The 144,179-nt window shown below is 33.6% G+C and overlaps 1 pseudogene; it reads right to left on the reverse strand.

Moving 5' to 3' along the window:
- Positions 1-91,845: 91,845 nt before the first annotated feature.
- LOC105067149 (monocarboxylate transporter 10 pseudogene) lies at positions 91,846-92,429 on the reverse strand (annotated as a pseudogene).
- Positions 92,430-144,179: the final 51,750 nt, after the last annotated feature.

Below are 144,179 nucleotides of genomic sequence, written 5' to 3' on the forward strand. Positions count from 1 at the left end.
CAGCTTCTTGTAGTCTCATTCCTCTCCCCCTTCCTACACTCAGTCAATATTACAGTCCTTCTGTTTCATTTTTGATTATCGGTCCAAATTTTGTATATTTAAGAAATATTTCTTTCAACTTTGAGGTAGCACACCACAAAATCTGCAGTTCCCTGGGAACCTTTTCTCAGTAAATTTTCTAGATGCTACCTTCTTGTCCTCTTACTTTTGTCTCAGCAGACAGTGCTTTTGCCCCCAAACATTGGCCATTTCAACCTATTCTTTGCTTCCTGAAGTCGCATCACCTAGAATTCCATTTCACTTTCTCCATTGTCTCTATCCATAGTCCCAGGCAGATTCCAAGGTTGTATCCTAACTGGGGGAATTTATAATCTGAGCCTCACTTAGAGGGAGGTAGGACATTTTTGATATGCTGAGAAAGTAATTTGATATAAGAGAATCATATTAATATGCTAATTATAGTTAAAATGTGTTAATAGAAGACAAATTTGCTCGACCCTCTTTTCCCCCTTCCTTCAATCCTCACAACTTCCACTTTTGCATGGTTACTGCTGTTGTAAAAACAAACAAACAAAACTTGATTATTTGAGGCTCTGGAGGAGGCAGTCTGCACTGTAGAGGACTGTAGGAAAAAATTTGTGACCAAGTGAATCTTTGAGAACATTTAAATTTCATTGAGCTCTTCTCACTATCTAAAAAAACCTCAGAACAGAGGGATAAAGGGTCAATAATTTACTCTTGTGGTAGAGTCTGGACTATTTTTAACGAATATTTTTATTTGATTATCTTTTATCTTGGTGATCACATGCATTCACTAGGAATCACAATTTCTAGCTTATTTGAAAAACTTGCAGATAGTTTACTAAGTAAGCCAGCAGAAATATCATGCAGTGATATGTGCGAAATGTCCTACAAATGAAAATTAAACAGTGGTTGCTGAAAAAGAACAACAGATTAAATGGAACTTAAAGTTGTAGAGCATCTGAGTTCTTTATGTAAAAAAAACAACACTTGAAAAATTATTTCTTACCTGTGAAATTTTCTAGAAACTTTAATCACAGAAAATGTAGTCTCTATACGGAAGTATTTGGCCCACCCCTGAGCTAATCCAAAACAATTTTTTCACCTCATGTTTATTATTTTGGTTAAAATAACTCTTTAAATTTAGTTATTTTATTATTTCAAGAACAAAAACAATTACTAACACCTCCATTAATCAATTTAGAAAACACAATAAAGTTTTTTTTCAAGTGTAATTAATATTTTTTTAAACAAGTAAACGTGTAGACTAGAGAGGTCCAAATGATTTAAATCATTCTAGCTACCCACTAGTTTTCATTTATTAGAATGTCAGGGTTTGGTATTAGGTTCTGAAATTGGAGCATGACATAAGTGCTCTATGTCAGACCACTTAATATATAGCCTGCTCTACTTCACAGAGTGCTTGTTTCTTAGAATACCAAAGAAAGGTCCTGAAGATACCCTGTGGTGTTTTACATGTTAATATTATGGCTAAAACTGGTAGTTACATCTAATTCTCTTCTGCAATTTCTTGGCTAAAACTTGAAAGTAGAAGACTATGTTGTCTCATATAGCATTTTAAGAGGTGTTTTTTTTTTTTTTTCTTTTTCTGGCCAGTTCATTGCATTTGGAAAGGTCTTATTCTTCCAGCATATTTAAGATTCACGGCAATTTCTCTCTTTTTGTTGTCAATACTTTAATGAGTTAATTGTTTATAGTTGGTAATTTTACAAAACTACTGTTGCGTTCTTTATTTACTGGTTTAAAAACACCATGTGGGTGGGCAAGACACTACTGCGGAGCTGCCACCATGCCAGCTGGCCACCTCAGTGTCTCACGGTGGGTGTCCAGCTTCGTTCAACTGCCATATGACATGAAACAGGGCTTTGACCCTTGCAGCACTTCTGCTTGTAAAAGTGAGCCAGGCTATAAAAATCATGATGATTTCATCAACAGTAGGTCCTCCAATGATACATTCCATGCTTTGGTTATTTACTGTACACGGTCAGCAGAGCAATGCCTTGTCAAATTTAGCACTTTGTAAAAGGGTTTAAAAGGACTGGAAATAGATCATTGTTGCTAAAGATTTTCTGTAGACATCAAAGCTAGAAAGTAATTATTAATTACCCTATTTTGTAATACATACTATACTAATTGATATCAGCCTCCTTTAGATTTAATATGTTGGAATTTTATATATAAGCTCACTTTTGAATCTACAATTATTAAAATATACAGTGCCAGGATAAAATTCCACAGTCTGGACTTTGCTTTTACTCTTCCTTGACTATTTGAACCATATTTCTAAGCAAAGTCAATTCAAATTATGCATCTTGAGTGTTGAGCTCCTCTACACACAAGTGCATCAGTGGAATTATGTTAATAATCAGTACTGAAGTGCTAGGGATAGATTTTTCTCTTTGGTTTTTATGGATTTACATGTGCAGACTCATAAAGTACAGACAAAAAGCAGCATAAGAATGTGGTAATACTAGCTTATTCAACAGAGGTTAGTAAACTTTTGGTTTGTCCCACCAAGACAAAGGTGATATCCTAATGACCTTTTGCAGAACTAAAATTAGATGCAAAATATTTCCATATATTATCTCAGAGAAGAATCATTGTCATAAAAATCTGCTTAGACTCTCTAAAACATTACTTATCTCTGTAGAAAAGAACACACAAATGCACAGAGATAATAGCATATAAGGTTACATAGTACTCAACCAAATCTCCACCACAGGGGTGGAATAACAAGATGGCTTTCAATGTTCCTTTGAGTGTTGAGCACATATGATTCTAGGATTTGATGACTATAGATGAAATTTTCCACATTTTTACATCAGGGTCAATAATTTTCTAGTATTTTAGTACTATTATGATTTTTTTTTAAAGGACTGAAGTTCTATTTATTGGCCAGAAAAGAATAAAACTAGAAAAATAGAAGTCTGCTTGTTTCTGCCATGATAGGATACTGGTACATTTCCATTTCTTTTTTTGAGACTCATATTTTCTCATTATGCCCTGAAGACTTTAAGTGAACGAAACCTCCACATTTGGTTCACAAATAGCCAATTTTCAGGAAGCTCCTTTGCTTGAGTACCTCTATTATCCTAATCATTCCAGACTGTACTGCACAAGTTAGAGTTCAAAAATACACTGAGTACATAAATAAAGGAGGACAGGTTTTTGCTCTGTCAGGGAATACTAATAAGTCTACCATATAGTCAACTTGATACACAATTTTTTTTTTAACTGAGGTATAATTGACATGCAATATTATATTAGTTTCAGGTGTAAAACATAATGATTCAATATTTAAACATAATGCAAATTGATTACCACAAAAAGTCTAGTTAATATCTGTCCCCATATGTAGTTCCACATTTTTTCTTATTTTTTTCTTGTCATGAGAACTTTTAAGATCTACTCTCTTAACAACGTTCAAATACAAAATACAGTGTTACTAACTATACTAACCGAGCTGTAGATTACTTCCCTATGACTTATTTATTGTATACATTTGTACCTTTTAACTCCCTGCACCCATTTGGACAATCTGCCCACTGCCCTGCCTCCGGCCACCACCAATCTGTTCCCTGTATCTATGAGATACATAGTTTTTTGTTTTGTTTCTTTTGTTTTAGTTCCTATGGACTAACACAGGCAAACAATGGAGATATTGCAGGTTCAGTTCCAAACTACCACAATTAAGTGAGTCACACAAACTGGAGTCGGTCTTTTCAAACCATGACAATGCTTTATCAACTAAGTTTATATAATATTCTCAAGCGAAATCTATTAATGACTGTATTTAAAATGTCCAATACAATAATCTCTAAGTCCTTACTTATTTAAACCCATTGTGGCTATTCTGTATGTATTCCAGACTTGCCCACTTCAGAACTCCAGCAAGATTGATACACTCACTGGCTATGCTACCCCAAGACCAGATAAACCTGAAATATGCTGACCCAAGCAGTTTGGCAAACACTTTGAACATCCTGTAGCTTACATTTATAAATAGAGGTTGTAGTGCCCTAGAGATAGGCTTAGGGGATGTGATACCATAATATAAAATAGCACACATCTCCTTAAATCATCACTTTTAGTCTCAGATTAGGGCAAGGTTTTTCATTAAATAAATATTTCCATACCTTGGTTTTAAAACATTATTCCATCTATCTTTGTAGATTCTGCCATATTACTGATATAAGAAATATAAAGACTCAAAGCCATAATGAGGTTAAGAGGCATTTACTACTATTGAATCAGGGAAAATGTGATTCTACACAGGTGAATTATGCTGCAGAGAATAAAAATTTCAAGTAAACCACAAAGAATAACTTGGGAAGTTTGTTTAAAGAATTTGCTCCTGTATGGATTCAGATGGGGGAAAGGAGCCCATGTAAAGATAATCTCAGATCAAAGGCAAGAATGGGGCCCATAAAGGCAAAAGCCGTATTGTTTCCCAGGGAAAAGTGATCAGTGAAATTAAACAAGTTTCGGCTATTTTCAGAATTGCTGATAACAGCATTGCTTAGTGTGACACTGCTGAATACATGGGTAAAATCTAACACTTGAATTGTCACTTGGAGAAAAAGAACAGAAGAGGGAAAAACAAACAAACAAACAAAAGCACAACTAAACTAAAACAGAAAAAAAAAATGAAATGAAATTGAAAGAAAGTGTCAAATGCAGTTGACCCTTGAACACCATGGATTTGAACTGCATGGGTCCACTTATATTCAGATTTTTTTCAAAAGTAAATATTTTGGTGGTACATGATCTGATCCAGAATTGGTTGAATCTGAGGATGCAGAACTGGATATAAAGAAACCTCAAGTAAACAAAATTTACAAACTTCTGGCCAGGCTCAACAAGAAGAAAAGAGAGAGAACATAAATAAATAAAATAAGAAAGGAAAATGGAGAAATTCCAACCAACACCAGAGAAATTAAAAAAAAAAAAACCATGAGAGAATACTATGAACAACTACATGGCAACAGATTGGACAAACTAGAAGGGGGGGACAAGTTTCTAGAAATATGAGTCCACCAAACTGAATCAAGAAGAAAAAGATTATTTGAACAGACCAATCACTAGAAGTGAAATAGAATCAGCAATAAAAAACCTCCCTGCAAAAAGAAAAGTCCAGGACCAGGTGGTTTCACTGGGGAATTCTATCAAACATACAAAGAAGAGCTCATACCAATCCTTCTCAAACGCTTCCAAAAGACTGAAGAGGAAGGAATACTCTCCAACTCATTCTATGAAGCCATCATCACCCTGATACCAAAGCTAGACAAAGACACCACCAAAAAAGAAAGCTATAGGCCAATATCGTTGGTGAACATAGATGCAAAAATTCTCAACAAAATATTAGCAAACAGAATTCAACAACACATAAAAAAGATCTTATACTACAATCAAGTTGGATTCATCCCAGGGACACAACGATGGCTCAACATACACAAATTAATCAACATGATACATCACATCAACAAAGGATAGGACAAAAAACTTATGATTATCTCAATAGATGCAGAAAAGCATTTGATAAAATTCAACACCCATTTATGATAAAAACTCTTACCAAAGTGACTATAGAGGGAACATATCTCAACATAATAAAAGCTATTTATGATAAACCCACAACCAGCGTAATACTCAATGGTGAAAAGCTGAAAGTGTTCCTACTAAAATTTGGAAAAGACAAGGATGCCAACTCTCACCACTTCTATTCAACATAGTACTGGAAGTCCTATTGATAGCAATGAGGCAAGAGAAAGAAATAAAAGAGATCCAAATTGTAAGAGAAGAAGTAAAATTGTCACTGTATGCAGATGACATGATATTATATATAGAAAACTCTAAAGGCTCCAAACAAAAATGACTAGAGGTGATAAAAGAATTCAGCAAGGTAGCAGGATACAAGATTAACATACAGAAATCAATTGCATCTCTTCACACTAACAATGAGTTATCAAAAAAAAGGTATGTAAAGAAAGAATCCCTTTTAAAATCACAACACACACACACACACACACACACACACACACACACACACACACAAATACCTAGGAATAAACTGACCAAGTAGGTGAAAGACTTATGCATGGAGCACTACAAAACACTGCTTAAGGAAATTAAAGATGTATTAAAGAAATGGAAAGATATTCCATGCCCTTGGATTGGAAGAATCAATATTGTTAAAATGGCCATACTACCCAAAGCAATCTACAGACTTAATGCAATCCCTATTAAATTACCCAAGTCATTTTTCACCAAACTAGAACAAATGATCCTAAAATTTATATGGATTCACTAAAGACCCAGAATTGCCAAAGCAATATTGAAGAAAAAGAATGAAGCTGAAGGAATAACCCTCCCAGACTTCAGACAATACTACAAGCTACCATAATCAAAACAGCATTGTACTTGCATAAAAATAGACATAGGGATCAATGGAACAGAATAGAGAGCCCAAAAATAGACCCACAAACTGACAGTCAATTAATCTTCAAAAAAGGAGGCAAGAATATACAATGGAGAAAAGACTGTCTCTTCAGCAATTCATGTTGGGAAAATGGGACAGCTGCATGTAAATAAATGAATTTAGAACACTCCCTCACACCATACACAAAAATTAACTCAAAACGGCCTAAAGACATAAACATAAAACAAGACACTATAAACCTCTCAGAAGAAAACACAGGCAAAACATTTTCTGATATAAATCTTAGCTATGTTCTCCTAGGGCAGTCTACCCAGGCAATAGAAATAAAAGCAAAAATGAACAAATGGGACCTAATTAAACATATAAGCTTTTGCAAAGCAAAGGAAACCATAAGCAAAACAAAACAACAACCTACAGAATGGGAGAAAATATTTGCCAATGATGCAACAGACAAGGGCTTAATTTCCAGAATCTATAAACAGTGCAAACAACTTAAAAACAAAAAAACCAAAAAACCTAATCCATAAATGGGCAGGAGACCTAAATAAGCAATTCTCCAGTGAAGACATAGAAATGGCCAGTAGGCACATGAAAAAATGCTCAATATCAGTAATTATCAGAGAAATGCAAATAAGAACTACAATGAAGTATCACCTCACATCAGTCAGAATGGCCACCATTAAAAAGTCCACAAACAATAAATGCTGGAGAGGGTGTAGAGAAAAGGGAACCCTCTTACACTGTTGGTGGGAATCATAGTGCAGGCATTATGGAAAACAGTATGGAGATTTCTCAAAAAGCTAAAAAGAGACTTAACCACATGATCCAGCAATCACACTCCAGACATATATTCAGGAGGGGACTCTAATTCAAAAAGATACATGCATCCCAGGGTTCTATTTACAATAGCCAAGACATGCATACAATTTAAATGTGCATCAACCGATGACTGGATAAAGAAGTTGTGGTATATTTATACAATGGAATACGACCCCACCATGAAAAAGAATAAAACAATGCCATTTTCAGCAACATCAATGGATCTAGAGATAGTCATTCTAAGTGAAGTAAGCCAGAAAGAGAAAGAAAAATACCATACGATATCACTTGTATGTGGAAGCTCAAAAAACAAAAAGACACAAATGAACTTATTTACAAAACAGAAACAGACTCAGAGACATAGAAAACAAACTCATGGTTACCAAGGGGGAAAGAGGATGGGAAGGGATAAATTGGGAGTTCAAGATGTGCAGATACTACTTACTATATATAAAATAGATAAACAACAAGTTTATACCATATACCACAGGCAACTATATTCAATACCTTGTAGTAACCTATAATGAAAAAGAATATGAAAACAAATACATGTATGTATATGTATGACTGAAGCATTACGCTGTACACCAGAAATTGACACAACATTGTGAACTGACTAGATTTCAATTAAAAAAAGAAAGTAACCTCAGATTTGAAGGGTTAGTTATAAATTATACATGGATTTTTGACTGCCTGGATGGTGGGGGACCCTAACCCTGCATTGTTCGAAAGTTAAATGTAGTCACAAAGTATCTCCACCCCCTCCCGTATACTAATTGAGTCCAAAGGCAATATAGTAACTTTATAGTAGAGAATTCTTGCAGTTACCACCGTCACCAAATGATCAATTTAAAATAATTAGTAATGGGTCAAATCAAGATCAAGTCTTCTGGTATGATATACTGAGAAGAATACAAAATCACTTCTGTGATACTCCATCAAAATACAAACTCTGAATACAACCATGAGGAAATATCAGACAAAACTAAACTGAGAGACACTGTATATTCCTCATAAGAGCTAAGGCCATGAAAGACAATCTAAAGACCTGTTCCAAATTAAAGAAGATTAAACAGTATCACAGCTCAATGAAACATGTGATTGTATTAGATTCTTGACCAGGTGAAGGATATTATGGAGAAATTTTCAAAATTTGAATAAGATCTACAGATTAGATAATTCTATTATGTCGGTGGTGACTTTCTGATATTTGTAATTGTACTTTGGTCATGCAAGACTGTCCTTGTTTCTAGGAAATTGTTTAGGGGCAGAAGGAGTCCTGTCCATCATTTACTTTTAAATGGTTCAGAAAATTCCATAGTCTCTATGTATTTTATGTGGTAAACTGTTCATATCTGGGGAATCTCAGTGTAAAGTGTAGGCAGGGATTCGCTGAGCTATTTTGCAATGTATCTATAATCCTATTATTTATAGATGAAACGTTAAGAAAATAAAATCCATGATAATCATAAGCTGCTAGTCAGTTCTGAACGATCCATACTTTTAATCTGCTATAAGCATAGTAGTTTTGCCCAGACTTAGCTGATCTGCTCCCAAGAAATCTTGGCTAATGTTTATGTCAGTCACACCTCACATAGCTTTGTCAGTCATGGTTCACATGTTTTTGTTTCTATAAAATTTCATTCTGGCTATTGATTTTATTAGAAATTCCTTAGGTGCAAAACAGTTTGACCTTATCCAGAGGAATACATTTACCAAACGTTTTCTGAGCCCCTTCATCTGGAAGCATTGAAAGTGTCTACTGGGGAAAAGTAAAGAGAAGAGTACAGACATGTATGTGGATTACACATCCTCTTAGGGAAAATAAAGTTCTAAGGTAAATTTTTCTCAACTAACAAAATTTCATAATCCTTTATATAACTCCCTCTGAAAGGCCAAATTATTTGTAAAAGATATGCTGGGACACCCATGTGTATGTTATTGGACTCATCCTTCTGGACATATCAAATTAGACCAGAGTTTATATTTTACCTAAAGAGAGTCAACAAACTGATTGGCTAAGAAGCAGTCTGATCTTTAAAAGAAAAAAAAAAAATCTACTCAGAAACACATATAGCTGTAGGCTCTGGAGCTGAAGTTCCACTGAGAGTCAAGGCTTGAGACAGTACCACAATAAACCCAAGTAAAGCAAAGGACAGACACAGACTATGAGTCAGTAGAGAAATCAAATCCTCAGGTTGCAGTCTCAGGTAGAAAAGACACTGCATTTCTTCTCTGGAACAGACACAGACAGTTGCTGCCTCACATCCTGATACATTAAATCCTCCAAAAGTCACATGTGTCTTCTTTCCTGCAAACTTTCCGTTTCCTTTTCAGTATTCTGTATTTGGGCAGGTCTTAGTGTCTGTTCCTTGAAACAACAGACATTTAAGTAATTTTTCTACTCCTGTTGCTCAAAGCTAACTCCCAAAAGAGTGACCAAATGATAGATAGCAGATTAAAAAGTAAACAAAACAAAAAATGATCACCAATTCATAAGACTTTAAAATATAATACATTTGCATACTTTTAAGTAGAGAGACTATGAAGCTAAGAGACTACTTGGATTATGGTTCTGGTTCTGTCACTTGTCAACTAAATTGCTTTGAGTAATCATTTCTAAAACATATGAACACTAATTTGTTTTCTATACATTGAGAAAACTGTCCATATCACTGAGCAAGGAGAACAGAACTGTATAATAAAGTCACTTTCTAAGGCTTTGTATAATTGTTAAGCTAGTCAAATTTTATATGGGGCTGAAAGTCAACTCTGGAAAAAATTCTCTGTCACATTTGTAGTAAGATTGAAAAACAGAAGTCTGACTGGAAGGAAGGAGAAACACTCTCACAGACTACAATAAGAGCATAATAATGTAGAATACTTGCAGAGTTGTCTAAGTGCCAACTTCCACTTTATCTGAAATATCACAGCATTTTATTTTTATTATTATTACTTCCTCATCTTTGATTTCTCAACAAATATGTATAGAATTAAAAAAAACACAAGTAAACAATAAATTTTCTACCAAATTCTGGCAACCTAGTAATCATTAATACTATGCTTTAGTAGTTTAGCTTTGGAATCTCAGTTTGAATCATGATTTTGCAATTTAATTGTTGCATGTATGAATTTGGAAAGTCACCCAGGTGAAGTAAGCCACATGTGAGTTTTGCAAGGATTAAATGTAATGGTTTATGTGATAGTGAGTGCTCTCTGCTTTAGATCTGTAATTAAATCAGATTTCTCTGGAGTAATTTTGAGATATCCTAACAGTGTTTACTTTACAGATATTACCACAGTGGCTATTTGATTGAGTTATTTAAAATTACTTTTTACAAGTTACATAAATTCAACTTCAACCAGGCACACAACAAGAGGAAGATCTGTTTATATATATAGCTCGCAGAGGTTACTATACTCTATACATCACTACTTTGCCCATAGAAGGACACTGAGAACCTTTTCTTAAATCTATGGTTAAAAACCTGGGAAGGTCTATGATCAGCCAGGTTTTGGCTGAACTTTAATCCTGGGTTTATCATTTCTGGACTAAGAAAGATGGATTTAGGATTCAGAGAGAAGGGTTGCTAGTCCAAGAAAAAAAAAAAAAAAAAAGGCAGGGGTGGCTGCTGGGAAAACAATGGATGTCTACTTAGGAATGATACCCAAAATATTTAAGAACTGTTACTTCACTGTCTTCAGTCAGTCAGAACAGAGGCAAACGGACCTGCTGGAGCAAATCTGAGACTCACTATTGGACAGACATATTGGCTGCAGGCTGGCTCCCTCCCCTCCTGAAAATTTTATTAAAATTCCAACTTCTCACTGAGTCCTAATTTGGCCACCTTTATGTCCATAGTAACATTCATATAACATATCAAATATATTTTAAATTATTATTACATATCTATCCCAACTAGAGTGTAATTTCCACGGGGGCAAAGATTTGGTTTTATAATGCTGTGTTTCTAGCCTGGAAAAAATACCAATTATAAATACCTATTAAATGAATGAACTATGCTCTTTGTTTAAAATACTGTTGACTGTATACTGCCTTATTACTATTGGAGTCCTATAAAAAGGTGGCATTATATAGATGGCTTCATTCATAAAGCTCATTCTTGGAAAATGCCTACATTCCATGGAAAGCTGAAAAGAAATATATTATATACTATAATAAGTAATTTAGTTCCATGTAGAGAAATTTGTTATATTTGTAAATTAAACAACACATTTTCAAATGCTCTCATTTTTGGAATTTAATTACATAGATATATTTATTTTTCAAATTGCTCTTTTGGTCCGGATGGAGAATTCTTAACTTACTAAATGGGACTCTCCATTGTAATAAAAGCAAAAACACATAAACACATTTAGGCTTGTCTTTTGGATGTGTAATGAAAGTCATCACAGGGATGACTCCTGGAGCAGTGTTAAATATGTTTGCCGAGCAGGTACCTGTAGTTCATGACCATTGGGGAAGCCGCAAGGAATAAGGCACAGAGACTGAGCTATAGTTCTATGTACATATTTTCTCCACCTCTGCTTTCTTGTTTCTCACAGCTTGATCCAGTGATCAAGCCTGTTTCAGTTTCCAAGTCAACACAACATATGACAAGGAAAAGAGCTGAATTGTATTAGTAGTCTTCACTTACTTTTAGCTCCAGTTTCTCTCATTTTGGGGAGTTTAAGACAGTATTCAGATAGGTGGGGGAGTATAAAATAATCTTTTCTTGGTTTTTTTTTAGATTAATGATTTTTTGTATGTATGTTGGGGGCTGGGGTGGATGGATAACAACTATAGTTATGAAATTTTTCAGGTTTCTGTCCCCTGCTGGACCATCCAACCAGATTCATAACCAATGTGTAGTATACAGTTATGTACTGCTGGTTTTGTACATAAATGTCAAGACATAGGACTCCTTTTTATAACTCTTTACAATAATTTATGAAATTAGCCAAACAGATAAGTCTTCTTCTTAAGCACTGCCCCCTTTAACTCACGTCCATTAACACCTAATATGCCCAGATTCTAGAATTAAATCCCTGATCTCAAGCCCAGACGTTATATATGTCCCTAACATGCTGCTAATTCTCTTAGGCATGGGCATATCTGCTGCATTAAAAAGAATAACAACAACAACAGAAAATACTCTCTTAGAGTGAATCCTTTGTATACATTGCTATTGAGTCTTCAATTTGAACCAAACAATTTCTTATTCTTAATATGTCTCGTATGGCTTTTGAAGCATTTAGAACTTTCCCAAATGCCACACCCAAGGATGACGACATAAATTGAAGTTTAGAAGCTACTGAATTTAACACAAGGGGCAACTGCTAAGCCTGCCACTATTTAGAACAGCAGAAAGGCAAAAATTCCCAGGAATAAACTTAACAAGAAAAGTGTAAAATGCTACTGATGGGTATAAGAATTTTGAATAAATTGAAAGGTAAGTGCTGTTCTTTGAATGGAGGACTTTGAACTTTGCAGATGATAACTCTTCGTAAGTTATTTTACAGCTTAATAAGATATCATTAAAAGTATTCATACAAATTTTTTTGGAATAAGAGATATTTCTAACATAAATTTAGAAAATGTATAAAAATAAGCAGAAAAATTCTGGAAAATAGTTAAGAGGGGAAAAATAAAAGGTAAAGGACAGATGATGTCTTATATAAATTATATAAAGCTAAAGCAATTAAAGTTGTTTTCTCCTGGTGCACAAGTAGAAAGAGTGATAAAACAAAGGCCAGAAATAGACCCAAATATATGGGTAGAAATAAAAATAATAAGAATACTTCAAAAGAGTATATAGAAATGGTGTAGGGACAACTTAATAATCATAGGAAATAACACTCGGCTAGCCGACTCACTTCTTAAGCAAAAGAACTTCTAGAAAAATAAAAAATTTAAATGGAAGTAAAGAAAGAATAAAAGGAAATACTGAAGACTTACGTTTCATATAATGACAGCAAAGAAGTCTTTGCTAGGGATGGTACCCAGACATTCATTACAGAAAAGATTGAATAATGTGATTTAATAAAAGTAAAATTCTCCATAGAAGATACCATGTATACATTGAAAAACCAAAAGACCAACTTAACAATATTACTGACAGAAGACTGAGTAAGAATAATATCAGTAAAATATACTTAAAATATAAAGAGCTTGAAAATAAGAAAATATACATTGACAAAGAACATAAAATGAGTGAAAGGCATGAATTAAGACTTTTCCAGCAAGAAATAGATAAACTGGCTTTTAAATTCATGAAACAAAAATAAGCCCCTTTGTGAAATTAAAAAGGATAGGAAATTAAAAATATACTGAGAAAAAGCTTCCATAACAAATTGTAATATTGTATTTTCAGGAGTCGGGAAACAGATATTCTTAGATGTACCTTTTGGCCATATCAAATAGTATGCTATCCTTAGCAGGCGTTTTGATAATATAAAACTATGATGGCATATATTTTTTGAACAAGAAATTTTAATTATAGAATATATCTTGTAGAAATACTTGTATTCAGACACATATAAATAAATGTGAGTAAGGGATATTTATTGTCGCATTGCTTGATTTCGAAAGTGTGTAAGCAACCAAATTGAATATCAACTGGAGACCTTGTATTTTAAAATATGGGATGTAATATGTATTGATTAAGATTTACAGAATACACTACTGAAATACATGTTAAGATATATTGTTAAGCAAATGAAAAGTGAGATTTGGAACCATGATTTACCTCTTATGTAAATAAGTAAAAGTGATATATACATATATGCTTACATACAGTTGAGACTATCACTAGGAATATGAATTAGTAAAAATATGGACCAGACTATAGACAGGATGTACTTATCACTGTAGACAGTTTTATACCTTTTGATTTTGTACTTTTAAAAAAATGAGCATAAAATACGTATTTCGAATAAATAAATGTTTGTAAAGTATATTTTAATAAATAAACCTACCAGTTTAAAAAATCCCTTGTTTTAGGTATTGCGAGTAGAGCATGGATTTGGAGTCAGAAACACTTGGATTCACTTGCTAGCTACAAACTAAGTTATAAACTGTGTGGATTTGGATAATATAATTAATCTTTATAAATTAATTTTTTTAAATCTGAAAACTGGGTAATAAAACATAAGCTAAAGATTCTTCTAAATTAAATGTAGGAATACAGATAATAACCTTCTCCCTGTTTCTCTTGCTCTTTCCCCTCAAAACCTTTTTTCTTTCCATATAATGTGATGTTTCAGGGAGATCTGTTAAATAAGTGGTAAATCTGGAAATAAATTTATTTTTCCTCTAGAAAAATTTTTACAATTTTTCATGTTCTTAATATATTTTACATTTTTCTATCAGTAAATTTATCCATAACATAGTTACAGCATGTTGCTGCTACTTTCAAATTTTCAGAAATTAAGAGGAATCAGTTAGTGTATTTTGGGTTCATAGATTTTAATCTTAATAGATCTTCAAATTTACAGAAAAGTCGTGATAAGAATACAAAAGCCCCCATTTATACCTTACCTAGATTCACCAAATGTTTACATTTTCCCTCATGGATCATTCCTTTTTTCTACCTATGTATCCATCCATTTACAAAGTCTATGTCTCTATCTATCTAGTCTATTTTTTTCTGAATACTTTGAGAGTAAGCTGAAAACATTCTGCCTACTTACCCCTAAAATCTTCTATGTATGTATTTCCTTAGACCCAGAACATTCTCTTATGCATTTTAACTGTACAATTATCAATATCAGAAAATTTAACATTTATACAATATTATTACTTAATCCACAATTCAAATTCCAATGTTATTAATTGTGCAAATAATAGCTATTTTTATATAGCTGCTATAGCTTTCTCCCCCAGGCCCATGGTCCAATTCAAGATCACACATTACATTCAGTTGTCCAGTCTGGAACATTTCTTCAGCTTTTGTTTGTCTCTTTTTTTTTCACCCTGACTTATTTGAGAAGTGCAGGCCTGTTACTTTATTGAATTTCTCTCAGTTTGAGTGTGTCTGAAGCTTTCTCATAAATGTATTCAGGTTATGCATTTTTGGCAAAAATCCTACTGCATTGATAATATTTTCTTTTTCAGTCCATCATTATCAGAAAGCACAGGGTGTCAGTTTGCCACAATATAGCAAATGTGAATTTTTATTATTTTGCTATTATAGCGTCTGGTTGCTATTATTGTTTCATTTTAGTTAAGAAATATTTGATATTTAATTAAATTTGATAATTTCACAAAATTAGGGAGATAAAGTAATATAAATATCCTGAATCCTAGTCAAATTTTCATCAAGTAGATTTACAATCACATCACTCAATCATTCCTTCACTATCTACTGAACACATCTGCAAGAAAAAGCTTTCTATTTTCTGTCATTCATTCCTTGAATGATTTTAGTACAGACTCATAGTGATTTTATTCAATAAAATTTAAATGCATTTTATTTTTACATGTTTTCCTTTTTTTGTTTGTTTGTTTTAATGGTTCCATTTACACCTAATTCAAGATCTCTTCCAAATAACTCTATATTACATTATGGGTAGTTTAAGTCCCTCTCAACAGAGTTTTCTCAGTTCCACTCATCTATCCTTTAAAGTATTGCTGTCACTCATTTCACTTACCCATAAAGTATCATCCATCACCAAATACACTGCTGCTATTATTATTATGAAGAAAGTGTTATATGTTATGTCAATTACGAATATGAAAAAAACTAAAAGATTTTATTTTATCTTCATTTATTTTCTCTAAGGCTCTTCCTTTCTTCCAAATATCCCTATTTGAAATGACTATTTCAATCTTTCACCATTTCTTTATTGGGATGTCCATCTTTCAATTATTAATTTTCTGTGTGTGTCTATGTTTAATCAGCTTCTGGATTTTTTCCATTATTTTCTTCTAGTCCATGGTTTGCTTCATAATTTTTTAACATTGCCTTTTGATAAGGTCTAAATGATTATACATTTTTCTTTAATAAAGTTATTTAAGAAGTTATTGCTTTGTGTGTCCTCTCTAAAATATGTTTTTGCCTATTTGTGGGATAAGACATACAGCTGATTCTTTTTTCCTAGAATCTTCATCATTTTAGCTTTTATGTATAATTTCATTACCCATCCCAAATTATAGGAGTGGTATTCTTTTTTTTTTAATTAGATATGCAATTGTTTCAATGCAATTTCATTGAAAAGCCTTTTCTTATCTCATGAATTACTTTGGAGCCTCTGTCAATTTACGTTCTAAATGTAGGTCTGTTTCTGAATTCCTTATCCTTTCCATTGATTATATTTAATTTATCTTTAGGCCCAAACTAAGCTGACTGTGCAGCATTATAATAAGACCTGAAGTGAAACATTTTAAGGTGTCCAAATTTGTTTTTATTTTCAAGATTGTTTAGCTATATAGGCTCTTTGCATTTCCATATATATTTTACAGTAAATTTTAGAAAAAAGAAACTTGTCGTATCAATAAAAATCTTTTTTGGGAAAATATAAATTTTAACAATATTGAGTTTTGTAATCCAGGAATACATTTATTAGAATATTTAAAAAATTTTCTTGGTAATTTCTTATAGTTATCAATGAATAGGTATTTTACCTTTTTTATGAGATTAATTTCTAGTTAATTTACTTTAAATAGTATTAAGAATTGGATTTTAAAATTTTTATTTTTCAATACTTTTACTACTATTACACTGAAATATAACTGAATTTTATATGATTGTGAATCTTTCAGTCTTGCTAATTTTAATCATTAATTCTGTAGTTGTTTTGTAGTTTTCTTAGGATTTTCTATGTAAATGATTACATTGACTCATCTGTGAATAGAATTATTTTACATCTTCCTTCCTAATCTTTATACTTTTAACTTTTATTTTTTTTATTTCTTTAGTTTTTATTTATTGTTCCTATTATTACCTGATCCATTTTGCTTATATTTTGGGCTGGAATTTCCAGACAATATTAAACAGAAGAAAAAAGGCAGTCATTCATTATTTTCCTTAAATTGAAGGGAAAGCAATCAATATTTCACATTATGTTTGATATTATCTTTAGGTTTTTCATAGCTATCCTTTATTGTTGTCAGGAAGGTACCCTCTATTTACAGTTTACTGAGAGTTATACTGTGTATGGGTGCCAAATTGCATCTATTAAAATGGTCAACAGTCATTGGTATGTTCTTCCCTTTATTTTATTAATAAGATGGAATATATTGATAAATTTTCAAATGTCAAGGCAGTCTTCTAGTACTGAGCTAAATCTCATCTTGGCATGATAGTTTTGCTCCTTTTTCTATATTGCTAGATTTGATTTACTTACTTTTTCAAAGATGTTTCTGCATTCATTAAGGCTGGAGTTCCGTAATTTTCTTTCTTTCTTTAATATCTCTATCATATCTTGATGTTAGATTTTTGCTCACCTCATAGGAAATGCTACAAAGAGTTTCCATCATTTCTATTTTCCAAAAGGTTTATCATAAGTTTAGAACCATTTATTTATACGGTTGATGAAATTCACTGGTATATCATATGTATATACACACAGACATATATATTTACACACATATGGCTATTCATGTTTTCTAGTTCACCTTGATTCTGTTTTAGGTAGTTGTGTTTATTAAGGAATTACTATATTTCATCTAAGATTTCAAATTTATTGACATAAAATTATTTATGAAATCTCGTATCTTTTTAATGTTTGTAATAGCTTTTTTTTCTTTTCTTTCAGTGGTAATTTGTGTTCCCCTCTTGTTGATTATCATTCCTGCCAGTGATTTTTCACTTAAAAATAGTTTTAAATAATCATTTTTTGACTTTAACATTTTTCCTAGTTTGTACATTTATGCTCATGTCTTTATTGTTTTGTTCCTTCTCATTACTTAGGTGGTATCTTTTTTCTAGCTATTTGAAATGAAACCTTAGAACACTGATATTAAACTTTCTTCTTTTCTAAGTTAACTATTAGTATTAGTTTCTTAGGTTGCCATAACAAAGTACTATAATTGTGTGACTTTAAAACAACAGAAATTTATTCTTTCATGATTCTGGAGGCTAGAAATCTGAAATCCTGGTGTTGGCCAGGCCAGACTGCCTCTGAAGACTCTAGATGATCTTTCTTTGCCTCTTGAGCCTCTGGTGGTCCCACGCATCCCTTGGCTTGTGGCAGAATAGTTGCAGTGTCTGCACCTGTCTCCACCTAGCAGAAATCTGTGTAGAACAGATTAGCATCTTGCTCTTAGAGGAGTAAAATTTGGTTAAGTAAAAAAGTTTTGTGAAGACTTTCCTCTCAGGTAGACAAAAGCCATGTAGTATCAGAAATAAATTACTGATTTTAGTTTATAATTTACAGGCAGAATTTAGGACTAAAACTTACTCTATGAACAATACTCTATTACTTTTTTTTTAATCATGGTTTCAGGGACTATGCATCAGACAATGCGTATTTCACAAATAAGCATTCTCAACATAAATGTTATTATTGAACGAGTGAAAAAATTAAACATCAGTAATTAAACATACTTGCTAAATGTTTAATTACATCTAAGGTATCCTTGTCGCGGTTAAACTAAGGATAATGTTATGTATTACTTCACTAATTATAAATTTGATAATTAATTTTGATAATAAATGGAAATAAAACCTACATCATTTTAAATCAACTTGTTTCTTTTAAGAGGAAGAAATTATGGGTACCAAAAGATAATGTGTGGTTATCTCTGAGGGGTGAAATTCTTTCCCTGTATTTCTTATAATGAAAATGCCTTGTCTACTTTTTTGAAGAGAGTATTAATTAAGGAATGACATTGCTATTACTAATTATTAATGAGCATAGAATATTGATGCAATCACACTTTCTTAAAGTTGAGTCCATTGACTATAATGTATTTTGCAGCAGAAATTATATCATGGGCTTTGGTTTTTATTTTGTCTACATTCAAGGCCAGGTAATTGAATTACATTAAAGTAGTTCAAAACATGTAAATTAATATCTTAATAATACTAATTTTCTATGTCTTCAATTTATACTGAAATCATGGTTTAAATTAAATACACAGAGTCATAAGTTAATTACAGACCATTTCTCATCTTTAAGTTATGCGGGTTGGGAATACAAAAATTATTTGTGATGAAAACTCAATGGTATAGTTAGACTATACCAAACATGTTCAGTAAAAATATGCTTTTGTTATATTTTAGTCTCTTATGCAAAACACTATGGAGTCTACTCTGGAAATTCCTGATATTGAATAAACCAACTTGATACTGATGAAAGCCAAAAAACTGTTTGTTCATTTCATAAATTTAGACATATGTCTTTGTTACTGGAACATGGTGTTGGATGAAAGATTAAGTAGGTGTATATTCCCTTGGGATTCTGTCACAGAGCTGGTATTTCTTTCTAGACCCCCCACACTATGTAAAGATATAGATTTAATAAACAAACCATTTCTGATCTCAGCGAGGAACTTAGCAGGGATTTTGAAAGTCAAACACACAGGAGCCATGCTTGACTGTGGTGGTAAAAGTAACATCTGCCTAAGAGCTTTAAACAACAGACTTTTCAAATCACTTTTAAAGCCACAGTAGGAGATGTGACAACCATAAGCAATACCTCATGCAGACCAGGAACATGAAAGCTGGAAGAAGTCAATTGCACTCAAATGCTGAAATAATCCCTATTAAGGGGAAACAAGAGGAATAACTTAAAGTTCCTGTTTATCTCTGTCTACCTAAGCTTTTATGTACCATTTCTAGCCTTCACTAATGACTGTAAACTGACTAAAAGAAAGAAAATAATTACTAATGGAAAAATTAACTTCACACTGCCCAAGTTATGATAGTGACTTATTTCAAAGTCAAATTTGATTCCTAATTCATTAGCTTTACATAGGATAGATAGGATTATATCTAGCAAAATGTACCAATTAGTACCAGCCTGGATGATTAGGGTGTAAAAGGAGTGCCACAATGCACTGCCAACACATTTCTGGAAAAATAAGGTGAAAATATAACCCAAGGTACATATGATCTTTGAAATTCATTTAAATGTGTTGCATCTTTTCTATTGTACCTGCAAAACAGGGAAGGACATCTGAGGACTTTCTGTGTATTTTCACTTTATTTGCTGTGTTGTTCTAAACCTGTTACTGGATAATTTACTTAATTAAAACACAGCAAATAAAGTTAAGGATGTGGAGTAGATCCCAAAGACAAAAGTATTACTATTTAGCTTCTTTTACACATGTCAATATAAGGAAAGAAAATAATTTTCTCATATTGGCATAAATCAGTTCATGTGTTCAGATCTCAAAAAAGTACACTGCATCACATTTCTACTTAGGAAAAGTCATGGGTTCATCCATGAAAGATAAAGAAAACTGAGGAGACTGTAGAGAGAGGAAGTAAGAAAGGGAGCCATGTTCCTCAGTAAATGAAAAATTTAGTTAATATGTACATTCCCTTTATCTTGTTCCCTTACAGGATATTTATTAATAATTCAGGCACTCACAATTGTAGCTCATTAAATCTTTCCAAAAATGGTCCATATGTTGGCATATTTAATAAATGTCAAAAATATTTTTATAAGAAAGAAATCACTACTGAGTCAACTATGAGAATAGCTATTCTCTTTAATATACTGACAGAAGAAAAATGCACAACCTAAAAGTTGTGAGTTATGTTTTACTTGGGGAAATAACTGAGAACTATAGCGTGGGAGACAGCCTCTTGTATAGCTCTGAGGAACTCAGCCAAAGAGGTAATGGAGGAGACAGAATATATAAGAGTTCTTGCTGGAAAAAAAAATGTAGTCAAACATCAAAAGATTACTGCTGACCACAAAAAACAGACAAGTTAACTATTTTAGTACCTTTCTATGTATGGAATGATGCAAGAGTCTGGGTTCATTGAAATTATTCCTTAGATACCTATCTTAACTACATAGGGCCAGTATCCTACTTTTCTCCATTCTGAATTCCCCTGAGGGCACATCTTAGGAGGTGGCTGCAGTGGCAGATGGCTTGATGGTGGGCAATATTCATATATATATATATTTTTTAATTGAAGTGTAATTGATTTACCATATTGTGTAAGTTTCTAGTGTATAGCAAAGTGATTCAGTTTTATATATGCATATATCTGTATTTTTTCATATTGTTTTCCATCATAGATTATTACAAGATATTGAATGTAATTTCCTATGCTATATAGTAGGACCCTGTTGTTTATCTATTTTATATACAGTAGTTTCTAAATTAGGAGTTTGGGATTAGCAGATACAAACTACTATATTTGTTGTTTACTGAAATGGCGAGTAACTTTTTGTCTGCAAATAGATGATAATTTCTCACAAAGTTCTGTCTATAATGATCATCAACCAATCTGAGGAAAGTTAAAAAAAAAACAAAGTTTCACCATAATGGTCAAGAATTCTTACAAGAAATATTTTGAAGTATTTTTTCTTTGTTATTTGTACGATTGTGGCAGACACATAATCCTCCAACCATCTAAATACAGCACTTCTAATTCATTTGTACTTACTAGAGAATTGGTTCCATGTAAAACAGTGTGCTAAACATGATGACAGTTTGTTAAAAATTATTATTTTAGACTGAAGGACCAAATAAAGTCAAAGAACACAGTAAGTGAATATGTGATAGTTAGGACTAGAGTCTATGTATTATGATATCAAATTCAGTAATATTTCTGCTATGTTACACTGATAATTTATCCACTACAATTAAAATATCTCAAAATACTTTAACATAGTACATACCTACATGAAAATTTCCAAAAGAATGATCTGATTGCAATCTGATCAGAAATACATCTTATAATTTATCTTCTTCTTTTCCATGGCATTTATGGGAACATTCATGCAGGTGCGTGCACACACACACACACACACACACATTAGATCTATCGATTTGTTGATACATTGATGAATCACTTCCCTAGGTAAAAATAAAAATTAAAACTTACTCAAAGGGTATTATAAAATTTCTACTCCTGTGAATTTTTAGAGGAATTATTAAAATTTAAAAATTTTTGGCTATATGTAAAATCAGAATCATTTTCTGACAATCTAGTAGCCAATCACCATGTACTTCATATTCAACAGATAACTTTTTCTTACTTAATTCAGATAAAATAAAATTCAGATGTGATGAAACAACATACTCATTTATTTTAATGTACCTTTAAGTTGTTAAGGTTCTCCTTAGGTGAAGATAATCTTTTAGAGAATTTAGCTTTGTTGTCAAACACGTTCCTCTAAAGATTGCAATGTTTTATAAAGCATGACTGATTTAAAAGCTGTCTATAAGGTTAGAAAAGGTGAGGGAAAATTACAACTTGTGAATCACTTCATGACTGTAAATATATCCTGCTGACTTTAAAAATTACTAAAAAATCATAAAGAATATTTATTTGAATGTATTTTACTCTGGAATATAAAACATAAACATGAAACAATAGTTATCCTTGCTTCTAATAGTCTGAAAAATTTCGAAGTTGTTTAAAGCATATCTAACTGTCTGAGAATGCAGGAATCATAACATGATTCTGGGTACCTTATAACCACATCCAGTGATGTAAGATTTGGCAACAAATAACACCTGCATTTTTACAGAGTACAAATATAGTCATACATATTTCTTGCTTTCTCTTTAAAAATTTTTCTATATCTGGAATATGTGTGGATATGAGGGGCTTGATGATTTCTAATAGAAACAGACATATTCTAATCATCATTTCCTTTACATGCTAATGATAATCTCAGAAATGAAATGTGCTATTAGAATTCTAAGAAGAACAACAATAGATTAACTTTGGCAAATTAGATGAAAATAAAAGCACAGAAAAAATGTTATTGGAAAATTTTTTTCTAAATGACCGTCTGTATAATTATCTTTTTAGCAAATAGTCATGAAAACCCAAGAGGAACAAATTGTTGGTTACTAATTCAGGTTTATGAATCATCTTCTCTTTAGGACTGTAAGCATGAAAAATGATGAAACTAAAATTTATTTAAGAAAAAATAATTAATCATTCTTGTCTCCATCATCATGTAAAATTATTGGAATAAATACTTCATTTTAAAATGTTTTAAAACATTATATGGACCCTTATACATGAAAATGAGCTATTTGCCAATTAAAAATTGTGGTTGGGTCAAAATTAGTATTTTTCAAATATTATTATCAGTTTTTCCTTTATTCAAAACATTTTCATAAAAAGTTCAATGTATAAAACAATAAATGTTTGCTCATTTATCTTAGAATGTATAGTCATATCCATTGCATTCACACTGTACCTTTATATAACTGGACAATTAAATTGGAAGCATGCATTTTAAAGATACAGAACCACATTCACTGTAACAGTAGTGAGAAGGAGGATTGGTATACACATAAGTGTGGGTCATTTCTTTTTATCTTAAGGCTTACAGAAGCCCCAAGGAGGAGAGAAATTACTCTGAATTCTGAAATGGACCAAACTTTCCTGGTTAAATAAATGTTACCTGGGGATACGGCACATAACCAATAGCTGATGAATATTTGTTAACAATATTTTTCAAAATAATTTTGAAAGTGATAATAATATCTTATCAATATATTGCTTACGAGAGTTAAGGCAGTATATTCTCAGTTGTCAGGAGACTCCCAATAGTGTTTCAGTTTAGTAACTCATTTTATAGGATACGTGTAGACTACTCGTACATGATAGAGGAATGTGGAATGTAGAGACAGCCCTTAGAAAGGATCACTTTAAGCACAATAAAAGGAATTTGAAATAAAAAAGGGATAGAAAATCCACAATAATGGATAAGACTAAATGCCGTAGATCATTTTTTATTTAAATCACTGTCTACAGATAGGTAGATTGGTTAAAAATGATGAAAGAAAACAAAGAGTTTAGGGTACTACAAGCTATAAGTGCTTTGGGGAAGAGCCAGAATCCGTGTTGCAAGTAAATCCTAACTTTACACAGAGCCCTTTTGGACTTGATGTGTTTATACACAAATCTAGAAACACTGTAGTAAACAGTCCAGGGAAGTTCATTATACAAAACTTTTTTAGATCTTTAATTTCAATGTTTACTCTAAAAATACATGAAAAATCTATATATCTTCTGTTTTGGTGCTATGTTAAGTTTTACTATTTGATTTTGCCTCACATTTTCATTTTAATTCCAAACTTTCTTTGAAAACATTATTTTTTTGCAGCTGCTGCTTGGGTGGTGTAGTTCTTCATATGATCATTTCCATGTGCAAATATTACAAAATGTCAAAGACCCTGAATTTATGAACTTTTATTTTCTGCTAAAGTTTGAAAAATTCTAATTAGAGACTAAGTAGCCAAACTCCTCCCCCTGAAATAACTTTTAATATGGTCCATGTGCAAAAACTTTATTTTATGATCTTACCCACCGCATGAAGTATCAGAGCAGGATATCATACAATCCACAGAGAAAACTGGCCAGGACTCTGCATTTAATGTTTCCAAAGTATTAACTGAGACTTGTTAGACTTTAGTTATATAAATGTACAAATTAACCACATCTTTTAACAAAATAAGATATTTAACTTGTTTTTAGGATTTATTTTGAATGATTTAAATACAAACACCATAATCTTGAATGTGTTATTTTCAAAACACTCTCATACAATGAATACTAGACCTCACTAGAAAGCAGCATTTATTCTCAACTACAATGTATATAGTATTAGTAGACTTACCTAGAAAGATTAAGGAAAAAAAAACTGAAAAATTCTTAAAAGAAGCAACAAAACTGACCAAGGATGACTGAGAAAATATAAATTAAATAAAGTTTATACCAATAACATTTGAAAAGTTTGAAATTCTTGTCTACTAATTCCCATGTCTCTAATAATAGAAATTCATATGAAATAATTTTCAGGCAATTAAAAAAAGGAGAGGAGAACTCAATTCACAGAAAAGTATTTTTAAAATAGATGTGGTTTATTTTTGATAATAAAATAATAAACCTGTATGGAGAAAAATCATAAAATTTAATTGTTAGAATTAAAAAGTATCTTTAATCCCTCAATTTAGAGATAATTATTGGTAACATATCGGTATATTTATGGCATATTAAGACTTTTTTCTTATATTGATTATACTACACCCTAATTTGTTGTATCCATGTTTACTTAGGGACATTTATAATTATCGTGAGTTTCTAATTGGCATGGTCAAAATGAGATAATGATAAAAATGTGTCCAGTTAGATTTATGAGGAGCCAGGTTTCAAGGAAAGCCAGGAATGTGCCAAAAGGTGAAATTGCTAGCTGGGAATCAAAGATTTAGTGAGTTCAGAGCTAGGTTATCAATGTGACCAATTTATTTAATGCACAATTAATGAGACTGGTTTAAAATTTGAGAATACAATAAGATAAATATGAATGACCTCTGCTTTCAAATCATGCCCCATCTAAATGTGAGTTCAACTTTCAAGGATGACAAAGTGTGGCAGGTGAACATGGGATGATAAAAGTGCAAACTGCTGCCCAAATCTCCATCTGCCCAGTGTACTCCCACTCTGCTCTTCAGCATCAGTTGGCTCCATTAAAATGATCTCAATTTTGAGAAGAGAACTAAATAAAACTGGAAAAAAAAAAAAAAGCAACCCACATAGTGTTCCTGAAACATTAAAATGAAAAAAAAAAAAAAAAAAAAAGACAGAGACAAGACAAAGCATAACAAAATACAACGAAGAATTTCAATTAGAAGAATTGCCCTTGGAAACTATCAGAGAAAAATACTTCTTCATAATCTCAAAGTAAGCAGTATATGAATTATTTTAGAGGAGCTCAAAAAAATGAGACATGATTAATGAAAGGAGAGATAATTATCCCCACCAAAAGGGATTAAAAAAGGAGTGAACAGAGCTTGGAGAAAATCTGTAGTAGAATTAAATCATTTCAAAGTAATGCTTGCATTAGAGGGAAAAGATAGGTTCTATTGAAAATTGAGTCAGGGCATGGGTAAGAGAAGCCATATTAAATGAAGCTGAAAAGAATTAAGAAATAAAAGCACAAAGATGATAGGTACAAAAGTTTAAAAAGATCTAGTCTTTATAACTGCATTTCTAGATAAGACAACTGAGTTAAAGAAAAAGCTAAGTTATAGAAAGACTTTCTTAAATAACAAATAGAATTTGTAAGTGAGAATGTACAATTTGTACTGGGGGGCAAGATCATTAATAAAAAATCCTCACACATTTGTATTTTGATAAGTGTTATGAACTTCAACACAATGACGACAACAAATTCTTAATTCAAGATATAAAGGCATCTACAAGAGAGAGAAATAAGGACTTCAGACTTCCAGAGCACTGTTCGCTAACAGGAGTATTTCTGTAAAGTTTTGGGATGAAGAAATTTGATACGTGTTTAGGTTCTCAAACATGTAAGAACTCATAGACCATAACCCAATAAATTAGTCTTGGAAAAACTATTAAAACAGTTAGACAAAGTATTAGGCAAGAATATTCAGCCAATGGAAAAAAAATCAAAATGAAGAAGTAAACTATTTTTTTAAAGGTAGGGAGCACTCACTACCATTAATTAAAGACTAAACAATAGAGGGAATTATTTTTAAAAATTGAAAATGTTGCAAAACTACATAAGTTAAATTTGGAATAAAAATGACAAACAAAGGTAGGTTGAGATATAGGTTTTCAAATTTTCTCCTTTTTCATAGTGAAGAGTTATTTTTTAATTAGCTAAAATTGGTACATTGGGATACACACAAGTTTTAAGAGTATTATTGAGAGTTTTGAAGAGTATGTATACTTCTATGTATGTATACCTTCTAAAGCCAGATATTTACATAACAAATAGTTTCCCGCAAAAGGTAGAAAACAATGATAAAATATCAAATGGAAATTATAAGAAGATGGCAAAATTAGAAACAATACCTGTAATACTATATTTTTACAAGTTAATGTTAAATATCTGTCTCAAAAATGATAGAAAGATGTGATGAAACTAAAATAGTTAAAATGTAATTGTAGAACCCTAGTGATGGGTATATTGCTATAAATTTCTTAAGTATTTTCTATATGTTTGAAAATTTTCATAGTAAGATGCTTAAAAAAAAACTTAATCTGTTAAGCCAAAATAAAACCTAAATGGATAAAGTACATAATAAACATTTGGCAAAAAATAAAAGGCCCAGAAGAAACCATAAAGAATTATTGAAAAGTTAAGAATTTTCCTGTATGGCACAGAACACAGAAGCCATAGGAAAGGTCCGAAGAGTTACCACTTTAAACAAAAATATGCATAGAATGTTAAATGATTCATTCAGTTTTTGAGAAGTGAAATTGGCAAGACATGACAAATCACTAATGTGGTTATGTAATGTTTTACAAATCAGTAAGAAGAAAGGCTACAAATTCAATAGTCCAATTATCAAAAGATATGGACAGTACATAAAAGTACATAAAAATGCAGATAAACAGAGAAAGAAATTCTCAACCTTACTCAAAAGCAAAGAAATACAAATGAAAAGTCCAGTTAGAGAGTATATATTTCCTGTAGGTTTAGTGAAGTTTAAAAAGTGTGATGATGCCTATTTTTGGCCAAGGCTGGGAGCAACAGACACTGTCATATTGCTGACAGAGTGCAAACAGTCATTCCACTTTGGCAGGAAATTTGGCTGGATCTGATCAACGTAAACTTGTATAAGCTCTTAAACTCAGAAATTCCACTTCTAGGAGTTTACACTAGAAAAATATTAACACAATTGTGTAAAGATAGGCAAAGATATTTGTTGTAGCACTGTTTATAGTAACCTAGTCTGAGAACAATTTAATCTTCCACCAACAGAAGATAGGTTAAATATATTATACGTAAATTATATGCAGGTAAAAAATAATAAATCCGATCTAATGTGGTGATATCCATATAAAGGGAAAAACAATGTACTGGGTAGAAAAATCCTAATGAACAAAAAATATGACCCCAATTTTAGGAAAATGAAAGCAAATATATCCTATAATATTTATAAAGTATTCCAGGAAGTATGACTTTAGTAATGAATCTGGGCCACATGAGAGTGATGAAAACTTACTTTTATTTTTACTATGTGCAATTGAGTTTGACCCAATCCTGTTTTCTTTATAAAACTTTCCAGATAGTTTTGTTACACTACTAGTTAAGATCGGAAGCCTAATGTTGTTACACCACTGGTTAATCAATAGCATTAAGTGGTTTATACACAGAGGATATTGAAATCATTCAGTATGATAAGTTAGGGGAACAAGGAAAAACTGCACACTGGGTAATTAACAGTTGTCTGTAATAAACAGAAGTCATGGAAATGAGAATGTAGAAAAGTAGCCAGATTTCAAGGAACAAGAAAGGCAAAGGTGAGTATGTCAGGACATAAAGAGCAAAAAATAGCTGCTCATAGGTAAGGTAGTGACAGAGCATCGTCCTGCTTTCTGCTGGTTACAAGAGGAGCCCGCTTGCTTGTTGCTGGTCAGTACGATACCTCTGCTAGAGTAGGCACTAGGTAATTATACCTAAGGGAATCGTGACAGTGTGTATGTTCTCGTAGTGTTGATTCTAACCATATTTGAGGCCGAAGTAGTATATCTAGTTATGGGCATGTGCTTATAAAGATCAGTACTTTTTAGGCACGGTCCTTCAATCTGAGATGCTGGTTAACATAAAATCATTGATAGCGTATTTTTCAGCTCAGTTCTCAAATGAGTCAGACTTTCACCTAGCAATTGCAGTCAGGATCACCCTGCGCTCCACCAAAGGATTTATTGTCTCAGTGACTTATCCATGCTCACTCCCATAAATCTAACCATCTGGTAAATTTAATCACTGCTAAGAAGAGGCATGAGAAGTGTATTATTAACTATAATATCTCTTTATTCAGCCAAATAGTTAACTTTTTACACACAAAGTAGCTGAGCACTTTAAATTATGATAAAAATATACAGATTTGTTTTGACAAGCATACTTTACTAAAGATAATGTCATCAAAATAGGCACTTGTGTCTAAATTCCATTTACACCAATTTGATGTCATAAAATGTTTTGGCTGAGTCAGATCTCATGTCCTTTTTGAGTAACTCTGTATGGACCCAGCAAGTAAACATCACACCTAAATCTAGTTAACATTTAAAAGTTGTCCAGCTACATTTCATGAGCCATCAAGACGAAGAATTTGAACCCTGTCCATAATTTGGATTTCAAGGGAAAAAAATGGGGGAAAAATCTGCCTGAAGAGAAAGGAATTATATAGAAAAACTATTATAAATGTTAAAAAAAAAAAAAGTTTGGCACTGTGAGGCAGACTTGAGGCTAAAGTCCAGAAGTTTAGAAAAAAGTGATTTCAAATTCAGTATAAGACGGTAACTTTTCCTACCTTAACCCTGTTCCACAAGCACTTGTTTCCTAGCCATGAGATTTCCTGTGCAAACCTAGAAAAGATGGATACATGATACATTGATGAAACTTCGTCTCTAGAGACTCCAATCCCTTTTATGTAGAGTCTCCTTTGGAAAAGCTAGACAGTAGAAAAGGAAGACTTCTCTTCCTTCTCTGGAAAAAGAATATTAGAAGTAAGTGGCTGGGGTTGTAAGTGTCTCTAAACAGCTATAGCTGAGGGTGCACAAATCCCCCTCAAGCTTGGGAGATGAATTTTGCTTAGTGTTGGTTTCCAACATATGGCTTGAGTAAACCTTTTTTTTTTTTAAATTGGAAAAGTCAAAGAAAGAAAGAGAGTGAGTGTGTGCAAGAGAGAAAAGACTATGGAGTGCACTGCAGCCAATCATATCTGTAAGCAGTAGTTCTAATTAAATGAGAGACCCACCCACAGCTGCCCAGTGCAACGCCTAGAGAGACAAAGAAGAAGGAAGTACAGTCCACAGTTGGAAGCTCTTAATTATCAGGCCAAAGGTAATGGACTCGATAGAGATTCAGGCTTATGAAAGAAAAAAAGAAACATGTCAGCATAATCATATAATGTTGTCTACATTTTCATCAAACCAATGATTGAATTTCCTTTGATAAGAGTATATTATTCCTGATACTTGATTTAACTCAATTATATTCTGTGTTACAAGGACAGGACTACTTTGAGGCACTTTTATTATTAGATGACATAGGTGATATCAAGTGCTTTATCTTTGTTTCCATAAGTAGCTGATCATGTTTAAATCATGAAGATGAGAGCTATCCATTTTACATCAGTGTAAAAGCAAATGTACACAAAACTGGATTTACTTCAAATAAATATATTTCTTCAAGTTCAGTAAAATCCTGCTTACATGATCTATTGTTTACAGTCTTTGTCTCCTCTGGAATTCCACAGCTTTCTAGACTACTTTAGTTTTTTATTCAGCTTATATTTGTGTCTAGATTTGGCCCAGATTTTACATACATACATCTGTTGACTTGCAAAATCATTAACAACTTACTGAGTCACCAAAGTGGGACTTACGAAGCTTTTTGGACCCCCAGATCTGGTGATCCGTACTACATGGCAGTTCTCACAATGTAGCAAAGGCCTTTCCTTGAACCTGGTTCCCTCATCCTGGACAACAGGCTGCCTATATGAGAAAGGCCTGTGAAAAGTGTCCACAGGTTTCCTTCCAAGATCTCTGCACAGTTTCTTCCAGTGACTGACCAGGAAAAAAAAATGCTGTTTGCATTATTCCATAATAGCACCTTATTTGGACTGCCTTTTACCAAACCATTAAGCTAAATTACTTTTAGTAAACTCCACAGTTTACTGATTGTGGGAAGCAATGAACTGTGAAGCAAGAATTGCTAGAGGGCCCCTTTTCCTAATAGAACTTTTTTCTGTTGTTTTTGTTTCAACAGCATCTTGAAAACGAGTCCATTTATATAAGCGGTAAATAATGCAAGATGAATGACGTTTCAGCATGTAAAATGCAGGCTATTCACCAGAAGAATGTAGATAATACCATATAGTACTTTAATTTAAACAGGCTGGATCTTGTTGAGGATCAGTGACATAATGCAAAGTATTTCAAGACACAGAGCAGAAGGCTGGTGGGGAGGAAGCACCCTCTTCTCTTTCATGGTAATGTTAAACAAGGAAAGCAGCAAAACAATGCCCTGAGCTATGCTTCTGAACAATGGCAGGAGAGAGTTAAACATTTGCCTGGCACTTTTAGAACAAACTGGGATAGTTAAAGAGACAGCTGGAACAAAGCCATAACATTTTTAGAGATACATCACGGCAAAGAAAGAAGGGCCCAGGGAAATTTTCATAGGATTTGGAGAAAATAGCAGTTTTCTGTTTGATTAATAATTCAAATAAACAAACTAATAGTCAAATATAATTTCAGAGAATATTCAAAGAGAAAATTTACAATGACAATCTGCATATTCTAGGTGAAGAGATATAATAATTGCTTTTGAGGAGAAAAAGCTGTTTAGACATCAGCCGGCAGTTCAGACAGATCTATAGAGGGAGTTACTAGGTACTAAGACCTGGTTGTTGGCTTCACGAACCCAGAATTTCTGTATTATCTATGACCCATGTTATATTAAACTCAGAGAGACTAATAACCAAATGTGCAAGATTTTGCAGGCACACAGTTTAAAATTTATAATAAAAAAGACAGGGTTTGTATAGACTAGACCTACTTTATCCAGTATGGTAGCCTGATACCATACAACTTAAAATGTAGCTAGTCCAAATTGAGATTTGCAATAAGTAAAAAATACACATTGGATTTCAGACACATAGTACAAAAAATGCCAAAAAAAAAAAAACAAACCCAAACCCATTAACTGTTTACATATTGGAATAAATATATAACTATAATTGTTTACATATTGGAATAAATATATAACCATAATTAATTTTACCTCCTTCCTTTTTCTTTTTGTCAATGTCATCTATGAAATTTAAAATTCCACATGTAAAACTCATTATATTTCTATTGGACAGTGCTAAACTAGACAATTTTATCAATTTGACTAATGCCAACCCTCCCTCTAGAAACTAAGCTGGTTAGTGATTTCATACAGGGCAAAGAGTTATATAATTTTAAAAATTTATCAGTTTTAGGCTAAGATGATCTAATGTGCTTATCTTTATATTAGGGATATACTTGCCAAGTATGTGAGTTTTCTGGTTAAATGACTCTTTTTTCTAGAATGTGCTGAATAAACACAGCCAGATTTTGCTCTAATAACCATTCTTTACTTCTTTCTGTTGACTGCACTCTTCTGACTTACTTGTTTCTTTAATATTGGTGTCACAATATCAGATGTCTATTGGTGCTAATATAGTTACCTGTAGGCAGGTACCTAAAATAAATGAAGAGGCCCATTTAGAGACTGGAAACTGCTGTGAACTACAGAATTCATTTTCTACGCAAAAACACGTGGATGCAGTCATATAACCGCTACATTTGTTAAAGGAGTACATGGCGGATGAATGTGAGTGTGCCGCCAAAGTATTGTTTTAATATCTTCCCTCATGACTCCTCCCTATGCCATGACCTATTCTCTTCCCTTCTCCGTGTTCTGGAAGGCTGACCTATATAGTCTTCAACACCAAAGCTGAAATGGAAGGCAGTAGTAAGAGTAGAATTACATGATAGGGAGGCCTGGATATCTGAGGATTCCCTACATTCACAATCCACCTTCCTCCAAGGAACCAGGTGTCCAACTACAAACACAGCTCCCATAGCTACAATTTTGTCTAGTTTCAAGCAGAATAAACATGGATTGCAGTTTGCCTAGGAAAATCTGGCTTATGCTCCTAGTACATCAATTAAGGGCTATTAGTTATTTCTAGCATCACCTTTCACTCTCAAATGCCTTCCTGTTTGATGACAAATTATATGGTTACCTTCAGTATTACTTTATAGTTGGACACTGCATATTCCATGTTTATCTAACTTTTCCCTTGCCCTTAATTTCACAGCTATAGCACACTGGCATTTTTCCAGTTTTTCCTGAAACAGTGAAGGTAGTTCTTACCAAAGTTAAGGAAATCCTTCCCTGTTGGGGCTAAGGATGTTACTTTGGAATTTTAACCCAGCAGGATTCTATCATTCTTGAAAGCCAGAGACTGCTTGGTGTTTCTAATTATTTCCATTTCTGAATGGAAGATTTAATAGGACTATCCTCTCTTGTGGCTGATTTGTATTTATTAGATGTGCATATATACATTGGGGAGAGAGAAATTACATAACTTATTTATTTTGAGACTCACTAGGCCATAGGAAACTTTGTCTGTAATTAATGAGGAGTACAATTCTTCACCCCCAAATCCCAAATCTTAGAGTAGCATCTGGCCGTATTATGGAGCTGTCTCCCCTGGAGAGGGAGTGCCTGTGTCTACCTGTGGGAGGGATGAGCCCAGAGGTTTGAGTGACCAAAGAGGACCACAGCAGACTAGTAGTTGTATATCCCAAATCAATTTCCCCTTTGTTTCATGGTGATAGAGTTACAGCTGGCAGCCACGTACCTTCCCTTGCAGACAGGTATAGCCATATAGCTAATTTCTTATCCATGCAACATGAGCAGACATCTTATCTGCTGTTTTGTTTTGTTTTTTTTGATCTATGTTTAAACATCAGGCACATGTTCAGTCATGCTCTTTTCCCTCCCTGCCTTTTAGAATACAGAGCCTGGCAGGGATATGGCCATACAATGTGACCACTTGTAAAATGATGCCTCCAGCATATCGAAATGTTGGAGCAAAACAGAGGAAACTGATGTCTGTAATGATCTCTGGGAGTAGAGTTACTATACCACTGAATACTGAAAGGACTGAATATTAAAGAGAAATTAGCCTCTATCTTTCAAGTACTGAATTATGGAGGTGTCATTATATAACAAATACATGAATCAAATATTTAGTTGTTTTTTTTACTATGGTCAATATGAATTGTAGTCTAAGGACAAGTGGGCTTTATGGTAAGTGTATGATATGTATGGACAAACTTTTTGAATTTTTGTGGTTGATTCATAACATTTTCTCAAGTAAATATCAATATGAATATCTTTCCTTCATATGTATAAATATTAATAAACATTTTCCATATAAGCATTACATTAGTAACATTGTCTATAATTATTACTCTAAAAATCTCTTAATATTACCAAGTGTATACACAGAATTAAACTGAATTGCTACTGTATGAGAAATCTTAAAGTCAAATATTTGCTTTTTTTGGACAAAATCAAAAAGTTTGGTTATTATCTTTACCCCTACTGAAATGCTGAAATTACCTATTGGAGCAGCAATTCGACTCTCCAAGTGTATAATTTTTGTGGGTAAACGTTTTTAAATAAAAATGGTGAAAATAACACACACATTAATTTATTGTTAGACTCTGCTCATTATGTATTAGACCTAGAAAGATACAAGGCCAGCCAGCTGAGAGGGAGTGGAATCAAGAGGTTCAGTTTGCTGCCTAGTGCTACTTTTGGTCATTGTGCGGTGTCCGTCAAATTAAATGGCCTCTCTGGAACATCTGTAAAATGAGAATCACAATGGACTATTCATGGAGTTGTGATGAGAATTCAAAGACAAATGGGGTGAGAATAAAAAGATAAATTCTATGTAATATAAATAATTATTACACATATATAAGCTAATCAAGTAGAAGAAAACATTTGTAATAATTATCAATTTACATAAGTATGGGTAACATTCACCATAAATCTTTAATCAATTCATAAACTTCAATCTTGGATGAATGTATTCTAGTCACTTCTATTTTACTCACTTTGCATATACCCATCTGGAAAAAATATTCAGACTGGTGTAGATTTAGTCTGTTTTCTTTTTAATCTCTTTTAAAACTCATTCTTCAGTTAGCAGGTAATAGGCGAACACTATGAAGAAATTATTCATTTACTAATCACATTCAGTAGAAATTAGTAGTTTCAATAAGCTTTCCAAGACTGCTCTTTATGGGTTCAGGATATAGAACTGCGGATTGCTTAAGAACACAAGATTTAAAACAAGAAAAAAAAAAAAAAAGTTTTAAAACCAGAGTCCTGAATTTGTAAAGTTACCTTGTCAGTTTTTGATTTTGTAAATTAGGAAAAATTCCTTAATCTCTCTGGGACTCAGTTTTTTAAAATGTTGATTTACATATTAAATTAAGGCAATGATATCTATAAGCCAGGTTTAGCACCAGATTTAGCTGAATGCATGGATCTTTGTAAATTCTCAATAACAGCTACTTCAACCTTCAAAAGTATTAATAATAAAATGAATGCACTATAAAATAGATACATAATAATATGCCCTATTTTTGTTTTTAAAAATACTGTAATTTTTATAAAGATGTAACAGTTTTTATTTCATTTCTTTCCAGCATTATGATTTTATTTTTTCCAATGCAATTGCTCTAGGAAACTCTGGAAATAAATGAGTAACATTTTTGTATAAACAAAGTTGTTTTATTATTAGAAGGAATATATACCAAATTGCAAAAATTAAGTTTTCCCATTCTCCTTTAATTATATTAAATGATTTTAGTTCATGATAATAATTTGGATTATTTTCACCAGCTTTCTTTCAATTTAAACCATGTCATATTATTAAGTATCTGTACATACAGTGCTTTTGTTTTAAAGATGGAAAATATCAGTACAGTTTCACTCCATAGTTCTTTTACCTCTTTCTTAATGAGAAATGCACATAACTATTCTTCAAAAAACATCAAAAAACTTTTTTATTTAGTTATTACTCTCTAACTTTACTAAATTTTCTTGAACAGAGCAGAATGAATTAATTGGTGAAATGTTAATTTTAAAAAGACAGATTTGACATGTTTGCCTTGAGCTTGGAAATTGTAAATAATTACCAGATTGAATATTTTGTGTTGACAATCTTAACCATTTAATCTGAATATAAAACTACATGAATAAATGAATAAATAAATATACCTAAATCCTGCATTTATTTTGTAGCTCCTATTGAAACTCACCACTGTGGAGTTTGCCTGGCATATCTTATACACGATAATAGTTCTGTTATTTACAGTCCTTGAGCTGAGTCTCTACCAGAGGTTTTCACTCTCTGTTCTATCTGTTCAGCTTCTCAGGAGCTTTGACAAAGGATGGAATTGCTCACATGGGAGAACCTTGCTTCTCCACATGTGCTTCAAACACAGAAGCTGTGTTTTATGTTTGACATGTTTAGTTTCTAAGTTAAGAATTTACTTGAAGAAAGTGTTGGGAGCAAGAGGTAAATAAATAAATAGCTTCAAAATTACTGCTATCACAACTCACATTGTTTTAGTCTAATAATTATTTAATAAGTTTATTTTTAGCTTCCAAACAAATTATAAATTATGTTAATGAAGGGATATATTTCTATTTTTTCATCATATATACATGTGTATACACAAATATACATCATGTGTGTGCATTTGTGTTTTAGATGGAACTGTTTCAAAGTTTGTCTTCACTCAGAGATTCTGCTCATCACCAAGTACAGTTATAGAAATTTCAATTGGATTGAATTTTCTAAAGTACTTAAGAGGCTAGATATGAGCTTGGAATTTTGACATAGATGCAAAACCTAGGGATGTTCCCTTCTAAGGTTCTAACCTACTTTGAGAGGTTATTTTGTTCTCATGGTTGAAAAAACTATAACAAAGTCAGGTATTGAACAATGTATCTGAGTTTTCTCAAGCTCAGAAACATCCTAGAATTTCCATATTCAGTTATGGGTTATTTGAAGTGATTGTGGAGACCACCTTTCTTCTCTCTCTACTGTACCTCTCATACTGAGTTGCTCTAAAAACTCAAGCAGCCATTTTTATTTTCTGTCTCTGGTGTGATCAGGCTTTTCACAAACTTGTAGAATAAATCCTGGAGCTGGTCACCACACTGGCTCCAAGAATTTGGTGTTAACCAAAGCAGCGAATGCCATAAATCCCCTGAAATTTCTCCACGTCTCTCTAAAAACTGAAGAGATTTGGTCAACACCAAATGAAAAGCAATACACTTATTCTGAAACTTATTTGCTAAGTTGTTAGGTTAAGTTCCCTAGCTGATCTTGCTTCAATTTCTTCATCATTAAGTAGAAATAATAATGATACCTATCTCAGAGTTGTTACGAAAACCAGGGAAATTAATATTTTTAAAGCACAAAAAGAAGTAGCTGGCACACAGTAAGTAGTATATATGTCTCAATTAAATAGCTAATCTTTGGTATGTTCCCCTCAAATACTTTTTCGTTATAGCCTCTGTTCAGTAAACTGTATTATTCAAAATCCTAGGCAGCTAATTCTTCAAAACTCCCTCTTTCTACCAGCTCATCCACCCCCATTCCCCAAACACAAAATCATTAGATTAAAAATAAATTTTTCCAGTCTTTTCAAGTGGTAATATGTACTATCTTAACACAGGCAACAAATGTACATACTTTTTTTGGTACCATTTTTCAGGAAAGGATTCTCCAATTTTTGTTCACTTACCCAATAAATAAATATTTTATATATAAAGAATAAAATATTATTCCATAATAAAGCAATAAAATAAAATGACCCCCTTCCTCATGTTCCATAGTTAGGTCTCTGTGGTGGCCCTCAGATAAAAAAATCTTAAAAAGCAAAGCAACTATGAGTACACTGACTTCATCTAATACCCATAAAATCAAGCCTTAGATTTCCTTTCCTAAAGTGAAAGCCTGAGTGAATTCCACATGTTTCTTAGGGGTAAAACCTTTCTACCAGTTGTACATTCTGAAACAACTTTTCAAAACTTAGCTTACCTACACATAAATATTCATAACCAAATATAATATATTTCTTTATAGTTTATAATCTAGTGCAAAATAATTATAAATTAACTTCACTAGTCCTATATGGTAACTATTATGCCAACCATGAATTTTATTTTATGTAAACTACTAAGGGGTTGAGATGTTGAGCTTACTAAATTAAGACTTAAAAAATAAAAATCCTTCGTCATTGGAAGCAAGGCCAAGCTTAATTTTTCTCCCTTGTGATAGTGGATTAACAGTCTATTGTTCTGGAGACTGAGACTCAATTATGCTGAGCCAGAATGGTTTGAATTGATGCCATTTATTTCAGTCTGTCAAGAATCTTGGATAAAAATCAACTGTGACTTTGATTTCAGATCAGCAAGTCAAGCAATTGCTCATTAGACAGTACATAATCCAGGTATTTAAATTAGTTTTGTGACTATTTTTTCAAAGGACCCTACCCCTGAAATGATTCCCATCTTTATAGCCTAAATATATTTATTTTATGCATTCCATTTATTAAAATTAATAAGAAGTTCTTTTTTACATATCTGCACATCTAGACCCCACCATTCTGGAACGTCCTCTGGACATCATTAAAACCAGATGTTTTCAAATGTCATCATGCATATACTGAAATGATTATAAGATGAGAATTTTTTTTCCAGGCTGTTTCTGCTCAGACAAGAATGCCAGTTTCCATTGGTTTGGAGGACACTTTTATTTCTAATAGCATGAAGTTGGTTCATGATTCAAAATACAGATTTTTTTTGTATCAAACAAAGTATATCACTGCTTTAGAAAATGTTTTTAAAATACCAGATTTTATTAGTATTCATATATTATGTGCATAATAATATTTGGTATTTGATTTTTATTTATAAAAATTATAATTTTATCTTGATTTATCCATCCAGCAACTTAACCAAGAAACATGGTGCATTGTAACTCCTAGGAATAAAGATTGCTCTTTTCCCTCCTTGTTATGTTATAGAGATTAATATAGCTTGAAAGTGGCAATATATCTAAAAGGAATGTGGTACAACTACTTCCTACTTACGTGACCAATATCATACTCAGTGGAATATTTTTTACTATTTAAATGTTTATAGATTCTTGCTGTTGGCCAGGCTAGGGAAGCAACTAGTTTGATTTCTTTTCTGTCTGTTATGCATGTACTGTTAGCTGATGATTGGTTTACATACATCCCACATGTAGCTATGGACCATTAAAATATAATTGTGTATAAAACTTAAAAAATACAATTTTGTAAAACATTTGGAAATGATTAGTGGACATAGCTGTTAGTCATTCTATTTATAGCAGGTCTAAGGTAAATTAGTTTAAAAGTTAGACTGTATTTCTACCCATCTGGGGGAAAAATAGAACAAATTTTCTTTCTTAGGGATAAGAATATAAGATCTAAGTCTAAACTAGAGATATGAAGAATGAAAGTTATTATTACTTTCAAAAATAGATCTGTATTTATTATTTTATGTTGTATTGAATCACCAAGATACTAATTAACTACTTTTCCCATTTAGTTATTTTTTTAACATTTTTTATTGATTTATAATCATTTTACAATGTTGTATCAAATTCCAATGTAGAGCACAATTTTTCAGTTAAACATGAACATATATATATTCATTGTCACCTTTTTTTCTCTGTGGGCTATCATAAGATCTTGTATATATTTCCCTGTGCCATACAGTATAATCTTGTTTATCTATTCTACAATTTTGAAATCCCAGTCTATCCCTTCCCACCCTCCGCCCCCTTGGCAACCACAAGTTTGTATTCTATGTCATGAGTCTATTCCTGTTTTGTATTTATGCTTTGTTCCATTTAGTTTTAATCAATGGGCAAAGCCATTGTAAATAAACTACTGAGTTACCACTATTGATTTTCCAAAATTCTGCATCAGTAATATTAACAAGTAATAAAAGAAAGGAAAGCTGGAATATTTAGGTCAAAATATTTACTTGAAATATCTTGAGAAACAGCTTAAAATATTCCTTCTCTACAAAGAATCTAATTTTTTGGAACAAAAAGATGAAAATGTATTTGTGATATAACAAGAATGATAAAAATCACAATTTATTTCATTACCCAGAAATTATCATTATCATTTCATAATTGGTTAGTTGTAGATATAGCTACTATTTGTGTAAGAACAACATTTATATGAAAATCCACATGAAAATATCTTCTTAAAGTTCATTTTTATTTCTTTTTGCTTGCTATATCTTGAAGAGAAGTGAAAATAAAAATTCAATTGCTCATATACTTGAGATTATGCATAGTTCAGGTAAGACTTGGGAACTTTATACAGAAGTTTTTCTGCTTACCACCAACATGATCAATTTCATGAAATTGTGCAGGTTACTTATTACTTACTTAGATTCCCACCTATAATTGTTTTCATAATCTATGGAAAAAAAATTGCATGTGAGTAGTTGGTAAGCATTTAGAAAATGACATGGGTGAACTGTCCTTGTTTTACTCCTTCTAAATATTTTATAAATTTTATACACATCTACTAAAATATTTCATAAATTTTATCCATTTAGCATAAATATCATTTCACCTACTACTTTCTTTGCCAGTTTCTGTTTATATGACCTGCGGTGAAAATAGTCTGCATATGCAATTTTATACACAGCTATTGTTTAAGAAAGCCTACATTCAAAAATAATAATCAGCCCATGTTCTTCAAAAACTGAAAGGTAGACCAAAAACCTCATATTTGTCAATTATGGAGTGATTAAAAAAAGCTGAGATCACCAATAACAACTACAGCTGTTTTACATTAAAATATTACAAGGCATGCTGAAAATTAAGATGACATTTAATAGGAATGGTTATATATTTTTATTCTCATGTTCAAACAGAGTACAATAGAAGTAGAGTAATATGAATTCATGTTTAAGAGATAGGTTTTCACTTGTCTACAAGGGTAAAAGAGAAAAAAATCAATAGTATAATGGGCTTTAAAGAAGAAAAACTATTGCCATACTTTGGTGGAAGCTTCCCAAGGACAGTTTTTTCCCCTATTGCTTTCCAATAAATCCATAGTGTTTATATAAATAAAAATATGCTTCAAACAATCCCCTTGTCAGATTCTGTCAACAGAAAATATTTTAATTTTTGATCATCACACTAACAAACTGGACTGAGTATGACAGAGTAGACAGAGTTTCAAAGGAGCTGGAAACTTTTATACATGAAAAACAGCTGAAGACAAACAACTCATAATGCAACAATTAGAAAACAACCAACCAGATTTTAAAAATGGGCCAAAGACCAAATAGGAAGCACACCAAAGAAGATATACAGATGGCAAATAAGCATATGAAAAGATGTTCCACATCATATATCATTAAAGAAATGCAAATTAAAACAAGAATGAAATATCACTATACACCTATTACAATGGCCAAAATCCAGAACACTGAAAACAGCAAATGCTGACAAGGTTGTAGAACCATAGGAACACTCATTCTTTGGTGGTAGGAATGCAAAATAATACAGTCACTTTGGAAGGCAGTTTTGATGCTTTCTTACAAAACTAAACATACTACTACCATATGATCTAGCAACTGTGCTCCTTGGTATTTACCCAAAAGAGTTGAAAGCTTATGTTCACACAAAAACCTGCACATGGATGTTTATAGCAGCTTTAACCATAATTGTCCAAACTTGGAAGCAAGCAAGATGCCCTTCAGTAGGTGAATGGATAAATAAACTGTGGTATATCCAGACAATGGAATATTATTCAGCACTCAAAATGAATGATCTATCAAGCTATGAAAAGACATGGAGAAAACAAATGAATATTACTAAGTTAAAGAAACCAATCTGAAAATGCTAAGTACTGTATGATTCCAAGTATACAACGTTTTGGAAAAGGCAAAACAATGGAGACAAATAAAAGAACCAGTGGTTGTTAGGGGTGGGGAGCAAAGTTAATACATGGATATAAAAAACAGAAGGGACAGTGAAACTGATCTATATAATCTATAATTGTGAATATATTTCATTACAAATTTGTCCCAACCCATAGAATGCACAACACCAATGTGAATCCTCATGTAAAATATAGACTATGGGTGATAATGATGTGTCAGTATAGGTTCATCAGTTGTAACAAATGTACCACTTTGGTGGGGGATGTTGATAGTTGGGGGAGAATGTATGGGCAGTGGGTATACAGAAAATCTCTGTACCTTCTGCTTAATATTGCTGAGAACCTAAAACTGCTCTAAAAAAAAAAAAAGCCTATTAAAAATATGCCTGAAGAAACTGGCTATATTTTACTTGGAATGGGAATAATTAGAAGGAGAATGATGACAGTTTTCAGATACTTTCAACGGCTGTCACGAAGATTTTTCGATGCTGGTCACACTTTCTGATGCTCATAAGGTTACATTAGAGCAGAGGCAGACTATTTCAGAAAAGCCGATTTCCTAACCAGGACAACTGTTTAAGAATTGACTGAATGGCTTTAAGAAGATGGACCAGCATCCTTCAAGAGTGAAAATGCTTACACTGTAAACCATTGGAGACATGAAATACCTGGATGGCCAATCCTCAGAAATGTTTGAGAAGGGATTACTGACTTAACTGGGAACAAGGAATGTAAATAATTTCTTAGCCTTCTTAACATTTTAAAACATATTTGTGATTCATAAATAACATAATAAAAACCCTCATTACTCTTTTTCATACAATTTCCTCTACTTTCAACATTTCAGTGTGAAATCATTAGAATTATTAACAAGACATCAGTAATGCTGGCCAAAAGAGAAAATGCATTTGGAAAAGAAAATGTACAAAAAGTTGTATAGACTTTATGATGGAGTCAAATATTTCCTCAAGAAGAAAATTATCTCGTTTTCCTTTCTATTTCCTGCCACTACTGAGTATTTACAACAGAAGCTCCTTCGGCAAATTGTTCTTTTGAGGGGGTTTTGAGTGGACTTACTTTGACATTTACTACAGCATTGCTTCATTTTACATGCTTGAATTACGTAAGTCCTGGAGGTAAAAATAGCACATTAGACTTTTTGCATTCACTTTATTTAAGACTCAGTATCAGAAGTAGGTATCTCCTGCATAACTAAAAACAAAGATTTTTTGTATACTCAGTTCAATCTTTCAAACAGAGGTGAAATAAACATGTAATTTTCCATGGGTTTGGCAACATTAATCTACTAATTTAAGCTTTAAAACCTAGAGATTATATTATTTGTAAAGTTGTTTATATATACGTACAGATGCTTCTCTTTAAAGATAATTTCAGAAAATTTAGAAGAAACAATTTGTTAAATTTTTATTGAAAATCTATTAGAATATTCAAGTTATAGACATCACACTAGATTCAAATGCCTCTTTTCTTTTATTGGCTAATGGTTTTAATTAAACGCATACTGTTCCTCATTTCATGTCATTATGTATTTTTGGTAGTCTGTATAATATAAAAAGTACAGTTGAATTCTTTGCTTATATTATTGTTTACAAGAACACTTCACATACTAAAGGGTATTTTAGTACATTTAAAGAAAAATGGTCTAAATCTTTTCCAAATGTTGCAAACACAAAGTGATATTTATATTTTAGATTAAGTTAAAAAAACAATAGTAATGGATTTTGAGAGAGTAAGTTATTAACCAGAGCTAGCTATAAATTATTAACTACTTATTAATATATCTACCATAATTTTAAACTGAATATTAACCACAAATTTCAAACAAATCGTATATTGTAAAATACTTTATGTGGACACAACTTAAGATTTAAACCTGCCAAAATGGAGATTTTATTTGAAACTTGAATAGAGATATTTAAATAAAAATATGTTGGAGTGTTTGTGGTAAAAGCTGCAGGTAACCTCACTAAAGTAAGTATTGAAGTTTACTGGATTTTATCATAATCATCCTTTGGCATTGTGTAGCAGTGAATATGCCCCCTTATTACAGAGACTTACGTTACCTTTTGTGATTGCAGAACTCTGAATGGTCCCCATATTTTTTGATTCCCTGTGCCCTCTCTTCAGTGATGATTACAAGTTAATATTGGGCACACATACTTTTCCTAATTGTTTATAACATGTTTGATGTGTAAGCAGGGTACTTAGCCCTAGATCTGTACAACCTATTACTTCTCATTACTCATCTTATTTATCAAATGTCATGATGCCAATGGAATATACTTAATCCAGTGCCTGGATGCAATTTCTAAACATACAGAAATAATTCTTAGTAATCATCTGAATTTTTAAAGAATATTTTGGATAAATATGACACAGATGAAAAAAACCTACTAATATTTAATAGAAGTGAAATTGTTCAAATATTTTAGGGACAAAATAGTGAGTTAAAAGCATATTAGATGATAAATTAAATTAGTCTTTGACACAGTGGTATTTATTCCAGCTATTATAGTCAATATAGGGAAATAACTCCTCTAACAATTACATGGATTTTTCTTTAGTTTCTGGAGTTTCAAAGAGATGTCAAAATAATTTCAAGTTGGTGTAGTAATTATTACAATCTTAAGGTGGAAAAGACATGGACTATAGAAAGTACTGAGACTTCTAACTGTCCAACAGTTGGTTTTATACATCTGCATTTGAGTCTACAGCAAAGCAGCTTGTAAACAGATGTTGGTTATGATTAGTCTAATCTACTGGGAACCTTTTAACATCACAAGCTGAAACAAATATGAAGACAGCTATGCAGACGTTAATTAATCAGTTTTGAAAGCATATAAATAAGAATCCATACAAAGAAATAGTAGACCATTTGCAAACTCAGCTCAAATGATGATAAACTTGAGAAAAGCAGGCACAAACAGGTCCAGAACTTAAAATGATGAAGTAATAGAAAATACATTCATGAATGCACGGCTATGCTTTGGGAAAATTGACAGAAAAAAAAATACATGCCATCATTCTTTAAATAATATCATCACCTGGGAGTCACATGGAATCTACATCTGCACCCAGTTGTCCTCCTTACTGTCCAAGTGAACAACAATCCACATCAGCTAACATGCTATCTACTGATCTTGCATTTCTCTTGTCCACTGATCTCTAACTCTTTTCTCTTTGCCTTCCCTAAACTTTTTTTTTTTTTTGAGTCTGGGGTGGGATGTAAATACTTCATAGTTATGTATCAACTTTTTTTTCTTTCACTTACAGTAGTAAGTGTAACAACTAATAGTTAAACATTTTCAGTCATTTTTAAAGATTTTTACTGGCATGTTTTCCTCTAAGGATACGGGAGAATGGAAAGCTATTGAGACTCGAGTAAAGAAATTCAGTGAGTGTAGATGAAGGGAACCATAGCAAATATCTGAAGAACTGTACCATAACATAGGTTTACCATTCTAACAATTGCACCTACTTGAGACTGCTTCAGAAGATTCGCTTAGGCTTAGATTAAGCTTTATAAAATTCCTGGGTTGAGAATTATCTTGATCTAAAATGGCATTAGTCTGGGGACTATTTAGGCATGAGGAGGCTACTAACCTCTTGGTTCCTTACTTGTAAGTTGTGGAGGCTACTGAATGGCATTGATTCTTAATTCAATTCATATATATTAAGTGCAAATAGCGCATCACACATTACTTTCGATGCTAGAATATGGTGGTGAATTAAACCAACTTCTTGTCCCCATGTAGCCTACAATCTAGTTGCAGAGACATAAATTATAAAATATATGGAAGTGATGTTCAGAAATATTATCTGCTATAATGAAAATTTTTAAAAACTAAGAACACAACAGATGCATTCTACTTTACATAGAACAACAAATAAAAAGCTCTCTAAAGAGATCTTACTTGAGTATAGATGTTAATTAACATTAATCAGAAAATATAAAAAATATGTCGGCAAAAGGTATAGCCAACCCATAACCATTCTCTAGAGGTCTTAATTCTAGGGTAAGTGATGTGGTGAATCTGAAAAGTCATTGTCCTAAATGACACATTCTTAATGAAATCCAAGAGAGGTCTAAAACCATTCATTAATACACTCAAGTAGAGAGCCTTTTCATTTGATTTTAGTTCTGGAAAATAAAAACCTTGGAATTGGTCATTGTTTAGTTGACTACAACAGGGCAAAAATCTTCTAGCAGCAACTGAATAGAAATTTGCTAGGCTAGAAGTTGGTAAATATATGCCCCATGGTAGCATGCCCCAGGTTCACACACTTATTGAAAGCATTCTTCTATGTATCCACTGACTCCGTTCCCAGAAGTATCTGCTTCTGCTGATTATTGGCATATTGCTCATTACTGAACTGAAAAATCAGGTCAGTGCTTCCCAAACAGAGTGCAAACATCAACAGAATCTTATTAAAATGTGGGTTCTGATTCAGTTGGATTAAAATGTGGGTTCTGACTCAGTTGGTCTAAGACAGGGGCTGAGACTCTGCATTTCTAACAAACTGCCAGATGACAGCAATGGTGCAGGTCCATGCAGCATCCTCTGCATAGCAAGGATCTAGGTGATGCGGAGCAGAGCTCATGCAGAGTCTCATAAATGAAGAGTGAGAAATAGGACATAAGGTTCAGGTCTGCAGACAGTTCTGGATAGCTTGATGTCGTCATCATTTTGGGCTACTACTATAACTAAGTACCACAGACTGTGTCGCACACAAACAACAGAAATTTATTTCTTACACTTCTGGAGACTAGAAATCTGAAATAGGGGTACCAATATGATTGGGTGAGAACCCTTACCCAGGTTGCAGACTGCTGACATTTTGTCTTACCCTCACATGGCTCTTACATATCCTGGAAACAACTGGCAAGTTCTATCTATAGTTAAGTATGTCCATCTTAACTACACACTCGGGAATTGGAACTTAATCACAGCGCGGACTGTGGGTCTGGTAGACTCACTGAATTGACTTCAACATGGACATGGCTCAGGAATCTATTTGTCATCTGACCACTGAATACTTCTGTTCTAACAAAGACATGTGATGGTGTTTTGACTCCCCTGGCACTAGTGTCAGTTTATGTGTCCAAGAGCCCTTGAAATATGTGTTTGCCTTTTGCCCCAGTTACTCAGGTAAATGCCAAAAGCCCTTTGGTGAAAGGATTTGGAAAATATGCATTTCCCATTACTCCTGCAAAGTCTTTCTCAAGTCGTCCTCATCTCCCTTTCAATCGATACCTTCTGGATTAGAAAATTGGTTCAGGTCTGGAAAGCGAGTGAGAGAGTAATTTTTCATTACTATGGCTGATATCACTCTTCCGCTTGCCACATCACAATCATTGTTTGTTATGTAATTCAAGCAATAACATCATTGGCTGTTACATTTAGCTTCATGAATGAACTATTAGTCATTACCAGAGATCCTGGAAGATCAAGGTTCCTTAAGAACCATTCTCCCTTGCTGTCCATTATGGTAACTATGAAACCTTGCCTCTGATGCTTAAATGCTGCCATGTCGCTTCTGATTTTTCAAAATTATAGAATCTCTATTGATACTAGGTAGCCCAGATTAATTAGTCTTTCTTCTACCTATAATTTTGGCCTACAGTGGACAGCTACCATTGAGTTTCTTGATGATGTCAGTGTCCCATTTTTCAACATTTTAGGGAAGGGAGAGTCTGTGTTCTCTTGGGAAGCATAACAGCTGCTGGTTATCTAACCTTACATAATGAGCCCATTCTAGTATGCCCATTTTTCCTCAATATTTTACCAAAGATTTGCAACGTTGCTATCTCGTTAACCCTACACCATCTATAGAGTTTCAGAAGGCATTGCTGGGGTGCATTTGGACTAAATCCAGGCATCCTTGCCAGGATGTTAAATTCATGGGAGAATGCCACCATGTCAATAAACATTCCCCTATCTGACCTTAACTCTGTCGCTGACCTGATCCAACAGTCTTTTAACATTTCACTTCTATGTGTGCTCTCCCAGTTCTTGTTTTAGTATATCTTAGCTGGGTTCTGCAATCCTTTTGGTAAATAATCACTTCTTCTCCAAAACAGAAACAGCACTTCATTTATCAGCTCATGCTGAGATCTAACTCTAGTTATTACTCTAGAAGTGGTGGGGGGTGAAGGGGCACAAACGTCAACTTGTGGTGGATCTGCCTCAGATGAATCTTTTGTATAATCTCCAGAGAATGGGAAGCTGGTCCCCACTAGCAAGGACCATGAGAGATCTGGGGAATCTAGTTTTTTTAAGCACATTCATTCAAATGCCACCCTCCCTGCTCTCAGGGTCTCTCTATCCCTGCACAGTCCCTGACCTTAACTTAAGAGCTTGCTGAGGCTGTGAATTAATTTTCCATTGAAAATCATCCACCCTTAGGATCAGTCTTACTCCTGAGTTTTTGCATAGTCTGCCCTCCTCAATAAATGAGACAATAGTCTCTTAAAATGTTTCCATGAAGACTTTCTAGCTTTCACAAAGTATCTGAGGTGAAGTTAGCTGATCTGAGTGTCTTTCTCTTTCTTAATAGTTTCTACAGCACTTAACAAAAGCAGACCAACTGTACAATCCCTATAATTACATCCCCTTTTGAAAACAATAGTTTTCAAGAGCTTGTGCTTGCACTTCTATTTCTATATGTGTATCCTTCCAATCCACCATAGGTAATAATCTAAATATTACTGTGATAGTGCAGGATAACAAAAGTATCCCACTTACCATCTATATGATGATCCTCCTAGCCATCCCACTGACAAACAGTCTGATTTCAGAATTCTATTCTGAGGATATGATCTCTAGGTGCATTGTAGATGCCTAATGGCTTATGTTGGGTTACTCCAAAAAAAGAATCTTAAGTCAGAATCCAGTAGTTCATCTGGAAGGTAACACAGGAAGAACTAACTGTTAGGGAGTAAGCAAAATGGGACACAGGAGGGGAGAAAGTCATAAAGGGTCTGTTAATGGATGGATTATACTTAATAGGTAACTGGGGCTTAATCACTAGAGCTCTCTTGGGAGATTACATGAAACGTGCCTCAGAAGTGTGCCAGCACTTGTCCCTAGTCAGTTGAGCATTGCTCCACAGTGAGCCAAACAACATCTTATAGCCAAAGAACACCCTCATGCAGAGAGATGCAACACAATTTCTGGGACTATGGTGATTGTAGGTTACCTCTGAACAGGCCAAGATGATATAGGTGAGGCATTGGCAGAATCTGCTTCAGTGATTTAGTAATTTTTTTTTTTTTGGTAGTTTAATCCAATTCCCTTAATTAAATGATAGTTACTACATCATAGGATTCTAAACAAGAGGTTGAGATATTTCATGTGGAATGTTTTACAAGATGTCTTAGACACAGAATGTATTTAATAAATGCTAGCTGTTATTATATTTTCTCCTCCATTCATTGCTTACACAGTGACAAAACTTCCTGAATGTGCACCCTAAAGTTCTACTCTATGCCTTTCCTCAACTGAGACTTGAATTCTTGTCTAAATCTTACCTATTATTTAAGTTCCAGCCAAATGCTCTTTTCTCAGTAAAAATTTCTATGTCCTCAACAGATTATGTTTTTTCCTCAGCCTTGAAGTATTAGTACTACTTTAGACTCCTGCTTTTCTATTTTTTATGGCCATTTGGAGCAATACATACATACACACACACACACACACACACACATATATATACACATATACAGTTGACCCTCGAACACTGCAGAGGTCAGGGGTACTGACCCCAGCACAGCTGAAAATTCACATATAACTTTTGACTCCCCAGAAACTTAACTACTAATAACCTACTGTTGATGGGAAGCTTTACTGGTAACATGAATAGTCCATTAACACATATCTTGTATATTATATATTTTACATACTACATTCTTACAATAAAGTAAGCTAGAGAGAAGACAATGGTATTAAGGAAATCATAAGGAAGAGAAAGCTAATTTACAGTACTGTCCTGTATTTATTGATATCATAAATATACAACCTCTGTTTACAAGATGAATTGTCTGTCCATCAGTACCTATAATCAATATTGTCTTATATGATATGAAACACTGTAAATGTTATACATATGACTAACACTAGACATCAAATGAAAAGGTAACATGAAAAAGTAATCTATATTTGTTTACAGGTTTAGTGATTTATTGATAAGAAAATGCAGCAGCAATATGAGTGACTCATGGTAGCTTAGACTATATACTAATCATTATAAAAATTTTGTGGTATATGGTATTATAGTCATATTCACAATACATTTTTGGAAACATTGTTACATTTTTTTAAAAAAAAAGTACCTGTGATGATAGGCTGATAGGCAGTTTCCCCAATTACAAGTAAGAGGCATACTATACAGTAATGTAATTCTTTGAAAGCTAAGTTATAAAACATTAAGGAAAGTAACACATTATTGATTTTATACTAAATATTATTCACCTTATGCTTATATAAGTCAGGCTATTCACTTCAAGTCTTGCACACAATGTTCTACATGTATATTTTTGTATATTTATTGAAAAAAGTCCACATTTAAGTAGAACCACACAAGTCAAACCTGTGTTGTTCAAGGGTTATCTGTGTATAACTTCTAGATTTTAAAGCTTTTGAGAGTTAAATTTTCTTATTGCTTGTGTATCTCTCATAGTACAGAGCTTAATATTCTGACTTCAGTGGAAGTTCTGTAGTTATTATCTCCTCTAATTAACTCTAGCATAACTCAAACTAAAACTTTAATTTCTGACTCAATTCAGTGCATTTTATATCACAAATACATGACTTCTTTGATAATATCACAGTTATAGGTATAGGGGGTGAATATAATTGATTAAATTCTGTGGATGCAATGATGTGGGATATGGATAAAATCTCTTAAACAGAATAGTAAAATCATAAATATGCAGAAACATCTAGGAATAGTTCAAAAGTATATTGTAGATAAAGGGAAGATAAATCCAGCACAAGATTATTGCTGCAGTTATTGCTCTTTGAATGTTTTGAAGACTCATCAAGGAAAAGCTGTGGATATGGAAATATTATTCTAAATGATAAGGTAAAGAAGATATGGCTCTCATGATTTCACATGGGGTCAAATGAGAACACTTCATGAATGACTCCACTGACAGAGATAATGATGGTTAGAAGAAAAAGTAATGAGGTGTTGAGAGGAAAGGAGAACAGATCAATACTTTTAATTGAGGTGAAGGAAATCATCTATGCAATGTCATAAACAGATGTTTATATAAAAATTAACTTTATTCCAAATAGCTCTTGCTTCCTTCACATCTTCTTTTTTTTACCATTGCCATTATGCAAATTCGCATCTAAGTTGCATCCCACATATATTGCAGAAAGTCTTCTACACGTCTTTTCTAGTTCTGGTTTCTTTCCATCTTTAATTACCTTGAAGATGACTCCTGTATTAGGAACTATTTTATTAAATAATTTATTTCCACAAAATCTCCAAAATCTTCATGAAATATAACCACCTCTATCTGGGTTGGGGAGGGGTATGCCCCATTAGACTATGTTAAGAATACTTCATATTTCTATGACTTTCAAATTCTGTCTCCCTAGTTCTTTTTTCTATCATACTTTTTACTCCCTTCCCTTTCTCCATCATAAATTCAGTCCTTCTCTATTCTCTCACTACTCTCCTCTGGTGATAAGGCAGTTACAACATTAGCAACGGCAGTGCATGTGTTGACTCTGGAATCCAGCTGCCTGACTTCCAGTCTCTACTGCACCATTTAATCAAGGGCAAGCTATTTAACCTTTGTCTCTCAGTTGTTTCAATGATAAGATGAGGATGCCAATAATACTTAACTCTTACAGTTGTTGAGAGTATTAAGTGAAAGAGGACATAGTAAGTCTGTGGCACAGAGTATTTAACTAATAAAAGTTTCTTATTATCACTAAATTCATTGTTATTCTTCTCTGAAATATTTCATCATGAAAAATAGACACACATTGCTGTGATTGTTTGATATGTTTAATACACTTTGTTCTTAAATTCCTAAGTATGTTATAGATCCTTGAGTACAGCTAAATGTATCAGTTTTGAATAAATACTTGTAGGCTACATAAAGTTGGACCTGAAGATGTGAACAGGGTTTTATTAAAGGATATTGTTGACGAGGATAACTAAAGGAAGTAATTAGAAAGTAATGAAAGTTGTTACAGTAAAATTAACCAAGGAACAGACATATTCCTGGTTAAACAATATGCAAAAAAAAAAAAAAAAAAGCATTTTCATACCTTCTGAGTAGTGTTTCTTTGATTTATTTTTCCCTTGGCACCTTTTCCAAGAAGTTAGAATATGAAGATGGAATAATTAAGAAGGTAAATGCAATATAAGACAGGAAAATTAGGGTCAAGTGAATTGAATGCCAATTCTGTGTATTGTTTAAGTGTTCTACCTCCAATTCATATTGAAAAATGTAGAATGTAAGCTAACTGCTTTGAAGAATTATAAATGCAATCATAACCTTTAACATTTTGTGGAAATGTCTTTAAATCTGTTTTTAACTTAGGTTTCAAAAAGTTTTTTAAATATTCATATCTTTAATTCATGCCTTTAAAAGACAAAACAATGTAGATGATTATATCTAACAAAGTAACACACTTGTCATGTAATATTTCAACTCTTAAATTTGAAAAAAAAATTATTTTAAATGTAGAAGAGTATACTTAGCTACTATTTGTTGAGAATTTATTGTGTGCCAAGTGTTTTTTATAAGCTAACATAACTGCAGGATGAGCTGAAACTGGCCCTACACTGACTGTAACAAGATACTGAGTTGTTTTACACAGAGAACAGAACAAAACCACAAGTTAACGCAGCTAAAGCATGTTCAGAGGAGAAAATTTTGACCTCAAAAACTACTCAGAACCAAAGTCCCCCACCCCACCACCCCACAATGAACCAAAGGCCTGGGACAGGACCAGCACCTGATCCATTGTCCAGGAAGATCCTGTGCTGAAGCCCCTTTACCACACCTTAGTGCAAATGGCCAAGTTCCAAAGTCCCCCAATAGAAACATGTCCTGCTTCCTCATACCAAGCCTACTACCCTAACTCATAAAAGTTTGATTGAACCTCAGATCAGAAAGACAGATTTGAGAACCTTGCCTCCTATCTCCTTGCCAGTCAATCTCCCAATAGAGCCTTTTCTTTTTTCAAGAGCCAGTATCATACTGTGGCTTCTATGCATGTTGAGCAGAGTCCTTGCTTCATAACATTAACATATTTAATTACTGAAATAATCCTATGAAATAAATATTAGCACCCTTACTTTGAAGATAAGGAGTGAGGTTCAGTGAGGTTAAGCGACTCTGTAAGTTTACACAGCTATTAAGTGGTTTGATTTGAACCAAAATTTGCCTGAAGTCAAAACATACCCTTAATCTTCGAGTTGTACAAAAGCCTAAAATCATCACTTGATTGCTCTGTGAGTTTAAACAATTTATTCAGTGCCACTATTTTGTATTTGTTTTGTTGGTTGGTTGGTTTTGTACCTGTCCTATAAAAACAATGTAATTGCTCAGGCTCAAACCCTGGAGTCATACTACATGTATCTGAATTTTGGATCTTGTGGCCACTGTCTAAATGACTTAGCATGAAATATTTAAACTCTCTATTCTTCAGTTTCCTCATTCAAAAATAAGGGGAATAATAAATAGACTACTTTATGGAACTGTGTGAGGATGAAAGATTTAGTATTTTTAAAACCTTAAATTTTGAAGCATGTTAAGAACTCTGGAAGTATAAGCTGTTATTATCTATAAAATACAAACAAAAGTGCCTATATTCATTTAATTCACAGGAATGCAGAGAGAAATAGGTAGTTTAGTGATTACAAATGTGCCTTACATAATAGAAAGTGTTTTATTAACTTAAGATATGTTTATGCTTTACTTACATTTATATGCCAGTGGTGAATGATATAAATTTGAATAGCTATGCATTTAAATACAAATAGCATATAAATACTAAACTGAGAATTCTCAATATTGCTCTTTTAAAAAATATTTAATAAACTTTAAAATTGACTGGCTTGAAGTAAGTCAATCTGATAATATATAAGTTATTTACTGACTTTTGAAAATAAATTCTAAAACACATCGTTATTAAACTTTTCTGATGTAAAACCAGGAATGAAGATACTAACAGATAAAGACATCCACATATGCTTCATCTAATACTTCTTAAAGGTTTTTGGGATTTTTTTTAATTGCTTGCACACATTTAAGATTTTATGTGTATATGTATACAGTCATATATACAAGCTCCTCTACTCACACATCATTTCAACCATCTGATGGACTGGGCAGGGGGAGGTGAGCCACATGGCACACAGTTGAAAATAATTTACTTTAACAAGAACCATGGGGTATTTAATGGCTCGCAGTATAGGCTCTGACACCCAGCTGTATGTAGTGCTTCATGCGGCCTATGATGCATGCAGATAAAGTATGTTTAGATTTCTCCAAAGCAAATTATTTGAATTCATGGCCATCTGTCGGAAAGTAAGAGCACTTCTAGCTTAGAAACACACGCTTAATCTGTGCTTGCATTTAAATTTATGAGTGTATTGGTACAGTCTAATCAACCTGAAATCCAAAATGTCAGACATGGACTCTCAGAGAGAGAGAGAGAGAGAGAGAGAGAAAGAGAAAGAGAGATGATAATGTAATAGTGTGTGTGTGTGTGTGTGTGTGTGTGTGTGTGTGTGTGTGTGTGTTTGAGGGGTGGAGAGGAGGGGGGCAGTGCAGGAATAATTAAATTGGAGACTCCCTAATTCAGAATTTCCTTTACCTGAATCTTTGGTGTCTGTGACCACCAACAGAGTTTCCTCCACTGAAGCAGTCTGACTTAAATGTGTCTGCTGCGCATTTTAGCTGACTGAGAGTTCTGGTAAAGAGATTTATCTGCTAAATGCCACTGAGACTGCCAGATTCAACACACGTCAGTTTAAGTATATAGCATCATATGCTACCAGCAATAGGTTATTTGATTTCTTTTCCTTTTAGTCTTTTCTTCTGAGATGTTCCAAGAATACTGATTACCTGCATTGAAAATTTGTTCTCTCCATGGAGAATTTTATTGCTTCCCTCCTACTAGTGATTATATATGTTTAATGTAGATTTTTTTAATATGAATCTATGGTAGAGCTGTAGGTTTGAATAAAATTAACTTTCTCAGTGAATCAACCACCTACTGTTTTGCAATGAATTTCTGGCACCTTTACTTAAAATAATAATAATAATAATAATAATAATAATAATAATAATAATAATAATAATAATAATATAATAATAATAATAAGCCTTAACACCATTGTTGAAGAGGTACGAGCAGAGTGAAGAAATTAACATTATGGAGCTCAGACTATATGCCAGACAATTTGTTAATGATTCTACATATTCATTTTTTAAATTTATTCTCTGTAGAGTCTCATGAAATGAGAAAAATAAAATTATGAGTGTTTAGGCCTCGTTTAAAGGTCTGTCTGAGGTAAAAATCCACACATATTTTTGTTTTGTTCTTTAGGTTTTTTTTTCCAATAAACATTTTATTTTAGGAGGGTGTTAGGTTTACAGAAACTTTGTAAAAAAAAAGTACAGAGTTCCTCTAAAACCTATACCCAGTGTCTCCTATCTTACATTAATATGGTATATTTGCCACAGCTAATAAATCAACATTGTACCATTATTACTAAAAAAAAAGTCCACAGTGTATTCAGATTTCTTAGTTTTTACCTGATGTCCCTGTTCTGTACCAGAATCCCCCCACGATACCATGCTACTACATTCAGTCGTCATCCCTTTAGGCGTCAGTAGACTGTGACAATTTCTAAAATCTTCCTGTTTTTGATGATCTTGGCAGTTTTAAAGAGCACCAATCAAGTGTTTTGTAGAATGCTCATCAACTGGAGTTTGTCTGATGTTTGTTCCATAATTAGACAGGGGATTTGTGTACTGGAGAAGAAGACCACAGAGGTAAAGTGCATATTCACCTCTTATTGAGAGTATGTCCATCAGTGTGGTTTATCACTGCTGATATGGACCTTGATCACCTGACAGGTAATTATTCAATTTTCTTCACTGTAAAGTTATTCTTTTGCTACTCTTTCCAAACTGTGTTCATTGGAGGGAAGTCACTTAGAAAAGACAACATTTTAGGAAAGGGGAGTTATCCTCAATCTCTCGAGAAGTGTGAAGGTTAATTTTCTGTGTCAACTTGGCTGGGCCATGGTGCCCCTATATTTGGTCAAACATTGTTCTGGATGTTTCTGTGAAGGTGTTTTGGGATGAGATTTACAATTAAATTGTTGGACTGAGTAAAGTAGATTACCTCATAATGTGAGTGGGCCTCATCCAATCAGCTGAAGGTCTTAATAGAAAAGACTGACCTTCCCTAAGCCAAAAGGAATTCTGTCAGGAGACTATCCTTGGACTCAAACTGCAACTCTTCCCCTAGTCTTCAGCCTGCTAGCCTACCCTGCAGATTTCTGAATTACCAAGCCTCTATAATCCCATTAGTCAAGGCCTTAAAATAGATTTCTCTCTCTTTCCATATATATTTACACACAATTCTGTGGGCTCTGTTTCTCTGGAGAACCTTAACACAATGGTAGTACCTTCTACTGTTGAACAATAACAGCATCAAGACCGCAGAGAGGGTAAAACCTAAAGAGTGCTCCAGGGAAGAGAGTCAGGGGCTTATAAAGACAGAAAACCACAAGACTACTAAAGTTGTCAGGTAAGAATTGTGAGTGACTTTGACATAAGTCAGGAAATTCTGTCCTTAAGAATTCACTAGTTAGAAGAAAAACTAATAACTTTGTAGAAATGCATAGAATATCGCCATAAAATATACAAAAATATTACAAGTTAAAAAAAAAAAGAATTCACCAGTTAGTCTATGGTAAGGACCTGATAAAAATCTTGAGTTTCTGAGAAATGTTCTACATGTCTTTTTTAGGATAGTAAGTGGTCGAAAGGTCAGATTCCATCCATGATGAGACATGCATGTCACACGTCCTCAATGAACTCCTAGCTTCATTTGGAGAAAATTTTCTTAGCAATACCAACTCCATTTTGATTTTTCTTTCACACCATATAAATTACATGAAATTATTCTTCTTAAGAAATTTATTTATTCTCATTTATTTATTTATTCATTTAGTCAATCATCTGTTTATATCAGTTTAGACTCATGGATATTTATTTTATGCTTTGGATTATAATCCAACAACTATTTTTTTAATTGAAGTACAGTTGAATTACAATGTCATGTTAGTTTCTGGTGTACAGCAAAGTAATTCAGTTATGCATATATATTCCTTTTCATATTCTTTTTCATTAAAGGTTATTACAAGATATTGAATATAGTTCCCTGTACTGTACAGTATAACCTTATTGTTCATCTACTCTGTGTATAGTGGTTAGTATCTGCAAATCCTGAACTCTCAATTTTCCCTTCCATACCCTCCTTCTCTCTTGCAATCATGAGTTTGTTTTCTATGTCTGTGAGTCTGTTTTCTATGTCTGTGAGTCTGTTTCTGATTTATAAATAAGTTCATTTGTGTCTTTTTTTTTTTTTTTTTTTAGATTCCACATATAAGTGGTATCACTTCTCTTTCTGGCTTACTTCACTTAGAATGATGATCTCCAGATCCATCCATATTGCTGCAAATGGCAGAATTTCATTCATTTTTATGGCTGAGTAGTATTCCCTTGTATAAATATACCACAAATTCTACATCCATTCATCTGCCACAGACATTTAGGTTGCTTCCATGTCTTGGCTATTGTAAATAGTGCTGCTATGAACATTGGGGTGCTTGTGTCTTTTTGAATTAGAGTTTCCTCCAGATATGTGCCCAGGAGGTAGATTGCTGGATCATGTGGCAACTCTATTTTTAGTTTTTTAGGGAATCTCCATACTGTTTTCCATAACGGCTGCACCAAACTACATTCCCATCAACTGTGTAGGAGGGTTCCCTTTTCTCCACACCCCCTCTAGCATTTTTTAATAATGGCCATTCTTACTGGTGTGAGGTGGTACCTCATTATAGCTTAGATTTGCATGTCCCTGTTACATAGCAATACTGAATATTTTTTCATGTGCCTATTGGCCATCTATATGTCTTCAGTGGAAAATTGTCTGTTTAGGTCTTCTGCCCATTTTTTTGATGGGGTTGTCTTTTTTGTTCTTGTTGTTATTGAGTTGTATGAGCTGTCTGTATATTCTGGGAAATAAACTTTGTCAGTCCCACCCCTTGTAAATATTTTCTCCAATTCTGTAGCTTGTCTTGTTTGTAGTTTCCTTTACTGGGCAAAAGCTTATAAGTTTAATTAGGCACCATTTGTTTATTTTTGCTTTTATTTCTATTGCCTTGGTAGACTGCCCTAGGATAACATTGCTGACTTTAGGTTTTACTTGTTCTGTTTTTCTGATTGTTTTAAGTGGTAGGCTAGGTTGTTTATTTGAGATTTTTCTTGTTTTTTGAGGAAGGCCTGTATCACTATGAACGTCCCTCTCAGGACTGCTTTTGCTGCATCCCATTGATTCTGTGTGGTTGCCAAAGCTATTTTTTGGTTCAGATTGCTCTAGCTTGTGCCTGTGAGGGCTCTTTCACTTGGCTCCTTTAACAAATACTCATCACAATAGGTAGTATGTGTGCAGTATTTTATCTGAGCATTCTTACTTTCTGCCACTACAAGATGTTACAGGCTCATCTGCCTCAGCCCTAGCATCAACCATTAATTCATGCATTTTTTTTAGCAAAATATACTGGCTAGATTGATGTTGGAGGAAAGGGTATTTATGTCTATTAGCTAAGCTTAAATACATGTAATTTGAAATACTGTCCTTAAAAGTTGTATAGTGTGCTTGAGGGGAACACTGCACTAGGCACTGGAGTAATATAAATCAATTCATATATATTATACTTATCATATGATTTAAAATGATATATGAAAAGGTGAGAAAATTGAAAGAAAATTACTAGTCAATGTTTATGCTTACTTATGTTTTACAAAATTGATGTATAAGTCAGGATTGTGGAGTTGGAGCCAATGTCAAGTGTAAGAAAACCATCAGATGAGAATGTCCTGAAAACATGTGAGGTAAGATTGGTAGGTAGTAGAGAAATACCATCTAGCCTTACACCTGTGACTTTTGGGCACTTTAATACATGCCAGCTGAATTCCTGGACGTATACTGGCATAATTTAGGGGGAAATATTTTCAACACTAAGGGAATGGGATTATGCTAGAGACACTGTAATTGAAAAAAGAAAATAAAGATTGTAAGGTAGTAAGCAAATTAATTTGGCTTAGGAAGAGGTGCCATATGGAAGTTAAAAGAAATAAATAGCTAAACTAGTGCAGTGGGAGAATGAGAGTGCGTGGGCTGGCATGCTGGTAAGAACTTGGAGGAAAAGTTTGGATTTATAGAGCCTGTATGGTGTTTGGAAATGCGGGACAATGTTCTAGCCTGAACACAATTTATACATACCTAGAGAATTGCTGAGAGCCTTGACCTGCAAGAAGTCTTTTTCCATATGACACTGAAGAACCTTCTTAGAAAGAACAAATCTAAGTGAAATAATATATGAAAGACCCAGGAAGAAAGGAACAGTTGTCTCCCAAGTGTGGCTGGTGTTATGACAGCTGAAAGTGGAATCTGTTTCTCAGACTCTTTCTCTTTGGTCTCCAATCTTCAGATTCCTTTTTAATGACTATAGAGTATTTTGTTTTTTTGTTTTTTGTTGTGTTTTATTTGGGGGGGGCATTGGGAAGGGAAGGGGGGAAGGAGAGAGACAAAAAGACACGATTAACTGGATGACCATACAATTTCTCACCCCAACTATGCTACTTCTGATAGTAAAAAAGATAGCTATTTGTAATCATGCAGAGACAGCAAAGAGTAAACAGGATTATAGGTAATTTTTGGTAAATCATCTCAAGACTTCTTTGAAACTCTTCTAACAAAGAGCAAAGAAAAGGAAGAGAATCCGCATGTTGTGCCACCAGCCCTGGCACTGTGCGGCACAAAGGAGAGACCCAGTGAGACAGAGGCCTCTGTGTCCTGCAAGCAAGAGTAGGACATCAGTAATACACACCTTGGACTGTCAGGACAGGCTAGTGAGTGGAAGCATCAGAAACACACAGTAGATACTCTAGGGAAATTCCTAGAGATTATAAGATTTGAAGATGAAGAAACCAGGCAGTGAAATTTGAATCATCACTCAATCACCTGTACCTACCATTATGAGGCCAGGAGAAATCCAGATGATGAATTTCCCTAAAGTCTATATGTCTATATCATTCTAAACTCCATTTACTTCTAACTACTGCCCAGAAAATAAAAGTATATCTATTTATTAGCTAATCTGAGATTCGTGTAATGTGACTACTGTTATTCAACAGGAGATCTGGGATAAATCTGATATGAGGGGTCACAAGGAGATGAAAGTATTTGAGGAGCATAACTTTACCAGCCAGATGAGAAAACCATTGTGACAGGAAGAAAGGCTGGAGTCCAAGGTACCACGTGTGTGTGTTACAGTTACACAGACCTAGTATGGTAGAGATGGACAATAAGAATGCTATGAAATAAAAAAGCAAAGTGTGAATCGGAGAAAAAAAGGAATTGGAAAAATTTAATACTTGGATATAGAAAGTGAAACTATATAAGTAATAATAATACTATTATTATAAAGAATTTATTTTTCAAAGTCTGAAAACTCAAAATTCACTAAAACCAGTGTGAATATTCAGTACGTGTGAGTAATGGTTTTGTGCATTCCCTGTGCATTAGAAATTCTCAGCTTTCAGAATATCACTGTCATTGCTACCTACAGCTATACTGAAAATAGGATGACTAAAATACTCTCTCTTAGAATAGTGCTTATCACCCAGCCTTTCTCCTATTGCAAAGCTTTCTATTGTTTATGATAAAATTATCTTCCTCAAACACTTCACTTATCTCAACAACACCCTGCAACTTTAGAAAGTCAGAAAGACTGTGAACACTCTTCAATAACATATGTATGTAATGTATATATACAATGTATATATAAATTTACATTTATATATATTTGTAAATATAACTGATATATATGCATGTGTAACTTGAAAATACATTAAATATTTTTTCATTTTATTTTACTGAAGGAGTTAAAGTTGATGGTACATAAAAGATTACTTGTTTTAAATCAAAGTCCCCACTTACTCCCATATTATAAGTGACATCAAGTTGTTTTTACTATAAATCATAGAATAAATGAAGCTTTATTAATATTTTAATGAAATAAGCTTATGGTATTTCAAAATTCCCAAGAAAAACATTTTGGACACATTGATTTCCAAAGTTGTGTCTATGAAATGTTATTCATTTTATTTGTAATAATTTGGAAATTTGATTATTTGATAGAATATTTGGGAGAGATAAAATGTGAAAGATGGAGAATTACTGGTCTAGTTTACATTTCTGCTTTACCTTTAATATGAGAAGGAAAGAAATATGTAAATACATTATTTCTACTAAGCATGCCATTTTATATACGGTTGTAGAAACTATCTGCGTGTAGCATTCACTGGATATTGGCTTAACAAGGCACATATTTCTTGCAAATCGTTTCAATCACAAAGCATTTAAAATAAAATTCCATTTTGGGTTAGCTTGGGAAAAAAGTTAAGAAACTTTTGAAAAATTACCATTACAATTGAAGAAACAAAAACAATTGTACAAGTACCATTTTCCCAAATAGCAGAATTATCTTATTGGCTCCTTTCCAAGCATTATTTCCTAGAAGCTGATATAAAATCTAGTCCTAAGTTTCTACATAAATCCAGCTTGACAAGCGATTGAGAAGAAAAATAACACAGCTAAGTAATTTTGATGACTAATTTCTTACAATCAACATAGATAGGCTTTGGGGTCTTAAAATGTTTTAAGTTGGTAACATAAAATAATTAAAGTAAGTCAAAAGAAGTACAAAAATTAGATAAAAACTAAATTTCTTTATTTTGATTTGTAGACAGTAGTTCCCAACCCCAGTGCAAATTATATTCATCTGGAGAAGTCTGAATTTCCAACATCTGAGCCCCCCCCCCACAAGCCAGATGAGTCTGACTCTCTTGTGATTGGGGGTCACTAATTGCTTCACGTTCTATTTTTGGTTTTGTTTATGTTTTGTTTTTAAAAGCTCCTCAGAAGATTCTTTAGGCAGTCAGGATTGAAACCACTAAAATGATGCCATAATTTTAACCTTAGAGATCTACACAGTTTCCTGGGTAACTGCTTCTCATTCTTAAAACCTCAGTTTAGTGAGAACCTCTAAATGGTTTCCCAACCCCTGTTTTGTGTCAGGGTTTATCTATATTTAATGTGCTTGATCTTAATAATTAACTGCTTATTATGTTTAATGCTTGACTCTAGCCTAAGTGATAGTTTGTTTCTTGAAGGCAAGGAGAATTTTTTTTTTCTCTGAATCAACCACCTATGGTACAAAACCTCAATTTTGAAGAAATGTATGCATGAAATAATGGCACTCATATGCACAATCTAGAGCTTTTCCTTCAATACTACTTGTAGTCACTTATAATAATCATGGAGTATTTTTACAATTGTTTCCTTACAAAGTTAATGCAACTAAATAACCAAATGCAATGGGAAATAAGAAAATAGTAGATATGGGAGTCACTTAAGTGAAGTCCACTTAGCAAATTAAATGAATAGGGATGTTTAGATTAATTGTCCTTAGCAGTTCTATAAACTACATTTTTTAGTTTTAAAAATAGAATTTCTCTCTACTTATAAAAATATACTATATAGAATACATCCTATTTTGTGGTGTTTATACCATCTTTATTTGTATACACCAAAATGTAAGGTAGGCAAGATCTCCCTGCCTAAAATATGCAACTGTGTATAGGTGATGAGAAGGGGATCCCTGTGAACATAAGGGTTATTGTGTCAGGGAAAGGAGACATATAAGTATTTCTCCTAATGACCATAGATTAACAGGATGATAATTTTTAATATCTAAAAACACGGTAAGAAAATCACTGAATATAATTTCCATCATTCTGCTTTATCCCCACGCCTTTCCCAGATGGGTATTTGCCCACAGGAGTAGCTGTGCCCTATACCAAATGAGAACTAGGCCAGAAAGAGGTAGTCTGATATTTGTTTAACACATGTCTTGTACTTGGGCCTGCAGGAAGGGGAGATATTATAAATGGCCATATGCCATAAAAAAATGGCAAAGGATTTTTTCAACCTAGGCTCTGAAAATTACTGCAGGAATCATTTAAAAAAAAAAAAAAGAAAAGAAAAGAAGAAACATTTACATTCCATTAATACCATAGAACATTTAGATGGTTGACCTGCTTCTATCTGGCCTGTTAACAAGTATGAGCTGGACACATTCAAATGTTCTGTTTATTGTTTTCTTTATTACCTCTTTTCCTAGCTGAACATAAAATGTAAGTGGGGAAAACTAGCAACATACATTTTATTACAGTACAAAGAGATCATTTAGGCCAAAAGAATTATATTTCATTTAAAAATTCTACATTATTTACATTGGCTCTGTTTAATTCATTATTATTGGACATGCTATATATCTTTAAATTTGAAAAAAAATTAGTGTTCAGTTATCTAATATATTAGCAAGTGTGGGAATATTATTTGGTAAGCATCTGTCTTATGTTTATGACTTAGAACATTTGATTCATTTAAGCCAGGTTCACAAGTTCAGCTGTTTATCTGCCATCTGGTTGGGCCGACATGACTTCCAGAGTTGGACTATAAATCAGGTGGGATCAGACTTCACCACCCTCATACACTCTTCCTTCACTTGCCTTTAGAATGTGCTAACATGGAATATAGCAACAATAATGAGAATGGAGACAACATGAAAGTAATTTCACATGAACTGTCACTGTAAAAACAATTCTCTTCTCAACTTTGCTCATCTACATGGACTGAAATTTGTCTTTTAAAATAATACAATAATATAGAATCTTGCATATGTTCATACTGTTTAAATAAAGCAAATCACCATAATAAAGTGTATTATACTTTATAGTTTATGGGTCATAATGTCAATTTCTTCCTTAGAACAGCACTGGTTCTAGGCAGAGCATGTGCTATTATTTAGACACTGATGGATGAACTAGTCTCATTGACAGTTCAATACTAGTATTAAATTGTTATCTATTAGATTGGGTATTATTAAAAAACGAGAGGTCAGGCATATTGTTCCCTCAGATTGCCACTTACCATAGGCAGAGCATACAAATGCCTTGTATGATGTTCTATTTTGTTATAAACTAACTTTCCAGCCTGTCTCCCACTTTTGCCCCATTCATCTTTCACTTTACTCAAGTGTATCTGCAACCTCTCCACTTCCTCTCTTTTGAGTCTCCTTTGCCCATAGTTTTAAAATTTGTTTAAAGGTCTTCTGTAGCACATGGCACCCTCAACCTTGCACTGTAACTATTTATGTCTGTCTTACCAGTGGGAAGTTGTTTCTCGGTGGAAATGTATTCATTTTATTTCTCTCTGAATATTTATTAACCATACTGAGCACTCTTATGCCAAACATAGCATAGTAGTGAATCATCATGAGGTTAGAATTATACTATGAATTAACATTGTTTTACTGATGGATGAGGAAACTGTGTCTTTTGGAGGTTTGGATCACAGCCAAGCACAGCAAATATAGCAAGCATTAGGATTTGAATTCAGGACTCCCTTAAAGGACAGTCTGCTAACCATACTACTTACCAGTTTCCAAATTAAAAGGGTGTGAACATGAATAAAACAAAGAAATAAAAGAAAATAAAACATACAAATAAATAATATGCATCTGTTTGTGTGCCCCAGATGTTCCCAAGTCTGGCACTACAAAACAGGGTCACATTTTCATTCCAGAAAGGAAGAGGACTCCACATTCATCTTGAACTGCCCTGCTTGTTCTACCCTAAGAGGAGGGGGTCTACATTTAATAGTGGGTGGGATCGCTATGTGCTAAAATGTCCAGTGTGGTTCCTGAATCCAAGAGGGCAATGCCAGACCTCTGGTCCTCTCTTTGTCTCCACTCATACCCAGCTGCAGCCTGATGCCTGCTTCTCCACTCAAGGGTGACTGATGGTAAGATTTTAATTCGGGTTTATTAGAGAGTGGAAAGTCCCACTAAGACCTTCAGCTTAGGCCACATACTTCACAAGAGATATCTGATTATCAGAGTCTTGTTTTGCATTTACTGTGGCTGCCTTAGGAATCTCATAGGAAGTAGTGAGTTAGAGCAGATAGGATTTTTTGTTCTTGAACTTCATCCCAAATGTCATTTAATATTAGCCCAAACTCCTAATTATTTATAGCACTTTTTTTCAAAATGCATGCATTTATTTTATTTTTCATTTTATTTTATCTGTTTTTGCTTTTCCTTAATTTTTCCCCAATCCCCAGCTGTATTGAGGTATGACTGACAAATAAAAAACTGTATGTATTTAAGGTGTAAAAAGTGATGTTTTGATATATGTATACTGTGGGTAATGAGTACCACAGTCAAGCTAATTAACATGTCTGTTATCCCACATAGTTTCCATTTGTGTGTGTGTGTGTCTATGTGTGTGGTGAAGACACGATTTACTCTCTTAGCAAACGTCATGTATACAATACAGAATTAGTCATACAATTACCATGCTGTACATTAGATCTCTAGAATTTTTTTTCATCTTACAACTGAAAGCTTACACCCTTTGACAAACATCTCCCCATTTCCCCCACCCACTAGCCGCTGGCGGCCACTATTTTACTCTCTGATTTCATGAGTTTGACTTTCTAAGATTCCACATGTAAGGGATATCATGCTCATTTGTCTTTCTGTGTCTGGCTTATTTCACTTAGCATATGTCCTCCATGTTCATGCATGATTGCCAAATAAAAGATTTTCCTTCTTTTGTTTGAGGCTCAATAATATTCCATTATATGCAGTTGAGCTTTGAATAACACAGGGGTTAGGGGTGCTAACATTCCCCACAGCTGAAAATCTGCTTATAACTTTACATACAGTCAGCCCTCCATATCCGTGGCTCTGCATCTGAGGAATCAGCCAAGCAAGGATCCTGTAGTACTGCAGTACATATTTAGTGAAAAAAATCCATGTGTATGTGGAAACACACAGTTCAAACCCATGTTGTTCAAGGGTCAGCTGTATATATATATATAAATATGTATATACACATATGTATATTTATAACTATATATAGCATAATATACACTTAAAATATTACATATATATTTATATATGGGTAATATATATGTGTGTATCCATATCAAGATCTATAATCTCACAATTTCTCTATCCATTCAACACTTAGGTTATGTCCATAACTTGGCTATCATGAACAATGCTTCAATGAATACAAGAGTGCAAGTATTTCTTCAAAATACTGATTTCATAACCTTTGGATATATACTCAGAAATGGGATTACTAGATCAGAGACTAGACCTATTTTTAATTTTGCAAGAAATCTCCATGCTATTCTCCATAATTACTGTACTAATTTACCATCCCACCAACTGTGTACAAATGTTCCCTTTTCCCCACATTATAGTATTTTGATTATCGTACTATTGCTGTGAATTTTAAAATCAGGAAGTATAAGTCTTCTAATTTTGCTTTATTTTTCAAGATTGTTTTGACTATTTGAGTTTCTTGAATTTCCACAGGAATTTTAGAATCAGGTTGGCAATTTCTGCAAACTCAGCTGAAGGAATAATCTGGTACTGTACCTCAAAGTGTGTAGCTATGGGCATGTGTACATTTACCCTTGGATGATTAGCAGGACTGTTTTAAACTGTTTCTGCCTCTGATATCTCTGTTAAACTAACTGTCCCATTTGGTATTACACCCAGTTCCACTAATTACCAGTTGATTGTTTCACTATTTTTGACAATGCATTGGAACATAAATTGTTCTGTAGTCTTATCCAATAAAATCTGAGTTCCTTTGCAGAAGTACTTTTTGAGGTCAGTCTTTGAGATCTATTTTCACAACAGAAAGGCTCTACCTAGTCTCTTTCCCTGGTTCTTTTTGGTAAACTAGCCTGCCTACAGTTTACCTTACTTCTTTCATGATTTTGTCATCTTCCTCTTAACTGCTTACAGCCACATTCTCTATTATTTTCAAGAGCATGGTTAGGCTTGAATTTCCCCCACAGTGTTCCAAATAAAGTCATTTCTTTTTCTGGGAAGTTTCAGAGTTCTGTGTTCTTATGGCCTGTCTTTTCCCCCTAGAAATAATCTCTGAGCCACTTCTCCTGATCTAGAAGGAAGAACAATAGCCCACTTGGTTAAGCTTGTTGTTCTAAATTAAGAGGAACTATTATTTCTGAGAGCATCCTTAGGCGTGAACTTCCCATGAAATCAGCTCATGTCTGTCTGTCTGTCTGTCTGTCTGCCTGCCTATCTATCTACACAGAACCAAATGATCATTTCTTAAGTCCTGTAAATGACAGTAGAAAGGACACTATGTTAAGTACAGTGTATAAAAAAAGACTTTAGAAACTTTATACAAGCTAGAGCTCGATTTAATTGGGAGCATCAAGGAAGGCCACTAGAATGTCCCATATTGCTTGTATTGACGTTTCATTCATAGGCATATAATGTTAAGTTTTGGTCAGTTATATACACAGGTAAATTACCTAGGAAAGTTCAGGGATTTCTGTATATTAAAATGAGACACAAGGAAAATAACAACCCACTTCTATCTTTAGATATTGTGGGAGGAATATGATTCCCAGAATTTCTGCATCCATCATTAAATTCTGAGAGATGATAACCCAAGAGGAGGCATATTAGATATGAATGATAGAATAGACCAGAAAGTCTGGAGGTGGCTTTGATGGCATTAACCCTTCCTGAGTGTCCCTTGACTGATTATAGAACATAATAAATTGCCACTGAATAAGGCAATAGATTTGGATTTGTCCATTATTTGCAGCCAAACCATTCTAATAAAGGAGGACAACATTTTCAGTTTATCTATGACTGATGGGAACATCATAACTATGAGGAATAAAACAAGATCATAAAATATGATGAGAAAAAAATTAGGGGTACTGTAGTTGAGGAGAGGCCAAAATAGTAGGCAGGGAACAGAGCAGGTGAGATCTCTTAGAACACGTTATAGACGTCTGTCCTTATCAAAAGGACAGAAAAAAACTGACTGGATGATTTTAGGCAACGAAGAATATTCAGATTTACATTTTGACAATATTGTTCCGGCAGAAATGCAGAGGATGTATTTGCAATGTAGAAACAGAAAGTGTGTGCAGCTTGAGCAACCAAAGGTAAAGAAATACAAGGGAGAGAATTTTAACTGGGATTTTGAAATATGCAGCAGAAGTAGACTGAAGCTATCTAAGCAGTAACTACAATAAAACTTCTGACGGATTCGATTAATAGAGTAGATTTTGAAGGGTGTCAAGAGTGATACCTATGTTCTGTTCTTGCAGTGGAATAAATGGTGATACTAGTTATCAAGACAGTAAACAGTAGAAGGAGTCCACACTGCGTAATAGGGGACAGATTATTAGTTAAGTGAAGAATTCAGTGAAGAGGTGCACGGGAGGGTCTGCATAAAGACAGGTTATCTATATCTAGGTGGAAATTAAAGCAATGCATGAGAATGAGATGGCTAAGGGCCCACGGTTGAGCCTTGAAGGAGGCCAACATATGGCTTCATAGAAAAAAAAGAGGCAAGAGAAGAAAGTAAGAAAGGTCAAAGCCCAAAGATTCTGTGTTAGCTAATCAAAAATATGCACTTTAAAAGGGAATAGAAAAGAATTCTAACCATGCTAGTTTATGTCATTGAGAGGTTAAATTATAAAAATGAGAAAGCATTTCAAAGTGGATGGAGATTTGGAAATAGAAAAATAAATCACTCAATTTGGCTGAATTCTTGAATTTCCAAATTCATCTTTAGAAAAATAGATGCTTATATTATAGTCTGAAATACCAAAAGTAAATGTGGGACAGAACCAACTAAATATATGTTACATTCATCAAAAATGTCTATAATATCTAAAGTTTATCCTGAATATTTTAGTATTACCATAAAAAAAATTCCTATATCCACTCCCTAAAAATGATAAAAACACATGCTTCTCCAAATTAAGAGTACCTGGAAGATTATACAACTGTAATTCTGGCATTTGTGAGGGAATTTATGTTGTTATTTACTACATGATCAAATGAAAATGTGAATCCATCATAGAAACTCATGTGTGGAACTGAGAATGCAGCACTTCTGAAAAGTTATAGCACTTCCCTTCACAGTAGTGCTGCATGCAGTCTGGATCCTTGCAAGAAACTTAATTTGAAAATACGGTTTTAATAAACAACATAGTTTCCCTAGTTTTACAGTACAGCTAAAATCCACTCTAAATTCAGTGGGCTACAGTGATTTTGTAAACCACTTTAAAAATTTCAGGGAAATGGCCATTTTTGTTAGACAAGAATTTAAGATTAGGGTTTGCTAATGAAAAGTGAAGGACTCCAGGAAACGTTTGGAGCTGTTTGTCAGACTGATCAAACTTGTGGATGGTCAGTTGTGACTCTACTATTTTGCAGTTCAAGGAGAAAAATAATGGCTGTGCTGGTTTGCCAAAATGTATGCACAACTCCAGTTATTCTCTAATCAATTACTGAGTGGGCAATAACTGTCTTTTTAAAATGTCTTTCTCATGATGTCATTTTCACATATTTGAACATCTACCCAAAACTTATCTTATGAAAATATTTCATTGCTAAATTTTTTAATGAGTAAAATCTTTACTGGATTTGTTACACATTTCTTTAAAAATGCCCATCACAAACACTCTCCCCCTATCTAAACATCACCAACAAAACTTTCTTCCTTTGAATCACTTTGTTTCAAATAATACATTCCTTCAAAATATATTCCAAGACAAAGACAAATTATGCATTAATATGACATCAAAAGGGAGGGAAAAAATCCGTATGAGAGGCAGTAAAAGAATGTGCTTGAGAACTTGGCTTTCTGAGTTAATATTTCATTTTGCATTTACAAGGTATGTGACCTTGGGCAGTTACTTAACCTCCCTTTTCTCCAGTTTTCTTATTTACAAAATATGGATAATAATTATGATTATAAGTATATCATATGACTATCATGGAGAATAGATACGTAGGTATTTGTAAGAAGATAAAATAATTTATTGCATGTAGTAAATATGCAATACATATTAGATATTAATATATATTAAAGTGTGAATGGGATATATAGATATGTATTTTTTAGATATTTAAGTCTTTTAATTTCCTTATTTTGCCTTGCAAGATTTCAAACAGTGAGAGTTTAGATAATGTGTATGTGTGTTTGTGTATGTATATAACTCTGTGTGTGTCCATTAATAGATATATTGATAAATGTGAAATAGATTTTTTTCTGTTGTATCCAAATTGGCAAAGGGCTCAAAGTTGACAACAATGCATGTTAAGTGAAGGCAGGCTCTAAATTCAAGATTCTCAAAGGTGCCCAGCATATCTGCCCCCATGGTTTGCAGGGCTTTAGGCAAATATATTTTGTAAGGCTTCTCCTTCTATAAACAATTTGATTAAAAATGTATAACAAACTATATGAGTCCATGTGAAATATACTGATTTATCAATGATTTAAAATAGTGGGTAGATAAGTGAATCCTTACAAATTTTGCTTATGTCCAGTGAGTGCATGGGGAGAATCTTCTAAGCATTCAGGCACCATTTCTTCCTATTCAGTCCAGGAATCATCTCTGTACTCTTCAATGTCAAATGCATTGTTAGTGGCTAACATCATATCCCCTATCACGAGGAGCAAGACTATCATTACTCCCAGTGCTATAGCTTTGGAAACCATTTGTATCAACAGATCACAGATCTTCTCTCTTCTGCAGTTCCTTAACAATTTTATTTATTTATTAAAATGTTGTTTACCTCATCAGTCATAATACTGCATCCTCCTTCAAACAGCCAATGAGTATCAGCTTCCAATGACTCTCTTAATGGCTGTTATTGTACTTTGTTGATGATACCCACAGATGCATGTCTTATCCAAATGTGCAGGAATACATGAATTATAATTTTATTTCTGGTCATGTTAAATTCACCATTTGAAGTATTATTATAGGCCAAATACAGAATAATATTCATCTTCTAATTATGACTTCTCTTGAACCCTTTAAGTTATTGCTACATCCTTAAAATGTGATTTCTTTCAATGTTAACAACAAACCTGCCTTCTATACAGTGCAATAGTGGGGAGGATAGTCAAGGGTCCCATGTGCAGAAGTTCCATTTATACAAGGTACATCCACTTCTAGTTTTCAAAATTTAAGATTTATTAATTGAAGCATCAGAGGATACCAATCAAAGGTGACTACTGATGTTGAAGAGCAATAGTACTGAAAAAACTGAAGACCATCCTTGAAGGACTGTCTGAGCCAGTGGAATGACTGCCCTGGGTGCCAGTGCCTGGGGGCACACAAGATGAAGAACACCTGCTACCACCCCAACTACCCTTGGGTGCTGTAGAACCATGGTCAGAGCAATGGCAGGCTACAGCCAATGTTCAGGCTTCATATGGCTCAAAGTCAAAGGGTCATCAGTAGACCACCAGTAGTCTAATCTTGAAATCTTCCTGTGTCTGATGTGACTGGTACTCACCCAAGTTCAGCATGAAGTACCATTCTGGTAGCCCGATCTCATGCAAATCCCATGAGAGAAATACTATCTTAATCAGTAGATGTGGCCCACTTATCATGTTGCCCTCCAGGGACCATCCATAGGAACCTATCAGCTTGAGTCTCAAGAGTTCCTGAGGCATCTGGTAGACCCCAGGCTTGAGATAAAGGGATGGAGGGTCCCCACCACCAAGGAGAGAAATAAAGACATGGGTCCAGGGCACCCTGCCTGGACAGTAATGCCAGTCCAAGCCAGTCCTAATCACCAAGAAGAACACAGAAAATTTTGAACTAGGTGCTTCCAGAGACCAGAATTTCCAGAAAACAACCAGGCTTGAAGTGCCCTGCCCAGATGACACTGGAAGGCACCACAAAGTGCAGCTCCTCCTTATCCCCTACCCCCAATCAGTCCTGGGCAGGAGCTCTGCCTATCTTTACCTACAAGGTAGAGACTTACTGAGAAAGAATTCATTGACAAAATTTAAGAAGCAGAAAACACACAAAAAAGCAAACTTCTACTTCCCATCAAGCCAAGTGAGGGTAGCTCTAAGAAACCCCTTGAAAATGGAAGAAATATGCAACATGAGGAGCTGAAATCTCATGCTTCAGTGAGCTCTTCAGATGATTCTAATCCATGTTAAAGCCTAGAAACTCCTAAGGGAAAGACTGCCATCACTCTCAGTTTCAAATACTTCAGTTCCTTAAGGTCATATTTCAGAGGAAGAGATGTTTTTTAGACTACCTTTTCCTCATGTCAATAAACATTTGAATCATTTAAATCCCCTTTCTCCGATTTCATGCTTTGCCAAGCAACTTTTTATTTCATTTGCTTTCTATATCAGTTAAAAGGCTACAGACTGCATTTAATGAAAATTTCCAATTCAAACAGAATAAACAACCAAAAAAGGTATTATCAAAAAAATGAATGAATGAATAAATGATAGAATGGGGTCGCTTTTAGAGCTGATTAATTCGGTGGCTCAATAACATCAAGGGCCAAAGTTTTCCCCATATTCCGTTTTTTATTCTTACCTTTGTTTTTATGTTTACAATGGTTGCATCATCCCAAGCATCACTTATAACCACAGAAGCATCCTTGTACATGTATTTTAAAGAAGCTTCACAGTTGACTTCTAGCTCTTATTGGTCAGAATTGTATCAGAGATCCAAGCCTAACACATTTACTGTCAAGGATATTTCAGTCACCACAGTTGGCTTAAAACAATTAGGAATCATTCTCTGGGCTGTGTTGGAAGGAGGTAGCAGGTGTAAAGCAATTTGGTATAACCCAATTTCTCATAGTAAATCTCTTAGTACCCATCTCCAACTGGTTCTATGTCTCTGGTTGAAACCCTAACTAGTATGCTCTGTATCATGGATATTCAGTAAAATAAATTATATTATTGTAAATTAAATTTTAAATATCTTCTCTGGTAACACCTACCTCATTCCATGATCCCATTCAAAATCTGCATAGAAAACCCATTTCACAACAGGGTATATCACGCTGTTATTAATTTGGATATACTATGAATTAAAAAATGATTGTAATAGTTAATACATAGCTATAAAATGAGCTTTTCATCAAAGGCAAATGGTCTTGGCAGGTTCCTCTCTGTCTACACATTGATTCCTTCATATGTGAGAAACACTGGATTTTGGTAGAGCTCAAAACAAACATGACAACTAAAGATGAATATCTCTTTGTTTCAATTTGAAAAGGAAAATTGGTTAGCTGATTTTTGATTTAAATGATTTATCTTTCTGATACTGATATAAAATATTTTGCATTTAGCACATATTACATATTTATTACATATTTATTTTGCAGACTCACTGCTGGCAGTCAAAAGCTATTTTTTTAGAATAGTCACTGAGCACTTTTTGTTCCGCTGAATATTAACAAAGAGCAACTATTTAAACCCACTACTTAATGTGGAAAATTATATGTATATATTAAATGACATTGGTAACTTTGTAAACATTTTATAGAGTAAATTAATTTGATAACCCATTGCAGTATTCATGAATGCATTTTTCACAGAAGTAGAACAAATAATTCTAAATGTTTATGAAAACACAAAAGACCCGGAATAGCTAGAACAATCTTGAGAAAGAAGAACAAAACTGGAGGTGTCACACTCCCTGATTTCAAGCCAAACTACAAAGCTACAGTAATCAAAACAGCATGGTACTGGCACAAAAACAGACATATAGATCAACAGAACAGAATAAAGAGGCCCCAGATGAATCCACACTTATATGGTCAATTAATCTACAACAAAGGAAGAAAGAATACACAGTGAAAACACAGCTTCTTCAGTACATGTTGGGAAAACTGGACAGCTACATGCAAATCAAACTGGACCACTTTCTCACAGCATATACAAAAATAAACTCAAAATGAATTAAAGACTTCAATGTAATACCTGAAACCATAAAATTCCTAGAAGAAAACCTAGGTACAATCTTCAACAACCATCTTAGCAATACTTTTTTGGATCTGTCTCCTCAGGCAGAGGACACAAAAGTAAAAGTAAACAAAGGGGACTACATCAAAGTAAAACCTTTTGCACAGCAAGGGAAACAAAAAAGGCAGCTTACCAAATGGGAGAAAATATTTGCAAAGAATATATATCTATAAGGGGTAATATGAAAAGTATACAAAGAACTCACAAAACTCAAATTCAAAAAAAATATGCAACCTGCTCAAAAACTGGGCAGAGGACCTAACATATTTTCCAAAGATGACATGCAGCTGGCCAAGAGACACATCAAAGATGCTCATCATCACTAATCATCAGGGAAAGGTAAATGAAAACTACAATGAGATAACACTTCGAACCTGTCACAATGACTATCATCAAAAAGACAACAAATAACAAATGTCAGTGAGGATGTGGCGAAAAAAGAAACTTTGTGCATTGTTGGTGGGAATATAAATCAACACGGCCACTAAGGAAAACATTATGAAGGTTTCTCAAAAAGTTAAAAATAAAACTACTATATGATATAGCAATTTCACTTCTGGGTATTTACCAGAAGAAAACAAAAACACTAATCTGAAAAGATATACACACCCCAATGTTTACTGCAGCATTTACAATAGCCAAGATATGGAAGCAACCTCAGTGTCCATCAATAGATGAATAAAGAAAATTGTGTGTGTGTGCATATATATACATAAAATTACTCAGTCTTTTTTAAGAAGTGAAATCTTGCCATTTGCAACAACACTATCATGCTAAAGTAAATAAGTCAGATAAACAAGTTCAAATATCCCATGATCTCACTGATATGTGATTTATAGTATGTACTATACCTGAAACTTATATAACACCTATCTGGCATATAGATTAGGTGTTATCTGAAACCTACATGGATTAATTAATTCTTTTATTTTAAAGATCTTACACTTAGATGCACCATAGTTTATCAAACACTTTTAATTAACTGGAATTAAAGCAATACCCAGCACCTACCTATGGTTTTGGAAAAAATTTTGCCGTTTGGTTGAACTAAGGTTGTTCAGACTACTTAATGGAACATACTCTAATTGGTTCTTGAGTAATTAAGCTCATTTAGAGTCTTTATATTCTATTCTACTTTGGATTAAAATGATTTTTGTAGAAAAATTAAATTTCATATTGAAAGAAGTAGAGTGTGCACTGGGAGTTACTTCTGAGTTCTGAAAGTCATTTAATTTTGTTGAGCCACTATTTCTCCACCAGAAATTTTGGTATAATAATTATCCTTTAATACTTTAAAGGGATTTGGAGAAGGAATAATAAATAAATTATTTTTAAGCCTTCAGTAAAAAACAAATGTGCTCTTGCTACCTATTATTTAGCTAATACCTTAGCTTTTAATAGCTTTTACTCAGAATGTCATTGTTACTTTTTCCTATAAGAAAAATGCAAACTAGTTTAATATATTGATAGGTAATAAATGGTCAATGACTCCAAACATGATTGTTTAAATGAATGAGTGAATGAATGAAAAGTGATCAAATGTATGGCATTGAAAATTTTCAAAAGCACATTTGTTTAACTTTGAATGATTTAATCTAAAAACACTTAAAAAGGATAATGATCAGGACCAGTTTGGGTAACATTAGTAAAAATATAAACAATAGAAATTAATCAGTCAGCTGGTTATTCTTGCTAAACTAACTTGTGTAGTTGATGTTATTGTCTAACTCCTATTGTACATAAGTGTTATGCAGGGGTGGGCCAAACAAGGTTACTATTGATGCTGAAGTCAGTATTAATGGGGTCCTGAAAGGGCTTTTTGTCTCTGCACTATCCAGGCATCATTTGAATCCTGGGAATATTATTTTTTTTTCCTTTTGGATTTAGAAAGCATTCCAGAATTGAAGTTATTATAACCTAGTATAATAAAGTACTTTAAATATTCTAGTTTTTTCCCTTCCAGTTTTATTGATATACAGTTGACATACAACACTAACTTTAAGGCAGATAGCATAATGATTTGACTTACATACATCATGAAATGATCACCATAATAAGTTTAGTAAAAATCCTTCATCTCATATAGATACAGAATATAAAATGAAAAGAGATAGAAAAATACATATTTTCTTTGTGGTGAGAACTCTTAGGATTTACTCTCTTAACAATTTTCATACATAACATACACAGTGTTAATTACATTCATCATGTTGTACATTACGTCCCTAGCACTTACTTATCTTATAACTGAAAGTTTATACCTTTTGACTGCCTTCATCGAATTCCTCTTCCCTCTACTCCCCTCCACCTCTGGTAACCACAAATCTGATCTCGTTTTCTATAAGTCTGTTTATTTGTTTTTGAAGTACTACTGACCTAAACACTATGTTAGTTCCTGGTGCACCAAAGAGTGATTCAGTATTTCTTAACAGTGTAAAACAATCACCACAATATATCTAGTTACCATCTGTCACCATACAAAGACATGGCATTATTACTGACTGTATTCCCCACCCCGAACATTTCATCCTCATAACTCATTTATTTTGCAACTGGAAATTTGTACCTCTTAAATATTCCAATTTTATCAGGTTTATATAAGTGAGTTAAACTGGTACACTAGAGAGTGATGGAGAAGTGGATGAAGAGGGGAGATATAACCGCATCAATGAGGAAGCATTCAGGGTTTACAGAAACTGATCTAGGACTTCTCACATCACTTTGTCTATTAGTTCTGAGGTCACATTTATGCTCTTTCCTCTAGAACTGTCAGAATTTGAACCACTTCCCAAGGGGTTCAATGGTAGCTTTTTAAATTTCATATGTTTTGTTTTTTTCTTAGCACAGACAGAAGGGAGAATGGAATCTAATAATCATTTACCTAAAGCTGATTTGAACCAGATTTAGCTGTTCTTACTCTGCTCACCAAGTTATAAAACTTTGGGGCTTTGGCAACAGATCACTTTTTCTTTAATGAACAGTTATAATTATATTTCAGTGACCTTTTCTTAAACCTACTTATCTACTTACATGCAAAATTGCAAGAAATTAAGCTTGAGATTTTTCCAATCCATTTCTTGAAACTAGAATTATTCCCACTGTGACATGAAATCAGAGTATGGTTATGATCATCTTAAACATACCAAGTTGAACAATTTTTTTTTTTTTTTACAATCCCACAATTCTGATTTCTTTCCACCCTTGACTTCTCAACATTAGTAAGGGGGGAAAAAGAAGAAAATGAACAGGCAACATAATTTTTCTCTTAAAAAATGGAAGTAAAGAGAAATGTATTCAAATAAATGCAATAAATGCCTTCTATGTTAGATACTTTTAGAAGTTTTATTCATTCATTATTTCATTCACTCATTCAAATATTTATAGGGTGCTTAATATGAACCTGGAAATATTGTAGGCACTGGGGATATTACATAAACAAGAGAAAACCCTGCCATTGTAAAATGTATATAATAGTGAATTGAGATAGAAAATAACTTGTAAGCAAAAAAATGTGTCACATAAGGATAATTAACACAGGCAAAATGAAACAAGATAATGCATGAAAGTGCATGTTGTGTGGTGAGGTGTGAAGAGCGCATTTTGAATTAGAACTGTCAGCAGAAGCCAAGCTGAGGTTATGACGTCTAAATTAATATAGATCTAATCTCAAAATCAATAATATAATAATATGTCATTGAAAATTTTTATTTAAAATCAGGTCAAATGTTTCAATAATTTTATGAAATACATTAAAAAAGCACCTACAATTTGTAAAGTGAGGGAAAACCTTTAAATTTATCTTTATGTAAGGAGGCTAGTATCAACATTGGTAAATACATTACTAATACAATTTGATAGTATAATAATATAAAATATTATACATTTTTCTTTTTCTTTGAATCACTTTTTTATCATATATGATGTCAAAATTACAAAATGACAAAGTCCCAAGATGAATTGTGAGCTTGTATGTTAAAGATGGCTCAGGATCTAAAATATTTGGAAAATATGACTTAAGTGCAAGGGCTGGAATATGCATAAATATGAATCTCTTGATATCATAGGAGTGCTAAGTATTCTCTTTGCTCATGAATATTTGATTTTTCACAAGAATATACTGAATATTGAGTTAGTGAATTCTCGTTATCTCTGAGGTTGGCTTAATTAGATGCATGGTTAGCAGATATTTTAGGTTTGTAATTCTTGCCAGAGAAATCACCAATAAACAATTTTACTTATTTTTTAAAATGAAAGGCTATTTTCTTAATTTTAATTGATTTTCTTATCCCAAGTTTTGCTCATTTCTATTTTATTCTCCATACAGTCTCCTTATTGATCTGTCAAAAATATAAATGTATTATTGAAAATGTGAACATATAAATTCCATGCTTAAAATGCTTCAAAGACTCCTACTGTCTGGTCAGTGCTTTTCAAATATGTATCAAATGAACTGGACATTGAACATATATCTCAAGGAGTGGGCATCTTTTTATTGAGGTATATTGTACATCTATAAAATGAACAAAGCTTAAGTGTACAATTCAATACCTTCTGAAAAATTCTTTCACTTGGTAACTCAGACTTCCATCAAAATACAAAATATTTTCATCATTTGAGAAAGAGCTCTTATGCTTCTCAAACTCCATACCTCTCCCTACTCCAGATGTCAGAAACAATCACTGTTGTGATTCGTTGCCTCATAAGATTCTTTGACTATTACAGAATTTCAAATCTAAGTAAAGAGTACCTGGCTTCTTTTAATTAGCTGAATAGTGTAATATTCCTGAGGTTTATCAATTTTGTGCAAATTAGAAGCTTGTTGCTTTTTGGTATGTTAATCTGCTGAGAGCTATTCCACTATACGGATATACAATTCTCGTAACCACTCTCTAGTTGATGGGCATTTGGATGTTTCCTGTTTTGAGCGACTCTGACATCCTTGTTATGTTACGGACAGCGTCGTCCACCTTTTTGTATACATGTTTTCATTTCTCTTATTTAAATAACAGTATAGAATGGCTGGGTCATATTTAAAAAAAAAAAGAAAGTTTAAGAAAAATTGAGAAGCTAATTTCCAAAATGACTTTAATCATTCTAACCTCCCATCGTGAATGTCTTCATCAGTACCAACATCGTGTGTTAAGTTGGCAGTCTTTTTGAAATCGAATACTTATGTACTAGTACTTCACTGAGATGTTATTTTGCATTTCTCTGATGACTAATAATGCTGACCTTGTTCATGTACTTACTGGGCATTTGCATATCTAATTTTGTGAATTGTTTTTCATATCCTTCAACTAATTTTTAATTTGGTTGTTTTAATTATTGAACTGTAGCAGTTATGTATTCTGGATACAAGTTCTTTGTCAAATGAATTGTAGATATTTTCACATTTTCTCCAAGTCTAGTTTGTTTCGTCAGTCTTCTATTAAAAAAATTTTCTCTTAAGGATAAAAAGATATTTTCTTGTTTTCTTATAGAAGTTTGTATTTTTAGTCTATGATTCACCTCAAAGTAATTTTTACATATTGTATGAGGTATATTACATTCTCTTTTTCACTATAATGAGAAAAAAAATGTTCCAGCATCATATATTTTGAAAAGACTTTAGCTTTTTTATTGAGTCATTTTGAAAATAAATTGACCACGTAAATGTGAACCAACTTCTGCATCCCATTCTGTTCCATTAATCTAGTTTTATATCTTCATATTAATACCATATCAACCACCTTGGTAAATGAAGATGTGTGCAAATTTTGATTTCCAATAGTGTAACTCCTCCACCATTGTTTTTCAACATTGGCTTGTCTATTCTAAGTCCCTTAAATTTCTGCATACATTTTGTAATCAGTTGGTTAATTTCTACAAACAATATGCTAGAATTTTTGTTAGTAATGCATTGAATCTATAGATCAACTTGGATGAACTGGCAGCAAAAAAATATTAAACACTCCTTTTCATTACCCTGGTATAGATCCCTACTTAAATTTTTTTAGGTTTCCCTGAATGAGATTTTGTTTAGTTGCATGCTACAAATTATAGTATGATGTATTTTTAATATAATTCAAAAATTTTTTTACTTTCAAATTTTTCTTTTGTTCTATTGGTTATGTGCAAATAGGATGCTTAGTTGGCAAATGCATGCGGATTTTCCAGCTACCTCTTTGCTATTGATTTCTAATTTGTAATTTTCTTTGCATAATCCTTATGCATACTTTGTTAAATTTATACCTAACTATATCATATTTTTTAAAAATAATTCTGTACCTGATATCATACCTGCAGTTCACACACACACACACACACAAGTTAACCTGCTATTCTATCACTTTGCTAAATTCTTTCATTAGCTCTTGTAGTATTTTTTCTTGTTGCATTGTTTTGTTTTTTGTTCCTTACTATGTTCTACATACATGATTAGGCCCTTTGTGAATAAAATAACTATTTCTTCCTAGTGAATTGATACAACCTTTTTTTCCCCTTTCCCTTGACTTACTGCACTGGCTCAGACCTCTGGTCTGAATGGGAATGATGAACAGACATGTATAGCCTTGTTTGCAGTTGTAAAGGGAAAGTTTTCAGTTTCTAACATATATTGTGATGCTACCTACAGTTTTATTTTGTGGTTTTTTTTTGGAGAAAAAAATTTATTCTATTGCTAGAATGCTGGGAGCATGTATTTTGAGTGTGTGTTAGATTTGACTGACACTTTCTAAATTTGTTGATACAATAATGATTTTGTTTCCCCTTTAATGAATATGATTAATTACATTGTTGGATTTTGAATTTAAAAAGTGTGGCACTCCTGGGATAAACAAAATTTGGTCAGTATGTATTAAACATTTCTGGAGCTTGCTGAGTAAGTTTTGCTAATATTTATTTAGGATATATAGCATCTATACAGAGGTTAGTCTGATAAAATTTTATTGGAACTTAACCATGTAAATTCATTTACATATACTCTATGATCAATTTTACACTGTTATGGAAGAGTTGAGCAGTTTCAACAAGACAATATGACCCTCAAAAGTAAAAAATATTTAATCGCTGAGCTTTTAAAGAAAAAAAACCCCACACCAATATTAGTGAATGATATTAGTGTGTAGTTTCTTTTCTTTTTTTTTTGTAATGTCTTCAGAATTACTAGCCTTACAAAGGTGAGAAGTGTTTATTGCTCCTTTATAAAAGAGTTTTTGTAAATTTTTTGTTTTTTACAGTTTTTTTGGCATAGAACTTTGATAAGCCTTCTGGCCTGGCGTTTTCTTAGTTGGAAAGCTTATAACTAAAACATAATTACCTTAATACATAAGATTATTATTTTTTACATTTACCTTGTAAAATTTTCAGTAATTTATTCTCAAAGAATTTGTCCGTATCTTTGAAGTGAATTAATAATTTTATCAAAATATTCTTTTATTCTCCTTCTGAATAATTTATAGTGATGTTTTTAATTTAATTCCTAAATTATTCACTTGTATTTTCTCTATTTTTTCTTGATTAGTCTAGTTAGTGGTTTACCAATCTTATTAATTATTTTAGAGAATCAAATTTTATTTTCATTAATTATTTCTGTTTTGTCCATTTTCTGTTTAACTGATTTAATTCTATTTACTATTGCTTTTCTTTCCTTATTTCAAATTTAATTTACTGTTCTGTTTTATTGAAGTATAGTTGATGTACAATGCTGTGTTAGCTTCTCGTGTACAGCAAAGTGATTCAGTTTTATGTATGCATATATATCATTTTTCATATTATTTTCCATTATGGTTCATTACTGGATATTGAATATACTTCCCTGTGCTATACAGTAGGATCTTTTTTTAAAAAAATATATTTTATATATAGTAGTTTGTATTTGCTAATCCTAAACTCCTAATTTATCCCTCTCTCACCTCTTTTCCCCTTTGGTAGCCATAAGTTTGTTTTCTACATCTGTGAGTCAGTTTTTATTTTGTAAAGAAGTTCGTTTGTGTCATATTTTAGATTCAACATATAAGTTATATCATACAGTATTTGTCTTTCTCTTTTTGACTTACTTCACTTAGCATGATAATCTCTACATTCAACCATGTTGCTGCAAATGACACTATTTCATTCCTTTTTTATAGCTGAGTAGTATTCCTGTTTATATATATATACAACATCTCCTTTATTTATTCGTTAATGGACATCTGAGTTGCTTCCATGTCTTGGCTGTTGTAAATAGTGCTGCTATGAAAATTGGGGCACATGCATCTTTTTGAATTACTGTTTCCTAAAGATACATGCCCAGGAGTGGGATTGCTGGATCATATGGCAACTCTATTTTTAGTTTTTATCATTTTCCATAGTGGCTGTACCAATTTACATTTCCATCAAGAGTGTAGGAGGGTTCCTTACTCCATACCCTCTCCAGCATTTGTTATTTGTAGACTGTTTAATTATGGCCACTTTGACCAATGTGAAGTGGTACCTCATTATAGTGTTGATTTGAATTTCTCTAATAATTAGTGATGTTGAGCATCTTTTCATGTGCCTGTTGGCCATTTGTATGTCTTCTTTGAAGAAATGTCTACTTAGGTCTTCTGCCCATTTTTTGAGTAGATTATTTTTTTGTTATTGAGTTGTATGAGCTGTTTGTATATTTTGTAAGCCCTTGTCAGCTTCACTGTTGTCTTTTCATTTTGTTTATGGTTTCCTTCATTGTGCAAAAGCTTATAAGTTTAACTAGGTCCCATTAGTTTATTTTTGCTTTTATTTCTATTGCCCTGGGACAGTGACCTAAGAAAACATTGCTAAGATTTGTGTCAGAGAATGTTTTGCCTATGTTTTCTCCTCGGAATTTTATGGTGTCATGTCTTATAATTAAGTCTTCAAGCCATTTTGAGTTTATTTTTGTGTATGGTATGAGGGTGTGTTCTAACTTCATTGATTTACATGTGGTTGTCCAGCTTTCTCAACACCACTTGCTGAAGAGACTGTCTTTTCTCCATTGTATACTCTTGCCTCCTTTGTTGAAGATTAATTGACTGTATGTGTGTTGCTTTATATCTGGGTTCTCTAGTCTGTTCTTTTTACAGCTTCTTAAGGTGGACATTTAGATCATTAGATTTAAAATTTTTGTCTTTTCTATAAGCATTTATAAGTTAGCTTCTAAGCCATAATTTAGCTACATCCCACAAATGTTGATATATTATCATTTATTTTTAAATGTTTTATAATTTCCCTTAATATAATTTCTTCTTTAAGTCATAGATCATTTATAAATATGTTACTTAATTTCCATATATTTGAGGATTTTATAATGATTTTTTGTTACTGATTTCTAATACAATACCATTGTTTTGATTTCTAGTAATACCACTGTTTCTAATATAATGCCATTATTCTAGCACATGGCCTATTCTAGTTAGTTGTCTGTGTGTAGTCGAAAAACATGTAGTCTATTGTGGTTGGGTGCAGTTTTTTATAAATGTGTGTTAGTTCTAGTTGGTTGATAGTATCTCTCAAGTCTTTTAATACCCTTACTGATTTGCTATATACTTATTCTATAAATGACTGAGAAGGGAACTTGTTGACCTTTACAACTATAATCTCAGTTGGCTTCTTTATCACTTCAGTTTTTATATTTTGCCAATATTCGAAGCTTTGTTACCACATACACATATTTTCAGAATTGTTATGTCTTTGTGATTAATTCAACTTTTATCAGTGTGAAATGTCTGTTTTATTTCTGGTAATCTTTCTTGTTCTGGAACTGATTTTATTACTAATATAGACACTCCATTTTTTTATGATTGGTGTTTCTTTGGTACACCATTTTTTATTCTCCTTTGAATCTGTATGTGTCTTTACAATCAATTTGTCTATTATAAATCTGTATGTGTCTTTACAATCAATTTGTCTACTATAAATACCATCATAAATACTGGACACAGTGCAGGTTTGCTGGCATTAAATTCTCATAGCTTTTCTTTATTTAGAAAAGTCTTTATTTCCTCTGCATTTGCCTAGCATATTTATGTTGGATAGGCAATTATAGGTTAAAGTTTTTGAAAGAAAAATTTTGTATTAAAAAGTATTTTTATGTTGTTCTTCTAATTGCAATTAGTCTTTTTTTTTTTCTCCCCTTAGTTCTTTTAAAGTTTTTCTCTTTATTTATTTTCAGTTTTGGCAATTTGATTATAATGTACCTTGATGTCCATTCTGTTATGTATATTCTGCTTAATGTTGATTAAGCTTCTTAAAGCTACTGATTTATGTTTACATTGAAATTTGAAATATTTGGCAATTAATCTTTTTGCTTGAAATTTTCTCTCTTCTTCTTACTGTATGCCAATTACATGCATATGAGACTATTAGATATTATCCCAGAGCTCCCTGAAACTCTGTTTTTTTTTTCTGTATTTCAGTTTAAAGCAGTTAGAAGCATTCAGTTTTCCTTTATTCATGTTCAAATATTTTATTTAATTGGTTCTAATTTGTTTATGAGCCCATCTTTTTGGAAATTTCACTTTGGATATTTAATTTGTCTATTTTACATGTGCATTTGGTTTATTTTTACAGTATTTATTTCTCCAGGGAGATTTTATATTTGTTCTTTCATTATCTTTATGCTCTTTTCTTAAATATTTGAACATTTTAATAGACCTTTTAAAATTATTTCCTAATTCCATTATCTCTGACAGTTCTGTGTCTATTTTAATAGTTATTTTTCATCTTATTATGAGACATTTTTTGCTTCTTCACATATCTAGAAGTATTTTACGGCATTTTGGACATGATAAGTGCTATGTTAGTGTTTATCTAAATTTTATTGTTTCCCTTAATATAGTTTTGAGGTTTTTCATGGCGTTAATTTATTTGCACACTAGCTTGACCCATTCAGTGGTTGTTTTTAAGTGTAACTAGGGTAAGACTAAAGTAGCCTTTATTCAAGAGTTAGAGTAGACCTACTCCAGATTCACAACTTCTGAAGTCTATTCAATGTCCAGCTATTCAATGAGGACTCTTCACTCTTGCTTCTTGGAATCTGAACATTGTTCACTTTCGTCTGTTCATTTCCTTTGTGTGTGTGTGTGTGTGTACTTTTCCCCCCCAGCTCACAGCTCCTGGTAACTGTTCTTTCTCTAACTTTATGGACTCTTTCTCATAGCTTCTGCAGCTAAGTATTTGCCAATAATTCAAGAAAAGGCCATTAGGATTTTCTTTTTCTGTATAGGCCTCTATTCTCCTACCCAGCACATTTCCGTCACCCTTGAACTCAAGTCTTGAACTCAAGTCTTCAACAGCCTTGAACTCAAGTCTTCTCAGCTCAGTGAGAGTTCTGTAATTTAGTCTTCTTTTCACTCTGCCACACAATCCAGATAATGTTGGTTGAACGTCAGGGTATAGATTTGAGATTTGAAATTGACTCAAATCTCTTGTTTCCCTTCTACTTTGAATCATAGTCCTTCATTATCTAATGTTAAATGTCTGAAAATAATTATTTAGTATATTTTGTTCAGAATTATAGTCATTTATCATGGGGAATCTAGACTTGTTAGCTCATCACTGACAGAAATAAAATATTCTCTGGGAGGTCTTTTAATTTATCCAATAGTGTGTTTTATAAATGCCAAATTTCTTTGGCATCTCCTATTTTACTATTTTTTAATTATGCCAAACATGCATTATGAAATACTATAAATTATTATTTAAAAAGCAATATTTTATGTGCCTTTTGACAAGTTAATGTAGCTTCCTAAATTTCGTATAAATTAGAAGTTGTAAGAAGGTCATTTTTGCCTAACTTACAGTTTTTTTTGTAAGCACTAAAATTCAAGCTTATGCTCTTAGCCTCAATATTAATCCCCCAAACCAAACTTTACACTCCAATGACACCATAGTGTACAATTAAGCCTATGCAAAGTATTATTTCTTTTTATGTGTCTTTCTCACTCTGTTCCCACTGTATAGACCAAGACCATTTTCTTCATTCCCAGCAAAATCTGTGGCAATTTGAATAACTGTATTTGCTACATTGTATTATAACTCCTTGGCATAAGTTAGTGTTTGTATTTATATTTTTGTATTTTACTGTATTTATTTTTTGTATTATATTTTTTGCACCTCCACCTCTCAGTATAATGCCTGGATAATGTAGATCCTAAAAATATTTGTTGACTTTATTTTTACTTATGGAAAAATATTGTCTTTCAGATATAAGTGTACATCAATTTCCTGTGGAAAAATCTTTGTGAGAAGCTAAACTGTGAAAAGAAGTTAACTTCATAAGCAAAGCAAATGAAAAAAAGAAGTTGTTTAGATAATCTGGCAACTGTCATTCATCTATAATTTCCAGAATTATCTAATTTCATTGAAGAAATATATATTTCAATTCAGTCAGACTTAGGGAGTTAGCTGGTAAGGGGATGTATTCCTAGAAATAGTGCTAGAAAACCAAGAGCTATCATATGAATTTATTTTCGCTCACTGAATATGAAAATTATTTTAGAGATCACTCAGTCTATAGCATTTATAGCATGAAGAAATTGATATCCAAATAATTATCTAGGTTGCCTAGATTTTTTTAACAACTTCTACACCATCCAATGGGAAAACATATGTAAGTGAAGAAGCCAGTTCATATATAACATATGTTTATGACTCTTACTGTTCTATCAAGTGCATTACCAATAGACAGTGATGAAAACTTTTTACAGACTTCTAGATCATGTTAAAGAATCAAATAATAGAGCTAGAAGACACCTTGAAAAGTAGAAGAAGAGTGAAGAAAAGAAGAAAGAGTCAATTATTTTAGGAGCAAACTAGGGAGGCAGAGCTAGTAAAAATAAAATGTATCATCCTTTATAGTGGAGAAAAAAATAGCTATATCAAAAATTAATACTTCAGCAATTCAAATACACGTATACCACATCGGTTTTAAAAGTAACTTCAGGAGCTCACTGAAAACTAACTGGAGACTGGCAGAAAGACTCATACAACCAAGGCTTTAAAAAAGATCCACACTGAATTGGGAAAGAAGGGAAGAGAGGCATTCAGTTCTGGATTTGTGCTCAGAGAGGAGACTAAAGGGTAGAGGATTATACAAGTGGAGATACTCCCTGGGTATGAATGGTTCGAGCCACATATTGGGTGCCCCAGCCCTGGTGCCTAACCCCAGGAAGATAAATTCTCATAACTGTTTGAAAACCAGTGGGACTCACAGGAGAGCTGTAAGAAACCTAGGCTCCACTCATGAAAAGTGAGCACAAACTTGCTTAATCCTGAAACAAGGCAAAGGAAGCAGACTGAAACTGCATGTGGCTGGCAGTTTTCTGGGCTAACCAAACCAGCATGGGACCCCACCAAGGTGAGCGCCCGTTCTGCCCCACATGCTCAGCAGTCAGCTCCACACCAAGGCGAGGGCTGTAGCAGCCTAGGGGTGTTCTCACTTGTGAAGGACGGAATCACTGGGAACAATATCCAAACAGGGTGGGGGCAGCCATTACTGTCACTTACCAGCTGTGCATTGGGTGCAGTCCTGGACTCTGACTGGGGCTGGGACCACCACAGCCAGAGCCCTGACCCATGCCAAGTGTCCCCTCCAGCCCTTCTTGCACAAGCACTGTTCCCTTCAGGGGTGAAGGTGCCGGTGCTAGGACAGGGGAAACCACACATGAAGAGGGACCGGAGCTAGCTCAGACCTGAATCTCAGGGCTCCTGCCCCAGTAACTTGGGACCCAACCCTGCCTCCAACAGGGTGGTGTTGGCCACTGAGCTGAGGAGAAGCCTTGGCTCACACCTGGCCCTGGCTCTAGCCCCTCCAGCTCCAGCCTTGCCTCCTACCAAGGTGATAGTTGCTAGCACACCCTGGGGAAGGATGTGAATCTGCTCACCTCAGATCCACCTCTCCCACCAAAGTCACTGGGCACACACGGACTGTGTCAGGACACACCCACACAAGGACAGCCCTTCAAGACTGGGACAGGTAACTGTTTCAACTAAATTCATAGAGACAGAGAAAGTCAAGCAAAATGAGAAGACAGAGAACTTGTTTCAGTTCAAAAAACAAGAGAAAACCCCCGAAATAACAAATACTGATATTACCAGTAAGGCATTAATATCCAAAATATATAAGCAGTTTCTAGAACTCTATATCAAAAAAAACCAAACAACTCAATTATAAAATGGGCAGAAGACCAAAAGAAATTTTTCCAGTGAAGATATACAGATGCTCAACAGGCAAGCAAAAAGATGCTCAAGATCTCTAATCATCAGAGAAATTCAGATCAAAATCACATCTGTTGGAATGGCTATCATCAAAATGTCTACAAAAAACAAATGTTGGTGAGGATGTGGACAAAAGGGAACCCTAGTATACTGTTGGTGGGAATGTAAATTGGTGCAGCCACTATGGAAAACAGCATGAAGGTTCCTCAAAACACCAAAAATAGAACTACCATATGATCTAACAATTCTACTCCTAGGTATATATATGAAGAAAATGAAACACTAACTCAAAAAGATACATGCACCTCAATGTTCATAGCAGTATTATTTGCAATAGGCAAGATATAGAAGCAACAGATGACTGGATAAATAAGTGGTATATATACACAATTATATATATATAAATGAAGTGGTATATATATAATATATATGATATACTTTTTATAATTAAATATTACTCAGCCATAAAAATAATGAAATTTTACCATTTGCAACAACAGGGATGAACTAGAGGGTATTATACTTAGTGAAATAAGTCATACAGAGAAAGATAAATACTGTATGTTATCATTTTTATGTAGATATAGTAAAAAAAAAACCAATGGTTAGTGGGGAGAGAGGGGGAAGGGGCAAGATATGAGTAAGGGATTAAGAGATACAAACTATTATGTGAAAAATAAATAAGCTACAAGGATATATTGCACAGCACAGGGATACCCATTATTTTATAATTTTAAATGAGTATAATCTATAAAATATTGAATCACTGTGTTGTATATCTGAAACTAATATAATATTGTAATACACTATACTTCAATTAAAAAAAGTAACTTCAAACACACTAGAAACTGATAATGTTATTTTCTAGAAAGAGAGACTAGGAGAGGAAGAGATTTTCATTTTGAGGCTTTCTTATCATTTGAACCATGGTTTTGTCATGTATCTGTATTATTTCAATATTTTATAAAAGAAAAAAATATTTGAGACCCTTCATACAATTATGGATTTGTATTTTAAATTCTCAGTCAGCCAGAATGTAACTGAAGTGAATATGATAGGATTGTTGGATTTCTGTTTCTAATTCTTTATAGAGCGGACTAATTCATTTTTTACTGCTGTTCCTTCTGTTTGGTATATTTGGTGTGACTGTTTCAAACAGCATCTATAATGGGACAAAATGCAGTCTGATTGATGATGGCATTTAATTATATAACTATTTCTATTTCATTAAAGCCAGATGTTGCTGTCCTAATTTCTCCTGTGTCCAATTTAAATGTAGATGAGAATAAAGAGCAAATTAAGAAGATAGTAATTTACGTAATAAGGAAGAAATGAAAGAAAGGAAAAACAGCAGAATTAACTATCATCAATCACCTTTGAATAAAGCCACTTCTTATCATTTAGAAATGTGGATATCATGCACCTCATAGAGATTTTTTACTACTATATGTTACATTGGGAAATAAACCTAGTTTCAGAAAGAATACTATTATAAGTATTTACTTCCAAACTGAGGACTAGTGTAATATGACTCATATACAAATAACTTAAGCCAGATTAATGTGTCTACTAATGTGTATTTCAGCATATATATATATATATATATATGTATATGTATATAGTCTATTTTATTTGTACAACTTTTCTAACAGACATCAAATAACGCTCAGTGGTATCATAAGGGAAAGGGACTAAAGATGAAACAATTAGAACCTATCAGAGGCAATTGATTTTAGCAGTTCACTGCTTCTTTTACACAAATTTACAAATGTCACAACTTATTAAATTGTAACATTAAAAACAACATCAGTAATTATCTGCGCTGACAGAAAAAAAATCCATTCTGAAAAACTAGAGAAGCAAGAATGTGTTTTTTCAAATCCTAAAGCCATTTTAGAAAATTGTTTTGTTTCGTTAATTCCTTGAGGAAGGAAAAAAGACTGTTTAAATATTTGTGCATAAATTACTGGAAAAAGACTAAATATGGAGACACTAAGAAATAAAAAATAGTGTCACACATACATATTACAATTGTTACCATGGTCACTCACAAAAGATAATACAGATTAAAATCATGTCACACACAATGAACCAAACTATTGTGCAGGATAGATTAAGTTTCTTAGGAATGGTTAAGCTTCTTTGATGAGTGAATCCTTGTCAATACCACAGAAAATACCTGCACAGGCCAAAGCAGAAATAGAATAATTTTTTAAATTGTTTAATTGTATCACTTATAAGCAGTTTAATATTTATTTTGTTTTTTTCTCTATCATAATAATTTATTTTCTAGTTGATACAAGAATCATAAGACCCTTATAAGCTAAATTTAGTTTTCTCAAACTTTAGTGAATTTTAATTTGATATTAATCCAAGGACTTGAGGGCTAAGCAAATATCCATATTACAGTTAAATTTTGAAATTATTCAAAAGTATATTTTAACAAAACCTGAGACATTTAAAAATAAAACAAAACAAAAAACCTGGTGAAATTTACACATCAATAAGAAAGAAAAACAGATACAGAGAACAAACTAGTGGTCACCAGTGGTGAGAGGGAAGGGGGAGAGGCAAGATGGGGCAGGGGGGAGGTAGGGCATCAAAGGCACAAACTACTATGTATAAAATAAACAAGCTACAAGGATATATTGCACAGCACAGGGAATAGAGCCAATATTCTGTAATCACTTTAGAGTATAATCTGTAAGAATATTGAATCATTATGTTAAAACTAATACAATATTATAAATCAACTATACTTCAATTAAAAAAAAGAAATAAATAAAAACAGTACAGGTATAGCTGGGGGGAAAAAAAACGAGAGAAGGAACAACCAACACGCTAAGTCTTCAGGGCTTTCTCAGGACACTGATGATCCATCAGAAGTCTCAGAGAGTTTATACGTAACTCTAAAAATCAAGCAATTTGCTTTCTTCCATTTTCCTACAGTAGCACTTATGTTATTAATCAAATATAACTTGCTATAAATGTATATACATTTGTCTTTGTTTTCTTCTGCTGTGCTTCATGTTTATTGTAGGAAACAAAATTGAGCATGAAACTATGTATATTCCATGTTCTGCTTGTCACAGGTTGTGAAAGGCAATTCAGTTTTCTCATATTCACAATGTACTAGAGACGGAAAGAGTTGATATGGGAGTTGGAAACAGGTTACACGATAGTTTCATTCACATTAGCCAGTTTCCTTGTGAGTCCTCTCCATGGCTGTGCAGAGTGCTCTGATTGCTGGGATGGTCCAACACTGCCTCTGTTCTTAGTACTGAGAGAACCAAGGGGAAACTTGCAAGGCAAAGAAAACTCTGGTCCAGGCCCAGGGTGGCGGATAATCAGCACCCCTCCACCTCTGAGGTGACTCGATCAAGGAACAGCCAACTCAAGTGAACACAAGGCACAAAGTATCCAAAAAGTGCAAGAGGTATTTCAACCGCCCACAGTGCAAAGGCTGTCACCCTGAATATGGCAACACTGAAAACATTCTTTGGAGAACTTAACTCTCCTGGAAAAGTGGGATAATTTGTCGCCTCCCTTTGAGTCTACCGTCTTAACTTTTGGTACTGGAAGCAAGGGGTCGGTAAGTAAAGCCAGCCAGAAAGAGAACAAACAGGAAGATGCAAAGGACACTCTGCGTAAATGAGGCTCATGCTGTCGGTCAGAACCCTTAAAGGGAAAGACAGCAAAATTGTGAAGATACTGCTGCCAGCGGTGACAACGCCATTCACCAGGCCAAGGCGCTTCTAGAAGTAGCCTCCCTAAATGACCAGTGAAGCCTGGTAGGCAAAGGAGCAGCCACAGCAACCACGATTCCACAGGTAAGGTACAGAGGCTCCACAGAACTCACAAAAGAACTGGACCTGAGTCCAACAAACCCAACAGCGGCACCCACCACAGCTGTTGTCCCACAACCAAACATGTCTTGGAAGACGCTACTGGGCAGCAAAAGGAAATCATCCCATGCGTAGAGAACTTACCAATGCTGTCTTGAAGACCATCTTATCACCGCCCTTGGAACTGAAGGTCTTCAGCATGGACGTAAAGAGCACCCCGCAGGCGTCCTGGATGCCGGACACGGACCCTTGCACCACAGGGTGGTCAGCATCAGCAGCCAGCCCCAGGCGCCCTCAGGGGCTCAGGGGCCTGGGCCCGTCGGCCAGCACGGCCTCCACCTGGTCGCCAGGGGCCATAGGAGGGACAGGCTAGGGCTGCAGCTCGCTGTCCCTCGCGTATGCAGGCATCATGGCCTGAGCTTCCCCCTGAGTGGGGTGGGGGGAGGGGGGCACGCGCGCCCGGCCGGTGAAGGAGCCACCGAGTTGGGCTGGCGGGCTAGAGAGGCCGGCGGGACGGAGGTGGAGCTTCCTGGGCTGGGGGAGCCGGGCTAAGACTCGGCCTCCCAGGCCACAGCCGCGCGCCGGCACTCTACGTTTGTTTTTTGATTTTAAGTCATACCTAGCAAAATATCTAGACTAAATGTATATAGCTACCTGGTAGTTTAATCACAGGAACTTTAGTTTTATAAGTATGGTTTATATTTTAAATACTCGATAATTCATTCACCTGTGGACTGAAAAAAAAAAAACAAAAAACACTACAAGTTGAGAATTTGGTTTTATTTGGTGGATTTTCCGAGAACAAGTCCAGAAGACAACCTCTCAGATCACTCTGGGACTATTCAGAGGAGGTAAGGGAGGGGGCTGGCTATATGGGAGTTTTGCAATAAAAACCAGGTAGTCGGAATATCGATAGATACTGTTAATTAAAGAAAACCAGACATTTGGAGTTAATGAATTTAGCCGTTTTCTATGTATGGGAAGATGCAAGGTTCTGGGCTTCCTATAATTACTCCTTTGAAGTGGAGCATAGATATCTATTGTTTTCCCTCCTGAGTCCCCCCGGGTGCACCGCTGGGGGCGGCTGCGGTGGCCGAGGGCCTGGCTGAGGGCAGCATGTTTACCTCCATCCTGAGTTCCCTCAGGCTCACCACGCCTGGAGCCTGTAGTGACTGATGGCTTGATGGCCATGGTAGCCTTTGTTTGCTAATAAGGCAGGGGACACTTTTCATCCGCTCAACAAATATTTCTTAAGTCCCTGCTATGTTCCAGGCAAGTTTGGGGGCTCTCGGGAAAAGGGTACTAAACAAATAAAATATTTTTTTCGCTTGCAGAGTTACCCTCCACTACTCTTCAGCTGCCTTACCAAATCACCCCATTTGGATCCTTCTGAGAACAGCAGAATCGTGAGTACCAGGAATGATTTAAAATTTTGGCTTGCCTCAGAAATGGTTAGGCTACTTCGCCTTGACTGTTTACATGTACGATAGTCATTTGCCTCTTGAAGGCGATGTAATGTTCAAATGCATTTCTCTTCCAAAAGCACAGAAATAACCAAGTAAAGAAAAAATACTCCTAGGAATTTCATGCAGAATTTTTGTTTCTCTTCAGCTTTTTGGTTTTCATCAATTCTCTTCAGAATGCAAAATAAAGATAGATGCATAGCTTTAATGACTATGAATTTGCTTTGAAAAACAATGCAAGTGCCTGTATTTCATATATACTTCAGTTACCGAATAATTAACGATCTAATTCCGCTTTGTACTGATTTTAATGTGCTTAATGATGTGTTTATCACAGTATAACTTTCAAACAAAAATAAGACTGTAATGCATGTTGAAGGATCAAATAATTGACTCCATTTTCAGTATTTCTACTTTTTAAATCATGCAGAGAGTATCTGAACTGAACTTACACAAATACCTATTGGATTCATTTACATTGGTGTAAATAATGGTTGTAATTCCTGAGCTTTGTATACCAAATGACAGATGATTGACACATACTATCTCACACTAGCTCCTAACTTGGGGGGTAAGATCCCTGACAAGCAAGTATTACCACTTCCATTTTACACATCAGGAAACTGAAGCTTAGAGTAATTTAGTAATTGGTCTTTTATCACACAGGTGTTTAGTGGTAGAGCCAAAAGTTCAATCTTAAATGTTTTTTCTTACTACCTCATAGAATCCTACAGAAAGTGGGGTCTCTTTCTGAAGACATGTAATTATTATTCTAAATTATCTGATTTAGAATTTATACATTTCAAATCAGTTCAATAAATACCTTTTGATTTTATGGTTCAATGGATATATACTATTCAGATAAGCCCAAAGAGTCAGGCCTCAGATAGCCTACTGATCAGCAATGAGGCTGAACAAGCATGAGACAGCTGTAACTCACAGCAGAAAGATGTAAGTTGATGTAAGCAGTATCATGGTAACTTAAAAGAGGAAAGTTCCTTGGGGTTGAGAGAACCAAGAGAAGTATCTTGGAGCAGAAAAGATTTGAGATGGCCTTGAAAATGGACAGCACAGACAGAGAAGATAATGGGAATGGTGAGTAAAGAAAACAGTATGAGCAAAAGCATAAAGACTGGAAACTATGATATATATTTGCAGAATAGCAAGAAGTTGTTTGCTTAGATTTTGGAATAAAATATGGCCAGCAATCAAATGGAAAAGCCAGCACTTACCTTTGAATATCCACCTAGAGACCAGCTCTAAAAGCCTATGTGTACTTGTGCTGAACTAATATGCTAATTCTAATATTCCTCTACTAGCAAGTTAAAGGAGAGAACAGACACAAAACAACTCTCTCATAATTTAAGGGATACTCAATTTGGGAAGAAGAGGCAATGAGCATGAATTATATGAATATCCTTTGGTTCTCAGACGGGACTTCTTTCAGTAAGAAAAGTAGGAGACTCAGTTAAGTAGTTAGTTCAAAGAATATTTTTATAATAATTTGCTGTTAATTTGCTGCTATAGATAAAAATGTTTATGGTAAAATAAATCCATCATCAGAGTTACTAAAATTTTCAAAGGCATCTAATTTCTTTGATTTTGAAAGATAACACCCTGTAGTACCTGACTTGCATACTGATTACAACTGTAGCTACAAGTGAAACAATGGCCTCCAAACAAAGAATATTCCTTCTAAGGTGATGCTATGGCGAATATTGCTTGGGGGAACCGCAAAGTAATCCTTTACAAATAGGTAACAATATTATGTGCTTATAGGCCTTCAGTCAGCCTTACTCTGGGAGTGACTCTATTAGTCAGTATTCTCCAGAGAACAAGAAGAGAGAGAGAGAGAGATTTATTATAAGAAATTGGCTCATGTAATTATGGAAACAGAAGTCCCACAGTCTTCTGTAAGTTGGAAGCTCAGGATAGATGGTGGTGAAAATTCCAGCCTGAGTTCAAATGCCTGAGAACCAGGAACACCAACAGGATAAGTCCCTGTGTAAAGGCTGGAGAAGACCAGTGTCCAGCTCAAGCAGTCATGCAGGGAGGAAATTCCACCTTCCTCTGCCTTTTTGTTCTATTTGGGCCCTTAACTAGTTGAATGATGCCTACTCACATTGGGGAGGGCAATCTGCTTTGCTCAGTCCACCAATTAAAATGCTAGTCTTTTCTGAAAACACTCTCACATATATGCACAAATATGTTTAAATAGATATCTGGGCATCCTATGGTCCAGTCAAGTTGATAAATGAAATTAATCATCACAGTGATATCTTCATGAAGATTTCTATTTAGGCCAGTTTTGTGGCTTTTACTAAAATGCTAGGTTAAGAAATGGAGTAAGGGCAGTCTTTATCCTTTCTAGAATATGAGGGTATGTCAGTGCTTTCTTAGGGAGAGAAGGAGCTAGCCACCAGCAAAGGTGGGGAGGTGAAAGGAAATGGACATCCTAGAAAAGACATCTGGGTATAAGGACTTGTGATATCCCTCAGAATTTACTGGTAAAAAAAAATGTAGGGTTTGAAGGCGAAATAGAGCAGTTATATGAGTAATTTCTTGAGAACAGCAGGAGCTCTGCTCTAACCTAACTGATCCAGTAGCAAGTGCTTAGCTGAATGAGAGGATTGTGAGTCGCAACTGCAAATGTCCCTCCTTTTCACTGAGAGCTAACAATATAAAGTGAGAACTGAAAGGCAATTTTTGAATATGACCAGCTATTGGGGCATAACAAGACTAGGAGGTGTGCCTGGTGGATCTCTTACCTAGCACTAGTGAGCCTATCCAGGGAGATAATTCTATACAGTAAGCCATACAAAATAGTAAATTGAAAAAAAAAAACCAAAACAAAACAGAAAAGGAAAAAGAAAGAAAGTAAACTGGGCAGAATTAGAATTCTCGTTTGCAGGTGAAGAGAGGGGAAAGCCGAGATCATATAGACTGGTAATCGTTTTCTTGTCTTATACATGCTTTTTAAAAAATGAACTTTTTTTATACCGCAATAAATGTTCTATGTAATAAAAATAAATAAGTAAAAGAGAAGGCCCACAGCTTTCCTTTGCTATTTAAGCGGGGCTTGTGATTATCCCAGATATTTAGAATTACTAAATAGACTACTATATAGGTTACAGGAAATATAAAGAGCAAGAAGAAAACAATGAAAAAACAGTGAAATTTGATTCTTTAATCTCTGGTATTATAAATCATAAATCCCAGTGTCTACTCTGAATATTATTTCACTCTAAATTTCTGTTTATGTTTACCTGTATAACACTTAATGCCATGTTACAATTTCATTACCTAAAGTTCCAAAAAAAAAAAAAAAAAAGAAAGAAAGAATGAATCAGAATAGAAAAATTCTTAGGTATGCCAGAAATGGGCAAAGAGAAACATGGTTAGCCCAGAAAATGTCTCATGCCTGCCCAGTTGACACTACCTGACCCATCTATAAGTCATCTGAAGAAAAGAAGATGCTTATTTTGCTGCTTATTATTCCCCATGCTCACTGGGGAATAGTCTAAATCTCTTGGAAGCTATCTTAAAGATTGGACTTTGTTTACAAAATGAACAAGACAGGTAGAAGAAATTTTGGGGGGAAAGTTACATGAAAAACCTCTTAAAATAGTTTGTTGAGGAATGTACTTAAAGATATACAAAAAAAAGTTCAGAATAACAGCAGAACCTTACTTGAACATGGAATTATCTGGAAGGCAATGGAAAAGATAGAGAAGAATTCCAGGAGAATTTTCAGGATGCACTTAATCATATCTGATTTTGAGGCAATTTCTCTGACTTATCCAGGAGGGTGGAAGAATAAACAGCAAACAAAAGTCAAGTAAAGAAATGAGAAATAATTGAATTCAAGGGGTTTCTTATTGATTTGCAAAACTCTGTGAGTAATAACCACATTGGCTTTTACCCATACTAGAGAAAAAAAAAAAAAAACTCTCAGGTTTGGAAGGAAAATAAGGGATTGTAATTGGGTTTCACAGAGCTCCTGGTAGTCAACCTAAAGAAAGCAGAAGTTATTAACCAATAAAACAACTGTATCCTTTTTGAAGATTGCTATGGAATGTAAATCAGAATTTTACATGGCATCAGTTTAGCCTACACTTAGGTTAGGAACTGCTGACTATTCCCAAGCTTCCTTAAATATGGCCTATTGGGACTGTGTTCTGGCAAAAGTTCATTAGAATTCTCTGTGGTTTCTAAAAGCATGGTCTTTCTGAGTGTACACACAATGGAATCTGTTGTTGGCTCTAAATATTTCAGCCTTTTAACAAACTAGGGGTTTGTATACTAATCAAACTATAGCGGTCAACTTAATGGTCAAATAATTAAGGTTTATGTTTGTGCAAGGGTGGGGATTAAGTGAACCCAGCCCAATTCCCTCTGAAAGTTTTTCTTGGATTAACTTCATTGGTTCAGGAGATATTAGAAGGGAATGTGGTAGGACCACCAGCTCTGCCATATTAAGTTGACGTTATTTACTCTTATGGAGGTGATACAGCCCTAACAGCGTCAAGTAAATGATTAAAACTTATTTTGTTTCTGGTAACTTCGAATTTGGTTTCAGAGAATTATATAATTTTAAGAGTGACAGAAGTTGTCATATGCATTTTCAGATAAGTAATGCTCACTTTAGTTAACAATCGATATTCCCTTTGGTCAGACAGTATCAGGACCCTCTTCATAGCTGAGGAATCCCCCACTTTATGAATTTTGGTGGGAAGCAGAAATTGCCTCTTATTATTAAAAAGTTGAGCATGCCAGACACTCATCTGCACAGCCTCCCTTGCAGCCAGAGAGTAGACGTGTTATCTGCATCTTGCCAATCAAATGCACTCACGTCGTACTTGACTCAGGAGCTAGTGGCACGAGAAACGTGAAATAGTAGAACGTTTTCCTCTTGGGTAGCACAGAGGAGGTTTTGGGTAAAAAAGATTATGTCCTTAGTAGAGAAGTGACAATTATATCAGCAGCATTAGTAGTTACAGTTCCATTAAATTTTTAGGGCAGAAGAAGAGGCAGAAGTAACAGCAATTAAACTAGTATCTAGTGGCAATTTCAGAAGTTCTGTTACCAGATCAGTTCTGTAGCTGCTTGGTTTTGGGGAATTGTTCTTGAGTGCTTAATTGAAATCTTTCTTCTCTGGTTCCTCCAAAGCTGCAGTGAGATACTGTGCATCTACTTAATAAATTCCTTATCTAATTCAGCCAGCCAGAGTTGGTTTATCTTAGTGGAAACTAACAACAATGATGGACAAAATAATTTTTTAACTTATGATATATTACAGTGTCTCAGACTGTGTTTCCCAAAAGCAGACCCAGAGATAAAAAAAAAAAATTGAATATAAGGGTTGTATTTATGAAGGGATCCCAGAAAACACCAGTCTGGGAGTGGGGAAGTAAAGGGAAGGGGAAAAGCTGATGAATATTGTGTTTTTGAGCACATTATTGTTTTCAGCACCTCTGGGAGAATATGTAGAATGCACCTCAGAGTTCTCTCTCTTCACCTGAAGGGGAGATGGAAGTTGTAATGTAGCCAATTAATTAGCCTCTTCTCATCCATGAAACTCTGAGGCAGGGACCTTATGTGTGTAGCAAAGGCAGCTGGATACCAAGAAGGACAGCACGCCTACACAGCAGCCCCTCCAGACAATCTAGACTTACTTAATCAATAAACCCAGATACTGACTCTTCATCAACATAGAGACTTGTTTCTTTTTTCCTTCTCTGAACTTCATCCCCATGAACCCATCTGGACTCTGCTTGGACTGTGTATCAGTTTCCTGTTTCTGCTGTAGTAAGTTGTCATACATTTAGTAGCTTAAAACAACGCAAATGTATCCTCTTACAATTCCGGAGCTCAGCAGTCCAAAGTCAGTGTCACTGCACAGTTTTAAGGTGTTGTGGTATAGGCTGCTATGAAGGATCTGTGAGGAGAATCTGTTTCTTGTATCTCTTCAGCTTCTAGTGGCCTCCTGTGATGGTCAATGTTATGTCAACTTCACTGGCCTACAAGATGCTGGGATAGCTGGTAAAACATTATTTCTGGGTGTGTCTGTGAGAGTGTTTTCAGAAGAGATTATCATTTAAAGAGCAGACTGAGTAAGAAGATGACCCTCCCCACTGTGGGTGAGTATCACCCCATCCATTGGGCCTGAACTGAGCTACAAGGCTGAGGAAGGGCAAATTTGCTTTCTTACCTTAAGCTAGGACATCCATCGATTCCTGCCCTCTGATATCAATGCTCCAGGTTCTCGGGCATTAGGACTTAAACTCAGGTTCACATCATTGACCCTCCTAGTTTGTAGGCCTTCGGCTTGGACTGGAACCTCATCACTAGCTTCTGTGGCCTCCATCTTGCAGATGGCAGATTGTGGAACTTTTGAGACTCTCAGATTGCTTAAGCCAATCCCTCACAATGTAGACATACCTTGTTTTGCACCTTGCTTGGTTGCATTTTGCAGATATTGTTGTTTTTTTTTTTCCTTTATTTTTACAAAATGAAGGTTTGTGGTAACCCTGCTTTGTCAAATGATGGTTAGCATTTTTTTAGCAATAAGATATTTTTAATTAAGTCACGTACATGTTTTAGACATTATGCTGTTGCACACTTAGACTAAATTATGGTGTAAACATAACTTTTATATGCACTGGAAAACCAAAACGTGTGACTCAGTTTATTGTGATACTCACTTCATTGCAGTGGTATGGAACTCATTGTGTCTCTGTCAAATGCCTGTAAATCTCTTTCTTTATATCTGTATATAATTGGTTCTGCTGCTTTGGAGCACCCTGACTAATATATCTCCTGTGTCCCTTGACTTGTGGCCTCTTCCCCATCTTCAAAGTGCATCACTTCTGTCTCTGTTTCCATCATCACATCCACCTTTTCCTCTGATTCAGACTCTTCCTATGTCCCTCTTATAGGGATCCTTGCTATTACACTGGGCCCACTCAAATCATCCATGATAATCTCCTTGTCTCAAAATCATTAACTTGAGCACATCTGTAAAATCCATAAAAGGTACCATTCACAGACTCTGGGGATTAGGAGGTGAGCATCTCAAACTCCATCATTCAGTCCACCACAAACGGGAGTCCCTGCTTGGCAGTAAAACTCCTGCAACAGTCTCTCGTTTTGAAACGCATTTGTTCTGCAACAGTAGGAAAGCTGGACAATGTATCTTTCAGCTCACATTTTTTATTGACCAATGCTGCTTTCGGGGCAGCAACTTCTTAGCACTTCCTGACTCCTTTCCTATCCCTCGCCCAAAGTCCTGAGGTAGAGAGTTGCAGGTATTTCAGTAAGATGCTACTGGCGTAGGCTGGGAGAGCAAGTGCTGAGGGGACATGAGGATGGCATCAACAAAGTTCAATACATATTGAAAGCAACCAAAAATACATGTGAATTAGCCAAACTAATTAACTAAATACAGTGTAAACAAGTTCAGTTCTAGGTCGTGGGCATGGGGTGACTCACACTTTCCTATGAGGCCATGTTTAAAAGCTGACCCCATGAGTTGCCAATGTTTCTATAGTTTGAATGTTTCCACTGATATGATACAAAAGAGGGAATGCAAAATATATTTCATGACAGATATTTGAGAGTTACCTGATAAGGAGGGGGAGGCAATTAGTCACAAATTTTACACCAGTGCTTTAATATTCAAGGGAGGTGTTATTGTCAGTCCATAGCATGAAAAAAGAAACTGGGAGATCTAGTCACGGCAGTGACCTCAAAGAGAGATTTAAACAGCCTTTTGTTAATTTTTGTGGATGGTTAGCTTTTGTCTCCTAGTCCCTTTTGGAAATTGAACACCAAAACTAAGCATAACAATTAAGCATATTTTGGGCATCAAAGTTTCTATGGTATTTCCACAAAACCCGAGGTACATGTTCTTTAATCAGATTTAGGGATAGCAGGGTATGTATCTGGAAGTGAAAATAAGATCTTATAGTGTAGGAATCTGTCATCAAATCCTGTAGTCAGCATGTCAGACAAAATTTGTATATGATTAAAATTCCACTTAGGAACCCTTTGTTTTATCTATAGATACAGAATTCAGAAATTAAAACATTCGAAAGTTTTCCACATTTGAAACTGTAAACAAACATCTAGATATCTTTGTCCTATAAGGACGATTTTGCCAGTTTTTTTCCCAGTTTCCTCCTGATCCTCAATTAACTATTCCACTAAACTTAAGGATACAGGTGAAATCATTCTGTATATTTGATCCTGTGAATGATGCATTTTGCTTCTTTGTCAGCAATCACAAAATTATCTCTTTGTTATTTCGATAGACTGAGCCATAGTACATTGGGAATCACAAGTTGAACTGTTTCATACTAGAGAGCATGGAGGATGAGACTGAGGAAAGGGCAGACTTCTTTTCTCTCATGCCTCCTCTGAGGAACCTACGAGAACTTCCATACTATTTCAGCTGTTGATTTTCTCTCACACAATCTTCTAGCCAAGGAACTCTATTTGAATTTCAGTTACTCAAAATGTTAATCATGAAGCCAAACCTGGGATAGATCCAGGTTTTATTTAATTCCTGAAATGTATTTAATTTGGAAACCCTTCTTTAAATATAATATAATACAAAATTACACATAAGAAATTGGATACAGGGCCTTGGAGGGATACCTTGGAAGTGAAGGGCCCTGATGCTCAATTTTCAGTAGCTTCAGGGTAAACTTGCTTCTGGGACCAAAATTTAATCATTTGACATTTGGGAGGCACGAATAGTTTTCAAGCGGAAGATACCTGCATTCTAAAAATAATTTGGGAGGATTATGTCATACCAATTACAGTAAAGAGAGGCTGAATGTAGGGAAACCTACTAGAATTCTATTATAATGATCTAGGCACAAAAATGTTTTAGTCTTGACTAGGGGATTACATTGGAATTGGAACTGAAAAAGCCTTTGCAGGGTTTGAAGATAGATTAGCAAAAGTGAAGGACAAGTAAGAATTAAGGATGATTTTAAGGATCTGACGTCTACAAGGATAGGTGGATGGTAGAATATACTGGTGCTAAGTGGAAGACACTGAAAAATCAGGAAGAGGGTCAAGTTTATCATTCTGATTTTCAACATTTTAAGATTTAGCTGTAAGCCAGAAAGAAATCCAGGTGAAAATACCAACTAAAAAGTAAGTAAAAATGCAAGTGTAGTGTTTGGTAGACAGCTTAGGGCTAGAAAAATAGAGAGATCCTATATGAACTTATAACTACTCTCTGTTTATCTATCTATCTATCTATCTATCTATCTATCTATCTATCTATCTATCCTTTTTATCCTAATGGTGCTTGAAATGAAGAAATAAAATAGATGAGCGATAAATACATATAGATTCTTGCTTCTTGTTTTTATGCATTTATTTCTCTTTCATTAGCACACCATTTTCCTTTTAGCTGACTGAAATTTGGTAAGTAATTATCAGACTTACGCAATAAATATTTAACTTACATTGTATAAATGCTGCTAGAACCTATGTAGTAGATTTACACTCCCACTTTCAAAAGTAGCCAGTGGCATGGATCACAATATGTGATATTCTTAATGAATAGTGTAACTTCATTTAAAAAACATGATTTTCAGTAAATAACTGCCCAGTTGTATTCTTGATATCAAACCAAGTAATGCAATTTTAATGTTATAAATTTACATTGATTCTGTGTAAAGAAAACAAAATATTTACAGTAAAAGATTTCTTTTTCCTATTTTTACATTTATTCCCTTAGATAATAAATTGGCCATCCCTTTGGAAATCAAGCAGTTTCTTGTTTAATAGAAATTTAACAGTGATTAGAAGATATTACAATAAAAATTCAAATTCAGATATCATGTTATCTATTTATTTTAACTTATTTATTTATTACTAATATTATTTAAATACTGAATATGTGACATTATATAAATTAAAGTGTTTGTAAATTACCAGTCCATAATTATAACTTTAAAAAGTATTAAATATAAATTTATGGGGACTAATTAAATTATAAAATCTATAGCATCAATGGATTATATAAATGTTGAGGTTTCCAATAATAAATATGATTGATTACAATAGCCAAATGTTTGTGTGAATTGATGGGAAGAAATATGCAACTGAGAACCTTGCGTGTAGATATGTGAATTCTAAAATGGAAACATGAAGATTTCTGGTACACATGTAAATCTATAATAAAACAGAAGTGGCTAGCAGATAATAAAGAAGGTTTTTATTTTAGTAACTAGAAAGATAAACACATATCTGAATATTTCAAAAGTAATTTCGAGACTAAAAAATACTCAGTTCAGAGGAAGAGGTGAGAAAAAAATGCTCCAATAAAGTGAATCATAAGTGAGGCTGAGAAACATGGTTGTCTATAAAATGAACGTGGAATAAATGAAAGAGAGAGAGAGAAGGAAATGAGTGAGTGATATGAGTGAGTGAGCCCTTACTCACACTATATTCTAATATAAGAAACTTTAATTTCATTCCAACCCATCCAAAATATTTTGTCAGCATTAGGCAGGTATGAAAGAGGGCTACAGGGCAAGGTAGTGCAGTAGGTAAGAGCATGGGCTCTGGAGTCAGCCTTTCTAGGATAAAATTATCTGAGTAGTTTATGGCAAGTGACTTAGATTACTTGGACCCAGGTTCTTCATCTGTAAAATGGAATATGAATAATGCCTACCTCATAGATTATTGTGCTTATTAATTCAGTTAAAACACTGACATGCTTAGGATAGTACCTAGCATATAGTAAGTTCTTGGTAAATGTTATCCTCTGTAATAGAAATGTGTTGTTGGGAAGAGTTGTTTTATTTTTAATAATTTCCTCTTGCACTATTCTCTTTTCTTCAGTTGTTTCCAGGCAATAGAATGAATAAAATTTTGGAGAATATATGCACTGATACTTTTCATACTGTATCTTTCTTACGCTTTCTTAAGACAATTTTCATTTTGTCTTTCTTACACGTCTTAAGAACTTTTTTCATTTTGATTTCCAAAGTATCACTTCAGTCAGAATTTTAGGAATTTGTGGAATCGTCTTTGACTTTAACATACGGTAATCATCTCTACTATAAATCTTAGGGAAACTGTTTCCTTGAGTTTTCATATACTCTCTAAAATTATTAATGATTTTTTTAAGTAACGAGAATGAAAACTTCTTGAAGACAATGCCAAGTCTTATACTTCTCTCTTCTATAATGTCTACATCCATTTATTTTGAGGAAAAGGTAAAAAACTGAATATATTAACTTATTAACAAAATCTGTCTTCATGTAATGTATATTGCTACTCAGTAGTCTGCTAATTTTTTGTTTTTAATAATTCTATTATTGTAATGGTAATAAAATTAGAATTTGTAACTTTTTCAATAATTCAGACTTTCTGTTTGAATAAAATATAACTGGTGTGATATAGATACTAACCAGATATGAATATCAAGTATCTCTATTATATATAATTTTTATTGTATTGTAGATAGATAATTATGGTAAACATTATGGAATTTCCAAAGAAAGTTGTCACCAGGTAGAAATAAGTATCAGAATTAATAACTTTTATTTAAGGCAAAAGTTCTGTGAAGCCTCCTAATTACTGGTGCCATTCTGACTAGAGTAAAAAAAAAATGGATGGGGAACAGTTGGCGTCAAATTTCCAAAAAAAATAAGTGAGTCAGAAAGTGAAGAATGTCAGTCATTAAAATGGAACAAAAATGGAGAAAAATAAATATTACCCAGACTAAGACGAAATCAGAAAATATCCTAGCAAATTAAAGTCTCCATAGAAACAGCAGGTCTCAGAAAAATTGTAGGTTTTGATTTGGAAAGATTATGGTAGAGACCACAGGTGGCTGTCATTTTTTAAGAGCATGTATTAAAAAATAAGAAACTACTGATTTTGATAAATGAGTACTGTGTCCATCTGATATCATCTAAATAGCAATACTAACATGGGAAGTACAGTAACGTCTGTCTTCTCTAAGAATTCATACCATATATTCCTCTTATAAACTTATGTATGGAAACACATAAATATATTTAATTTATGAGTAATGTTCCGTTTTATAATGTAATCTTTGTTTAGTCTTGTGACTAAGTAATAAATTATTGGGCATTTGCTCTCATGTTGATCAGTTGCATACATAAGTAAAATATGTTCTTCATTCTTTATTTAAAATCACATGACCATTACTCAGTGGAGTCTTGAAAGAACAACATCTTGCCCATTACTTCCTAAGGGATGGTATCATTCAAAGAGAGAGTTTTGGAAATAGGCTACTATGGGGACTGAGAGGTCCCATCATCCTCCATTTCTCCCACTATTTTAAGTAAAAATGACAAAGAAAAACCTTAGCTTGCTGTATTATTAGCAAAAATGTCAATTCATGGATTATTAGTGTAAATGGCTACAGGCAGTTAGTTTTATAACATCTGGATCTAATGAAGAAATGCAAAGCCAAAAACATTTGGTGAAAGTTTAAATGAGGTCATTCATCTGTTTTTGAATAAAGATTTCCCTCCCCTAGTCTCGTATGCGAAAATGAGCAGTATTTGATTAAGACATTTCTTTAAAACTGTATCAGTCTGTTAAACTACCTTGATTTTCTGTGATCCAATGAGTAAGTGAATAAAAGACAAGACTGAATATTCAGCAATTAATATAGTAATGTGAGAATCTAGACTGGCTTTATTTACAATTTGTTTGTACTTATTATCGATGGTATTCTTTTACATTGTTACTAAATAATAATAATCAAATTTTGAAAATATTTCACGTATACACAATTTTAGAACAGTGCTCTCTGGTCAATAAGTGGTTGCAATAGTTATTATAATTCAATTAAAATTATAGTAAAATGTGATTAATTTGTTTATAGTAAAAGTGTGATTAATTTGGGGTTTTGATGTGATTAATTCGGGTTTTTAATTAATGTGATTAATTTGGCTTTTAAAAATTAGTTAGCAATTACAAAGAAGCAAACTTTAAAATATTAATTTATATTTGAACAGCTACAATGAGCTGTTCAAACATAAATTTATGTTTCATGTTTTCTTAGAGACATATTTCTTTATGAAACTTGAATACTCAGGGAAGTAATTTAGGCTACTGTTTGATTTTTTTTATACAATGGAAGAGTAGCCAGCAGCCACATGGAAACACCTTCCATGGGAAGTCAGAATAACTGAACATACTAATGACGTTTGCGTGCTGTGCTTTAGCTGGCACAAGTTTTGTGAAGGAAACATTATTCCCAGGTTCAGATGTATTCTCTCTCATAGTGGAGGGAAACAAAGGCATCTAAAACTCTAATGGCTTTCTCTTATATTGACTCACTAGATACTATAATTTTTTCAGCAATGTATAAATCAGGATAATAGAGCATTACCATCATTTAAATGTCAGGCACAGGAACATCAGTCAAAAGAAAAAAAGCTAAAAAAGAAACCAAACCGAATAAAAAGGGAAAATGAAGAAACTAGTGGTTCTTTGTTGCCATTTATGTTTCCAGTTATAATACTAGTAGATAATGATTTTTAAAGCCAAACAAATGTAAAGGGATAGATAAATGTGAATTAAATTAACCTCCAGAATCATCAGTTTTTAGTGTTCAAATTGTTACTGAGGTATCATCACGTTCACATTTGCTACAGAAAGTTAAAAAATGAAGCAAAAAAACCCTCAGTAGTGCTGAGTCCACCACTGCTTTTCATTAAAATTGTTTTTAACTCTTTAACATTCTTTAACAGCCAAATTTTAATTTATTTATTTTGGAAACCAGCCATGGGTCATTTAAAGCTGCCGTTAAATGGGCTCTAGCGTAACTGCTAAATGGTTTACAATGTAAAATTAGGCACTTGGGTAGAATTTTTTTCTATTAATTCAGGGCTCTCTGCTAATTATAGCCTATATGAAGTGCCATAATTAAACCTATGAACAGTTTAGAATCCCAAAGATTTTAAAACTCATTCACCTTTAACAGTAAGATTACTTTTAACGACACAATGAATGCAGTTCTCAAACATGGGCCAATTCTTTATGGTGATGGCGGTCTGTCTGCAACTCAGAAGATGACTACTTGACATTAATGTCTACTCATTGCATGGCCAACATAGACTGAAAGCCCTAACACTGAAGCTAAGAATTTCGGGAGCTTTCTGGTCCAGTTCTGTTTTTGCAAACTTAATATTATCCATAATTTCTCATTTTAAATTATGCTTACCCTTCTTCTGCAACGTGAAGTAACTGAAATAATAATCATTAAAAAAAACTCCTAAATTTTCCATGTATTAATTTGAGAAGATTAGTGAATTTTAGTAAAGACCATGAGTCAATTTAATAGGAAATGTTAAATATATCCATTTTTATAAGAATTGAGCAATAGGAAATAGCATGGAGTACTGGGTTGAGGATTTGTGGCTATATGAAAATAATAAGGTTTATGCAAGCATTGTGAGGCAAAGTTCAACAAATTTTCATGAGCATCTTGTGAGTACTTTTTGATCTCTATTACTCCAATATTTGAGCAGCACAAGTGATTCAACTTTCTTTTGAGTAAATTGTCATTTATGTCATCACTTCCCACATCTCTTCTTCCTGCCTACATGCTAAATTTAAAACAATAAACTTCAGTTTAACACATTTATGTCTTTAAAGTTAGTTAGAAGTAGAATTAAATTTACTTGAATAAAAGTACCCTCTCTCCTGCTTTTTTAGCCATAGTATTTCTGTATCAGAGCAATATTTTGCATCCATGAAGCCCAATCATAATGCTAATATGAAACCTGGTCATGTTTAGCAGTGATATGAGGAAATGTATGGAACATATTAAAAAATATAGAAAAAGCAAAAATTCTGTCTTCTTTCATATTTCTCATTTCTTCAGCTGTTTCTTGTCAGCAGTGAAGTTCAGTGACAGCATATCATGTTTTATTTGTTATTTTGTGGCAAGGCTTAGATATTTTAGAATATTTTACACATAAACATAATCAATACAAGTGTTTCTTTAATGCCTTCATTTACACAAACTGTATAAGGCCCTTGGAGGCTATAAAGAAAATATAAAATACAGGATCTACTCTCAAGAAGTTCAGAGTACTTCCTGAGCCGATCAAGCATGTAGGCGTGAAGTACAAACCTTTGTATATGTGGCCTTTCTATAACCATTAAAATGACATCATTTAAAGGTTGAAAGCTTCAGCCAGTTCACATACTTAACTGTGAAAGAAGATCAATGCGGATATATGAAAATTGCAAATATTAAAAAAGATATATTTAAATGAAAAGTACATAGTAACTTTTATCTTAAAAATTAAAAATGGTTTTGTCAGGAGAGACCAAAGACAGAAATTGACAAATTTAACAGACCTAGAGTAGTGCTTTTGCCAATAATGAGCAAATCTCTCAAAAATAAAAATTGAATGCTAGATGTCTAGGAAGTCAATAGGAAGGCTCAGTAGGCTGCCACCACTTAAAACTAGAAGGTGGGGAGTGGTTTAGGTTGTGTGACCATCCCTACACTAAAAGCTAACCATGAGTTGGTTAGCATGTGACTGGATCCTCTTCTAAATTATCAACTTTCTAGTATCTTGCTAAAGGCCAACTAATTCCAGGTCATTTACAAGTCATTCCTGAGCAGCTACATGTACTGTACAGATAAGATCATGAACTTTGCAGTCAGGCCAACATAGCTTTTGAGATTCAGCTAATGTGACCTAGAGCTGTTTCATTCGCTCATCTCTGGATCTTAGTTTCCTAAGCTATAAAGTAGAATTCATTGTAAAAAATAGTCTAATCATGTGAGCTAATATATATACGAAATTCTAATTTCAGTTATTGGAGCATAATTGAGACCTTAATTGAAATCTGTGTTTAAGGATAAGGTTGTTAATTGTATATGTGTCAGGATCAGACTGTTCCTGCTAAAATTAAAATGTAATTATCTGATACTAGCTAACTGCTCCTGAGAATATCTTGGAAGCAAGAGATTTTTGATACTCAGGCCACTTGTGCTTTGGAGAAGTACATACTACTCGGCCATGAGGCCTCCTAGATGTTTCCTCCTGCATTAGGAAGTGAAAGTTGGACTTCGTAATGAATTTTAACACAGGGCAAAAATCTTGGGTGTCCCAATATAGTGGGTCAAACCATACATATGAGAGAAATCAGGGAAGACATTTATTGTGAAAGATAACTCCTAAATCTCTCCTTGATTTTTCAGCATACAGCATTTCACCCATCTCTTTTTGATGATCTGTGATCATGTGATATTTTCTCATTTTCTTTATACTTATTTTATTTGACTTCCTTCTTCTAGCTTTTTCATTCTTTCAGGTGTAATCATGCAGGTTGACTCACATAATTCTAGTATCTTTTTTTCATGCCCTGGATTATGGCTCATTTTCCTTCATTTCCAGTGGTGCTCATTTTAAACTACTCACTTAGTGACCATCCTTACGGCAGTCGTTGGCATTTGAAGACTGACTGGATTGGTAGCTCTGAGTTTCCCTCAAACTTACGCCATGGAGGCTAAACTCAAACACCTCAAAACACACAAGAAGATTAGGCCTAGTAATAATATGAGGCACATTTTGTTGACTCCTTCCAATGTGCCAGACACTCTTTTTTCTGCTTTTATGTAGATTGTAGAACTCCATATAATCCTCACAGCTACTCTGTGAGGCTGTGACTATCACTGTAATAGAGATGATGAAACACAAGTTTAAGGAGATTAATAAATTTGTCTAAGATCACAGTGTTGGCAAGTGAGAGATCCTATGTTCTGTAAAGTATAGGGAGACAGTGTTTCATGGGTCTCATATTTCTGCACCACCTATGAGCAGAGTTACTGATTGTCCTTGTTTAGAACTCCTTTTGTAAGGATGTTGTTATAAATTTGGAAAAATAGAAATAATCTTCATCTGAGCAAAGGGGCAGGCATGCTTTTATCATATTACTTGAGATTCAGGTTCTCTAAGCTCGTTGTTCTTTCCATGTAATGGATATTTGTGTACAGTTACTGTAACCTTCTTCATTCCTTTTGAAATATGAGATCTCCAGATTTGTTCTCTTTCAAAATTGTTTTGGCTCTTCAGGCTTCTGTGAGGTCCATATAGATTCTAGCATAGATTTTTCTATTCTGCAAAAAATATCAGGATTTTGATAGCAATTGTATTTAATCTATAGATCACTTGGTTAGTATTGACATCTTAACAATATCAAGTCTTCCTGTTCATAAACATGCTTTCATTTATTTGTATCTTTTAGAATTTCTTTTAATAATGTTTTCTTGTTTTTATTGTATAAATCAGGTGAAAACCTGTTTGGTATTTTATTTTTTGATGCTATTGTAAATGGAATAGTTATCTTAATTTTTATTGTTCATTGTTAGTGTACAATATGTAGCTGATTTTTGTTTGTTGACTTTGTATCTTGCTGCTTTACTGAATTCACTCACTAGTTTTAGCATTTTTGTGTATGTGGAATCTTTATGGGCTTCTACCTATCATATACAAATAGATATAAATTTACTTCTTTTATTTCTTTATCTTGCCTAATTGCTCTGGCTAGAACTTCCAGCAGTACTTTGTTAAACAGAAGTGGTAATAGCAGGCGTCCTTTCTTTGTTTTCAGTTTTAGAAGAAAATCTTGCAGGTTTTTATCACTGGGTACGTTTATTGTAGGTTTTGTAATATTGAAGTAATTTCCTTCTAGCTGGCCTCAGAGAATGAGCTAGACCGTGTTCCCTCCTTGTCATTGTTTTGACAATGTTTGAGAAAGATTGGTGTTAGTTCTTTACATGTTTGGTAGAATTCATAAAGTGAAATATTCAGGAACAGGGCTGTTCTGTGTAGGAAGATTTTTTTTTATTACCAATTCAATCTCTTTGCTAGTTATAGGTCTATTCACATTTTCTATTTTTTCATGATTCTGTCTTGGTAGGTGTTGTGTTTTTAGGAATTTGTCCATTTCATCCAGGTTATCTAATTTGTTGATGTGCACTTACTCATAATCCTCATTTATAATCCTTTTCATTTACCTCGAATTGGTAATACTGCCCCCTTTCATGTAAGATTTCGGTTGTAACAGGACTTTTTTGGATATATAATCGTTATCAAAACCATAGCGTTGCCATAAAGGCTATTAAGGCTATAAAGACTATGCTAATCTATAATGCTGCCAGTTCTGTACAAAATATCCCCTTCATCTTATCTTTGCCAATAATAAGTATAATAATATTTCTTTCTAATCTGATCAATAAAGGAAATTACATCACTAGAGACGCTAAATATAACTTCATATTTTTTTTGGTGATTTTAATCTTTTCTGTGAAAGACCTTTTAAAATCATTTCCTCATTATTTTTATAGGTATTTGCCTTTTAATATTAATTTGTGGAAATGTTTCTATAGTATGGATATTCACTTTTTTCTGTACCAGAAAGTAAATATCTTCTACCAGACTTCATTTTATTTATGGTGCTTTTGCTTAATTGTTTAAATTGAGACATTATCTAGCCATCATGCTCATGTACTACTTGGGTGATAATAAATGAGTGCTACAAAGCACCCTCCACTCCAGCCTATTTTCATATAGTTTCATTTCATGATTTGTTAAAATTTGCAGAAATGAAAGTGTTTGCAACGTAGCATTACAAGCAACTGAAGAATCTATGTTGGATACTTTTGGTCCTAAAGTCTCTTGGCCATTTTCCCAGACTGGGGGCTCAGTCTTTTTGTCGGCTTGGTTTCTCAGAGTCCATGTCTCCAGACTCCCTCATACAACTCACAAAGGGACTTCAAGATATTTTCCCAAATTTGAAAATGAATGTATGTATATTCATGTATGACTGAAAAATTGTGCTCTACGTGACAAATTGGCACAACATTGTAAACTGACTAACACTCAATTAAAAAAAAAATTTTTTTCCCAAACAAAGACAAGTTGATTCTAAAAGAAATTCAGGTTCTAGTTGTTAGGATTGTACAATCTCAAGCCTAAACTCCTTAATAGCCTTCTCACCCTTGGAAGTCTACATTGAATAAAACCCCTGAAATATATTTTTTACAAATGACCACTTTTATCCCATTACTTCTTGCTCAAGAACTCTAGTGGTAAAATTTGCTGTCAAATCATATACTTTATTTTTCACCATGGACACTTTTATCTTATTTCATTGATATTTAAACTAACTTCTGCTAAGCTTTAGTCATCATTTGTAAATTTTTGTTTTACCATTCCATTATTTTTTAGTCTTTTTCTATTCAGCCTCAACTTTTTACAGAAATCCTCCCTCAGTAGCTCCAGCCCACCACTGACCTGTCTCATTCTGGATCATCTCTTCTTGTGTCACATAGTTCAATACCTCCTTATTTTATATTGCTTTCTAACTTAACAATTAATGCATATAAATTTTTGTTTTCCCAGTATAGTAGTTTCTAGTCTCCTCATACCCTCCACTTTTTTTTAACCTTTACTTTCAAGAAGTATAAGCCTTATATATTCATTTCACGTATTTAGATTAAATGTATGTATAATGCAAACTCCAAAATTTTGGAGAGTGATGCATTCATTTAAACGTTTTGTCAACTAAAAGAAAATTACAAAATCAAAAGCATAAACAAAAAAGCTTCCTTTTAAATACACACACACACACACACACACACACACACACACCTCTTGATCATTTGGCATTCTATTTGACCAGATGACAATATGTTTATACTCAGCCATTCTCCAGGAATAGTGAATAGTTCATAACAGATGGGGGGTATGATTTTTTGCTCGTTGCAATTTTATATTATAAAACAAATACGAATAAAATATTTTCTACAGCTGATTCAAAAATGAAATACAATCCAACAGAGTGATATAAGCTGTTTCAAATGTCAGAACTTTGAATGAATGACATTGTGTAGGATTTTAATGCCATACAAAGAGGGAACAAGCTTTCAACCATTCAAAAACACCCAGTTTCTTACATGTGAAACTAACCCTTGGTGACAGCAATTGCCTGAAATGACCAATCTCTGACTTCTTTCTCTACTGAAAAGTGATTCAGAGGGTGATAGCAAACTAACTCTGTGAACATCTGGAATTCGACAATAGACTGAGCCAGATCTGGTCATGTTTCAGTTCTGAAGGTGGAAGAGAAATATTACAGGTTATACTAACACATAGATCACTTCTGACTCCTCCTCACATCAACTGCACTTCACATTTTTGCCCTTATATTCTCACTGAGGTTATCACAACATGGAGTCAGCATAACATGGAGGTCTAAATAATTGTTTTCTCTTTGACCAAGAGATATATCGTTTTTTAAAAAAATTTCTACCCATTCATCATTAGATCATTGTAGCAAAATACGAGCAAAGGTAGTGGACTATGTGTTTTATTGCTACAGGTGTAAAGAGATGTATAAACCTTTAGTAATAGAAATATACATGTGCCATATTTTATCTGTATAATCATATGTAGCTTGATATATTTTAAATTTCCAAACTTTCTAAAACTTCTAGCCTAATTAAAATGCAAAGAAATGAATAGTCACAAAATAAGTTCAAAACGTGAAAAGGTTTATCACACAATGGGTATAGTTTACATTAACTTGAAGAGAGATATTTCTCTTGTTTTGTAATAACTCCATGAAAGAAATGAGGTTCTAAGTCCATGCATGTTCACTGTATTTTGAAGTATAGAAAACGTCTACCATTTAGTTAGAATCATCTTCTTCCTTCAGAGAATACCAATAATGTTAAAAAGAAACTTTGGTTTCTTTAGACTATGGTAAAAAACAAACAAACAAACAAAAAACAGTGTATCTCTGATAAAAATTTAAATTAGATGAAATCAGTGAAAATAAACTGAAGAAAAATCGACCCCCACCCTATGGTGCTATGGTTTGTTTTCTCGTATGATCTGCGATGCCTCCTTGTCACCATGTATTCGGTAGTGATAAATGTTTCAGGAGGAGCCCTGTGTGACGGAGTTTACTACTGCAGCCCTCTAAGCTGGAATTTTGCCTTACTAATTCTAATAGTTGTAATACTATTCAGAATTTTTAATTTCATTTTGTGTCAGTTTCTGTAAGTTAGGTTTTCTAAATAAATAAATAAAGCTACTTCTTTTAAATTTTAAAGTTGATTGGAATCAGGTTATTGTGAATACATTCTTATTAAGAGTTTAATGCCTCTTGACCTTTTGTGATATCCTCTTTTTCATTCAAGGATATTGTATGTTTGTATTGTTGGGTGTTTGTGTGTGTGTTTGTTATCTATATGTGTATGTGTGTACATATATATATAATTATTCCCACATATATTTCACATACATGTTTCATATGTACTATACTTTTCGAAGAGCCAGTTTTACTTTTTCTATCCTATAACGTGTTTGTTTTCTATTTTTATTAATTTAACTACTTGCCATTAATATTTATTGGAACAATGACACTGATATTAACTTCAATTGAGGAATCTTGGGAGAAGCCAGTTTAGCAAGGAAAAGTTCAGGAGCTGATTTCATGACATCTCAATTTTGAGATATCTGTTACACATCCAAGTGGAGGTGAATATAGGAATAAGAGTTTAGGGGATCTAAGTTAGGGATACTCTTGCCTATAACAGGCATTTAAATTGAATGATGCTGAATAAGATCAAGAGCAGGAGTTCATATAGAAAAGAGAAGAAGTAAAAGAATGAAACACTATAACATTCCAATATCAAAAGGCCAAAGAGATGAGAAGGATCCAGCGAAGAGTACTGAAAAGCAGCAGCAAATCAAGTAGAAGCAAAACTAGAACATAGTGTGTCCTGTGTGGGAAAAAAAATATATCAGAGAGGAATAATCAACTGCCTCAAAACCTTCTGCTGATAAGTTATGTAGAATGAGGACTGAAGTTTCAGTGGAATGGTGGGGGTAAAAGCCTATGGAAAATGGGTTCCCATGACATAGATTAGAGATAAAATGTATAAACTGTTGAACAGTTTTGCTGCAAAAGAAGGGAAAGAAATGGGCTGTATCTAGAGGAAAAACTAGAACTAAAAGAGACTTTTCTTAAAATGGAGACAAACGTGATTTTATTTTGATGGAAAAGATCCAGTAGAGGAAAGGTACTCAGTCTGCAGGAGAGAGAGAAGAAAACTGCTACAGCAATAACCTGGAGAGGAGAGAGGGATGAGTAACAGGAGTGGAGTCCTAATATTTAGGTGCAGATGCTCACAGGTGTGTGGATATGAGAGGGGAACTTGTGAACTTCATGTTGGCTTGTTTCTATTAGTCAGTGAAATAGAAAGCAAGGTGCTCAGCTGAGATTGAGGATGAGAGAGAAAGTTTTCAAGGTTTGATAAGATAGAAGAAGGTACAAAATAATCAAAAGTGTGAGCATGTGGATTGACCAAGAAAATCAGAATGAATGCTAGGCACCCATTGACGACCCCCACGAATTGAGTAATTATGACCTTGAAGTCAGAATTACTATATTATGAAGAGGAGTCAGAATTATTTGTATTTCTCTTTAAAAATGCTAAGCTGCATGGGTGAAGGCACACAGTAGATGCTATTTTGAATTTCACCAGAACATTTATTTTGCCATAAGAATATTTTGATCTAAGAAAGGTCTGGTTAAGAGTGTACAGAAGATAGAATTAAAATTAACCATGGAATTTAATGTCTGTGAAAAAGGAAGTAAAGGTGAAATGGGTGAGAAGTTCATTGTGAAATGGAAGGGTAGGTACTAAAGGGACTGAGCTGGAAAGGCAAGAGACGGCGACCTGAGAATGGGATGGTGGAAATCCAGTTATGCACTGGATATGCTTACTGGTAGTCATAAGGTGTAGGGTGTGATGCTGTGAGAGAATGGTTGAAGAAGTTGGAAAGCTGATATCATGGAAAGAGTTGAGGCTAATAACTCAAAGGGAAGGGCACTGGGTAGAACTTGGTTCAAGATTTTGAAATCACCAGTAGTCATAAGGAAACAGTTTGGAGAGAGGTATGAGGAGTCAGGAGCTAAAATATTTAAGAAATTAAAGGAAGAGATGAGAAGGTCAGTCTATGACTGTAGCAAGGAGCGTTGATGAAGTAGTGTCTGATGAGAAGAGATCCAATGCTAAAAGGTTTCAGGAAGAAACACAGGATAACAGTCTGAAAACAGCAATGAAAAGAAAGGAATGTCAAGTAGAAAATAAGCTACACAGAAACTGCAGAGGAAGCTGTGTTGCCTTGAGGGGAGCTCCGGGTTTTAGTTAGAGGAAGTAAGAGGGAGCCTGCAGACAGTGGGTCAAGGATCTGGGAGACAGCGCTGATGAGGCACCTTGCGTTCCTAAGCAGCCTGGTGTAAGGGCTCAGGAATAGAAGGCTAGAGTTGGGGTCCATAAAGGGGTATACAGAGTATTATGAAGAAATACCTGGGAGACGTGGGCTTCTTGTGGTTAATACATGGAAACAGCACTGGGTTTAGTTAATCAGCCCTCCATTTATGGAAATTCCTTTCTTCTCAATTAGTCTTTGGAGAATAGATTTCCAGGTAAGGGCCTAAATTATAAGAATCCCATGTGACTTGTTAAGGGTAAACATTAGCTTTTTACTTTACAGTTGGTACTAGTCAACTTGGAAATATTGCACATATATAAAATGTATACATAACATTTGGAACACAACTCTTCAAGTGCTATTGTATGGCCAAGTAATCTGGTAGAATTTATTAACAACTATATAATTTAATGAACGTGTTGCTTTCTCTATCTTTAATTAGGTTTGTGTGAGATTTTGATGTATGTGGTGGGGAGAGGGATTAACGGTTTGTAAGTCAGCATGGATATATTACTTACAGGATTATTTTAGTTTTCCAAAAATATTTCTCATGTAGACATAATGCAGTATTTTTTTTCAATAGTAGAAAAGCTTAAATAAAACACCTTGATGGTTTGAGCTGCTTCTTGGACTATGTAGTCAATGACAGCTGAAATGGATTTTGGCCCCTAATACATTACTCTCCTAGTTTGCAGAACTGAACTCTTTTTAAATTGTGGTGTATTAAACCCAGGAGGAGGTTATTTTACAAATAGTTCACCACAGGTATTTTTCTCATTAGTATTATTTTTTGTGAATGCCTGATGTGAATATTATTTTTCTATATTCATGAATTTTAGCAGAGGCTTTTCTCAGTCTACCATCAGGTATGTCTTACAGGATATGGAAAGCCAGTATTTTACTCATTTCCCCCCAAAAGTACTTAGTAAGCTTTGGCTCTTGGAAGAACAGTATTGTAGGCACTGACAAGCATTCCCAAGATAACCGTATTTACTATCCCTGACTTGTAGGGCATTAAAATTTACCAGAGAGGTTGGATGTAGGCCATGAAACAGTTAATAACAAATGAGGAGCAAGTATTCATATTGGTGATATAAACAGTAACCATGACAGAATCCCAAAGATGGGAGAAGTTCAACATTGGCTGAATTTACCAGATAATAACTATTGAAGTGGGACTAGGCAGAATTTTTGTAGGAAAATAATAAGGCAAAAATCATTCTAGGATGATGAGCTCCAATAAAATTGATTATTTCTTGAGAAACCTTCATTGACTCCTCGATGCAAAGCTAGACAATAGTGTATTCCTATAGTATTTTGTATATAACTTTACTGTAAGTTATTATATTGATGTGTCATTATTGTTCATGCGTCTAATATATTTATAAATTGTGAGACACTCCAGGATGAGGATTATACCTTATTGAAAACTATATGCCAATACTTTTAAAGAGATTGAATAACTTAAATATTTTATTGTGTTTTTAATTGATAATAGTCACTTCACACTTACAATATTCAAAAGTTACAGAAGAGTGCATTGCAGAATGCATCCTTTCATTCCACTTACCACCTACTTCTCCTCTCCAGAGATGTGTGAGCATTTTCTTGTGTATCCTTCAGAAATATACATATACTTCATTCTTTATATGTACTGGGTGTAATGCATACAAGTACTTACTGTTTTTCTCTTTTTAAACTACACACACTGTTCTGAATTTATTTTTTTACTCATAAATATGCACTAATTAGTTTCAACTATTAATGATACAGCTTCTTGATTTTTCTCTTTAGATGAACAGTGTTCCATTGTTTAGATGTATTGGTTTTTAACCAGTTAACTACTGATGGATATTTATTATAGGTTGTTGCCAATTTTTTTCCAATTAAAAAAAGCTAAAATAGATATCCATGTAGATACTTCAGTTTTCACTTATGCAGGGAAAACTCTAACATAAATTCCTAAGACTGAAAATAAGAGGTATGTACAAAAATTTAGATATTGCCAAATTGCACACTAGCTATATGAGCCTACCAGTTTATTTCTTTGCCAGTGCAGCGTATTTTTTTGCTAATCTGATAGGTGAAAATATTTTGTTACAGTTGTTATTCTCCTTTCTCTTACTTTGAGTCAGGTTGAACATTATTTCATATATTTAAGAGACATTTGTATTTACTATTTTCTGCAGTGTGATCGTACCTTTTGGGGTTTTTTCTACTATATTTGTGCATTTATTTTGACACATAAAATTCTTTATGTTAGGGTTATTGCCCATTTTTCTGTGATATGAGTTGCTAGTATTTTTGTCTGTTTTTTAATTGTCTTTGACTTTGTTTGTGGTTATTTTGCATGTATAATACTTCACTATATATGTCAAAGTTTTCTTTTAATTTTCTGATGTGTTTTTCTTTAAATAATTCTCAGACTGCACTTATACAAGAAACCCCCCCCATAATTTCTTGTAATGTTTTGACCATTTATAATATACTAAACTTCTGTTTGTATTTGGATTTTTGCCAGTTATTATTACATTTCAGCTACACATCAGCTCGTTTTTGTGCACTTTTGTGGATCAAGGCTGAACCCCGTAAGGATATTTCTTTTGTCAGTTGGCTTGATGTTAGGCTTTGTTAACAAAGGGCCTGGAGAGAAACTACGTGATCTTGGCAAGGGGAAGAGACTTCTTGGCCTGAGTGGATCGGGAACATGAAGCCACAGTAGGAAATTAGGGGTTACATCTTCCTGTAATTTTCTTGACCAACCAGAAGGCCATTTCTCCAGAACAGCTCTGTCCCACCTGCATCTTCCAGCAAGTTTCTCAGCCATTCCATGAGTAATTTCCGAAAGACCAGTGCTGGCCTACCCACATCCTTTGAGTAAATTTTCTGGTCATGCAGTAAATTGTATTGACTGAACCCTGCCTGCCTGCACCCATTGGCAAGTTTCTCAACTGCTTGGTAGTCTGCTCCTTTATACTGGTTTTATCCTGTGACTCAGGCAAGTTTCTTTGTCTTTCGTAGTCTGCGTGTTTCTGTGGCACCAAGCTCTCTCCAGTCATATCTGAATCTCATCCTAAGGGTGGAAGTACAGGATCTCTTCCAAGCTCTTTTTTCCTTCCTTGTTCACTTTTCCTCAACCATAAAGGTAGTAGTTTTGTTCGTTTGTGTTGGCTTAGTTTGGTTTTGAATTTGTTATTTCTGTATCCCTTACTGTCTATCTGCTCTTACCCCTTATAGTCACTAACCATTTTTTACTAGTAGACAGTTCTTTAGTAAATTGTCCCTTTTCAAATTATTGGTGCAGTTTCTCTCTCCTAATTGATCCCTGACTACTACATATCTTACACTGGATTCTCATTCCTTTTTCATTTAGGAGTTTATTTATATGCTGGTGTGTCTTTTACTCATTAACCGTTTTTTCTCATCTTTTACTCATTAGCCTTTTTTCTAAGAAATTCATGAGCTATTTTTGCTTTTTTTTTAGCTTAAAATTCAGCTGGCAACTTTATTGAGATTACGTGAAGTTTATTGATTATAAATGTGTAAAAGTTATATAAAACTATATAAGAAAACAACTTACCTCCTCATTTGTTCACCTCTTTCTTTTCCTCTATATGAAGTTCTCATCAAACAGTATGGCAGAAGAGATTTGCGATACTAACTACTATATGTAATATAGATAAACACCAAGTTTCTTCTATATAGCACAGGGAACTTGATTCAATATATTGTAGCAACCGATAATGAAAAACAATATGAAAACGAATATTTGTATGTACATGTATGACTGAAACATTATGCTGTACACCAGAAATTGACACACTACTGTAAAAACTGACTATGCTTCAATTACAAAAAAAAAACAGTATGGCAAAAGCTTTGATATCTAAAAATTTTAGCTTCCGTTTTGCTGTTATAAATGAAGACATTGCACAATGAAGACTTTAAATGTACTTTTCATAAACTTTGCATATTATTTCTCTAATCAAACACTTTAACTTTGTGCCTAGACTATTTTTGCTGTAGCACAAACATATTTAACATAACTTTGCTCGCTAAGCACCAATCTTCTTTTTAAGTAGTCTGCAACCACTTCATTTTCTGCAATCTGTTTCCACCTTCAGCCCACTGAAATCTTTTTTCTGCCTCATACAAACTGCTCTCATGAGTCCTCACAAAATCTAACTTGTAACCACAAAGAACTTTTTCAGTGCTTATGCTTCTTAGAGTAGTTCTCTTTTTTAATTTTTTAAAATAGGCAGTAGAATCTTCTTTCATGAAAACCTGCCCTCTTTTCTCTGATGTTAATAACACTCAAAACTCTCTTTTTCTTAACCTATCATTATGAGTACTCTTTCTCATTAGCTTCTATTGATTTTTCTGCTTTATCCATTTACTTATTATTTCTGTTTCTAAGAGTTCTCCTTAATTCTTCAAGTAATTCTTGGAATCTTCTTAAATGCCTCCTGGTTGATTTTATTAACTTCAATCCTGCAGCAGTCCTCCATAGAATTCTATGATGTCCTCATGTAAGTTGTAAATATCTCACATTTACTGAATACTTACTGTATCCAGGCGTATAAACCACCGTGCTATGTGGTTTACCTATAATACCTGATTTGACTTACAAATACATATAAATTAGGTATTATTTTCTCCATTTTTCAGAGGAGGAAACTGTGAACTTTCAGTTTTCTAGAAGTGGAGTTGGAATTCAGATGTGGAATCTGAGCTCAACCACTTTTCTAAACTGCCTCCTACTATTCTTACGAGCTCAATGAACATTTGTAAGCAAATATTTAAGCTCATCCAACTCTACAGACTCAAAATAGAACATGGAAGTCATTTTCTCCACTCCCTCTCATGTATCCTTCAATGTGGTTAATGACATTGTTGCTACCTTTACTAAAGCTGAAAATTATGACTCTTCATTACTGCCTCTGCATCAGTTTCCATGATTTGTGTAATGCCTCTTGCCCAAGAACTTCTCTGCCATTTACCTCCACTGTTGCTACTTAAGTTTAGACCCATTTAAAATTCACTAGGGCTCTTCTTTTTAATGATCTCCCTATTTACATTTTCTCTCGTATACAGTCCAGTCGCCAAATAATGCACAAGTACTGCCATATCCTTCTCCTGTTAGAGAACCCCTACCTTCAACCCAATACTAGAATAACACAAATTAAATTCTGAGCTGTTTTAAATAGCAACATGCCGATTTAAAACCTGCCTTAAAATGAATTTTCCAACCTCACCTCCACTCATTCTTTTCCACACACATCATCAAACTGAGAATTTTCCCTGAGCATGCCATGGGTGGCCGTAAAGTCCTGTCCTTGCACACATTGTTCCTTTTGCTTAGATGACTTTTTCTTTCTACCTTGTCTGGAACTCCAACTCTTTTTTTCCCCCAAATCTAGCTGAATCCCTGAATCTACACATATATATTATAAATATAATCATTTGGTTTAAAGCTTATGATGAACATACGATCTTATTAGATTCAAATTTTAATAAAGACAGACTTTCAATTGACTTTTACTCATTGGAAGAGGAAATCTATTTTATAAAATTTTGGACACACTGAAAAACACAAAGGCACTTTAAATTTCATATCATTCTATTTGATTAAAAAATGTTAAAATTTTCATTTGTATAAATATGTTTTCTTTAAAATGGTATTATTGGTGTTTTTTCTTTTCTTGGTTAGCCTGGCTAAGTCTGATACTGCCTTTTTATTACTGTATGTTAACTGTTCACACTTAGAGTAATTACTAATACAGTTGGATAAATATCCACTTGGTTTGCAGTTGCTTTCTGTTTCTACATTTGTTCTTTCTTTCCTAAGTTTTACCCTCTTTTTCTGGTTTTCATTGAACTTTTTATGTAAGTTCATTTTCTCTCCACTCTAAGTGTATCAACTATACTTCTTTCTTTAACTTGTTTAGGTAGTTGTCCTAGAGTTTGCCATATACATTTACAACTAATCTAAGTCTGCCTACAAATAATACTCGCTACATAGAAGTACAGGTAACATAACAGAGATTTCCCATTTTCTTCCTCCCATCCTTTGTAACATTACTGGCCTTTATTTTACTTACCCGTATTCTATATTCACCTGATACTTTGTTGCTGTTATCACTTTGAATAAATAGTTATCTATTAGATCAGACAGGAGTAAAAAAACAAAGATTTCATTATGCCTTTACCAGTTCTTTCTTTGGTGCTCTTCTTTTCTTGTGTAGATCAGACTTGCTGACCTATGTCATTTTCATTCTCTCTGAAGAATATCTTTAGCATTCCTTTCAAAGCAGTTTCACTGATGGCAAATTCATTGAGTGTTTCTTTGTCTAAGAAAAATCTGTATCTCTCCTTAACTTTTAAAGAATAATTTAACTGGATACGAAATTTTAAGTTGGTCAAGAAATGGTACTGGAAAAATTGACCATCCATATGTTAAAAAAAAAAAAAAAAAAAAAATATATATATATATATATATATATATATATATACACAGAGCTTACACTTGACATGAAAATTAACTGAAAATGGACCCTAGACCTAATTTAAAATTCAAAACTATGGCACTGTTAGAAAATAACATAGGAGAAAATATAGGACCTTGAATTTCAGGATGAATTTTAAAATAAAAATAAAAGACAATCCATTAAAGAAAAAGTGGATAAATTAGACTCTATTAAAATAAATAACTTCCACTCTGTGAAAGACTGTGTTTAGACTATGAAAAGACAAGCCATAGACTGCAAGAAAACACTTGCTAAATACATATTTGATAAAATACTTGTATGCAAAATATATCAAGAAACCTTAAACTCAAGGGTAAGAGAACAAACAGCCCAGTTAAAAACAAATGGATGAAAGATCTAAATCAATCTCTCACCAAAGAGTGTTAATTCATGGTGATAATGTGTAACCTGGATATTTTGAAATATGGTACTAAATCTCAGCGGTATTCCTCCCCCAAACTCTGTATCTCATTCCAGTCATGGGAAAAACATCAAACAAATATTAATTGAAGGACATCCTACAAAGTACTAAACCATTACTCCTCAAAACTGTCAAGGTCATCAAAACCAAGAAAATTCTGAGACTGCCACAGACAAGGGGAGTGTAGGAAGCATGGTGGAGATAGGAAACAGTAAAAAGCATTAGGTAACAAGTAATGAAATCTGAATAAAATGTGCACTTTGGTTAACAATAGTGTATCAGTATTATTTCATTAATTTTAAAAAACACCCCACAGTAATATAAAATATTGATAATATAGGAAATTCAGTATGGAGGATATGGGCACTTTCTATTCTGCCTTCACCATTTTTCTGTAAATATCAAACTATTCTTAAAAAAAATCACTCCTGAAGAATAAACAATGCAATGACCTTACATATACTGTTTTTTGGTCTGTTAATACTTTTCACTTAAGAATTTATTATAATTTTTTTCTTAAAGATAAATATTCTCCTTCCACATTATCTCTATATTGTGAATGAACGTACGTTAAGATCATAATAGATCCATACTACTCAAAGCAATGTACAGATCCAGAGCAATCTCTATCAAAATCCCAAAGGCATTTTTTAGCAGAAATAGGAAAATTAATCCTCAGATTCATATAGAATCTCAAAGGACGCCACATAGTCAAAACTGTTTTGAAAAAGGAATACAGAGTTGGAGAATTTGCACTTCCTGATTTTCAAAATACATTACAAAGCTACAGTATTCAAAACAGTGCTGGCATAAAGACTCACAAATAGTGAAATAGAATAGAGATGCTAGAAATAAACCCTAACATATTTGATCAAATGGTCTTCAGCAGATGTAGCAAAACCAGTCAATGTGGAAAGAACAACCTCTTCAACAAATGGTGTTGGGAAATCTGGATATCCACATGCAGAAGAATAAAATTAGGCCCTTATCTTACGCCATATACAAAAATTAACTCAAAATGGATGAAAAAACTAAATGTAAGACCTAAAACCGTAAAACTCCTGGAGGAAAATATAGGGGGTCAGCTTCTTGATATTGGGTTGGCAATAATTTCTTGAATATGACACCAAAATCACAGGCAACAAAGGCAAAAACAAGCAACCTTAAAAAAAATGCAACCTATGGAATGGAAGTAAATATTTTAAAATATCATTTATTTGATAAAGAGTTAATATCTACAAAATAAAGAAATTCTACACTCAACAACAAAAAAATCAAATAATCCAATTTAAAAATGAGCAAAGGGCTTTAAGGCAATTCTCCAAAGATGATATATAAGTGGTCAATTAGCATATGAAAACATTCTCAACTCCACAAAGCTTTAGGGAAATGCAAATCAAAGTCACAATAATGTATCACTTCATACCCATTAGTATGGCCACTATTAAAAAATAAACAAAAAATTTTAAAATAACAAAAGTTAGCAAAGATTAGTGCATACTGTTGGGATTGTAAAATGGTGCAACTGCTATGGAAAATATATAAAGATTCTGCAAAAAATTTAAAATAGAACTACCATATGATCCAGTGATCCCACTTCTATGTATGTATCAAAAAGAAGTAAAGCAGGATCTCAAAAGATACTTGCACAACCAATTTCATAGCAGCATTATTAACAATAGCCAAGAGGTGGAAGCAATTCAAACATCCATAGATAGGTGAATAGATAAACACAATGTGGTACATACATACAATGGAATAATATTGCGCCCTAAAAATGAAGGACAGTCTGTCACACATTACAACATAGCTGAATGCTGAAGGCAGTATGGTAACTGAAATAAACCAAGCTCAAGAAGACAAATAATGTATGATTCCATTTTACCTGAGTTATCTAAGGTCAAATTCATAGGAACAGAAACTAGAATGGGTGGTTACCAGAGGCTGGGGTCAGAGAAGGGATTGTTGTTTAATGAGTGTATAATTTCATACTTGCAAGATGAAAAGTTCTGTGGATCTGTTTCACAATAATGTAAATATACTTAACAATACTGAACTGTACACTTAAAATGATTAAGATGGTAAATTTCATGTTATGGGCTTTTCACCACAATAAAAAAGAAATAAATATATCATACTTGGAGACTTCACGGAATTTCACTTCCTTTTCCCTATAGAAATTTAAGTCAAGGAGACAATATTTGAGAGTGATTGGCCCAAAACATGTTTTTAATAGCTAATTAGTAATCTATATATGTATGTTGCTTAATGTACTTATCTGTTACTCTATTGTTTAGCATTTGTGTTTTCCTTTTGTAAACTTTTATTGTTTTATGTTATAAATTATACATCAGTGAACACAGTGTTGTATTTCCTTAGACACTTGTCTAACATTCATATGTATATGTAAATATGTATAGGATATATTGCGTTCCCCAACTATACTGTTTATTCTATGTTCACTAGTTACATCATTAGCTAGTGAAAAATTATATTATATGTTAACACAGAATCATTATTTAAAAAATCCCACAATATATTATGCAGATAATTAAGCTGTTGCTTATTTTATATGTCTCGTCCTTCAAGTTTTATATTAATTTCCTCACATTTGATAATTTTTTTCAACCACTAGTGAGAAAGAAGAAAAAGGAAAGTGTATACTGAAACTACTGTTTAACAGATCATTCATACTTTTAGCCATTAAATTTTTTAGAAGGGTGACATCAGTTTACTGAGGCAAACATATATTCTACATTCTTCACTTATTTATGTTATGATAAAGAAAAATAATCTTTAAAAATAGACCTGTCACTCTTTAGATAATAATTAAATGTTGAATTCATTTTGGGCATTAGATCTCTTTCTCTTAATTGAATTTAATAAATCTCTTCAAGGCTATAATTATGTTTTAATAATCAGATGTAACCAATTCACATCTTATCCATTGAATGTGACAAGGTTAACTAGGAGTTGTTATTGTGATATACTTCAGTTAACTGATTTAAGAGATTTCAACATTTTTCACTGAAATTCTTACTTACAGTCATAAAAGTTGACTTGGCATTAACACTTACTGTAAAATGTTTTAGATAAGTAGGATGTTTTAATAATTTTAAAGATAATGTTATGAAAAACAGTATCTCATTTTCATAAATCTAAAAATATACTAAATTATGACTGAATGTACTGTGAAATCTATATGACACTTTAATTTTTGAAATATTGGGGACTATCACTAAAGTCTTTGTTCCCATATCAGAAGCTGTTTCATATAAAAGCCACAGATTATTAAAAACACCACTAAAACCATGTTTGTCAGTGGACTGGCCTGTAGAAATGAATATCCAATAATAAGTTACTAAAGATTGTTTTTTCTCTTTTGTTGTTATTAGTCTTTGTGTTCTGCAGTCCAGATCCACAATGGTCATTTTGTTTGAGGTCACTTTATTTGTTCCTAAGTCATGTTAATTGTATCTGCGTGAGTAGTCACATTGGTGTTTCATTACGTATGTTTGTGTTTGTGTGTGTAAATATGTGAGTGTGTATACTTGAATATTTTGAAAATAGAAAAGGACTCAAAAGTATTCACTTAGCTTAAGCCTAAGCTTAGTTTTGCACTCATGTTTAAAAACGGAGGAAAAACATAAGTTTATTAGTCAAACAAGCCTGAACAATGGGGTTTGTCAACCTTGGCACTGTTGACATTGTGAGGCAGATAACTCTTTGTTGTGAGGGACTGTCTTTTGCATTGTTAGATGTTCAGCACGACCCCTGAACTCTACCCACTAGAAAGTAGCAGTGTCTTCTCCTAGCTGTGGCAACCAACAATGTTTCCAGACAGTTTCGAATGTCTCCTCAGAGACAAAATCACGAAACTGTAGTTTTCAAATAAACTGTGTAGCATGCCGTTTGTGCTCATATTTACCTGTAAGTTCAGTCTCCTTTAGACTATTCTGATAACAAAACCCGAAAAAGGTGACTAGGAAAAATATTTTGTAGGATGCCAGGACACAAATAGTACTGCTGTGAAATCCACGTGAAAGCATAGAAATTCTTCATTTTTGCAGAGAGTACAGGGAAGTTTTGAACTTGAAGACTTTGGAAATCGTTTAGCTTATCACCCGAGTGAACCTCAGTGAGAAAAAGTGAAAGGCAGCAAAAGCATCTAATGTCCCCTGAAGAGAGGTGAAGATTCCCAGGGAAAGATGACTGTTTTCTTGGCACTCGGGGCAGCCCACTAGGCATCGCTGGAAGACAGGTGTTGTGGCATTTTAACTCATGGCTCCCTGCAGAGGGTGTAGTGTGATGAGAAAAGGGGAAAATTGATAGGCAATGAATGCTGTACTCACAGGGCCTCTGGTACTGTTCCCCACCACTCCAAGTAGAGCTTTTATTATCAGAAAAGTCTAGTGGAGACAACTCAAGCATAAATAGAGCCAAGTAGCTTCTCAGCTTGCTTTGGTTTGTTTCCACACACAGCCTTGTCTTGATTGGCTCAAATATGCCCATTCTTCTTCATCTCTTCTCTGTCCCTTCATCCTTTGTTCTCCTTCCTGCCTCCTCCCCTAGGCAGCTACACTTCAGGCACATACACATCTCAGGCAAGGGCAGAACGGCATTTCTCTAAAGAAATGAACATTGGGTTATTACCCCAGTCATTGATTTAGTGGATCATATTCATAATAAAAATGTATTATTGAAGGTTGATGGTAAACACTGAAAAATCCTTAGTAAAATAACCTGGGAACAGAGTTAAAACTAACAGTCTGATCTGTTTGTTTATATATCTTGGATGTTATTATCATTCTTATTCTATACCTGAACAAAATGGGAAAATCAATTTTTTTCCTCTTTTGATTGGTGATTATCAAGGTTTTTAATAGGGAATATCTCAAATGAAATGTGATACTGTATTAAAACATTTTATACTAAAATAAACATTCCAAATGGCCCTTCTAAAAATTTAGTTTTCTGTATTACCTCAGACTTTAAAACAGGCTAGTGAAACTCAAGAAACTGTTAAGTAACAGCTTGAAAATTCACAGGAGAAAGATAAAATAAAATAATGAAAATACATTTAAATTGATCTCAAATTCTGAACTGAACTGGCACCTATACTACCTCTGAAATAGCTTCAGTTTGTCCAGTGAGTAAGCAAGAGGCTCTTCTCAATTTACAGATAAATCAAGAATAGAAAAAAAAAATGACAAAAGAATTCTTCTGACCAGTCCCTCTTTTGATTTTTGTTGTGCTGATCCAAAATAACAGTACTCACTCCACTTTTAATTATGCATATTAATTCTTCTCTATTAAAGACAAATAAGAAAAATAATTGAATCAGATTGTTTTTCCAAAAGAAAAATAATGTTAAATTTCATCCTAATGTAAAACATTATATTTAGAACTTTAGTTTTGCAAGGAACAAAGTCTTTTATTTTTATTTCTCAGCCAGTTCTGGAATCCATTCTACTGTGTATTGGTCAAATAATTACTAAATCTGCCATTGAATTGATCTAGTAACAGAAAATTCTGGTGTACTTTCAATGGAGTAAACTTTTTTAGGGTCTTATTTATTTATAAGTCTAACTCTTCTGTCTTTATCATTCATTGGCTTGAGTTATAATCTCATAATATATGAAGCAAAAGAATAAACCTGGTGTGTGTATTTATCAAACATTCTAAGGAAGATATGCTGTCTCATTTCTTTCTCACTTATTTTTGTGTGTCTTCCTGTCTAAACAACCCTTAAATTTTATTTCCCTCTAAATATGCAAAGTTCTTACTTTCTTGATCAACTTTTTTTCTGTATGCTCCAGTGTTGCTGCTCTCCATTTTTAATTTGCCATGCTAAAGGCTACTCACTTGGCACAACCCAACCCTGGAAAATTACCTTATGTATTCAAGAACTACACATCTGTAATGGAGACTGCATCTACAGTTTTAAACATTATATCATAATATAGCCGTATATACCATTTTGTAGGAACAGAAACCCAAGCTTTTCATCATATTAACTATTTTCAAAAATGTTTTTCTTCATTCTTTCTTTTCTCAATAACTGTGTACTAAGATTCCAGTATAAATCACATATTATTCAAGAAAACGATGGACTGTCACTCTCTTTTTCCAATAATTGTGGTACAGAAGGGACATTAGAAACCAAACTCTTATGAAATAAGAAAAAATGTCACAACTAAGGTATGGGCAAAGCTGCAAAGGAGCGTAGGAAGGTGAGGCAGCCGGTCTTTCCCTGGTGGAGTGGAGCTGGGTATAGGTGTAGAGACTCGGAGGCTTATTGCAATGCATCACTTAAAGGATGTTGCAGGGCTGAGGGTGCACAATCAGAGTGGATGAAGAGGAGAGGAGAGGGCAGAGGTATTATTGCACAGATGGAGAGAAGGTTGTGCTGCAGGGGGCGGGGAGCAGTCACAAGAGGGCACCCACACTTTAGTGTGTTTTACCTCCAGAGCTCTACAGGTGCCCACAGTGAACATCAGAGAAAAGTCCTTTCAAGCTTCTGGAAGTCAGAGGGAAAAGTCACCATTTTAAAATGTGTCAGAGCATTCTGTTTTTCTTAACAAAGCCTGACCTTAGGAGAAATTATTAAAAGAGGCTTACCTGCTGGAGTTTTATCAGAGTCTAAATTACCAAGGGGTGAGGGAAATACTCAACTGCAGCCCTGTCTAGTCATCCTGTCCCAATTAAAGGCAGGGGGTGGGGAACTGAGAAGCACTGGTAAAGTTCACAATCCATGGCACAGGCTCACCAAAAGACTGAGAGCTAATCATAGGATTATAGGACAACCCACCACCACATTACTAAAGGCCTGTCTCTGACAATTCCTCATATTGGATATATCATGTCCGTCTGGGTTTCAGCAAAAAAATTACAAGGAATACTAAAAGGTAAAAAATAAAGGTTGAGAGACTGAAGAAGAATTAGAGTCAGAGTCAGATATGGCAAGGGTGTTGGAATTATGAGGCTGGGAATTTAAAACAACTATATGATTCATATACCAAGATCTCTAATAAAAGAAATGCAGACAACATTCAAGAGCAGATGGAAATTGTAATGAAAAGATAACAGTTCTAAGAAAGTATCCAAAAGAAATGCTAAAAATAACAAAAAAGTACCAGACATGAAGAATACCTTTGATGGGCTCATGGATAAAATTAATAATTTCAATTTGGGGCTTGTTGAATTTAAGGTGCCTCTGAAATATAGAGGTGAAGGCATTTACTTGCCACAGGTGTAACTCAGGACAGAAGTCCAAGTAGAAAATAAATACAGAAGTAAGAAGTGGTTAGAACAGAAAACCAAGACTGACATGCAGAGTTAAAGTGTTTCAGAACAATGATTCATAACCTGTATTGAGTTACATTATGATTTTAACATTCTAGATCTCTTCAGAAATAAGTTGACATATACAATATTAAATATGTAGCTTCAGGAGTTTTACTGCCTCTTTAAAGCCCATTTCAGTGCAATAGTTTAAGCACCTCTAAATTAAAGCCAAAAAACTTGACACCTAAATACAGACTCCTGAGGAAGACATGAAGTTTAAATACAGTCCTGATGAGTTTCATCATTTAAGAAAAGGAGGTACTTACAAAAGAAACTGTGAAGTGGATAAAAAAAAAAAAAAGACAATATAAAGAAATATGGAAATAATGTTTGAGAGTCTTTTAAAGGGGTGACTGGATTTAATTATGTCAAAAGTTGAACATATAGACGTATGTATACACATATACATATATATTCATGTCTATATGTATACAAATGTGTATTGAATTTTTGACATACGTATATTTGTATGGATATGTGTGCTTGTGTGGTACATTTGTGCTTAGAGGAACCTAAAAATATAGCATAGAATGGAAATAATTGATGGAGTAAAATGGAGTCTACTGGGGCTAGAGATTTAAAGAAAATGTGGAAGGGCTAGAATAACTGCTGAGGGGAATGGGAAATAGGCCAGATAAGAAAAATGTAATTGGGTTGCCAAGCAGTTGTGGTTACCTCTGAGTTTGGATTCCATAAATTTGCTATGGTACTAATCTTCAAGATCATCTGGCTTTCTCTAGTGGTACACAGTAACATGGGTGCAGGCTCAGAAGCAAAGGAGGCAGATGGTTGAATTAATCCAGGGCTGCTCAGAAGTTAAAGAGCAAAATATCTGACTTTTTGTAAAACACACAAGTCTGTAACTCAGAAACAGGAGAATATTTTCTGCAGTGATGTACCCCTGAGTGGATAGAGAAGGGAGGGAAGCGAGAAAAGGCTCATATAATGATCACATATCACATAGTTGGTAACATTGAAGAGGTGGAATAAGTGGAATTAGAGAACAATTTATTACTGAGCTTGTAGTAATAAATGGACTAGATTCAAACTTACCTTCAACATTATGAAATGTAATGGAAAGCCAGATTCTTTTAGATAATTTATTTTCTACATGTAAATATTTTATTATCTAGATTATCTAGGACAATCAGATTAATCATATAGTTACTTCAGAGGCAACATCATACAATGTCTGACTGTACACTGCAGCCATTCTCTCTTAGTTCTCACCACTGGGTCTTTCTAATTCTCTGACTCAAGCAACTTACTTTGCCTTGCTCTTTCTGATTTCCTCATCATAAAATGCTTATGTTTGTCATGAAAAGTAAATTTGTTAAAATACTTAAAACACTTAGAACCATACATACCTGGTACCTAGTGCACACTTGAAAAATGTTAGCTATTATTATTCCTAAATCTCAATTTAACCTTTATTATACAGACTTGACTTTAAGTAACAATGAATTCTCACTCAATAGAAAATGTGTTTTTTTAAAGCTAAAATCTATACATAATTATATGTAGAGATCAGTGTTTCCTATAATTTTGAAGTTCCAATCAACTTGTACAGCAGATTACTGATAGATTTGTCTCCCATCCCCTACTTCCCTAGAAGCTGTTAACTGTACTTACCATTTAGTGTTAAATCAGAGCCTTTAAATTTAATGCTGCATAACATTCTCATCTTTCTCTGTTATGACATGTATCAACCATGATTCTCCTTGACTGCCTTAATGTCATCTTTAACAAGTAGGCTAGAAGAATTGTTCTCTGAATGAAATGAGTTTTCTATTTGGGGGTTAGGAAGCAGATAAATCATCACTAAAATCTGTCACAGAGAATGAGACAGACACATGGGGCATGACTCTCTCACTTCATTTGGGTCTGGACTGTCCTCTATACCGCATGTCTGTTATGTCTGTTAAAACAAATCTCATTTTCTTAGCCCAATAGCTATCAATCTTAGGAATTCAAATTTATCAACCTAAATAGTCATTATCTGCAATGCTTATTCTCCAGTTCTCTTGATGATACTTTTCTGAATATTGACCTTTGTGTGAGGACAACAACACTGAAATGACACACCTGTATTGAAGCAAGTGCACAAAAAAACTAATTTTTTTTGTCTTTTTCTTTTTTTGTGTTCTTAACCTTGTACCATGTGATAGACATTTTCCTGAATAGTAAACAAAAATGGGATGCCTATGCAACCTTTTGGATAAATGTAAATAAAGATATATCATCTTATTTTAACCTTCTGGGAAACATGAGAGGAAGGGACCCAGCAGCATGTGAGGATTCCACCTGGCCCATGACATGAAAAGCCAGAGCAGATAAGACAGTCCTTGTGATCCAGACAATAAGCAAAGAGAGATGACTGGTTTGATTCATGCTGAAATTACTTTATCTCCCCATTTCTCTTGTTCCCATCTTTACATTGATGTCTTCTCTTCTGCTCCAGAGAATAACCATCCTGTGATATTTTAAAGCTGTATTTTATCCTTCAATTAACCAAGGAAAACCTGACTCTCAGTAATTCATTCCTTATTTGTTTGAAGAACAAAACTTCAAAGTAAATTTTCTTTTCTTTTTATAACTTCCTGTATTGGTTGATCATTTTTAAATTAAATTTTAGACTCTGATGGTTGACCATGATACCTTCACAAAAGAAACTTAGAGACACTCCGCCCTTAGAATTTTAAATGGTAACGGATGTTAACGGGACTTATTGTGGTAATTATTTTACAATATTTACAAGTACTGAATCATGACATTGTACACCTAAAACTAGTATAATGTTATGTCAATTATATCCAAATAAAAATTAAGGAAACTTAGAGACACTCTACCCTTAAGAATTTTAAATACAAAACAGCATGGGTAAATCAGCATTTGTCCATTTTCCTTGGTAACTTATCCATAAAATATATATCCACTTAAATACACAAAGACAAAAACCATGAGTTTCCAGTGGAATCTCAGAATCTGACCTGAGGTCACACTGCAATTAATCTGATGTCCAAAAAATAGTAATACGGGACTTGTAAAAACTAGGAATAAGCAATGTGAGATTTTTTGAGAAATGGTTTTGATAGATTACTGTATTTCTCCTCATGCACATTTAAAAAAAATTTTTGTATTGTTTCATAGGTAATTAAAAACAGAAACTACGTAGGTTGAAACAACAGAGACATTATTTTTCCTGGACAAGATGCCTCTTAGGCAATAACTATTAATTTGCCCACAAGACTGCCAACATGACAAGTCTTGGTGCCTTCCGTGGAGCACAAAGAAAAATGTCTTTATGAACAAAGGAACAAATAGCCTCCTAAACATGCAAAGTCAGCAATGCTTAAGAGAACCAACTTGACTAAAAAAATATATAATTGTTTATGTATGTGTTGTTAGCTCACTTGATTGTCACAAAATCCAGCCAAGACTGATTTAATTATCTCCATTGCACAGGTTAGAAAACTAGCACACTCAAATTCAGGAGATTTGCCATGTTCAGATAGCTAATAAGAAATACAAATAGAATTCAATATCATTTTACAAAAGTAATAACTGCTAAGTACATTTTTGAAACAATAGAAAGGCATATAAACAATTAAATCCTCTGTAATAGCTTGAATTTTATATATACCCAAAATGTGTGTATATATAAATATGTATTAATATACATGCATACAGTTTTATTTAAACAAAATAAATCAATGCAATACACACCATTCTGAAATTTGCTTTATTACCCCATTATTTAAATATCTTATATTATTACTCAGTATATACAACATATTTAAGCATTTCCGTATGAGTTTTTACCTAAATGTCAATATTACGAATTATGCACACGTGTATATACTTGGTGTTATTTTTAAAACAAACTATCAAGAAGTGGAAATTCTTAATAAAAAATATTTTACAACTATTATTATTTTTGGTAGGTATTATTAAATTACTCTCCAAAAAGTTGTTTAAAATTTGTTTCTATCAATAGTGTATGACAGTTCTACTTCTTGCACAGTTTCTTAAAAAATAAAAATTTTTCTCACCGTTTCAAAATTTTTTTCTTGATCAATAAACAAAAAAGAAAAAAATCTATGGTGAAATCTTGTTAACAATCCAATTACCTTATCACCTAGGAGATCAGGGATCTTTTAAGTGCACCTGCTTGCCCTTCCCCTTTATTTCTGGGTTACATGTCATGTTCATATTGATTTATTGGATCATTATTTTTTGTAATAAATATTTTCATCTCATTTGAGTTTCATACTTTATAAAAATGTCTTCATAATATGTCAGTTTTTAAGTTTTGTTCATCATTAAGAGCTTTATGTTTACTTTAAAGAATCATATTAGTGTTTTTATTTATGAGCTTTATATTTTACATCTTAACAAATTTTCCCTATTAGAAGATGATTACAAAACAGTAGCATCTTAAATTATATTCTAGAATTCATTCAAGATTGCTTGTGGGTAACAACTAATTTATAAAGAGATACACCTCATGTTTGCTATAATGTGAGGTACAGCTCTAAATTTACCATAAGATATACAATCATTTCAGTATCAGTCTGTCCCTTATTTAATATTAAAAGATTAAAAGGTAATTAAATATATTCATGTATGTTTCTGGACATTTTCTTTTGTTCCATTGATCTACTTATCTATTTCTATGCTAGAACTTTATTGCTTTTTATTATTGCAAATATATGTTTCTTCTTAAATAACATTTAATAAGAGGCCCAGCACCCCTTTGGCTAGCAGGCACAGGCATGGTCCTTGAGAGGACAGAGAAACAAGTTTCATACACCAGGATGAAGTGTGTTAGTGAATAAAACACACCTTTGGTACAGGCTTGTTGCCAAGTGTGCTAAAGGCAGAATTCTGCATAGCACTAAAAGCCCACTTAAAGAACTCTCATTTTCATATGGAAAAACATCATAAACAAACAAAAAATAAGGCAATGTAAGACTTGTGTTTCAGCTTGCGTCCAAATAAACAATATTTCTAACTGTGATGGTAATCGTGGTAGACTGTCTGCGAAAATGGCTATTTCTATAAGCATATGATTCTTCTGTTAAGAATGAAGTCTAATATCTCCCTTTTATATTCTAAACCATGTGATTTTTTTGGACTAATTTTATGAAATAAATGTGACTATCTTGAACTTTTGAATTCATGCCTTAAGAGACCTTCCTTGTAGTTTAAAATTTTATCCCTGAAAGGCAATAGCCAGGTTAAGAATTTCATCTACATTGCATCAGAGAATGGCTACATTTAGAAAGAAAGGTTCTGAAGACTAAGAAATTACGAAAAGAGAGAAAGGGGCCCCCAATGTTCCAAATATGCAAGATAATGTAACAGGTATGTGAGTGAAGCCATCTTGCATCTTCCAGCTCTAGTTCACCTACCTCAGCAAATACCCCATGAAGAAAATAAAAGCTGTGCCTTTGAGCCCTGCACAAACTGTGGAATCCAGGGAAGGGACATCCAAATAAATGGATATTGGTGTTTTAATTAACAAAGTCCTGAGGTTTCACATATATATATATATGAATACACAACTGAAAAAATAGTCGTCTTTTTTTTCCAGTTTTACTTATTTAAGCTTCCAGGTAAATGTTGGAATTAACTCTGAAGTTTCATACAACTCTCTTGACATTTTGTTTGGGATTGCATAAAATGTATGCACTATTTTAGGAGAAAGTGATCTTCATAATTCCCTCAGAGGTTTTCCAGAGGAGAGCTTGAGCTCTCCTCTTTTGGTAAAGAGTTTCTAACTTAGTTTTGCCTTTGTTTCTACTGTATATCCCTTTCCTCTTTGAGCAATAGAAAGTTAGTGTCTGACTGGCCAGAGGGAGGAGTGATCAGAATTTATATCTCCTAATCTTAATAAGATTTGGAGACAAGATTAAAAAAAGAACTCCACAAAGAAGGAACTCCGAGAATATCTGAAGGGGTTCTCCTTGGTCCTTGGTCAACTCCTAAGCCATGGATGCGCAGGATGACGTTAAAGGAGATGTAACATAGTCATCTGCTGAGACGTGGGAGCTGAAAAGTGATTCAAGAATTAGTACAGAGCTGGAGAGATGTTATAGTTCTGGCCTAGCCACAGCAGAAAGACACTGCCCACTTCCAGGTGATTTACTTAAAAGCAGTAAAGGCCGTGCCCAGAAAGGAAAAGGTGTACACAGTAGCAATTAAGGCAAAACTGAATTACTTTCTCCTTACCAAAATTTTAAACCAAGTCAGCAGGTTAAAATAATCTGCTGGTAATTTAATTGCTGGATGAACAAAACTTAATACGTGATACAGGGAAATAACACATCCAAAATCTCTGCCATGTATTACACAGAATACTAATACACCTTTTAAAATTACTAGATATATGGAGAAGCAGGAACAATTCAAAGATGATTTAAAATTAATTATTAAAAGCTGATACAGAAATGATTAAATACTGAAGTTAACAGACAGGAACTTCAAAATAATTATAATTGCAATGTTTTTAAATATAGAAGATATAGATAAAAAGAATGAAACTACAGAGCATTCAACAGATATTTAGAATCTATACAAAATAATTAAATATACATTCCATGAATTCAAATACAATATCTCAAATTAGTGAATTTAACAGCAAACTAGACAATGAAGAGCATGAGATTTATAAAGTCAAAAATTGGTCAGGAGAAAATATACAAATTAAAGTTCAGAGAGAAAAATAATGGAAACAAGATCAGAAATTAAATAAATGTGGCATATAATCAATGTTTAACCCACATATAATTGGAATGCCAGACAAAGAGAATCCCATGGAAGTAAAATTTTATAAAAATAATGGTAAGATTTTTCTAATTTGAGAAAAATACCAGCTCATGAATTTAAAAAATGTTAAATAAAACTCAAGCAGGGTAAATACAAAGAAAGCAGCCTCTCATATCATAATCGAAGTGAAGAAAAGCAAAGATGATGAAACAACCTTAAGAATAACCAGAGAAAGAAGACACGCATCCTGCCTGCAGTAAGACAACTGTGGAAGCCAGAAAATACTGATTTTTTTTGAGCCCTGAGTTCTGCTCTGGGCCTGCGTGCAAACTGGCTCCTTCCTCTTTCTGTGACAGAAGCGCAGGGCTCCTGGTTGCTATCAAGGTCAGCTAGGTTGCTGCCATCTGAAGTGTATTGAAAAAACAAACTGCCAACCTAGATTTTATACCTGGGGACAATAATCTTTCAAAATGAAGTTGAAACACAAGTGTTTTCAATGCCTAGTGATTAAGTGGCAAATGGCCAGCATACCTGAACTACAAGAAATATTAAAGGAAGTTAATCATGTTGGGGAAAAAAAAAAAGTCACAGATGGAAGAAAGAGTAAAAAATGAATAGCTCCAGAAAAAATAAATATAAAGTTAATTATAAAAGATTGTTGACTGCTTAAGTATACAATAAAGACAATGCATTTTATGGTTTTACCAGAAGTAAAATAAAGTACATGATAACAATAAAAAAGAGCAACACTAGGGTAAATTAACTGTTAAAATATCCTTGCATTGTTTTGGGCATGTAACCCTACAAATTTGAGGTAGATTGTAACAAGTTAAGGATATATTAATTTCTAGGGTAATCAGTAAAAACAGAATACTGTGTTACAAATGTGAGTTAAAAAATTAAAATGGAATAATAAAATAGTACTTGTTCATACAATAATAATTAGATAAGGTAAAAATTTTAAAAAAAACCTTGATTGAACAAATACAGAACTAATATCAAGGTGATTACTTAAACCCAAATATATAAGTAATTTTTAAAAGACCCAACTCTATGATGTTTACAAAAAATAGGCTTTATAAATCACCTAGATATTAAAAGTATAATTATGAGAAAATACGCCATGCAAGTACTAACCAAAATAAAATTGAGGTAGCTATGTTAGCATTGGGAGAAAAGATCTTACTTTAAGGAGTATTTCAATGATAAAAAGGGACATTTCATATTGATGAAAGGGTCAGTGTATCAAGAAGATTAAACAATCCCAATCCACTAAAGGAACGTATGCCTACCCTAGATCCCAGAAATTCTACTTCTACATATATGTCATGCATGAGAATTGAGAGCACAGCTCCCCCAAAATACACATTTGAAAACATTCATAACAATTTTATTCTTACAACCCCAAACTGGACACTTCTCAAATTGAGATATATGCAGGCAACGTAATACTATACTGCCACAAAAACACGAACTGCTGCTGCATGCACAAACATAGATGATTCCCAAAAACATTATACTGAGCAAGGGCAGCTGGTCACGGACCGGTGCTTGCGGCATAATGTAGATGATGCTTCTGCCCTTCATGGAAAATACGGGATGTTTAAGCAGTTCCGCGAAAGTCACAGGAGCATGACTTTCACTTTCCCAAATGATGAGACCATGACATTCCTTCACCACACATCTCAGCGGCCCATGTGTTTACCTGAGAGAAAATTCTCCTCATTCACTGCAGTCAGTAACTGAAGATCCCGAGAGTTCGTGGAATTGTTCTTTTTACCTCGTCATTACTAAATTTATTCAAAGGAATTGAGAATAACAAGTAACTAATCCCTCTAAAAACTATTTTATCTAATCAATCTTTTGCAAACGAATTTCTTACGAGTAAATTCAGCCTGGGCGATGTACAGAAGTTAAAAGGAAGTTTAACCTGAAGAAGTGCTACAGGACTCTCTAGGTCAGGCAATTTCTAAACGTTATTTTTTCTTCTAGTATTGCTTTAGACAAAGAATTTCCTGCTTTTTCTTTTGTTTCAAGACCCCAGAGACTGCAATTAATTTTGTCATGAGATACTCTTCAATATTAATTAAATTCTTTGAAGTGGATATGTGCTATTAAGAAATAGTCTTTTCTAGATTAATGTGGTTCTTAAATTTAATTTGATAATTATTTAGTCAGTATGTTTTAAAACCTTATGAAAATGAACCTTCCCTTATTTATTTGTTATTGTTATTTTAAATGCACAATTAACCTGAAGACAAATGCTAATTAATAGATGACATTGTAATTTGACTCAATTTATTATGTGCGCCATTTATATCAATCTCAGAAGGCGTAAAGAGATGCATTGGGGAGTTTTCCTGTTTTGAAATTTGAAAATCCTTATGGTTGTGTTTTGTGTTTAGATTTCATCACCATTCTACTTTACTTAGTCATTTATACTATTCAGTATCAGCTTTCTTTTTGATGAAGCAATAAAATGTCACATAATTGGGTAATAGTAATTTAATGCACTAACTACAAGCTTTTAAAATCCCAAGAAATTTGTGTGACAGGTTTATAGTTGATACATTACTGGTGACTGAATTTCTTCCTGTAGGCAATTTTTGAAACTTAACAAAATTAGGTTCCCTTAAGCATAAGCATTCCTAACAATAAAAAAAATTAGTAACATAATTTTTCAGAATATATTTTTATTATAATGTTTTCTAATTATATAAACACAAACTTAAACACATTTTTCCCTAAAACGACATTTTGTTCCCCCACATTACCCCCAGATTATGTCATTTACCTAAATGTCATGCATAAATGCCTTTCTGCAACATGTTGATTAGAGAGGATACTGACTCACAGAAATGCCATTTCAGGCAACACTGGCAGACAATAATGGGGGTCCCAACAATACCAGAGCAACCAAGCAGACCAAAATCATACTGCAGAAATTCCAAAACGTTAACTCATTAGAACAACCCTCAAAAGAAGGCCAATATCTGCATGTTAAATCTGAAGAAGGTGACTGCCTGATAAAATAAAATGATTTTAATGGACTCTTGAGTATTCAATCAGAATAGACAATATGTCCAGGAAACAATAAAAAAATCTTACAATGTTCTTTCACAACTAAACTCTTACCATAAGAGTTAGCAATTGCAATTTTTGTTATTTACTCAAAGGAGTTGAAAACTTATATCCATACAAAAACCTGAACATGGATGTTTATAGCAACTTTGTTCATGACTGCCAAAACCTGGAAGCACCTAAGATGTCCATCAATAGGTAAATGGATAAGTAAACAGTGGTACATCCGCACAATGGAATATTAATTGGTACTAAAAAGTAATAAGCCATCAAACTACACGGGGGAAACTTAAATGCATGTTGCTAAGTGAAAGAAGCTGATATAAGGTTATGTACTGTATGATTCCAACTACATAACATTTTGGAAAAGGCAAAATTATGAAGACAGGAAAAAGATGAGTGGTTGCCATGGGTTGAGTTGGGGATGGATCAATAGGCAGAGCACAGAGATTGTTTAAGGCAGTAAAAATATTCTGTATGATACTATAATGATGGGTACAAGTTACACATTTTCATACCTTTAGACTGTACAACACTGAGTGAACCTTAATGCATACCATGAAATCTGGGTGATAATGATGTACCAATGTAGGTTCACTAGTTGTAGAAAATGTACCACTCTGGTGGGGCAGGTTGATAATGGGAGAGAGTATGCATGTGTGGTAGCAAAGGGTATATGGGAAATCTCTATACCTTCTCTCAATTTTGTTATGACTCCTAAAAGTCATTTTAAATATGAAATAGATTGCATTTGTGTATTATGATTAGACTTGATGTATAACTAGCACATATTGAGCTCTGAATAAATAGGGTTGTTATTATTGTGTTAGTAATGATTAAATAAATGGCCAGATTGATACGTCAAAGCACCATAGGCAAATTTGTCCTTTACTCTAAACCCCCACCAGGGGACATTTGGCTTTGTCTAAAGACATCTCCGACTGTTCCAGCTCAGAAGATGCTCTTGACACCTAGTGGGTAGAGCCCACGGGTGCTTCTGAATATCTTATAATGCATAGTTCAATCACCCTTACACTCCCCAAATTATCTGACTCAAAATGTCACAAGTACCAAGTTTATGAAACCCTGCTTTAGACCATATGTTATTTTAAAATGTAAATGAAATAGCATTGCTGTCTCTCCTTTTCTCTCTCTCAATGTCTGCATGTCTTAGTTGTAGAAGACACTTAAAGAAAAATGTTAATTTGTAATTTTTTGATGTCCTAAGATATATTACATGCTTAATTCTAGAAATGTTGCCTAGTGAGTATGAAATAATATATCTAAGTTTTTGTAATATACAACCAATTTTCTGTATAGCTTTCTGAGTACAATGGCTTCAGATTAAAGCAAAATTAACATAAATATTTCCTTTTGAGCATCAGCAAATAAACACACCAGCTGTATTTTTGGCTTTTATTTCAATATTTATAATTACTTGTAAACTCTGTCATCAGCAATTTCAGACTCTTTGACATGCTTGTAGCATCTGTATTTGTAACACTACTTTCAGTTAATATTTCCAAATGCCATCATCGATAAAGAAAAATGGCCTGTGAATATGTAAAGAATGTTTGAATGTAAAAAGGGCTGCAGTAGTTTGTAAGCAAATGATATTTCTCTAAAAACTAAATTCTTAATTAAAAAAAAATTTCACCTGTTTTCTACCAATGAATTGTTCCTTTTACATCACATTAAACTCATAGTTAAAATAATTGACATATGTGAAATATTCAGGAAATATATAAAGGGTTTTTATATAAGTAAATGATCTCCATGATATTCTTTTTTTGTGTTGTAAAAATATAACCTTCTCTTTCTTGAGTTTTTGCCTTGAAAACAGTTTTGTTTTTAATAATACTATGAATTTTATTTTAAACCGTATCACTTGAGTTGCCCACACGTCAGTCATTCTGTATTTATTAATTTATTAAACATTTTAAATTTCTATTTCCTTTTATTTCTAAAAATTGCTTCAAGAATAAATGCCAGATTGAGCAAATAAAAATACAGGATGCTTAGTTAAATTTGTATTTCAGAAAATCAAAAAAATTTTAACATAAATATGTCACAGATATTGCATGGGCCATTCTTACAATAAGAATATTTTTTGTTTATCTGCAATTCAAATTTAACTGGGCATCTTTTTTTTCAGTTGAAGTACTGTCAGTTACAATGTGTCAATTTCTGGTGTACCGCACAATGTCCTAGTTATGCATATATATACATATATTCGCTTTCATATTCTTTTTCATTAAATGTTATTACAAGGTATTGAACATAGTTACCTGTGCTAGCCAATAGAAACTTTTTTTTAAATCAATTTTTATATATAGTGGCTAAAATTTGTAAATCTCAAACTCCCAAATTTATCCCTTCCCACACCTTTTCCCCAGTAACCATAGATTGTTTACTATGCAAGTCTGTTTCTGCTTTGTAGAAGAATTCATAGTGTCCTTTTTTGGCATCTTTTATTTTATTTGGCAACTCTATTTTTAATTCTTCTGAAATATGTCCCTTCTTATTGTGATGTTTCCCTATTCTCTCCCATTCTGTAATTTATGTTCTCTCTCCAGAGTTTTTGCTTGTATTTCCTTGATAATTATAATTTCTCTGCTATATTTTAAATACTTAACATACAAAAAACAGACACCCTTAACAGTTAAAATGCACTCAATAAAATCTTCATATAAATTATATAATTTGACTATTTCTTTGGATATATTTTTGTAGTTTTAGTTACTGACTAGGAAATGATTTAGTTCATTTAGTTATGTTTATGTAAGATACAATATATATTTGGAGAAAATATTGATCCTGGATTGAGACAGACTTTGACCAAGCAAATAATACTGCTTCTTCCACAGGTTGTAAAATAATATATATGATTTGCAGACTAATGTCT

Source organism: Camelus bactrianus, chromosome 2 (genome assembly GCF_048773025.1).
Source record: "Camelus bactrianus isolate YW-2024 breed Bactrian camel chromosome 2, ASM4877302v1, whole genome shotgun sequence".
Taxonomy (NCBI): Eukaryota; Metazoa; Chordata; class Mammalia; order Artiodactyla; family Camelidae; genus Camelus; species Camelus bactrianus.